The sequence below is a fragment of the Mixophyes fleayi genome, chromosome 11 (assembly GCF_038048845.1).
Source record: "Mixophyes fleayi isolate aMixFle1 chromosome 11, aMixFle1.hap1, whole genome shotgun sequence".
Taxonomy (NCBI): domain Eukaryota; kingdom Metazoa; phylum Chordata; class Amphibia; order Anura; family Limnodynastidae; genus Mixophyes; species Mixophyes fleayi.
Genome location: NC_134412.1, coordinates 6,285,611 through 6,429,789, shown reverse-complemented (window position 1 = coordinate 6,429,789; position 144,179 = coordinate 6,285,611). Strand labels below are relative to the sequence as shown.

Genomic DNA, 144,179 nt, shown 5'->3' with positions numbered 1-144,179 from the left:
TCCTCAATCAGCCACTATTGGCTGAGTACTGTGCCCCCTGTGCGCATGCGCCCGGCTGTCCGACAGCTGGCCGGGCGCTGCGTGATGTAATCTCCGGCGTCCCGGTTGTTGCCTAGGCAACCGGGACATCGGGACTGGAAGTGGCGTCCCGGTCGCCATAGCGAAGGCCGGGACAGGAGCTGGGAGACAATGAGAGTCGCGGCAGTGCCCGCGGCCGCCGCGACTACTAACAATATGTATATATATATATATATATATATATATGTATATACAGTGCATAAAGTGGGGGTGTATAAGGTGTTTTTTTCATACCGCTACTTCTCCTACTAACTGGCCAATATTCCAGGAATGGAATTTCTATCCTTAGTTAAAGGGAAAGTCCACTTTTGGACAAAGCTCCTCCATCTAACCTGCTCTCCGTCAAGTGTTGAGTGTATAGCACTGTAAATACAGATGACTGGACTACTGGGTACTTCACCTTCACCTTTTCCCTTGAAGCTAAATATGTTTTAAGGTATTCAGCTGTTCTCAGGTGTAAGTAACACATATTTATGTCAAATGTCATGCTACAGGTGACTGATGGTAGAGTAAGGAAAAGATCCAAATGGCTGGGTTCACCTAGGTGAACAAGCCAGAGGCTCACAGCACATGGAGTGGGAGTCCATTACTCTTGCACCCATGAAGCTCACAGCAAGAACAGCTTCAAGTTATGATGATGATGATGAAGTTATGGGGGATACCTCCTACGTATTACATGGAAAGGTGATGAGGTCCATTATAGTTAGCTATTAAATGTATCACCTATCAGAGCAGCATGGCATGAGTACTATTTGGTCGACCTTGCTGCCTCTCTTCATTAAGAAGTTTCAAATACGCAATAGTCCTTTGTACAGATTCACTTGAAAATGGGTTTGTTCCTGAAGAAGATCAGATAACATTTAAGATCAGTCAAATTAATACAGAAATACAGTAATTTCTAAATGATTGAAAAACCTCAAAACTTATAACATATTTTCTCACGTTCTTACTCTGGTATGTATTATGCTCCATGTGTATGCATATTTATACATAAAAATAAGTGTGAATATAGTAAACCCCTATAACAGCACTCACACTACCCACACAAGGTAACAAAAATAAATAAATACTCACAAATTAAATGTTCAATTTCAGAGTTCAATTTTGCAGCTCCTTCCAACCCACTGTGGAAAAACTCTAAAAAGGAAAGCAATAAAGGAAAAAGGCGCTCGTGGGTGTAATATTTAAAAAACCATTAATCAGAATTTAGAAAGAAAGTAGTGCACAATTTTTAAAAGAATTTATGTTATAGCTTATCTATGCGTAACTGGATCGAAGTTGATCTTACTCAAAACGAATCCAGACCAAGCATTTTCAAAAGCTAAAAATATCAAAGCTTATCTGTGTAATCAATGATTCCATCTACATTAACGAACTCGTTTTCCATCTGGACGAAAAATGATGACATTCAACAAATTATACAAGAAGCATTATACAATAATATACAGATAGACGACAATATTGCAATAAAAACTGTGAATCATCGTGGAATCATCGCTTACACGGATAAGCTTTGACATTTTTACCTATTGTAAGGGATTTTAATAAGCGTTTGAAAACAAACCTTGCTTATAAGATTTGACAAATGGATGGCCGTGTTTTTGGCTTGTATTTTTATCTATAGTGTAAGAGTTTTTCCAACCCCCTTCTGTGCAACGGTAGGTATCTGTTCTCCCTGAACTCGCGCTAGAACCATTCTTTACAGTTTGACAGGTGTACCGCCCTAGTCAAAATCCCCACCTGGATTAGTTTGAGTAAGATCAGCTTCAACAAAGTTACGCACAGGTAGGCTATAAATTATTTTAAAAAAATGTACGCTTTTTTATTTCTAAATTCTAATTAATGGTTTTCCAAATACTACAACATGAGCACCCTTTTACTTTATTGTTTTTAAAAATAAGTGTGTGCGTGTCAGTGTTCTTTTTTTAAGGTATACATAAATGTACATGTGTATTAGTGTGGCTAGTGAACAATTTTTTTGTAGTGAAATGTTTTTTTTATCTCCATTTGAAAGCAATCCTAGAGTTTTTAAAATTATACAGTAAACTGATCATTGTACAGGGATACCGTAGTAGTATCATCTACGTGCTAATAAAGAAGGATCTGTCTTTGTCATATTAATCTTCCTGTACTCAAAATAGTCAACTTTCATACCCTTATCCCATTTTAAATAATTATCTACATTAACTAATTTTTTGTTGCTTAAGACTGATGAGCCAATCACTTGTCTCTTATCACCCATTCATGAATTGATCTGTTCTTCCCTTGAAGGGATACAGAGCGCTATTTTTTTTTAGGTCTATGACAATGTTGCTAGACTGGATTTATTTGAATTGCTTCAATTTCTAACCAAGCCTGATAAACAGTGATTTACAGATTCCTATGTGAGTTTATGTAAGACAGGGGTTAGGGTCATATTACTTTGCACATGTATTTGACATTTCTACCCCTAGATGCATACACTTTTAAGAAATGACAAGCAAGCAAGATTTGCCTGATTTCAAGTGCTAGATCTTTCACTTAAAATGGAACTAAACATAAAAAATGAACACACATTATTAAATTCCTTGTTCTGTAGCATTGGCTGCAGTTGATGTGATATTAATAATGATATCAGCAAGTTTGTATGACCTTAAGACAAGTTGGGTGCCTGAGAAGAATGCAAATAAAATCAATCAGATCATTTGTGGCATGGCTGTATAGGCAATTGTTTGATGGGCACAATCGGCCGGTGGGAGTGGGTCATCTGCTCACTGTCCTTACATAGTTTCTGACTCAGCATAAATAACGAACGTCTGACCTGTTCAATGTGATCACTTACAGGTGTTGAAGAAATCCCATTGTGATGTATGTTTATATTCATTATTATTTATTTATATGGTGCCAATCATATTGTGCAACGTTGTGCAGGGGATAAGTAGTCATTCGTATCACTCCTTGTCCCAATGAAATTGCAATCTAAATTCAACACCATACAAACAGAATAAGGTTCATTTTGTCAGAAGCCAATTAACCTAACAGTATGCTTTTGGACTTTAATTCTGCAGCGCTGTACAGAGAACTCACTCACATCAGTCCCTGCCCCATTGGAGCTAACAGTCTAAATTCCCTAACACACACACACACACAGACACAGACAGAGAGACTAGGGTCAATTTTGATAGCAGCCAATTAACCTACCAATATGTTTTTGGAGTGTGGGAGGTAACCAGAGCACCCGGAGGAAACCCACACAAACTTGGCAAGAACATACCAACTCCACACAGATAAGACCCTGGTCGAAATCTAACTCATGACCACATTTATGAACATTCAGGGATACATTATTTTATTTCCTTTGGGCTCAGACATTTTGGCATATGGTTGCTATTCATCTGGTCCTGTAGCTGGGGTTTCTGAACGCCAGACCCCAAGCTCAAATCCCTAATCGTAATCAGAGATCTCTAACTGTCTCAAAGGCCAAACCCTAAACAAAATCACTCACTTTAGTTTCTAATTGCTATTGAGCATGTTATAACCTGGGGTCTGATTCATTAAGGATCTTAACTTGAGAAACTTCTTATTTCAGTCTCCTGGACAAAACCATGTTACAATGCAAGGTGTGCAAACTAGTATTCTGTTTTGCACATAAGTTAAATACTGACTGTTTTTTCATGTAGGACACAAATATCAACTTTAAATTTCAGTGTACAAATAAGCTATCAAGTATTTGTGTGCTACATGAAAAAACAATCAGTATTTAACTTATGTGCAAAACAGAATACTAGTTTGCACACCTTGCAATGTAACATGGTTTTGTCCAGGAGACTGAAATAAGAAGTTTCTCAAGTTAAGATCCTTAATGAATCAGGCCTCTGGAGCCTAAATAAACTACTTGCAAATATTTTGACATATACACAGCTGGTATTCATTTCTAAATAATTATTTAATTACAAACCAAAAATGGGTAAATTGATTTGGACGGTTCTGATTCTTTGTCAATTAATTTTATCCAAAGTTATTATTATTATTATTATTATTATTAATACTACTACTACTACTACTACTACTACTACTAATAATAATAATAATAATCTGCTCTCATTAGCTACATTCCGTGAATGCTCACTGTTTGTTTGGTTTTTTAGGATCCATTTGCTGGAAACACGTGAGCTGAACGTCGACCATCTTTGAAAATTCCAAAACATTTTTTATGCATAAAGATGAGCGAATGTGCTAATTCATTTTCTTAACTCGACAGATTTTGAGTTATAAAATAATCTGATAGTCATCCAAAGCAGACAATGCAGAGAGGTCCTCTAAATAGTTTATCATCAAAAATAGAATGTCCTCTTGACATTCTAATTTTCCAAGGTTACATTTGCAATATGAAACAAGCATATATGGCTGATTTCATTTCCGGACTTAAATTTCATTAATTCCATAGTTGGAACGAAAAAATTCTAAGAGGCCAAATATACAACGTGATTGAACTGCTCATTTCCAGCCCTAGATAAAGACAGTCGGTGAACGGAAACGTACGTGTGGAGTTTACAGTAAAAAGGCGGCCATGCCACAAGGATAAAAATGGCAGACAGCCATGATTGAAAATGGATAAAATGAGGAAGTACCTTATTCTTCAGTACCTGACCCATCTAGTGTTAGTGATCTGAACATTGAATCATAGTGTGCAATACACACCTGAGGATTAATGTTTCTCTCTGCAGCATTACTATGGGAGAATTAAATCTTGATCGACAGCATTCATGTTTTATCCGTAGAAAATATTTGCATATAGAGAGTTGTTTTAGCAGTGTATTATGTGCAACAAATGTTTTTTTTTCTATGGCAAGCGCTGAAATACCTTCCTTGTACCTACAAAAGAAATAATAGGAGTGATTTATGTGGTTCCATATCACACGGGCTGAAAATGAACATAAAAAAGGAGATTAGTCACGCTATAAACACCATGCGTTGCTCAATCAGACCAGAGTCAACTGCTTGGAAGGCTGCTATGTTCACCTGTATCCCACCAACACATTAGGAGGTTAATCCAAAAATAAGAGAGGGGCAGGAAATCAAATAATGTTTCCTACAAATGCCTTCACTAGTGAAAAGAGAAATTGCTACACATCAATTTATGGAGTTTAAACCAATTTTTTAGTTTTCAAATCAATAGAACAGTAACCTTAATAAAATGAATGAAATGTATGGTTCATTCATTTTTGCGAAATATGTACCAAACCAGTTTTCATTTCATGTCATTATTATGGTGGTGGAAAATTCAAGCGATCATAGTTAATTGATTTTGCGGTGAGATTATTAAAATTGTATAAAGTTTTGTAGAGGATGCATTTTTAGGAGAATTCATTGCTTAGTACACAACCATTCTCATAATAGTGTAACATTTAAATTTACACCAGTCCTAAGCTCGTGAAGATCTCGTCCTTTAATTTTCAGGAGATGCATTTTACAACTTTCACTTATATGCTGGAGGAGAAGCGCATTTCTAAGACTACTAGAAGTAGTTCCAAGGACCGGGAAGCAGTTGTGGACCGTGAAATGCGCTAGTTGGCAAGTAGGCACAAATAAAGACGCTATGAAGGTCTGTATTTTTACAGGTTATGGATGAGCCATATTGAGCCGTATGAGCTGCATTGGCAGCACAGTGGCTTAGTGGTTTGCACTTCTGCCTCACAGCACTGGGATCATGAGTTCAATTCCCGACCATGGCCTTATCTGTGTGGAGTTTGTATGTTCTCCCCTGTGTTTGCGTGAGTTTCCTCCGGGTGCTCCAGTTTCCTCCCACACTCCGAAAACATACTGGTAGGTTAATTGGCTGCTATCAAATTGACCCTAGTCTGTTTTTCTTTCTGTCTCTGTGTGTGTATGTTAGGGAATTTAGATTGTAAGCTCCAATGGGGCAGGGTCTGATGTGAGTGAGTTCTCTGTACAGCGCTGCGGAATTAGTGGTGCTATATAAAAAAATGGTGATGATGATGCTTATTGTCTAGATTGATATTTACATCTAAACCTCACACTTAAGATTTATGCTCTTGTCCATTCTTGGCCTTTAGTTAATGATGTCTTTCATGATAACATCCCCTTAGTAATTCTTACTTATAAACCATGTTCAGTATGGCTTTTGTCACTGTAACTCCCACCAGAGACATCCTAACTCAAAGACACTCAGGTCTCTTCCTCTAGTCCCAATATCTCAAATAATGGCCAACTGGGCTTGACCAGTATTCGCATACAAGACCTTGCATAAAAATCATGCATCAAAGCTCATTTAACTCCATGGCATTGATTTGGGACACAACAATATTCATAAATTATCTGGGTAACTTCTAACACAAAGGGCCTCATTTAGAGTTGACCTGCAAAAAAACAATTTGTGCACTTTTAACAGCACTGTGCATGCAGATAACTTGCCTCTGAGCTCAGCATATCTTAGACTTGTGGCCCTTTGCTCTTGGGGAGGTGTACCAGGATTTTTGATATTAAGCTGAGTAAGATGAAGGCTTGGAGACACAAGTCAACACACTCCTTACAATTTCTTCTGATTTTGACTTAAACTTTGCATGAAGATACACTGTTCAGGAAATATATCTTTGGTACGGAAAGGTGCAAAAACATAAAATTGAAGTGCAATAAATAGTTGCTCTTGTTGGATGAAATTGAGATATACACAAACATAATCGCTGAGTGTTTTCTCCTACAGTGACTATGAGGAACACTGCTCAAATAAATTAACGAGGGAAATGCAGTGTGGAAAAAGACAGCTAATTATAAATATACTTAAGTATATTTTAGGCATTCGGAAAACCCCATTTGTGTATTTCAAAAAAGTTATCCTATAGGAGTAATTCTAGATACAAATAGCAATTTCCTGGTCGGACAGATTGTCATATTTGAATAGTTCTTCATCTCAGATCACAGAAGTCCATTTAACTTTTTTTTTTTTCCATTTCAAAATCGCTTAATCTGTGAAGCAGAAAACAATCAGGAAACAGATTTCAGATAAAGATGTGTATAACAACAAACAATGTTTTGAGTCTATTTGGTATGTTTTACAGCAGCTCAGATTTCCAAATGCACTGGAACAGATCTAAGCATATATAAATAATGAAATCTATCCCAGTAGGGAAAAGCTGAGACTCATTGATACAATCCAACATTATGAATAATCATTCATCAATCCATTTCTCAGTTTATCTTAGGTAAAATATACATTTCAGAAATATGGATAAAAGAAAGATTTTTTTAATTTTTTTTAATTTATTTAGACTCAACCACTGTAGCTCAGTCTCTCTCTCTCTCTCTCTCCTCAGGATTTGTGGGTTACTATTAGTATATAGGTATAACCAAAATATGCAGGTTTGATAACCGGACCTCACCCTCCATGTTATAACTCTGGGGGATAAATGTATCAAGCGGCAGGTTTGAAAAAGTGAAGATGTTGCCTATAGCAACCAATCAGATTCTAATTATCATTTATTCAGTGCATTCTACAAAATGACAGCTAGAATCTGATTGGTTGCTATAGGCAACATCTCCACTTTTTCAAACCCGCAGCTTGATACATTTACCTCCGGGTCTCTAGCTCTCATGATTGGTGAGTTCTCCTGAGCATTGACAAACTGTATCCAAACCCAACTCCACTCAATGCTGATTCCTGAGCATCACAGTGCATGAACTCGTAAAGTTACCGGTATTACCTCTCTTAATGGTGTCTCACTAAATGAATGATTTACACTTATGTTTCACCCTAATTCATCACAGGACACATGAGTAAAGCTGGGTACACACTACACAGTTTTCATCCAATAATCGGCTAAATCAGCCGACATACGACCGCTCGTTCAAAAGTCCGGTCAGTGTGTGCAGTGACACGATGGTCGAAAGTCTGCCCAAATGGACAATTGTCGCCTCATTTGGTTGGTCGTACCGTTTAATATTTTCGTTACAATCTCGTTTCTGTTGTGTAGTGTGTATAAACTTTCGACCGATCCACAACAGTGAGTACGAAATTACAGTCATTGCTCACGACAACATGGCTGTAAAAATTCGCTAAAGGGACGTCCGCTCTTCCCTTTATCGTCCTAAACAAGGCTAGTGTGTATGCAGTCCATGGACCGAGCGATCGGAACATCGATCGCATGTAAAATCGATCGGCATAAAAAGTTGGTGGAAAATTCTGTAGTGTGTACCTAGCTTAACATTTAAACACGTGGGGTCCACTTCTCCACCCCTCATTGCGTTATACTTTGCCACTTTTTCGACTCTGTGAGTTCCACTAATATTATTTACGACACACACAATAAATTACTGAATTGAGATATTACCTTACTATGTTATAGATTTGGAAAATTAATTTGGTGACTTTGACTTAAAGCCAAAGAAAGCAATTTATTTAATCTAACACTAAATAAAAATTATGCTACCTGCTATGACTTGGTAATATCATTAGAGGTATAAATTCATTATGTTTACATTTATTTTTATGCATTTGTTAAAATAAGAATGACTTAATTTAGTTGTTGGAATCTGTGATAAGCAAGCGAAAATACAAACATAGGATAAATAAAATTGCTACAATAATGTTCTACAAATTTGTTATAAAACAATAGAAAGAATACAAATGCTAAATGCATGGCTAAAATTGTAAGTTAATGTATTGTAACTTGTCAAAGATAACAACAAAGAAAATAGATTTAAGAAATGTACATTCTACACAACATTTGTTTACACTAAAACCTTCTTTTTAAACAATATTTTATTCTGTGTGAACCAGAAATGATAAATATCATTTGGTTAACAGACAGTAAACCTATTTATCTGCAGCAAAGTGGCCTAGTGGTTAGCACTTCTGCCTCACAGCAGGTTAATTGGCCGCTATCAAAATTGATCCTAGTCTCTCCCTCTCTGTCTGTCTGTCTCTGTCTGTGTCTGTGTGTGTGTGTCTATATTAGGGAATTTAGACTGTAAGCTCCAATGGGGCAGGGGCTGATGTGAATGAGTTCTCTGTACAGCGTTGCGGAATTAGTGGCGCTATATAAATAAATGATGATGATGATGATCTAATAGATTGAAAATATTTGCATATATTTGCACAAACTGTGGGAGATTGACTTGTTCACTATAACCTGCACAGTTACACAGTGGTTAGCACTGCTGCCTTAATGTGCAGGGGTTATTGATTACAACCAAGGTCCAATCTGTGTGGACTTTGTATGTTCTCCCAGTGTTTGCGTGGGTTTCCTCCCGGTGCTCTGGCTTTCAGAGCACCGGGAGTCCAAAAACATACTGGCTAATTGTTTTCCATTCAAGTATACTAGACACATATCTGGACATCATAAAATTGATATTGTTTTATATTGAGTTACTTTTCTAGTTTTCTATACTGCTGCTTTGTTAATATAGTCACTTGTTGTAAATGTTATTTTGAGTAAGCAAAACAAAAGAGGACAAATATGAAATCCATTATTCCAAATGTTAGTCTGGATATGTAAATTAAAAATATTTAATATATACATACAAGACAGTATCAGACAGCACCACAGGAACAAAAAGGAAAAGATTAATTTATTCTAAACAGCAGCATCGTTGCGCGAACCCTATTGATCTCTCTTTCAAGCTGCTGAAAAGCACTCAGTACCTTTATTTTAATGCCAAAGTGGCACCAAAAGAACAGAACAGTTCATCATAACAATGCATACAAAAAAAAAATCAATATTGTTAATGAAACCAAGGCCATCCAGTTAGCAGATACATTGAAGTAAGCTTCAGATACTAAATATATGAAAAGGCAAACATCGTTAAAGCAAAGACTGGTTGATAAGTAACCGGATTGGCAGAATGTAGGTATAACATTTGTACACATATATTGTTATAGTGTATGTTAATAATAATAGCTTCACATGGAAAGTGAGAACCAATGATAAATAGAAATTAGCAAATGAGAGCATAAGTCCTGCTGCCAAGCAACAGGAAATGTGTTACTCACTGTTCAGTAGAGCAGTTGCCAGGCAACAAAGAAAACAAAATAACATGGACTGCGTACAAGGGTTCCTACTAACAACAAACCAATGTCTAAGTATACAGAAACATGTATGTAAATAAGAAAAGTCAGAAAAGGTAGCACTCATATACAACACTGAAACCAAAACCAAAGACAAAACCAAAAGTTGAAAAAAAGAAGAAAATTGCATAAAAAAATCAAATCAGTATCACTACATTAAAAGCCCTAAAGTCTACTAAAATGGGGAAGAAATTTAGAAAACAAAACAAATAAAGATTCTCAATGAGAACATTTGGACTGATGGTTTCCATTTGGTAAATCCAACTAAAGAGTCAGTTGGGTGTCTTAGTCTCACAAAGTGACTAGTTGTTGGCTGCGTCCTTGTTTCATTGGCTTCTTGATGGCTGTTCTTTGCATAACCTCCTTTGGCAGAAAATCCATTCTGCATTTCCAATGTAACACGTTTAACAGTGTGTAGATGAGCATTTAAATCAAGGCAAAGAAGCGTTCAATAGTAAAGATTGTTCCTGTCTGGTGAGGACAAAAAGTAGAGCCTCAAATCATAAATTGACAAGTGCTGCACTTTTCACTTAGGAAACATCCTTCTTTCAAAGTAGACGGAGTTTTATGGGGAAATTTCCCTCCTGGTGTATAGCTAGGTGGATGTACAAGGCGGTTCTTTAAGTTCATGCCCATTTTAAAGCTCAACAAAGACCGACATTGATTTAGTGTTGGCCATGAGGCATCTGTGTTGATGTAAATGTGGAGAACCCAATTTAAGATTCTTAGGATGCAAATTCACTGCCAGAAGGATACTGTTCGCCACCATGTCTTTGGTGTAGAGTAATGTAGAAATCTTTCCATTGTACAAAGAAATTCACATCAAACAAAGGACTTTCTCTTGGCCGGTGGATGTAGTTTCACAAGTGAATCAGCTTTATTAATATTTTAAACTAATGACTTTAAGACCACAATAGCGACTAATGGTCAAGATTAAGAATATGTAATCTACTGTATATAACACTTATAGGAATATAGTCATCTCCTAGTTTCAAGAGGAAAGAGTTGGTGCTCCTCAAAAAACACCATTCATTCATTCGCATATGAGAGGGCCAAAGGAGGATCCCATTGCCGTCCCACTGCAAAATGTAGAGAAGAAATGTTATATCAGGACCAGTGTATCGAACATTCACAATTATTAGGGATTGTACTGACATCAACCCATTAACATGGGGGATGCAGGTGTATAAGTGTGGCCCATCCATTGTGACTAGATAACTCTGATCCAAAATTGAGGTTAAACTTTCCAAAAATAGTAAGAAGTCACTGGTGTCTTGTGGATATCTAGGAATTACTTTCACGAATATCGGTGAGTTGCATGAAGCCATGGCATAATACAATTACCCCCCTGATGTTCAGTGTAACCAACAGTAAGCTAGACACATATGTTGGAAGCTCCTTGTGGGCAGCCTCTGATGCAAAGAAATATTGAATGTAACTTGGAATAGCCTTCATAAGAAGCTGTAAATTAAAGTTTATGAATTGAGATAATAGTTGTAAAAGAGAACTACGCATGGAGATGATCAGTTTAAACTAGAGATGCTCAGACTCGGTTTTCTGAAAACTGAGCCAACCCGAAGTTAGGGGATCCGAGTAGGCTCGCGAGCTGGCTTGTTACTTTCGCACATACTCAGATCTGAATTGAGGCAAAATGTTATTGTTGCGTTGTCGGATCTCACGGGTTTTGGATTCCATAAGTACCTTCCTTCCCAGGAGATTCAGCACCATTGCTCACACAGAAATGGGGGTAGCAGTGTTCTTTTCACTCTCCAGTGTCCAGTGACATTGCTCAGTGCCATTGCTCACACAGAAACAGGGGTAGCAGTGTTCTTGTCACTCTCCAGTCTCCAGTGCCATTGCTCAGTGCCATTGCTCACACAGAAACAGGGGTAGCAGTGTTCTTGTCACTCTCCAGTCTCCAGTGACATTGCTCAGTGCCATTGCTCACACAGAAACAGGGGTAGCAGTGTTCTTGTCACTCTCCAGTCTCCAGTGACATTGCTCAGTGCCATTGCTCACACAGAAACAGGGGTAGCAGTGTTCTTGTCACTCTCCAGTCTCCAGTGACATTGCTCAGTGCCATTGCTCACACAGAAACAGGGGTAGCAGTGTTCTTGACACTCTCCAGTCTCCAGTGACATTGCTCAGTGCCATTGCTCATACAGAAACAGGGGTAGCAGTGTTCTTGTCACTTGACAAAAATTGACTGGAAATGATTGGAAATTAATGTTATTGAGGTTAATAATAATATAGGGATAAAAAAAGAGCCAAGTTATGTGATTTTAGCAAAACAAATTGCGATTTAAAAAAAAAATTGGGATTCAAAACCAACACCAAAACACGAAGTTAATCCAAAACCAAAACCAAAACACAGGGGTCAGTGAACATCTCTAGTTTAAACCCTATTGCTTAATGACCCTCCACTAGAAGTGGATTCTAAGCACTGGCAGAAATAGGAATCGTAACGGACTTACATATTTGGACTTACATTTTCTGTATAGTATGGAGTATTCACTTAAATATCTCTTATGTGAAAGCAGGTACATGATAAAAAATATCAGCCCTGCAGGTGTAAAGTGTGTACAACTAAATAAGATAGGGCAGCACGGTGGTTAAGTGGTTAGCACTTCTGCCTCACAGCGCTGGGGTCATGAGTTCAATTCCCGACCATGGCCTTATCTGTGTGGAGTTTGTATATTCTCCCCGTGTTTGAATGGGTTTCCTCCGGGTGCTCCGGTTTCCTCCCACACTCCAAAAACATATTGGTAGGTTAATTGGCTGCTATCAAAATTGACCCTAGTCTCTGTCTGTGTGTGTGTGTGTGTGTGTGTGTATGTTATACATCTAACAGGAAACTCTTTGGATAGCTGAGCTGTTTTGAAAGCAAGAAAGTATAAATGATTACCTTTCTTCATATTAAACACTAACGTAATAAAAAATTACATTGTTATATTTTTTTAATGTTTTAAAATAACGTCGTTAGTCCAATTTAGCAGATTTGCGCCTTAACAATTTGAACAAAGGGAGAAAAAATTGCCTATCCAATTCTGTCTCTTTAAAAATATATTACGTTTTGGACATTTTGGGCCTGATGTAGATATAAAAACGCAATTTGCGCAAAATTGGACGCACTTAGATATCATTTTTACTTAGACGCCTCCTTGAGCTAAACCTTTTCAGAGGTCATAGGTCTAGTGTTAGTTTGTGATTTGTTAACGATAATGATCGCTGGGTTTTTGTTTTGGATGCATATATTGTCTAGATTTAAAGATGGACATATCTTAGAGGCATGTGACTGAAAATACTTCTACAGAACTGAAAGTGTATGGCTCTGCATTTTTGCAGAACCTTACACACCCAGATTAAGCTAAATGGAAATGGAAACACAAACAATGCAGGATGTAGATATTATCTTGGCAGAAAGATTTGATAGATAGGTAGAAAAGAAAAAAAAATAGAGTATTTTAAGAACTTTCCTTAAAAAAACACATCCGCAAGTTTGTAATATATCCTCCATTGTCACTTGCAAAAGTATCTTTATTATTGACCTAAAAGATTTATTTTTATGCTACAAGCAGCCATTATGGACATTAGATGGCCCCTATGATTGTAGTCCGTCTTTCCCCAACCTTGGGTGGCATAGTGGTTAGCACTCCTGGCTCACAGCACTGGGGTCATGAGTTTGATTCCTGACCATTGCCTTATCTATAAGGAGTTTGAATGTTCTCGATTTCCACCCACACTCCAAAATCATACTAGTAAGCTAATTGCTAACATATTGACCCTAGTCTTACTCTGTGTGTGTGTGTTAGGGAATTTAGACTGTTAGCTCCAATGGGGCAGGGACTGATGTGAGTGAGTTCTCTGTACAGCGCTGCGGAATTAGTGGCGCTATATATAAATAAATGATGCTGATGATGATGAAGGCTTATACAAAGTATTACAGGTCAATGACATAAGTCTAAAAGTGAGGTTTTGGATTTCTTTAAAAGCACATTTCACTAGTATATTGCAAAAATAACTGAGAAATAGACATCACAGGAAAAATATATATAGTGTCACTGCACAAAATATATTAAAGGATGGAAAATAGAGATGATGAATGTAAATACAATGGTGAAAAATGATTTATGTCTGTTATCTTTGTCTTTATTTAAGAGGTTTTTAATACATATTTTCTAAAGATAACAAATATACAGTTGGGGCCATGAATATTTGCACCCTTGCAATTTTGTTTCTAATAATTCACCGTTTCTTACAGAAAATTCTTAAAAACAAAATGTTATCTACATACCGTATATATTTCTTTGGTTCGCAGTGAAATAAAACACAGAAAGCAGAAAAATGTTCTAAGTTGTATCTTACTCTACACAGAAATCCTTAACTGGGGACCAGACAAAATAATAGTTAGAAATAATTACATTTCAAGTAAGTGACTCTCCTTTAATTTGGAACTGAACTCACATGTGATGAGCAAAGGGTGCCATTAGTAGAAATATCACTCAGCAAATAAGCTTGAGTAGAAAGAAAACCAGACATTTATCTCATGAAGTCAGAAAGAAGATTTTTAGCCAAGCGTGGACAATTTTAAGGATGCAACTCATCCATGGCAGGGGCCAACGCAGGATTTGTAGAGGGGTTTCCATGTCACACCACCAGTGGGCGTGACCAGCATGCATGGGGGCGTGGCTATAATTTTAGACAATGCTTGGCTGCTCTCCAACTCTTCCTATCCCCATTATATACACGGGCAATGCTGCCTGCACTACTGTTAGGGGCACACAGCTCTCCCTTTTCATGCAGAGCCGTGTGAAGCAGGACATACCTCCCAACTGTCCCTACAATCAGGACAAAGTCCTGAGTGTGTCAGAACAGTTGACAGACTGTCCTGCTCTCTCCTACCTGTTCTTGCTGCTTTCAATACTTGTTGGGGAGAGATGGCTGTGAACAGTGCAGACAGAAACGATCTGCACACAAGCTGGTTCCGGGGGAGGTTCCAACCACCTCAAGCATACAGTATTCCAGGCTGGGAGGAGGGGGGTTTCCAGGCACTAGGACCCCCCCTCTCCTTGGTTTGACTATGCATAGCTATAGGGAGCAGTTGATTGCAGTTATTATGATCAAAGATTTTGCTACCAAATACTAAGTCTACGGTGTCAATAATTTTGTCAATGCCATTTTCTTTTTATTTTTTAAGAGATATACAGTATTAAATTCAAAGACAACGGTTCTGTAATATTAACAGAGAAGGAATTGTGGTGTCCAAATGCTATTTTTAATTTCAGCTTACGTTCAAAGGGAAATTGTGAGTTCTTTGCAAAAAGTGTAAGGCTGACAATATTTTTTGGCCACAACAATAAAGAGAGCCCCATTAAGTACACATTTGTCTACCACTCTACCGCTGTCATTTACAATCAATGGGAACAGCTTACCTATAACAGATAACACATTCAAGTAAAAGAAAAGGGTACATAGAAGCTCACCTCCTTATAATATTGTTGCTCATAAATCCAGTAGAATTCTTTTCTACAGAGGCCAATTCTTGATTGAATTTGAATTTGATGTCATATTGTCTATTCTTAGCTAGTTGCAGACTACAAGTCTGTAGCATGCAAAATAAAAAAAAAGGTATTTTATATGTTATATTTACATATCTCTCATTGTATGTGGGCTATTATGCAGAATATGAAGTGAGCATTGCCGGAGAATGTCATCTTTCAAGACTGTGGTCTATTGAGATTCCGTAATTGAGGAAGCAACGAATAAAAGGACAGGTGCTCCATTCGACAAGGAATTCATTTCACCTTTATTCAAACCTGAAAGGATACATTCACAGGAAAACAGTGTTTTCTAAATATTCCCTGACTCATGCTCGGTGGAAAGTCATCAAGCTTGAAGGGAAACAGTGGCGGCTACAGGCAGAGAAGATGTTACCCTTGGCACCAGTGCTTCTAGAGTCATTCTTCTTTAATACTAGTGTGAAACATTAAATTACATCAGCACATCTGAATATTCAGCACTAAACTACATAATAGATTACTGAAGTCACTGGTCTGATTAGTGCCTAAAACCCAAATAGGGGGGCAAATTTCTGAAATGACCACAGATCGAATATAAAAAAAACCAGCTACTCTTCATCCAACCACCTCTGCCCTATTTTCCTCTAGGTCCACTATAAAGTAATAAATACCTATGTACAGGTAGATTTTAATATTAAAGAAAGTGAAAGTATATATATATATAAATATATATATATATATATATATATATATATATATATATATATATATATATATATATATTTTATTTTATTTTTTTCAAAACAACTTTTTATTTAAGCATGTTTACATATATATAAAACATCCAGAATAGCAATGTGATAATAACGTATAATTGAACAATGAGAGCTAAGCAATGGTTATAAAATGATTTTGAGATTACAGTGAACAATGAGTAAATCAGTTTTAGTAAGATTATTACTGAAAACCACCCCAAAAGACAAATAAACAATTTGAGATTATAAAAGATTTATCAGTGGGTCATTAGCACACACTCTAGTTTAAAACCCCACTGTGTCTTTGAAGCAATTGTAAATACAGTGTTTGACTGAGTCTGATAGAGTTTCTATAAAGGTTTCCCAGACCGAAAAGAAAACCTGGTTGTGTTATATATTGCTATATACATTTTTTTATATATTATATTTATATATTATTATATACATTTATACATTTATTTATTATTGTATATAATATATTGTTATATATTTATATATTGCTATGTACATTTATATTTTATAATATATATTATTATATATGTATATATTGTTATATACATTTATACATTTATTTATTACTGTATATTACTGTATTATTACTATATAATGTTATATATTTATATATTGCTATATACATTTATATTTTATGATATATTATTATATATGTATATATTATTATATACGTTTATACATTTATTTATTATTATATATTGTTATATATTTATATATTGCTATATACATTTATATTTTGACCACGACATTCACACTTTTACTTCAGATTTTGAGATTTTTACACCTATTAACAGATTTATTTCTTATAAGTAGAAATCAAACTAATTGTGACATATTAGACTATATTGTGCTTTTGTGTAACTAGTAATTCAATGATATATTACATTTTTTACAACAGACTCATATGGTGCTGGGTAGATAGAAAACTCAATAATTATTTAGTAGATATAACAAAATATTTAGATTGTAAGCTTGCGAGCAGGGTCTTCTCACCTCTTTGTCCGTTTTACCCAGTTTGTTTATTAGTTTACTATGTTTGTCCCCAATTGTAAAGCGCTACGGAATATGTTGGCGCTATATAAATAAATGATGATGATGATGATGATATTTAGTACAGGCGGAAAGGATGAGCGCAATTGTGGCTTGTTGTCCTTGATAAAACACCCAACAAATTCTATTTACTCTGATTTGGTTTGGTTCTACTTCATATATTTACTTGTGTCAACTTCAATCTCATAAGTATTAACAAACTATGGCAAATTTATACTCTGATTTTTAATGCCAATTATTGTTGACCGTATATAGCTCCAAAATATTATGCAACACTTTAGGGGATATGTTTAGTCAACGGCTGCCCCGGTAAAGCAAACTGTCTAAATTCTCTACCATAAAACATTTTACTGTAAAATCCAAGTATTTAGAAGTGAAACTTCTTTGCCGTCATAAAGTGAAAAGCATCATGGAGATGTAAATGTCTAACGGAAGGAGCGTCAAGCACTTCCCCTGCACTCTCTTTTTCAATCCTCTGAACCTTGTGACATTTGCGATGTCACAGTATTGTCTGTCGTCCTGTCCCTCCCGTTGCCTTCCTTGTCCGCAGTTTTCATGCCACTTCTCCCCAACGCCTTCCCTCTTCCCTCCCTCTGCCTTCACTACATAGTCCTTGGCAGCGATGATCCCCCCACTTCAGTTCCGCAGTGACAGAGCGACCCATATCTGCTCAAATTACTACTATCTCCATGTGTCCAATTATTAACAATTTTAAGAGTGAATTTCAAACATTGTGTGTGTGGAATCTGGCAGTGCGGACACCATAGCGCTAAATATCTAGTCTAACAGCTGAGGGGCTTATGTTACGTTTAATGCAAATTATTTCCTTGACATTTAATATGATTTCTTACATGTAAGCTTGTGCACAAACCACTGATTTAAGGATTAGTGCTTTGTGCCCTTTCCCAGAAGTAAAATTGTGTATTATATGCCAATATTGTAATTTGCATTCACATTAACATAAGCTCCTGAATCTGGAATTAGGGTAACTGTTACTGTCATCTAATTGATTCGTCTAATTAAGACAGTTGGATTGTTGTCAGCTGTTTATGATTACAAAAAGGTATATGGTGCCTGACAGAATGGACACCACAAGTCAGTTGTTATTCTTTGACATCCCAAATCTATGTATTTATCCTTAGTTATCTTAAGTCAATTGTATCACGATTTCATATTGAATCTATGGAAATGACTCCGTAAAAAAGAAATCTGACGATCTTTCATGCAAAATAAAAAGTACATTTTCAGTAACAAAGAAACAAACAAGTTTCGCCAACAATGTACAGGAAATTCTAGTAAATATTCATGGTAGTGGCCTATGGATTTACCTGTGCATACAAAATAGTAGTTGGAGTGTATGGCGTACTGTATAATGAATATTTTGTTTTTAAATTCATAGTAACACAAAACATTGAGATACATATTTAAAGATCGGGCAGCACAGTGGCCTAGTGGTTAGCACTTCTGCCTCACATCACTGGGGTCATGAGTTCAATTCCCAGCCATGGCCTTATCTGTGTGGAGTTTGTATGTTCTCCCTGTGTTTGCGTGGGTTTCCTCCGGGTGCTCCGGTTTCCTCCCACACTCCAAAAACACACTGGTAGGTTAATTGGCTGCTATCAAAATTGACCCTAGTCTCTCTCGGTCTGTCTGTGTCTGTGTGTCTGTGTGTGAGTGTGTGTGTATTAGGGAATTTAGAATGTAAGCCCCAATGGGGCAGGGACTGATGTGAATGAGTTCTCTGTACAGCGCTGAGGAATTAGTGGCGCTATATAAATAAATGATGACGATGAAAGATCACATATTTTTAGTTTGTCACCCACTTTCTTTACACATATCCCCCAGTCACTGTCACCTATAACAGAATAACCAAAGCTAATTAGTTGTATTTTCTCTATTTCTCAAGGGATTTAAAATATGACACCGCTTAACTCTCAGAAGAGCAATCCTAATTGCTAATCCGTTAATCCATTGGTCATTAGACTGGGGTAAGAACAAAACGGACACTTTAGAGCTCATTCAGAAGAAAGTTATGTCTGGTATTTTAAAAGGGGATCACGTGACTTACTGTAATATAACCTTGCCTGTATAGTCTTCTTAAAATATGATTCACTACAAGTGTACAATGAAAAGAACACTATATATTTTTTTTTAATAAGCATAAAACTCTTGTGCGTGTGCATATTTATAAGAAAAGGGGACCTGAGCAATTTGTTTACTGAAGTTCAGGCCTTTCTGTGCTTGTAACTACTGTACAATAAACCAAGTTTTTAATGATGTTTGCTCTGTTCGTATTATTGTCTGTTTACTGCAGTTTCTTATGACAATTGAGTGGGAACCTTGAAAACTTTGCCATTCAAAGGCCAGATTTCTTAACACTTCCTTATCTTAGCTGTAGACAGACCAGAGGTACAGGTTAGACTTGCTATGCATGGTCTGGGTACATCATAAATATAACTCTAGAGACACAGGAAAGGGACTTCAGATGGAGAAGGGAGCTGGAGGTAAGTAGTACTTAATCTCAATCTTTTGTGCTTTTGTTTGCACTTGGAGTATCCACAGGGGTAATTTTCTTAGAATTCACCTGTCCATTCAGCTTATTCCTTGGCAATACTGTTATTTGCTTTTATAGAACTTTATTTCCGATATGTTCAGGAGAATTGTAACATTCTGTCACCAAAAATGTTTCCATTAAATATTTTTTGTTCAAACTTCTGCTCTACAATATTGGTTAATGGAAAAAGATCTTCGATCTTCAGTAATCTTTTGGTGTGTATAGATTGTGCAAAGTTAGAGTATAAACTTTGCACTTTATACTCTGTTTTCCTGTGTATAGAAGGTAACGTGAGTACTGTTTGTCACAGAGCGTTGAAGAGATGAAGAGGGGATGAGGTCCGGCCAAAATGTTGTCATGGGGCACCTTTATGGCTACGTAAGCCCCTGATAGCTGCTGCCTGACAAACAGTCATTGATTTGTAATCAAAACATTCTATATATTGTGCTGTGGATCTTTTAGCAAATATAAAATGTTTATTATAAATTTAAAGACAATGCTAAAAGGTATGAGGGAAAGCAAGTAAATTATTAGCATGAAAATGCTATTCCTGGTACTAAGTGTAATTCACAGTGGGAGGGATGAGATTAAAAACAGATGAGAGTTTGGGAATTCACCAAATCATGTTCCGGGAAACTGGAAAGTGGGTTATCAAATGGGCAGGAGCAAGCTTAAATTACTTCAAAGTACAGAGTATTATCTTGGTGAATGAAATTAAGGACTTTTGGATTAAACAAAACACGGAACGGACAATTGGGAGTTAGGTTTTTGAGGATAATGATGTAGTCAAGGACTTCTTTTCCCCAATATATCTATGATTTCCTTATTTTTGTCTACAATGGTTTTGGATGCATTGTTTTATGAGGTGGAAAATAAAACTTCTATAATAATAGTGGAATGCACGGTTTTTAGGTAGAATAATATAGAAATGCATATCAGAGCCCTCTCGTTGAAGCTTGCTAGGAGAGAAAGGATTATACAGAAAGAAACGCTATGTAAGTCTGTGAACAGTTCTCCCAGCTGAATTTCACAGGAAGATTTAAGGTATTAGATTTTGCCCTTTGTAAATATACAATGTGCAATAAAATAAACCTGGACTTGTAACACTAAGGTCTTCGAAAGAAATGTGTTGGGTTTGGTATTTTTGAGGGATTGTTTACTGTTTTGACATATATTACTCTACTATGTTACTGGATTTATATTGAACAGATCTCTAGCAGCGAGACTAATTGTCAAAGCGTGGTGCTTATTCCTTCCAATAGGCAATATATAAAATAATTTAATGGGCAGCTTGGAGCTGCTTATTCCATAAAGAGATAACATCTTTCCATAATATGGGAAACTGGAATAGCCATGCCATAAATCTGGCTCCAGTTTGGTTAGACCTCTTCCACATTTTATGGGCAACAATGTTTGGACAATCACACATTTTGGAATAAGGTATTTGGGAATGTCGTTGGCTCTGCTGCTTTGATGTTTCCAATGAAGATAAAATGATTAAAACATGGCACTACATCTCCTGTAACAAAAATAATCTGAGGACATAGTAAGAATAATACATTTTTTCACTCACTTTTAAAGTACTATCCAGTGGTGGATACTATATATATATATATATATATATATATATATATATATATATAAAGAGAGAGAGAGAGAGAGAGATCTATCTATATATATATATATATATATATATATATATATATATATATATATGTGGAAGTGGGGGTGTATACGGGGATATGTAATACTGCCACTTCCCCTACTGCTTTCATTGTAACACTATCACATTCCAGTCACTTACATTATATATACATATATATATATATATATATATATATATATATATATATATATATATAGTGGTGGAAGTGGGGGGTATACAGGGTATGTCATATGACAGCTTCCACTACTGCCTTCATTGTAACACTATCATATTCCGGTGACTTACATTTTCTATACCACCACTCTCAAATTTACCCTTTAGCCACAGGAACTAAAAGTAATGCAGCTTATTAAAAATAGAATAGGATAAAAGTAGAAAAGGTAAACAGTAGTAAAGAATTTAAAACATTTCTGAGATGCTGATGAATCACATACTCTACTAATGGTTAACAAGCACTTTTATTCAGAGGTATTTACTAAAGATGACTGGAGACATCGAGATTAGAAAAGAAGGCCGATGGAATCCCGTCTGTCTTTAAAGAAATGTTTAGAGAGGCGTAAAAGTAATGTGTAAAACACACTGGCTTGAAGGCGTGATTATTAACACAACAGGTGTAACGCAAAAAGACACGAATATAGCTCTCAGGGTAAAGGTGGCTCGTCAACTGCAAGTTAAATATCTCCAGATCTCTAAAGAGTTGCTCTTTCATGAAGCAGTTATTGCAAGAAGGACACGTTTGTGTAACAAGTCACCGATTAAATTCACATGAAAGTAATCTAGGATTGTCAATAGAGCTTCTATAGCAAAGCTTTTTTTTAAACAAAGACAATGTATTGTAATATTACCTTGTGCAATGAAATACACCTATTTTTGGAACAGAGTCAGTTAGGCATCTCTAAATTAAGCATATCCATACCATGTGTGCATTATACTGATATAAACACACTGCCCTATAAACAAACATTTCATTAAGTATACATATATATATATATATATATATATATATATATATATATATATATATATCTCCATCTATCTATATCTATATCTATATATATTTATATATATAAAAATATGTACACGCATATATATATATATATATATATATATATATATATATGCACCCACACATATATTGTTGTATGTTTACTATTGTGTTTGCTTTTGCTTACAGTGACTGGGTGCACATTAGTCACATAACTTGCCAACTCCCCCTTTACCTTTCACATTGCTACACCCCAGCACTAAATATATAAGTCTAGTATTGGGTGTATCGTGCCACTTTCCCGATCTGCTGAACCCTAGGTGAGTCAGGTGTACAGCACCTCACAGGTGAGTTTAGCAATGGATTTAATTTTAACATAGAAAACTCCACTTAGTTTTGGATTTTGAGGTTTTATTTTTTAATTTAAACATGCAATTATTAAAAAAAAAAAATTTTCTTGCGTAAGATTTCCATACTGCGCATAGGCACCAAAAATGCATACGCATATGTCCATATGTCCACTTTTGCGTATCACAGACTTATGGCCCCCCTATGGCAACGGAGGTGGCATGCGGCAGGCAGAAACGTCACGTTCATGGAATTGCGACACAATGGATACACCTTTCAGGAGACTTATCTCTGGCGGGTACTAGTGAGTGCTACAAGACGACATAACGATGATGGCTATCAGCATCACTATCTAGCTGCTTCTAATTGGCTGATTGCATATTGACCGCTCCAACTGGAAGCACTTAAAATATTAACGTAATTACATTTGAGTTTTTTTTTAATTTAATTACATTTTTATTGAAAACGTGACTTTCGCATTTATTTTTTTATTTTATTATAAATGTCCAGACACTATTGTGTCTCTTGTGCATATGACACTTAATTATATTAGTATAATTTCTTCAAATAGGTTAATGTTACCTTAGCATTTATTACTCAGGCAATATATCTGTGCTATCTCTGCGTTTTCCTTATGCTATTTAAACGCTATAACGCAAATGGCGCAAATGCTTCTGTTTAAACGGGATGCATTTTGGGATAAATATGCTTTTTTTTAACGTGTGTCTTCGCCCTACATGCATTCTTAGCACATAAAGGCTTAATTCTAATTGAGCTCCAGTGTGTGGAATTAAGAAGAACATCTTTCATCTCCTAGAAAGCAAATAAAGAATGTGTTTTTTGGATCCAATGGAGGAATATAGTTATTTTATTAATTTAGCAGTCATTTTAATTAATGAAATGTATTTTGTTTGATAGACATTTGCCTTCTCACGGGAACTGTTTTTTTTGCTATACTAATCCTTCTGGATAATCAACTTCAGCAAGCTTTGAGATTCTTCAGATTTCAGTAATTCGAAGCCTTTGCATAAGTGAGCAAATTGGAGTGAGCAAATTGGTCAATTTTGACATCTCAATAACCTGTCCTTCCCTGGTTACTATTTGTGTACTCTACGCGACAGTGAAGCACTGACAGTGTAGTTAACTATGACACTATTGCATTGACCGTTTGCAAAATAATTCATATTTTTTTAAATTAAGATCAACAGGGGTGGATAAGGAAGAGTTAGGACTTGGTTCAGAGTTGGATTTACGTCGTTTGTGCAGAGTAAACTGTGCATTGGGTTTAATGACACTATGACAGGGAAAGCAGTAGCATGGAATTCCCCTGTCAAAGTGTCACTTCCAGAATGGGCAGAATTCCTTAGGGAAATCGGGAGAGAAAAAAAAAAAGTGGATTCACTCCTAGAAGAAACAGCCCCGTGCTTAAGCACAAATAAATCATCATACCTCACTCATACAGGTGCATTTACGCTTATATGCGATTCATCTTATAGATTTCGGTACTCTTTTTAAAAAAAAGCATAAATTACGACCATTTTGCTGCCAAATTGCATCAGGCTCTAAGTGTTTTATTGATTTAAAACTAAAAATATATATTTTTTAGAGCTAAAGGGACAGAATACAGTGAAGCTTAGTACTTCCGAAAAATCTGCTGGGCTTTTGAAACAGCACAAGAAAAACAAACATAAGAAGACATCTGTCTAATCCCCTTATCATCCGCCTCTCTCTCTATCACTCTCTGTAAATCTCTCTTCATTACTTCATCTCACTTTCTTTCTCTCTCTCTCTATCACATTCTTTCTCTCTTCTACTTTCTTTCTCTCCCTCTCTCTCTGTCTCTCTCTGTCTCTTTCTCTCCTTCCTCTCTCTCTCTCTCTCTTTCTCTCTCTTTCACTCACCCTCTCTCTCTACTCTACGTCCCCCTTGCTCCCTCTTCCTCTCTCTTATTCTCTCTCTCTTTCTCTCACTTTCACTCGCTTTCTCTTCTCTTCTTCCCCCTCTCTCTCCCTCTTTCTCTCTATTTCCCACTCTCCCTCTACCCCTTTCTCTCTCTCCCTCTCTCTCTATCTCTCCCACTCTCTATCTACCCCCTTTCTCTCTCTGTCTTCCTCTCTCTCTCTCTCTCTCCCCTCTTTCTCTCTCTCTCTCTTCCTCTCTCTCCGTCTTACTATCTGTCTATCTCTCTTACTCTCTCTCACTCTCTCTCTCTCTCCTCTTCTTCCCCCTCTCTCTCTCTCCCTCTTTCTCCCTCTCTCTCCCTCTTCTCTCTATCTCACTCTCTCTCTCTCTCTCTCTCTCCCACTCTCTCACTCCCTGTCTTCCTCTCTCCCCCTTTCTCTCTCTCTCTCTCTCCCCCTTTATTTCTCCCCATCTTCCTCTTTCTCCCCTTTTTCTCTCTCTCTACCACTCTCTCTTCCTCTTCCTCAGACTATGAATCTCCCAAAACAAATAGGTTTAAATTTTGGATTAAGAGTGGCTAAGGACAACATTTCTGGTTGGGAGGACAAAAATTGCTATGAGACATATATCGATCTGTACATTTTCCTCCGCTGATATTAAATCTGACGTGTGTGCAAAAAAAAAAAAAAACTCCCCTCACAAAATGCACCCTATAAATCTCACACGATCCTGTAGATTTTACATATATTTGTGAATGTCCGTCATCTCCTTTTAATAAATCTGCTTGTATTTACTTCTTCAAATTACTTTTACCGAGTGCAAAACCAATTACGGAATTTGCATAGTTTTTGAAATCATAATTTGTACTTAAAAGATGCTTGTGTGATATATCTCTTACTACAGGTCTAAATGATTGAGCTTCATGAAAAACTCTGTTCTTTACAACTAGTTATTTATAAGGCTTGTTTTACTTAGTTATAAGCCCTCTTTGCCCTGGTCACCTGTTCTCGGTTATAATTACACTGTGTTTCTATTTTTTGTACTGCCTTGTATGCCGTTCCTGTTTACCCTTGCTCTATATACGGCACTGCGGAGCCTTTGTGGCGCCATGTAAATAAAAGATAATAATAATAAAGGCTATTCAATAAGAGATAACGGACTAATGATTTTTTTTCTCCTCTTTCTAGCAATGGGGTGTTCTCAGACTCTACCCTGCCTCTTTCTGCTATGCCTGGCATACAGTGAGTATATCTGAGGGTCATTAACAAACATGCAAAACAAGATTTTATCTTATAGGATGGGTTTATTTAAATGAGCCTGCAGGGGTGGATATTTGGGGAGGGATTCTCTGTTCTCTGTTTTCCAGGTAAGTGCACACTTTTCTTCCTGCAAAAGAACTTAAATTTTGTATGTGGTCAAAGGCAAAGGTCAAAACCAGTCCTTGTCCTATACTTTCGACTTTGACCGTTTATGGGGGGCAGTTCCATGGACTGGAAAGGGGGTCTGCATCTTGAAATTCACTGGGCCTACATGTAAACACATTTGTCTCAAATACATAAGTAGTGTAGCTCTGGAAATATTGTGGTACGTAATTGTATGCTATTGTGGAAAGTGTAGCACATTGTATGAATATATCCCCAACCTTGAAGAATGAATGAAACTAAGAGGGCTAAATTGATTGAACATATTGAAATGTTCTGCTGAATTTTATCAATATTCTTCTTTTAATCCATTGACCAAATGTTTAGTGGTGTTTCCATGCTACATGGAGGGGTTTAATAAACTACCACATAGTCCAAAATCCCCTCACCTTCGTGAGTAATTTAAGCCACAAGTAAGGTTAAATGAGCAGTATTTTAGAAGAAAAACTAAAACCTCTCAAAAAGACGTGTGAGGAGACTAAGACATTAAGGGATATAGTTACTAAGTGGTGGTTGAGAGGAATAGCCAATTCTCGCTCATTTTCGCATAATTTTTTTTATGTCAAAGCGCAGAGAATCGTCGGTTGGTCGGAACCACACCCTAGTAAATATACCCCTAAGAGTAGGAAAGGAAGAGGAGAGAGAAGAAGAGAGACTGAGAGCATCCTCCATATACCATATAATGCATTAATGTAAATGCAAATAATAAAATGCTAAAACATGTATTTCATGTCTAAAAGTAGAAATATTAAAATTCAAAGAGCATTACATTTGACAGCTAAAAATCCAGTAGACCAATGTATTAGTAACTGATTCCAGTATATGTTATGTAACATTTGAAATATTTGAGGATTCTACATGAAAGATTTATTACACAATTGTACGCTTTAATTCTTTATGCTTTCATGGGTGTTTTGCTTTTCTTCACACTTTGTTTGTTTAATAGGCGCTGTTAGAAGCCATATTTAACCATCTTTAAGATTTTTATGATATCTTAAAGACCATTGTACTTTACTTACATTAATTCACTCGACCTTGACGTGTTTGGTGGAGTAAGTAGACAATTTGTCATACTTTCAAAGACGTTCCTGACATGTCGTTTAAATTCAAGAGCAGATACAATCTTTTTACCTTAGTGATTTCTCAAATCAATGCGAAGTACATAATACAATGTGGGTAAAAATAGCAGATCTAATTTTAACCGTGTAAAGAAATAAAGAGAGAGTTGATTTGAAAGCTTTCCCTATCATTTTATTTATTTTGACCTTATTCTCTGCTTTTAAACAGCCCTCTGCTCAGCTGGGGTCCCAGGAACGGAGTTTATAACAGCTTTCATGGAGAACTACAATAATAACATAGCTGGCTCTGCGCTCAAACTGTCCATCACCGCCATGTCTGACTCCACCACTGTCGCCATCAAGATCAACAAGCATTCATTCCGAAAGGAGTTGAAATTAGATAAACTCGAAGAAACTACTGTTGTACTTCCGCAAGGAATAGCAGTAAGAGATTCTGAACGTTCACCGTTTTCTGTGATTGTGACCTCCGATAACCCAGTATCAGTTGTTTCCATAAACTCGAAGGAACAAAGTTCGGAGAGTGCGTCTCTATACCCAGTGTCGGTAAGTATCACATCTAATAAAGTCTAAAGCTGGGTACACAATACAGGTTTTTCTCCTGTGGTACCGACCACACGATAAACGACTGTTAGGTCCAATATTGCATTAGTGTGTACGTTCCCACAATCCTTTTTCATCCTACCAAAGCACATTGTATCGCTTGTGTTGAATCTATAAATTTCCTAATAACCACGGTCAACGATGGAACAATGTCTGGCATAGAAGTGTGTACACTCTCCCGACCAGCAGCGTAGACAGATATCTGTAGAGCGTACAGAGCCACAATGTTTTCAGCAGAGGGTTATGTCAGGTGAAGATGACAGATGTGAAGGTAAATCATGTAGGTGTGTACACATGAATCTACATGCTCATCGGGACTTTCAGTCGTTGGTAAAATCATTACATCTATCTCATCGCGAGAAATTTTCTGTCGTGTCTACCCAGCTTAATTTAAGATTTTTTTTCTTTTTAAATTATCTTCTCAATGGTGTGCTATTAGTGGGAGATGAATCAATCTATTTTTTTACTGTTTCCTATTTCAGATCTTTATATACAGATTTAAGATCTTTATTATTCAGTTGTTTATGAACATTTGAATGAATCATCCTCCACAAAAATACTTGTACCATATACATGTATATTAAACTAGATTTCTGTACCAGAATATGTCTCTCCTCTCCCATGTTGAATTAAATTTTGTTTATTTGGTTTGGGTTGAAACGATAAGCACTAATGTTTGACACATGAGATCTAAGAACTAGGCGCATCACTCCATATGATTTGACTACAGTATTTATTTAAATAATTGCCCCCCTTTCCGGTTGAGGTGGTTTGAGCAAACAACCTTCATGAACCAACCATGGTTAATGAAGGTTGGAATCACTTCATATGGTGTCTCATGAGCCAAGATGATATATTATAGTTAATTAGTCTGCAATTACTATTCTATTTTGTTTAGAACTTCAGATGAAAAAAAGGAAACACTTCATATTTCGAGAACAATAATATATTATGTAAACGTTTTTCCCCCACTGACAGAATGTTGTTGACCCCATGTCTAAGCCATTCATTATACCTATGGAGAGCCATTATTTAAAGCAAACTCTGAGATCAGGAACTGATTGCAAACGGTACCTCTTGTCGCACCACACCCACATAGAGGATTGTTTGACATAAGTTAGATAATGTATTGTCGCCATGCTATTTAGACAGATACATTATTATTCTCAAATAGAAGCCATCCGTACCTGAGATCCAGGCCACAACATTTTAAATGGAAAAACAGACATGAGCCAATCTACTGTGATCAAACTCATTTGGCATACAGTCCCATTGTTTGACTTTTCATTGAATAAACAAACTACATTTTGTTTTGCTATTAAGTGTGAAAATGAGTCATAATGGGTAATAAAAACCAAGATATTTACTTTTACAGCTCTTGATGTTTTTAAATCCAGTCCTACCCTATAACACTGCTCCTTACCCAACAGGAAGCGTTACGTTGAGAACATCTGTTTTTGGGCAAACATATGTTAGATTTTTGTTCATGAAAAAGTAAAAGTCACAAATAATGTGGTAACCTTAAAATAAAACTGTAAATCAGATCTAAACAGCAAACATTTAAACTCTTGCAGTTAGATGATGAAACAAAAATAGTAGTAGAGAAAGATAAAAGAGAAATCTGATGTTAAAGCACCCTGTATAATTTCTATCATTCATCATATAATAACCTGGAGCCCTGCGAAATTTAGCTCCTGAAATGGATTCAAGATATCAATGTACCCATCATACCTACAGCAAAACCTTTCTGATACAGCAAATAAGTCAGTGGAAGGGAAATGGCTTTATTTAGCGTAAAGTTTCAAGAAAGTTTATTTAGTAATGTACATTTTTATCGTTTTAATCAAATACCAAATTCAAAACAATAAGAACCAGTACTTATACATAGACTTTGTAAAAAAAAGTCTAGAACTGTATTCATTATTCTAAGATTGCAATATGTGGTCTGAGCTTCAATATAGATAGAAAGCTAGTTGTAAAGTCAAAAGGCATCTCTTAAAAATAATAACTACAGTATAGGATGTGATAAAAGGTCTATTTTTGTTAGGTATTTAACTAGCCCTGGGTTGGGAGAATAGAAAATGTAGATTTTCTGATAGATAGGTAGGTGGTACACTTTCAAATAAACAGTGTAATTTACCACACACATATAATCTTCAGCCATCACTGAAGTGCATCTAAACACAGTCCAGAAAGACATTTTGTAGGCTGAAATATACATAATATATATGTAAAGTCACCCCTATCAATTTTTATCCACTTGCATTACTAAGACACTCTCTGGTAGATTCACTAAACTATTCTAAAAAGGAAGTTTAGGTATTGCCCATAGAAACCAGATTTTATCGATCATTTATCTAGTATAGTCTAGAAAATGATAGCTAGAATCTAAATGGTTGCTGCGGGCAACACCTCCATTTTATTTATTTTTTAGAAGGTTTATTAAATCTTTCCCTTATGATAATCTGTTTATATATTGACTTATACCATGTGTGTGTCCAGTTTGGCCCAAACATTGTGTATCCAGGACTTGTCTACCTTTGAACCCCACTTGTGTGTCCAAAGCGTATAGGACCATGTGGCTGAATTATCAAGCCAAGGTGCAGGATAGGCTTGTATGTGGTCATCTTTATCGACAATGGTTTTATATAAAATACCAAACTTAAATGGCAATTTTTTTGTATCTGTGTTCTCACTCTATTTTACATATATTTTTTAGGAATTGGGAATGGAGTATTATATTTTTACTCCACCTGATGGATCCTTCAAGGAGTTTGCTATAAATACAAAAGAGCCTACATCAGTAACTATCTACCCTACTGGAACATTGACCTATCAGAGCAAGAATTATGGCAAAGGGAGCAAGTTCACTTTTAGTCTTGAAGCCTATGAAGTGATACAATTCCAGAGCAATGATGATCTGAGTGGCTCCAGGGTCGTGTCGACCAAACCAGTGGCGGTTCTGAGTGGCCACACGTGCTCCTTGAAGTTCGCCAAGTGTAATCATGTGTATGAGCAACTGCAGCCTGTTTTTATTTGGGGAACTACATACTTTATACCAACGGTTTCGTTCCAGAACAAGTACGACCTAGTATACGTAACAGCTGCCACCCAAAACACACAAGTGACTTATCAAGATGGGTCATTGACTAAGAGCACAAAACTTAACGCGGGAGATGTTTTAGAAATTGAGCTTAAAGCAAATTATCCCCTCTTTATCGATTCAAATGAAGGGATTCAAGTGATGTTTTACGGTACTGGGGGTAACAAAGGTGCCATAGATTATGACACAACTCTTATGACTGTCTCAGATGTCACATCTTTCTGCACGTCATTCAAAACGGTTGGTCCAGACGACTTCAGCAATGAAGTCATTGTGGTGGCAGAAACAGCTGCTTTGGGGGACATAACCGTGGATAAAGCCCCATTGCAGGGCATCAGCTGGAAGATCATTTCAGGAACTAAGTATTCTTGGGGGGAGTTGCCACTGACATCAAACTTAAAACCCTATATATTTGAAAGTAAAAAAAGCCCCTTTAGTCTCACCGTAAGGGGGATCTCTAAAGCAAGTTCTTATGCGGAATCAGCTGTCTGTATTGCTGGTAAGTACTCTTGGGTCATCTTTAGCAAGTAGAACAGGTCTGTGACTGTATGTGGGTTGACTTGGATATGTGTAGCTAAGAGATGCTTTGTGTGCACACTGTAGATCAAGTAAAAGAAATACAGATGCTCAGAAATGAATTATACAATTTTTTAAACACATTAAATTATATTTATATTATCAGCTGCAAGAAATGTGAGTCTTTTTGTTATGAACCCGTAAGGTGACAATCCCAAAGTGTGAGGAAGGTACCAGGTTCTAAAACATAGGATGAAAAGTTATAATTTGCTAGCCCTCCCTTATATATATATATGACAGGCATGTCAAACTCAAAACCCCAATTGGGCCAAATAATCAAAGTCTAAAATTGTGTGGGCCACTAAAAAATAAATCATATGCAATTTTGAAAAGTGTATTATTAAGAAACAACAAGTTTAATGTTTTCTTCCCGATGCTTGACACTGTGCCCTCCATGTTGCTTTTACTCCCCTTTACTTGTCTCCCCTGTTTCACATTGCGCCCTTCATGCTGCTTTGCTCCCCTTCATCTGTCTCCCCTGTTTCACACTGCGCCCTTCATGCTGATTTGCTCCCCTTCATCTGTCTCCCCTGTTTCACACTGCGCCCTTCATGCTGATTTGCTCCCCTTCATCTGTCTCCCCTGTTTCACATTGCACCCTTCATGCTGCTTTGCTCCCCTTCATCTGTCTCCCCTGTTTCACACTGCGCCCTTCATGCTGATTTGCTCCCCTTCATCTGTCTCCCCTGTTTCACACTGCGCCCTTCATGCTGCTTTGCTCCCCTTCATCTGTCTCCCCTGTTTCACACTGCGCCCTTCATGCTGATTTGCTCCCCTTCATCTGTCTCCCCTGTTTCACATTGCACCCTTCATGCTGCTTTGCTCCCCTTCATCTGTCTCCCCTGTTTCACATTGCGCCCTTCATGCTGCTTTGCTCCCCTTCATCTGTCTCCCCTGTTTCACACTGCGCCCTTCATGCTGATTTGCTCCCCTTCATCTGTCTCCCCTGTTTCACACTGCGCCCTTCATGCTGCTTTGCTCCCCTTCATCTGTCTCCCCTGTTTCACACTGCGCCCTTCATGCTGATTTGCTCCCCTTCATCTGTCTCCCCTGTTTCACATTGCACCCTTCATGCTGCTTTGCTCCCCTTCATCTGTCTCCCCTGTTTCACACTGCACCCTTCATGTTGCTTTGCTCCCCTTCATCTGTCTCCCCTGTTTGACATTGCGCCCTTCATGCTGATCTGCTCCCCTTCATCTGTCTCCCCTGTTTGACATTGCGCCCTTCATGCTGCTTTGCTCCCCTTCATCTGTCTCCCCTGTTTCACACTGCGCCCTTCATGCTGATTTGCTCCCCTTCATCTGTCTCCCCTGTTTCACATTGCACCCTTCATGCTGCTTTGCTCCCCTTCATCTGTCTCCCCTGTTTCACACTGCGCCCTTCATGCTGATTTGCTCCCCTTCATCTGTCTCCCCTGTTTCACATTGCACCCTTCATGCTGCTTTGCTCCCCTTCATCTGTCTCCCCTGTTTCACATTGCGCCCTTCATGCTGCTTTGCTCCCCTTCATCTGTCTCCCCTGTTTCACATTGCACCCTTCATGCTGCTTTGCTCCCCTTCATCTGTCTCCCCTGTTTCACATTGCACCCTTCATGCTGCTTTGCTCCCCTTCATCTGTCTCCCCTGTTTCACACTGCGCCCTTCATGCTGATTTGCTCCCCTTCATCTGTCTCCCCTGTTTCACATTGCGCCCTTCATGCTGCTTTGCTCCCCTTCATCTGTCTCCCCTGTTTCACATTGCGCCCTTCATGCTGCTATTGCTTACCTTCACTTACCTTTCTATTGCCTTCTTTCTTCTCCTCTGTTTTCTTTTCTTCTTTGTTTTCTTTTCTTCTTCTGACATCACGTCCAATATTCAGTGCGAAGGGAGAAGGGGAGAAGAGCGCCGCATAAGATAAGTATTTTCTTTTTCTGGACACTGGCTGGGCAGAAAAAAATATATATTTGGCTCGCATGCTGCCCGTGGGCCGCGAGTTTGACTAGTCTGATATATGAGATAGATAGATAGATAGATAGATAGATATATAGATAGATAGATAGATAGATAGATAGATAGGTAGATATATAGATAGTTAGATAGATAGATAGATAGATAGATAGGAGATAGATATGAGATAGATAGATAGATAGATAGATAGATAGATAGATAGATAGATAGATTTGGTGTTCCAATCATCATAGCCATCCTTTATTTAATATCCTTGCAATTTGTACTGTTGCCATGAAAAAAAGCATTTGCATCTTTGTTATATTTCTGTCAATTATGTAGGATCTTCTCGACCCTCGTGTAGCCTCGTCAACTGCAAGAAGAAGGAAGTCTGTAAAATTGATCATGGCAAAGCCATATGTCAAGCAAACTCAGAGGCCATGTGCTGGGCATGGGGGGATCCTCATTACCACACTTTTGATGGCAAGAATTATGACTTCCAAGGGACCTGCTCATATACCATGGCGAAGACCTGCAGCCCCGATCTTGACCTTCCATTCTTTAATGTTGAGACTGTGAATGAAAACAGAGGTACATCTCTTGTGTCGTACCTTAAGTCAGTCAACATCCAGGTCTATGGGTATAATATCACTGGCGTCAGGTCTGAAATTGGTGTAGTGAGGGTAAGTGTCCTGAGACATAAACCATTCTTTAATAACTGTCTTTATTTCTGAATTTCTGAATAATATTCCTGATACTCAACAGCTGCTGTTGCAGTATATTTACTGTACTCAAAAAGTGTCTAAATAGTAACCAACATCAGACATCTCCATGGTGGCTCAGTGGTTAGCACTTATGACTCACAGCACTGGGTTCATGAGTTCAGTTCCCGACCATGCCCTTATCTGTGTGGAGTTTGTATGTTCTCCTCGTGTTTGTGTGGGTTTCCTCCGGGTGCTCCGGTTTCCTTCAACACTCCAAAAACATACTGGTGGGTTAATTGGCTGCTATCAAATTGACCCTAGTCTCTCTCTATGTGTGTGTTAGAAAATTTAGACTGTAAGCTCCAATGGGGGCAGGGACCGATGTGAATGAGTTCTATGTACAGCGCTGCGCAATTAGTGGCGCTATATAAATAAATGGTGATGATGATGAATACACACACAGGACCTGATTTAGAGCTATGAGCAGAACATAAAAAGGGGAAAAATGCTCATGGGCAAACTATGTTGCATTGTAAGAGGTTTATAAGCAATTATTTATTTGTTTGTATGCAGGGACAATGATGGCTGTTCTTGCATGTAGCACACAAATACTGGACAGCTTTATTTTTGCACTGCAATTTAGAGTTCAGTTAGTACACCTCCCCTTCCAATTCCAAATCTATCAGCACATTTTAAATTTGCCCCCCCTCCCGCCACCACAGACGTTTTGCCAATGTACAAATTTGAGTCCCAACTTGTTTACATGTATAGGGGAAAGGGTTAGTGAAATAAAAAGATAATCATTTATCACTTGGCAGGGGTCCGTTTTGCTACAAACGTGTTATATTTTAAATAGATTAAGTGGATGAAGAGGGCATAAGAAGGTTTTAATTAGTTTTATTTAGCTTCTGCTGCTGCTCTCTTCAACAGCTGATTCCTTCAGGGCTCCATCATCTTGGTATCGGGACCCAAGGTATTACCATACAGGAGCGTGTTTCTTTATGTTCTTGTGCTCATAGCATCCTGTGATGCCTTCAGACTCTTATTGGAAATTCCCTATGCCTGTACACGTTGATGTGCCCTGGGAAATCCCTGAAATCATTTTCAGGGAACCTGCTCCACATACCTGAGATACTATTTAATACTCCAGGGGGTAAATGTATCAAGCTGAGAGTTTTCCGGCAGGTTGGAAAAACCAATCAGATTCTAGCTGTCATTTATTTAGTACATTCTACAAAATGATCGCTGAACCTGATTGGTTGCTATAGGCAACATCTTCACTTTTCAAACCCGCCGGAAAACTCTCAGCTTGATACATTTACCCCCAGGTGTTTTTTTTATAATTGGTGGGGTATTTAGACTGTAAGCTTCAAAGGGGCAGGGACTAATGTGAGTGAGTTCTCTGTACAGCGCTGCGGAATTAGTGGTGCTATATAAATAAATGATGATGATGATGGGGTTGCAGTCTTAGCTTATTGGTTTTGTTCATCTTGACAGCATTTTGGTCTAAGTGACTATTACATTACTGCAGCTCAACTTTCCGGAAATAAAAAGTTGCAACAACCATATCGATTTTATCCCCCATATAAAATGTATTTTCTATTATTATATTAGGTGAATAATCAAAAGGCTCAGCTTCCGGTCCAACTGTTAAATGGGAATCTGACAATATCCCAAAGTGGGACTTCTTTCATTCTACTGACAGATTTTAAACTCAAAGTTCTGTACGACTGGGACATCCTCCTGAAAATCACTATTTCCAGCAGCTACTACAACAGTGTTTGTGGTCTCTGCGGCAATTATAATGACAAACCACAAGATGACCTCAATAATGGAAACGTGGCTCTAAGTGCTATAGACTACGGTAAACTTTGGAAAGTAAAAGACAACAGTGATGCATCTTGCTGGGACGATTGCAATGGAGCGTGCGTGAGTTGCACCGTTAAACAAAAGATACTGTATGGAAATAGTGAAAATTGTGGCATCCTCACCAGCAGTACTGGACCTTTTAAAGTGTGTCATGAAAAGATTACCCCTGATATATATAAGGACAACTGTGCCTATGACCTGTGTCTCAATGATGGCTTCAAACAGATCTTGTGTCAGGCATTGAAAGCTTACAGTGATGCGTGCGCTAGAGAGGGTATACAAGTTGGCGATTGGAGGAATGCAACAGAATGTCGTAAGTAAAATAAAAATGTCTTCTCTGTGATAGTGTCACCTTGAGGGTCTCCAGAAGCGGAGAAGGTGATTTGGGTCTTCCAAACCTGGGATCTTGGGTGACTGGGGAACAAGGAAAATATAGGCATATTAAGAGCCAATAAGGAAGCATTCATCATTTTAGCAACCTATTATTATTAATATTATTATTTATTTATAAGGTGCCACGGATTCCGTAGCGCCGGTTACAGAAGCAAGTAGATGAGGTAATACATGTATGTAGCGCAGATGAGTATGAGTACTGCTATGGAGACTCACACAGAGTTCAGCAAAAGACGTGACAGGATGTACAAAGGACAGTAGACAGACGTGGCGCAATTGGTACAGAGGACCCTGCCCGCGAGGGCTTACATTCTAAAGGGAGGGGTGTTGAGAGACAGTAGGACCAACTGTTAGAAAAATGGAGATGGCAGACGAGGTAGAGGAGGTGATGGATAGAATGGTTAGGAGATGGTAGGATAGAAGAGCTTGAAAAGGTGAGTTTTGAGTGAGCTTTTGAAGGACTGAAGGTTGGGGTAGAGTCGAGTGAGACGGGGTAGGATGCTCCAAAGATTAGGGGCAGCATGACTGAAGTCTTGGAGGTGAGCATGGGAGGAGGTAATGAGAGGACAATTTAGGTGGCGGTCAGAGGCGGAGCTGAGTGGCTGGGTAGGTATGTAAATCGAGACAAGGTCAGAGATGTAAGGGAGAGAAGTGTTGGTAAGGGCTTGAACTGAATTCTGAAATGGATAGGGAGCCAATGAAGGGATTTATGCAGAGGAGAAGCGGGAAAGGTGGGAGAGGATACATATTGACCTAAACATATTAATCATTGTTTGCATTGGCTCCAATTCATTTGTTCCCTTTTAATTGTTTTCTTGTCCTCTCCCCATCTTCACCAATAGACCTTTCTCTCTCCTCTGACACTTCCACTTTGCTCTATTAATTTTCTGTTGAGATAAGGATTGTTCTGTGAAAACAAGGATATATAGGGAGGTTGAGGAAGGGGAGGGGGATATATGTGAAATAAAATAATTGGTCATTTAGTAATAATTCTGATTTTTTTTATCAGCTATGGAATGCCCCGGTAACAGCACTTATAACGAAAGAGGTAGTGCTTGCCCTGCCACCTGCCAAGACCCACAAGCTCCATCCAAATGCTCTCAGCCCCCTATAGAAACCTGTGAGTGTATTTCAGGTTATGTAATGATTGAAGGGAGATGTCAGCCTAAAGAGAACTGTGGCTGCATTTATCAAGGGCTTTCATTAAGTCCAGGTGCCTCATTCTGGGATGATGCTCTTTGCAAGAAGAAGTGTATCTGCAATCCAGACACTCACAAAGTTGAATGTAACGTCACCAATTGTGCAAAAGGAGAACGGTGTTTGGTCAATGATGGTATACAAAACTGTTATGCAACCACCTACAGCACATGTTCAGCTTCTGGAGACCCTCACTACATTAGTTTTGATGACTTTCATTATGACTTTCAAGGAGCTTGCCAGTATCTTCTCTCTGGTCTCTGTAAACCGAAAAATAATTTGCAAGATTTCCAAGTCATTGTTCGCAATGAGAATCAAGGAAGTCTGGTTGTCTCGTATACCACTGCCGTAACATTCAAGATCTTTGAGAAAGAAATCCAGGTCCTCAGAGAATATCCAGCTCTTGTTTTGGTGAGTTCCAATTTTTAGTAAATGTGAAAATCTACTGTAAGGCAAAGCCCATATTATACATCTAACGAAAATCTGAAAAAAAAAAACCATTACGAGTCAATTACGAACTGCAAAGTGCAAGTCTTCAGCGTAATCAATCTTTTGCAACGCTCCACCCACGATTGCTCCCAGGTTTATGGGGAAGTGCACTGAGTTGCAGACCAAGATGGCAGCATTTGTGGGGTGCAAACATTCTCATTGGTTTATGAGAGGTGTTCAGTAGACAGAAGGAGTATGAATTAGGCGCATGGCTGAATAAAACCACCAGCTTAAGAAAAAAGAAAGTATAATACATTTAAAAAATAGCTAAGATGAGGAAACATAGAGACAGGTACTATCATACAATTTTGCTACAATAGGATTTTGGGGTCTTTCTACAAAGCGGCTCTTGTACATTAGTAATAACATAAACATTCATAAAAATGATTATTACAGAGAAACAAAGGTGGTTAAAATGAAATAATTTGCAGTCACACTGAGGGAAGTGTTAAGTTTTAAAACGTATCTGTTAGGGTTGAATTTAAATCTTAGACGAAGCACAAATGGCTCCATGGTTACAATGGCAGGACAAATGAAAAATTTCATAGCTGATGATAATAACGATATGATAAAACATATTGGGTATTGTTTAGATAAGGTAGTTAGGGAGGTATTAGATGTAGACCATATTTGCATTGCACAACAGACCAAACAATTTTTAAGGAGCATTTATTAGAAAAAACATTCTATTAGAATATGTTTTGTTGTATCAATTTGTTTCAAATATATCAGTATAAAACAACCAATTATTTCTTAAAGAATATAGAGAATTATGATTCAGAGTAAAAAATGGTTCTGAATGTGTAACCAATTGTATGGAGTGTGGACTCTACAGGAATGCATTGTTCATTCTGTTTACCTATGGAATTGAGCTTTGAAGATAATATTGTAAGATTTACACATTTAAGTTTGATATGATATTTAATTATGTATGTTCTCCTTACAGGTGGATGGAATAAAATCCAACCTACCATTGGCATTGAGGCCAAAACTTGGCAATATTGATATATACCAGTCCGGGAGACAGTGCGTAATTCAGACCAACACTGGGATCCGCGTGACCTTTGACTGGGAGGCACGAGTCGGAGTTACCCTCCCCTCTACTTATTTTGGATCCGTGTGTGGTCTCTGCGGCAACTTCAACAACAATTCAAAAGATGACTTGATTAACAGGGACGGCATTTTTCAGGCTAACATTTCGCTTTTCGGTCATAGTTGGAGAGAAGGTGAAAATGCCGATGCTTGCAAAATCGTCAAGGAAAGTAACTGCACTAATCTCCTAGCTTTAGAAGGGGAACAGAAGAAAAACCTGAAGGAGTGTGGAATGGTGCTGGACAAGAAAGGTCCTTTTAGAAACTGCCACGCCAAAATTGATCCCAATCCTTACTTCCAGGACTGCGTTTATGATATGTGCATATATGGAGAAAGGCAGGATCTTATATGCCGATTGTTGACTGGTTACACTGCTTCCTGTCAAGAAGCTGGAGCTCTTCTCTATGAGTGGAGGTCTGACATAGTTTGTCGTAAGTATAATTGTGATAAATGCCTACACTCTTTATAAGCGGGTTTGCAAACAGACATTAATATCATGGTCCTATAGGCTCATGAAGGACAGAGGAACCTCAGTTATAATTAGTCCAATACCATTACCACTGGATAAAGACATTTTAGCTAAATAGATTCACTTATATTATATTTAACATTTATCCGTTACGATGGTAGACTAACCACTTGGGAACATGATCGTTAATGTCCTTGGTGCCTTGCCTAGTGAACTTTATTTTTTTTACCCAACCTTTGGTGTAACTTTACCCTTGTTTCTTACCTAACAGCTCTGTTCCAACATTGATCACATTCTATGTATTCTCTATCAGGGCTGCCATCAGAAAGTGTGGGGCCTAGTACAAATGAATCCCCCCCCTCCCTCTTCACCGTACATGCTCAGTTCCTCTGCACAGTATGTGCCCCCCTCCCTCATCACATTAAATGCCCCCTCCCTCATTTCAGTACATGCCTCCAATGAACTTACCTTGTTCTTGACGCAATGTGGTGGTTCCTAGACTGGGTACTGCAGTAATGATGTCACCTCAGAGCGGTGCTCGCTCCCATCCAATCAGAGACTGGGAGCCATCAGATCATTGGATGAGAGTCATGGCTTTCAGGTTCAGGGAGCTGGTAGGGTCTGTTCAAGCCCCCTAGTCTGTCCAAGCCCCTTACAGCTCTATCGCCTCCACGCTTCTGATAGTGGCCCTGGGCTTTATATTATTGTGTTGTCACATCATAGAATATGATATTTTTGATTTAGAAAATGACAAAGGGGGACGGGGAAAGTTACTGCGTACAGTTACTTTAAGATCAATACTTTAAGATCAAATTGCAGCCAGGTTCAGAGCCAGGGAAGGGGATGAATAAACAGTGAATTCAAAGGTGTCAGTGTTCTCTGAGTCCCTTATTACTTTGTTATATTTATTCCTAACTTGTACTTAAGTCAATAAAAAGGAAGAAAAATCTTTAAGAATAACCGCTGCTTTATACAACTGCTCTAAGTACACAGTTAAAAATAACTCCTAAAAGCTAAATTAGAAGAAAATGATCTCATTGTATTGATATTTAAATATTTTTATGATTAAAACCTCATTAGTTATTAAAAATAAAATATAATATAGTAATTATTTTTTGCATAATGGTTCTGTTAAATCCATGATTTTTTCTTTTACCTCTTTAATCAATAACTAGTGCCCCACTGCATCATTTTATTTTTTACAGTTGTTTCTTCAGAGATTAGTGACTATAATTAGAGATGACTGAATAATTCAAATTGGTTCGTAAGTTGATCAAACTGGGCAAGTTCGAGGGCCGCAAACTTGCTCGTTTTACAAACGACCAGTTTCACCTTGTTCGACTGCTGTAGATGATTAGTTACTGTTCACCACCCGCGTTCTCAGTTCGAACTTTATATTTTGCATTTGTGGTGACGATACGCGTTCAAAATTTATAGTTCTTAATGACACTAAATTAAACTATATAAAGTTGCCAGCTCCAATGGCTACATTTTAAATTATTTTCAACCGGTTTTCATTCATTTTAACAGCAAAAAATGACTATATTTGAGTTCAGAGTTTGTTGTTTGCAGAGAAACACCATTACAAATACTATACAATGTAGCCATTAAGATCAAACATGTTTAAACAAGCCTGAACACATTCAAACCTGTTCACCTTACTCAAGTTACGCTCAAGTTTTTAGATGGATCTAAAGTTTGAGAACTTATCTAAAACTTTAGAACCAGTTTGACAAACCAGTTCAAAAACACTTTTGAGCATCTCTACTCATTATAACGTGACACTTCCAATGACACCTCTACCTTGAAAAGCCACTCCATCCGTATATTTTAAGATTGAGAAATACTAAAAGTTTAATTATTCATTTCAATGTAAATTCTAAATTTCTGTCTTTTTCGCAGCAATCTCCTGTCCTCTGAACAGCAAGTACAACATATGTGCCAGTGGCTGCCCTTCCACCTGTCTCTCCATGACGATGTCCTCAAAGTGCAATGCTGGGTGCAATGAAGGTTGTGAGTGTGCGAGCGGCTACGTTCGTAGTGGTAGCGAGTGCGTTCCTTTGTCCCAATGTGGCTGTCTGTACAATGGTCAATATTTCAAACCTGGTGACATCTTCTACCCAGAAAACACTTGTGAGAAGAAATGTTCATGCACCGGTGGTGGGGCCGTTAGCTGTGTGCCTGATTCTTGTGGTCCCTACGAAGAGTGTAGTGTCGTGAATGGGATACAAAGCTGTAACCCTGTGGGGACCTCCGTGTGCTCGGCAATTGGAAAAACAAGCTACAATACGTTTGATAATTTTGGGTATGACTTCAGTGGAAACTGTTCTTATATATTGGCGATGACCTGTCTAACCGAGGGATCCAAGTTGACTCCATTTCTTGTCCAAATGAGCAATCTCGAAAACGATGTGTCAGCCAATAAGAATATTTGGCTGGAGGTCTACAATTATACCATCGCTATTTTCCAAGGACCACAAAACACAATCAAAGTAAGATAATGTCCTGTATTATTTTTCTCAGCTTTTAAGAACATTTGTAATCTTTTTACTCAAAGTAAATGCATGTTACTTATTATTATTATTATCCTTTACTTATATAGCCTTTCACTAAGAATGTTTAATCATCTGTAGGCTCCTTGAATCAGTGGAGCACACAGTCTAAATTCTCTACCACATAAACACAGATATACTTACTAGGGTCAATTTTACCGCAAGCCATTATCAGGGCCGTCTCTTCCATTGGGCACGATGGGAAGGTGCCCGGGGGCCCTGCAGGCAAGGGGGGCCCGTCCGAATTCTAAATTAAATTACTTACCTTGCGGTCACATCAGCGGTGATCCGGCTCCCTCCCTGGTCCCCTCTTCCGTGCTGTGCTCGCAGTAAATGCTAGGCGTGGCGCCCAGCATTCACTGCAACCACAGCACGGAAGAGGGCAGAAGAGACTCAGCGGCGCAGAAAAAAGAAGAGGATCGGACTTAAGGTAAGTTAAGGGGGCCCCTATATATATATATATATATATATATATATATATATATATATTTTAGGGGCCCGGTACACTGCATTGCCCGGGGGCCCATAAAGTTGTTAAGGTGGCCCTGGCCATTATTGTTTGGACTGTAGGAGAAAACCTTGACACTTGGAGGAAACCCATGCAAACTGGGGAGAACATGACACAGATTGTACCCTGATATTGTTAAGGCTCCCAGTATGAATACAACAGAAAGTATTGGTAGTTACTGCAATGAGCAATGATTGGGGCGGGTATGTAAAGCAGTGGAGCAGGTGCAGGTAATGATCAGGGAAGGAGGTTTAATGCCTGCAGGCAAGGTGGAAATGTCCAATGGCAAAACAGCAGCACCTCTGGTAGCATAGAGGTACTGCAGTCCAGATGCAAATTAGGATCAGAGTACTTACAATTATCTTCTTATTCTGTATTTCATAACCTCTGGGTTGGGCCCAAAATATTAGTCACAATGCCAGTTGGGGTGGATCCCAATGACCATCTCTTTGCAAACCTAAGTTTTAGCAACATTATACATCAGGTCTGTCCATCTGGGGGCGGCTTTCGGATCAAATGCAGCCCTCCAAGGCTTTTTGGCTTCCCTCAACTTCTCTGACAACAATTTTACATACATATATTTTTTAGCAGTATTCAACCCACAAGCACATTATTATATGATAAGTGCGTCCTTGTCTGTGTAATATTTGGGTAGCACTGATATTCAATTTATACAAAGTAATTAAAGGGATATCCCCAGCCGAATCAAAATATTGATTGAGAATTTACAGGAACTACAGGAGCAGTGAGTTATACCTGGGCAAAGAGGGCATAACATGAATGGATATGAGCATTACCAAGTTGATCACAATTGTGTCTCTCTATCGGGGCAGGTACACTGATTCCAAGCCTATAAACTTCCTTTCTCCGCTACTTTTGAGCCTCTGGTCAATCTCAATAAATAAAGCAATACAGCTCATGCATGAGCCCCTTTAAGAAGAACATAAATTCAGAATTGAACCAGATTTACATAATTTGGATGTGAATGAAAAACATTAAAATCTGACTATATAGTGGCAAAATATTACAGTCTTATCCAGTCTTATTTATATTATTTTATAATCAAGCAGCAAAATACACAGTAACATTATGTTTTATCAATATGAAATATAGAAATATATGTTTAATTTACATTATTTATAACATTCTTCATATAGGTAAATGACATACTTCGAAATCTCCCTTTCGAACTGGAAGCCGGTAGGCTGAGGGCCGACTATCAAGGTGGAGGAATTGTCCTTAAAACCGACTTTGGCTTAATCATAACGTCTGACAACGCCATTCATATCACTGTGCCCGGGAACTATCACAACCAGACATGTGGTCTATGTGGAAACTACAACGATGACATCAAAGATGAATTTAGTCCGTATGACGATGACGTTGTATCGTTTGCCGAATCTTGGATCGATTCAGATGAGTTCTGCATTACAAAGGAAGTCTGTAATGTAGGGAACCAAACATGCCCCGACTGCCCCAAATCTATACAAAAAATATACGCTGGGGAAAAATTCTGTGGTATTCTTACTGCCCCAAGCGGCCCATTCGCACCCTGTCACAGTACCGTTGATCCTACTGTGTATCTAAATAGCTGTGTTAATATTCTGTGTTCAAAGACTGGAGAGCTTTGTCCCATCCTTCAAAGTTATGTCAAAGTTTGTCAAGGTGCTAATGTGATTATGAAGCCATGGAGGTCACCAAGTTTTTGCCGTAAGTATTATATTTTTCGCGGTTGTTCATTGCTAGAATACGATACAAGTTAGGCCTTCACATGTATCCAAAATATTAACTCGTATTAATCAGCCGGTTGTACATAATTCCATGGCTGCTTCTCAAGTAGATATATATGCAAGAAGTATAGGTCACTGACCGGTTCTCAATAAACCATAATTTAGTTATTCAATACAGAATAAGAAACACCAATTCCTCAGTGACCAAGGTAAAAGACTTCCAGACCAATGGCTGTTTCACACCATCAAATGGCTCATCCAATCCTGGACAGGGAACATAATTTATATCCAGTTTTGGAGTGGATCATATATGGAATATCCAATCAAAGATAGTATCACAAACTAGTGATGAAAAGTTATATAAACATGGCATTAACTCATTGTGTGGATCACTGTTAGAATATGCAATCCTAGATATGCAAGGAAGCTAACCAACCTTTTTACCAAACTGCCTTCTGTTGACAAATATAATTTAATCCAATATACAACTTGACTATTACTTACGTTTTATATTGTATATCGTGTAGATATATTTTGGGTTTGGAAGGTGTTTTAGCATATATTAAATAGCAGATTTCTATGTTCTACTCTAATAAGTTTCCATTCTGAAATTCTAGCATACACCTGCTCGGAGGAACACAGTCATTATGAGTTTTGCGCAGATGTCTGCTCCACCAGCTGCTCCTCTCTCTATGACATCGCCAGGTGCCCAACAACCTGCTCAGAAGGCTGCCAGTGTGATTCTGGTTATTTCTTCCAAAACGCTCAGTGTGTGACCCCCGACTTTTGCAACCGATGCAGCTTGAATGCAACATTTTATACGGTAAATAGGCTCACGGGCAAAATAAATTAACCCATTGACACAGGATCAAAAGACATATTACATCCAAAATCATAAAATGTATTGAGTTTTTAAACACTTTTTGCTATGGCATTATCTATTCATGCATAACTATGATTGATTGAGAAAAAGTCTTCCTACTTTTAGACAGTAACAAGTAAAGCAGCTCTGATTTAACTTCATTATGTCACCAAAGTGTGGACTTTTTACGGTTGCATATTGAGAAAACTGTGTTTGTGGTTTATATTTTATTGTATATACTCATATATTTGTCACTATAATGTACCTTTTTGTTTAATTTTGAAATATATTCCTGTTGTATAAGCACAGTAGATATCTATATCAATTACTTTTGTTTTTTTCTTTTTGGTAGACAAATGAAACAGTCATTTCAGAGGACTGCAGCCAGGTGTGCACTTGTAATTCTCATTACACGATGGACTGCCAACCCTACAGCTGTACCCCCGATGAAATTTGCAGGGTCCTAGATGGAAAAGTTCAATGTGTTAATAAGGGTAAGCACACTTAATACTGGCTGTGCATGTGTAACAACACTTTAGTACAAATACCACTAAAGTCTTACTACATTTACAGTTGGACGCAATTTCGATCTTAAATGCAGGAGTAAGTTGCACATAAAAAATGACGCATTGTACTGAAAATGTTGAATATGATGCAACTCAGCTGATGGTCATTATTATCAGCTCATAACTTACACCAGGGGTAAAGAATCCGCAACACCGCAACAGGTGTAGCTGCATCTACGTCCAGGTCTACATCAGTCGCAGTTACTTGAATACGCCTTTATTGTGCGTGCACACCCCTTGCTTCACTCGATTGGCCTATATAAGCGCAAAGAGTCCAATATGCAAGATGTGGTTGACACTATATACAGACTATAGCATAAATACATATTATCTGTATCTGTTTCTTGTAGTTGCTTCCCTAATTACACATATATCGACCTGGATAATCTTTTTCTGCGGACTGTATCTTGGGTAGCATAGAAGGCTGAGGGTAGCGATGATAACCTATTTTTTTCCAAACGGGGGGTAATGATTTTTCTATATTTTTAAAGAATTATTGTTATTTATTAACTTAGCTGCTCCACATTAAGGAAAGCAATTTTTTTTATTGATTAAAGGAGTAGAATTCATTACAAACGACATTTATGAAAAGAATTATGAAATCTGATGTGATGAAAAAGGGTGTTTGTTGGTGGTAATAGCTAATTAAATGTTTAATAAAATGTTGATAACTGGGCAAGAGAAATGTCATTTGGGGGTAAATTTCTCAAGCTGTTGGTCTGATAAAGTGGAGATGTTGCCTATAGCAACCAAGCAGATTCTCGTTATCATTTATTTAGTGCATTCTACAAAGTTACATCTAGAATCTGATTGGTTACTATAGGCAACATCTCCACTTTTTCAAACCTGAAGCTTGATACATTTACCCCTTGGTATCTCGTGCTTTATTGAGTTCAAAGCCATATTTTTACTTTCCACCGGGATTCACAAATATCTCTCCCTAAAGATCATTTACAAAAGTCATGTGGACATAAGAAGCTTTACAATTTTGCAGAGTTACAGTGTTTTTCAGGGGTGGAAGTATAGGGGGTGTGGCCTCTACCATCATCATTTATTTATATAGCGCCAGCATATTTCATAGCGCTTTACAATTATGAGCAAACACAGTGATAAAACAATACTGGGTGATACATACAGAGAGGTAAGAGGGCCCTGCTCGCGAGCTTACAATCTATGGGACAATGGGAGTTAGATGCATGAGGTTAAGTGCTACATATTGCATATGAGCACCGGAGGTGAGGGGTGCTTGGCCATATTGCTTTGCACTCCCTTCCAAGGCCCTACTTATTCCCCATACCTCATACAATAGAGCGGAGCCCTCTTCCGAGTATACAACAGTCCAGACCACCGCATGCCCAGAAGAGACCCTTACTCTGCTCTATTCAGGCCACTACTGAAATATTCTATGGTGTTTAGCAATGCAATGTTCCACCCCTGGTATTTGTTCACTATCACACTTATAGGAGCGCACCTCAATACAGGTTTTGGGAACTGCATCGGATCTGCTCCTACTTTTTCCTGGTTCATAGTAAACAAAACGGAAGCACCACTTCAAAGACCCCCTTTCTACAATTTTAGGAAACAAGTGGATTTGGGATTTTAGCCCCCCACTACCATAAATTATAATTAAGTTATTTAATTTTGGTTGACCTTGATTTGTTTTCTAGATCCATGTAAGCCAATAACATGCAGGAATAAAGAGCATTGTGAAAATATTGATGGAAGTCCAGTTTGTGTACCTGACTTTACAAGTTCTTGCACCGCATGGGGAGATCCTCACTTCACAACCTTTGATGGCTATAACTTTGACTTCCATGGCACCTGCACTTATATTCTGGCTGCGTACATTGGTTCTGATACAACGTTGGAGTATTTCCGAATTGAGGAAAAGAATGATAATAGAGGAAGTCCAACATCCTCTTCTGTCAGATTGGTCAATGTCTTTGTTTATAACTTTAACGTTTCTATCCTGAAAGATGAAGTCGGACAAGTTCGGGTGAGTAACTGCTATTCTGTAATAAATGATGATGAAGAAAGTATTTTTTTTTATTTTGTTTAAGCATACGTCCAAAAAAATACCATTTGCCATGCAGAATTGTTACTTATTTGTATTGTTAAATTGTGTTTACAAGAAATAGTCTTATTTATTTATCAATTAACATTCTTTAACATGTTTCCAACCATTAAAATGAGACTGCACAGGCTGCCTAGATGTCATCTGCATTAACATTTTCTCCAGGACAAACCATGTTACAATGCGAGGGGTACAAATTAGATTATTATTTTTCACATAAGTGAAATACTGGCTGTTTTTTCATGTAGTACACAAGTGCTTGATAGCTTTATTTTTATATTGAAATTTAAAGTAGATCTAGAACATGCCCTATCATAACTATGAATCTGTCCCCACATTTTACATTTACCTTCCTCCTCCAATGCAACAAAGCTTTGTCAAGGTGCAAAATTATTCCTTTCTTTGCATTACTGTCCATAATGAATTAGGCCCTAAAAGTCTTGTCTGTCACCAACAGCTAAGTGAATCAAGAATTGGTGGCAGAAACTATGTTATTTGTTTCCTTTAAGATAGGTCGCAACGCATATCGGTCAAAATAAATGCTATGTATTGTCCCTTCTTTTTAACAGGAAATCATGTGATGTCAATGAAGTGAGATCACAGGGCTTCATTAAGTACTCGATCAGGTCTATTTTTGCTCACTAGCACAACTAGATTGATTTACAATGAACTGTCATAAACAGATATTTACTGTAATAAAATCAAATCATATCTTTACAGGGAAAAACAAAAATAAAATGTTTGTATACTAAAAATATATATTTGTCCATGCAGTGCTGACGAATGGTCAAGGTCATTGGTAATAGTGGGAAAATATTGTAACGCAACTCATGTGATTTGCGTTATATAAATGGAGTTTACAAGCATGATGTTTATTTTCTGGAAGTTATCGAAAGATAATTAATAATTGGCTTATTTAACATTCATAATAGCACTTGACAACAATGTGGGCTATGGTAGAATGCCTTTTTCATGGCAAATCACACGACAAATTTACCTTGTATTCCTAACATGAATCATTTCTTCTTTAATTTCTAGGTAAATGATGAAACTGCAAACCTCCCTCTGAGTTTGCTAAATGGCAAAATCACTGTAACATACAGCGGAGTTTATGCTGTCCTGAAAACTGACTTTGGCCTTCAGGTCTCCTATGACTATAACTGGCATGTAGATATCACAATCCCCAGCAACTATTTTGCAAGCACTGGTGGCCTTTGTGGAAATTTTAACGGTAATCCTCGTGATGACAAGATGTCACCTGACAATGAACAATTAACTGTGATCACAAAGTGGGCAAAATCCTGGAAAGTCATTGAGGATGATGCCTTCTGCTGGGACAGCTGTCAAGGCGACTGTCCGGAATGCAATGAAACCGAGAAGACCTTCTATGAAGGAGAGCAGTTCTGTGGAGTCATCGAGGCTGACAATGGACCTTTCAATGAGTGCCACGCCACCGTCAGCACATCCATATTCTTTAACAATTGTGTAAAAGATGTTTGCAGCCATAATGGGGTGGGCCTCTGCCAAGCTTTTGAGGCCTATGCCGCAGCCTGTAGAAAGCAAGGCGTTGAACTCCCGGGCTGGAGAAATGTTACAGCATGTGGTGAGTTAATATTGTGGAATTTTGTTATGAGAATCAGTCAACTCATTTTTGGTTATAGCAATTTCTGAATTATCGTCAAGCAAATCAAGTCCTGGGATTGTTCCAGTTTCATCTTGTTTATCGACAGAAGTAGAAAAATCTTCTCTCTTTACCACAGACTTATCTTTCTCTGTTTCCTGCCTCTCCCAGTATGAACCAGTGGACTAGGGCTGTGAGTCAAAAGAGATACATCTCCTGAAATTCAGCTCTCCAAAATATGTTACTATGATATTGAGCCAATAGTACTTATTTTGCCCAATTGATTCAAAAATCTTTTAGCTCTGATTCAAAAATAAGACATAAATAACATGTATTTATTTACTTATTTACATAAATTTACTTCAATGTTTATGAAGTAAAATAGGCAACTATATACAAAATAATGTTTGATTAAGAAAAACACTAAACTGGTTTGCTTGGAAATTTATTTGTGATACCCCATATGGTTAAAAACTGATAAATTCTAAATTTTACCTTGATAGTTTGGTTATATCTAGCTATGAAAGGAGAACTTTAAGTGTAATGGACATCTTTAGTTTCTGCTAATGGATAAAAGAGTAAAATAGCAGAGGTAAGTTGGTAAATGAAACTAATTATAACACAGAATTCATATAAAGTATGGGAAATATAATGTGCTACCTAGCTGTCTCATTCCCTATACTTTACATTTAGGACCTCATTTAGAGTCGGACGCAAAGTCCGTTTAAGAAGTGTAGGAGAGGGAGTGTGCCACAGCTCGGTAGGGTATTACGAATGGCAAGCAATCCCAGTTACATCCCACACGTAATACCCTATCGAGCTGCGAGCAGTTCCTGCAGCTAGCTAAAGCTTGTGCCACCTAATTCCTGCCGCACAGCTTTTGCCCTGCTTTGGCGTGTGTTGCGTCTGCGCCTCACTGCGACTAGGATGTATTTACATGGTCACGTCTTCACAAATCCGTGTTCCTCCCATTCTCTCGTAGTGAGTCGCAAGCTGTCACAAGTGTTAATTGCGTCCATGATGCAGGCGGATTTGGTGCTTTCTGCACATGCGTTTTAGGGCTAGATTTACTAAACTGCGGGTTTGAAAAAGTGGAGATGTTGCCTATAGCAACCAATCAGATTCTAGCTGTCATTTTGTAAAATGTACTAAATAAATGATAGCTAGAATCTGATTGGTTGCTATGGCCAACATCTCCACTTTTTTAAACCCACAGATTAGTAAATATATCCCTTAGTGTTTTTTTGCTGGAAGCGCCTAAAATGGACTTTGCGTCCAACTCTAAATGAGGTCCTTAATGTACTTAATGTAGCCACCCAATACAAGTTACTTTTATTTGCTAACTTCTCAGCACTAGATGTATAAAATGATACAGATGATGCAAAGACTCAAAAGCAGATATTACATAATATGAAAAATGACGGAACAAATGATAGAATAGAGAGTTAACACGGAATAATTTAATGTGTGCATTATGTAAACATGCATTACTAATAATCCATATGAAATACATAAATTTGTTAAGTAAAACTTAGACATTTATGGTTAAAGGAAAAAAATTATTGACTGTAATTTATATTTCAACTTTTGCCAGGTATGATCTGCTCTGAGAACAGTAATTATGAGTACTGTGCCAGTGCTTGTCCTGCTACCTGCCGTGACAAAACCTCTCCAGACCGGTGCACGGAACCCTGCGTAGAAGCGTGTCAGTGTGATGACGGTTACGTTTTCAGTGCCGACAAGTGTATCGATGTCACAACCTGTGGTTGCTTCTATAATAACCTGTATTACAAGCCCAACCAGGAGTTTTGGTCTGATGATAAATGTACCGTCCACTGCAAGTGTGACCCCACGTTGGGGGTGGTAGTGTGCACGGACCAGAAGTGCCCAGATAAAGAAGTATGTATGTTAAAGAATGGAATCAGGGGCTGCTATCCGGTCAGTTACTCCACATGTGTCAGCTCTGGAGACCCTCACTACACCACTTTTGACGGAAAGAAGTACGACTTCATGGGCACCTGCATCTATGAAATGTCTGGAGTTTGCACCTCGGATCCCAAACTTATACCTTTCCAAGTCAAGGTTCAAAATGAGAAGAGGGGTAGCAAAGATGTTTCCTATACAAAGTCTGTGACCTTAGAGGTATACAACCAGAGCATTACTTTAACCAGAGACCATCCACATAGGATTTTGGTAGGTAGTATTCTATGTATTGTTTCCTACACCATTCATGTCATTAGCACTTCAACCTTAACCATTCCTTGATAGAACAAATCATGGCACTAATGTAACAATGTACCAATTCCCATAATAGTGTTGACACAAGGGGAATAGTTCAATAAGTCTGTGGGTGATCACATAATTTGTGTGAGCGGTATTGTCAATAAGCAGACTGTGTAAGTCAGGTTGTTTTAGCTGGTTTAAGTTTTGGGGTACAGTAAACTATACAATCTTTTGCATTATGTCGGTAAAAGATCTGAACAAAATATATTGATTGGTCATAGTTCATATGCCTTCTATGGTGATTACGTGATTGTCAACAGCGTAAAACAATCGCTGGATATCTTTTGGCGTTAGGTATCAATGTGTTCGTATACGGCAACACGTGTTGACCTGGCTTATTGGGGTTATCATTCTACATTTGCTCACAATTATCTGATGTTACATTTTTAGGTCAATGGAGTTGTCGATTATATACCTTGGTCACTGAATTCCAAAAAAATAAAAGCATTTATGAACGGAGAACATGCCTTTGTCCGGACTGATTTCGATGTTACAGTGAATTACAACTGGGATAATTATGCCCGCGTCATGGTGCCTAATACCTATGCTGACAGTCTTTGTGGTCTATGTGGAAACTTCAATAATGACCCAAGTGATGACTTGACCCCAAAAGACGACACAGCAGACGGAATTAAGTTTGAAGACAGGTATAAGGTGGGTGAAACTCCTGGATGTGCAGGAGGATGCCACGGAGAATGTCCCCAGTGCAGTGAAGAAGAGACATTAGAGTACTCGAGTGAGACGTATTGCGGCATTATCATCAAGAAGGATGGACCTTTCAGCAAATGTTATGGGACCATTGACCCAACATCATATTTCACTGACTGCGTGTTTGATAGTTGTCAGTATCAAGGGCGATACACTGTGGTCTGTGGAGCCATCGCCAGATATGTTGCAGAGTGTCAAGAAAATGAGATCGAGATTGAAGAATGGAGGAAATATACTAAGTGTGGTAAGTGATGCTACAAACTGTTTAAACCATTAAAATTATAGCCATCTGCTATTAACAACAGTCTTATAAGTGCGATAATTATAATTTACCCATACATTGGTGAAGCAACCAGATCATTTGTCTGATAGACTTGGTAATCCAAATCAGGCTTTAGTTGGATTTGCTGGTCATTGTGGTGAAACGTTGGCCATCCAAATTGCAGAATTCGTGGACAGCTTAAAGGTCAAAACCACTAGCTGAGAAAAAACACATGTTCTCTTCTCTGTCTTACAGACCCATCCTGTTCCCCGAACAGTCACTATGAGCTTTGTGGACCTGGTTGTCACACTACATGTTCAAACATTAACTCTGTTTCTGACTGCGGGAAGACCTGTACTGAAGGATGTTACTGTGACAGTAACTTTGTGCTCAGTGGAGATACCTGTGTTTCCATTTCTGAATGTGGTTGTGACTTCAATAACACCTACTATAAGAAAGGTGACACATTTTATTCTGAAGAACAGTGCAATGACCGATGTCAGTGCATGGACAATGGAGAAGTTCAGTGCCAAGCAGCGCCTTGTGGCCCCAATGAAGAGTGTACGTTGGTCAACGGAGTCATCGGTTGTCAATCGAAGATCACGGGCACTTGTCTTGGGGCTGGAAACAGTCACTTTGTTTCCTTTGATGGCCTTAGCTACACCTTCCAAGGATCATGTTCCTACATTCTGGCTGAAGTCTGCAGTGAAAACTTAGAACTGGGGAACTTTTCAGTTGTCGCTGAGAGTGGAAGCTTTGGAGAAAATCACATATTTGGAACAGGTGCACTGACAGTGAATGTATATGAATATAAGATTACCATGGAGAGAGGGACTCCGTGGGAAGTGAAGGTGAGTTAATAATGATAATGAGCTTCAAAAATACATATTTTGGATAGACAACAAGAATAATCAAAATGTATCAAAAATATAACATCCCTCAGTGGGAAAAAGCATTGTCCAATATTGGAGACATTAGACTTGAGGGGACATTATTTTTCCCTCCTAATTCGGAACCTCTCAGGAAATTCTTCAGAAGTGTGGGGAGAAAATGTAAAAGATTTCTACTGCAGGATAGAAACTTAAAAGTGTAAATGCTTCATAGACCTTAAAATATGATGGCACTTTTCAATTTCCATCTAAAAAAATAGCTACAAAATATTTTCAGGTACTCTTTTTAAACTTGTTTTAAAGGATTTTTTTCAATCGATAATTTGAGTGTATTGACTTTATAAGGCTTTTTGAAATTGTAACTGAATATATTGCCGTAACTTTCTTTGTTTAATAGCCGTGTCTTCATTTTATCAGGCAAAGCTGCTTGTTTCCAATCCTCTTTCATACGTTCCAACTCTACCGGGCTCTCCCTATTGTATACTATCATATCCAGTAGCTTTGTAAGGTATTAGAAGGCAATAGAAATACAGCTATATCTGATAATATAAAGATACAAGGCTAGAAAGCATAGAAAGGACATAGAAAAAACATGATGTTAATGTACTTGTTAAAGTAGAATGAGGACACTGGGAAGCAAATACATTTAAGCCATCTAAGATGGAAAGCCCCTTTAAAGTGATCATAATTTTAATAATATATGTTTCACATTTTCTTTCCAGGTTAACGAGGAGAGTCACGTTTTGCCTCTTGTTTTGGAGGATGGAAAGATCCATGTCAATCAGGAAGGTGCTAATATAGTACTACAGACCGACTTTCAGCTGCTTGTACTGTACGATCTAGTAAACTCCATTCATATTACAGTCCCCGGTGTGTATCAAGGTGCCATGTGTGGTCTGTGCGGTGATTTCAATGGTCAGTCCAACGATGACCTCCGACTGCCATCTGGGCAGCTGTCCGCTAGCGTTGAGGAATTTGGGGCAGCTTGGAATGCAAACACAGAAGAGGTAGATTGCAGCTGTAAAGAGAATTGCAAGGGTTGTGATGACTTGAGGGCTGCCATCTTCAGTCGAGATGAAGCATGTGGACTCTTGCTTGCTGAAAAAGGGCCGTTTGCTGATTGCTTTGGCCTAGTTAATGCCACTGATTACTTCGACCAATGTCTGTTAGATATGTGTGCAAGTGATGGTCAAGCACAGATCCTATGTGAGAGCCTTCAGGCATACGTAACTGCGTGCCAGGCTTCCGGAGCCACAATTAAATCCTGGAGGTCAGAGAGTTTCTGCCGTAAGTACTGTTATGTTCTGCTAATGATGAAGGCCTATAGTGTATATGAAAGTAGCAGTAGCATTGCATTAATGGTCATACTTTTGTCTCACAGCACTGGAGTGTACAGACAACAGCCATTACGAGTTGTGCTCTCGCACATGTGACGTGACGTGTTCTGGAGTCATAGCACCTACCGTTTGCACTGGAAGATGTACAGAAGGTTGTGACTGTAATGAGGGATATCTGTTTGATGGTGGTCGTTGTCTGTCCATGGATAAATGTGGATGTTTTCACAATGGAATATCCTATACTGTAAGTTCTTTCTACCAGTCAAATCACTTTAACATAATTTTTATTGTTTTTATGGGGAGAGATAGATTAAAAATACACAATCAGTATAATACTCAGCTACATCATTGAAGACAAGTCTCTGGCTATGTCTAATTAGCAGAAGTCTTTAGAAAACTTTGACTATGTAGTCAACAATGAGGCACCACTGGAAGTTCACGATGCATTCACAATAATTGACAGATATGTTTTGGTCAGTACCGCAAAGACAAACCTTTCTAAATATTGCTACTCTTAAAAAATTTGGGAACTTTTCTTTTCCTTAACTCATATAAAATCGTTTGATTTTGTCCGTCTGGGTTGGAAGTGTCTCTAAATCGATTTTCAGTTTTGAATGTTTTTATGCAAAGTATGTCTAATAAGAATGAAGAGTGGACCTCTCAAGAAAAACTCCAAAATGTTACATTCTAGACTTTCCTTGCTTATTAGACCTGTGTATTTGTTAAAAAAAAAGTAATTTAAGTTTATTCTTTTACAGTTTGGGGAATCAATTTTGTCACAAGGCTGCAACCAACTCTGCACATGTCAAGATGGCGGTGCTGTTGTGTGCAGTGACTACAGCTGCTTAGATACCGAGTATTGTGGCCTACAGGAAGGAAAACGAGGATGTTTTGAAAAATATGGCACTTGTACCCTTAGTGCTAAGGGCAGCCTAATATCATTTGACAAGTTATCAGGCTCTGTTGCGGCTGGCAACACATTTGACCTTGCCTCTCTGTGCGACACTGACGCCGTCTCATGGTTCCGACTGGTTGTGATTACCCAAGATTGCCTAAGCGATGATGAATCTCCACTTTCTGCAGTTCATGCCTATTTCCACGATGTCTCCATTGCTGTAAATCTCAATGGAAAGGCCTGGGTAAGACCCACACCTTACCCATGGGGGTGTATGTTGGAGATAAGTGATAAAAAGTGTAAATTGGGGCAGAAGGACACCTCTTAATTTTGAGATGTTAAAAATGAGTTTTATAAGAAATGTGCATGACCTATATCTGCATTACTTGCTTTAAACCAGTGGATCCCAAACTTTCTTCGTTCAAGGCACCTTTAGGTTCTCCATAATATTTTCAAGGCACCCCTAAGCCAAAATAATTACCAAGTAGTCAACCACCTTGCTTACCACCAGCCCTGGCCACGGCACCCCAGGGAGGTCGCCTCAGCACCCACTTTGGGAACCACTTCTTTAATCATTGCTCATGCTCTGAAGCCACACCTTCAGAGCTTGTCACCGGTGTATATGATGAGTGAACATTCTTGGGCGCACTCCTTTTGTAAATCTTCCTCTCTTCATTGAATAAATTGTTCTTTAGTCTGATGAAGGACCTCTGCTATTCGTTTTGAGTAAATAATTTTTCTGTAAAATGTCCTATTCAATAATGATAAAATACAATGTACATATTTTAGGTTATTATGTGGTTAAAATGACTATGGGAGTGACGTGAAACAGGTAACCTTTTGCGTTAACCCATTAAGTAATTTGTTGCTTGCGTTCTAGGTGAACGGAAGGCCAGTTAGTCTTCCTTACGCAGCCAGCAATGTGAACGTAGAGTCCACAGATGAAGGAGTACTGATAAGAAGTGGTGAAGACATGGAGTTTAGAATGACCAAGAATGGAGACCTGATCCTCAATGTGAACCCGAAATTCTCTGGGTCCACGTGCGGGGCTTGTGGGAATTTTAACAGGAAAAAGTCTGACGATCTTCAGGATCCCAGTGGAAAGATTGTTTCAAGCTTTTCTCAGCTTATTGCATCTTGGAGAGCCAGAGATTTTGTCAGATGGTAAGAGTCCTCTTTTATCTCCTCTGTCCATAGGAAAATATTCACCAGAGTTCTCCGTTTCTTGGGAAGAAATCCATAAAATTGGTTAGTAAAAGTATCTGTGGCAATTTCCTTGTAAATCTTATATCAATACACCAACATTTTGCATCTCACACAACTATAACCCATGATTCAATGGTGCTCTTTTGTTACCCAATGACCTCAACAGTTATGACCCCTATCCAAATGCATTAGCTGTGTGTACCAGAACACTATTATTATGATAGAGAACAGTACATACAATATAGTTCCCAGATATCCTTATGAAGATTTGGTACTTACACATCCTTACACTTGTGGAGGCGGAACGTGGGGGCATGCAAATGCAGACAGAGTACAGTAAGGTCATGTTTGTGGCCATATATACAGTAATGTCATCTGGATATGCTGATCTCATCAGTGGTAGCTCTGCGTGTGTGACATAAATTCTGTAAATAGTTGACCATCCTTGCAAAAGTTATGTAGAGATCCGTCCATAAACTAAAATTAACAACAAAACTACTATATGGTATGTCTAAAATCCCGATTGACAATCATTGTTTAACAAATAGGTAACAGGCATACATGGACAATACAGTTAAAAGATTGTCCCAAATATAAACAAAAAATCCCATTGGAAATGACAGGTAACGCCATCCTGAGATGACGTTACCTGTCAGTGGAATGCGAAGCTTATCAAAGCTTCATGCATTGCAGAACACCGCAGTCCCCATAGTAATCTATGGGGACTGTGATGCTAAACAGTGTTTGCCTAAAAGGAGGAGATTACTGTGAAATCTCCTCCGTTAGGCAGTTAATCCATAGCAAATTTACTTAAAAGATGCGGGAACAGCCGTTTCAGCATCTTCAAGTGGATTTTAGCTTGATGCATAGACCCCATAGTGTTTATTGCTACTATTGGATGCTTATATGTAATGGATTATGTTAATTGTAATTAACTGCCAAAATAACTGCGGTAGCGCATCAGGCTGCCCTTCCTGCCCTTTTCCCACTGCATTTTAATAAAAAACTCAATGCCAAAAAACTAATTTTATTAAAAGAATTTTAAGAGAAGATTTAATAGAAGATCCTATAAAAGCTATTTCTGGGGCCACAATAATAAAACAAGAGTACAGACACAATTCTTTGGCAAATATTAGTTTTATTGCAGATATTAATTAAAGAAAGAATTATCCTTTAAAAATCACAATACAGATAAAGGAACTGCATGTATTAGTAGGAGAAAAGGCTAAATGTATCAACCCTTCCAGGGTGATTTATGGCCCCTTTGAAGGTTAGAGGTTTGCACCATGCGGACCCCAAAGTGTATAAGGTTGTCCATCACTGCTATAATAGCTAGGATCTGATTGGTTGCTATGGGCAACACCTCCACTATTCCTTGTTAGAAGATTTGAGCCATTTAAGTCTGAACACAATTGGACATATGATATCTAGTCTCAATTCTCACTCAGAATGTTCAATAATTATACTTATGTGTTTGAATGTCATCGTGTACCACTATATCATTGCCATTACCTCATTGTATATTGTATTATCTAACTATGTCTTTATCTCTGCAGTGGCCCATAAGGATTATATCCGCGATCCATGGGATTCCATTGACACCTGTCTGCTTATACATCTGTTGTGTGTTATTCAGCAAGTCTACCTGAAAATAACATTATGAATCATGAAACTTTACCTTTAAACTGTATAATACAATTCTTTTAATCATTTTATTATAGTTTTATTAAAATTTAATTTTGTCAATTATCCTTTATGATAAGCTGGGGGATTCTGTAGATGATCAAAAAATCCCAAACTGTGTAAGAATATCCAGTTGTAATATATGTTTCTTAAGTAACCTGAGTTTTGTTTGAGTTATTTTGACATTAGTTTATATTGCTTACACATGAACTTTAGAGGCTACAGGAAATATTGTACCCCATCTACAAGGAGTAAAGCTTTTCATACATTGGCCAATCCGCCTCTTGGCCTAACCCACAGGCACTCGGGTAACCCAGATGTACATTAACATAGATATATGTGAAAAAGGCATTTGTTGCTCAGGTCATACTCCTGGATCTGGGGTTCCATTATAAGGTCAGATGCTGGTCACATCACCTTTGATGGATTACAAATGAAGTGAGTACAGTGCATTTGCTCACGTATGGGTCTGGCTATCTGTTGTTTTAGGAATAAAAGTTACATAACCTGTGTTCATGTAAAAAGGAGGTTACTCTTAAATAACGTAAACCCCTGTTTGTAATGAATCAGCATAGACACAGTGAGACAGAGTGATAGAAAAATGAACAATGTATTAAAAATAAATAACATTGACCCACCAAATGATTTAATTTTGTTACAAAATAAAGGGCACCAAGATATCATAGAAAAATTAAGAAATATATGTCTATTTATTCAAAAAGAGAGAGGATAGTTTGAAAGCAATGTCCAATTAAGGACCAGTTTATTAAAAACACAATAGAATGAAATATACTTTAAAAACTTGTGTGCAAACATAGTCTATGCTACATATATATCAAATAAATATAGAGATTTGTGTCAGAAAACAGAGTAATTGACCCATGTTCGGGGAGTGCGGTCTCCCTTCACATTCTCCCCCTATACTTCGTTGAGTTACCCATGCAATGTTCCCCTTCCGAGTTCTTATATCCTCACTCTCTGTGGTTACCCCTCCCCTTCGCCTCTTTTTTTATTTTCTTCCCAACTTTCCGCTTCCCACATCTCCTTTTCTCTCTACAGTCTACTGTTTTGTTACCATTTAGGAAACATTCTGTCTTCTATTTGGACCCAACACGTCGATTTTATTGTATTGTTTTGTGCCACGGTTTTACTATCATGTTCATTGTTTGCATCTGTTTGACCGTTTAAAATAAAGAATTACAAAAAAAATAAAACAGAGTAATTATACACCTTTATACCTGTAAATATGTTAGAAATTATTATCACCAGAATTATCTATATTCCAGTAGCAAGTAAAGAGTCCAGATGGTACGAAATGGTACCAAAGTGTTACACATGAGCTCCGGGACCTGGAATAATCGATTCACATTGACAACAAACGGCATAGGCAAACTGAGGAAGGGGTTTCTAGTGCCTAAACCACCCATCCCCCCCAGTCTGGGGCACTGTATAATTGAGGTGGCTGGACCCTGCCCCCGCTTCACACGGCTCTGCTTGAAATGGGAGAGCTGCTTGCACCTAACAGTAGTACACACTGCATTGTCCATGTACATTATGGGGATAGGAAGAGTTGGAGAGCAGCCGAGCACTGTCTAAAAATTATAGCTACGCCCCCATGCATGCTGGTCATGCACACTGGCTGCGCGGTGTGGATACCCCCCTCTACAAATCCTGCATTTGTCCCTGAAACAGGGTAACAGAAAGGTCCACTATGCTGTCAGATTAAATACATTAGCAGCTGTTTAACAAACCTCTTGTCTTATAACCAGAAGAAAATTTTCCAGTGACAGGTTATTCTTCTAAGGATTGGACACTTGCTGTAATATTTCATATTTCCCATTTCATGTAGCACACAAATATCAACTTTAAATTTCAGTGTACAAATAAGCTATCAAGTATTTGTGTGCTACATGAAAAAACAGACATTATTTAACTTTTGTGCAAAACAGAAACCTAATTTGCACCCCTTGCATTGTAACATGGTTTTGTCCAGGAGACTGAAATGAGAAGTTTCTCAAGTTAAGATCCTTAATGAATCAGGCCCCAGGATAGGACAGTGCCTTCAAGACCTAGGGATTGTAGCATTTGTATGAGGAGAGAGTGGTCAACAGTGTCAAATGCAGCAGAGAGATCCAGGAGAACTAGAAGAGAGTAATGGTAATTATTTTTTGCTGTGATCAAATCATTGACAACCTTGGTCAGCGCAGTCTCTGTGGAGTGTTGAGAGCGAAAGCCTGACTGAAGAGGATCCATAGGTTGTTTGCTGTAAGAAAGTGTGTGAGGCGAGTGTAGGCAATTCCCTCGAGAGGGTTGGAGGGGCATGGGAGCTGGGAGATGGGGCGGTAATTTATGAGAGAGCTAGGGTCAGAATTCTGGTTTTTTAAAATGGAAGTAATCGCTGCATGCTTGAATAGTGATGGAAAAATACCAGTAGAAAGAGATAGATTACAGATTTTAGTTAGAGGGGGAATGAGCACAGGAGACAGGGACATACCAATTTGTGAGGGAATGGGATCAAGAGGACAGGAGGTAGAGTAGGAAGATGAGAAGAGAGTAGAGACTTCCTCTTCATTTGTGGGATCAAATGAAGAGAGAGTGTCAGAGGGTGCTATAAAGGATTTGAGCCGATTGCTTGTCAAGGGAGATGATACCATTTCAAGCCTGATCTTATCAATTTTGTACTTGAAATAGGAAGCAAGATCCTGTGCACTGATGTTAGTTGGAGGATTTGGGGTAGGAGGATTCAGAAGAGAGTTAAATGTGTTAAAGAGGCGTTTGGGGTTAGAAGCCTGAGCATAGATGAGAGATTGGAAGTATGCTTGTTTAGCAGTGTACAGAGCATTTCTATAGGAGTGGTAGATATCAGCATATGTGATGAAATCATTAGAGGCACAAGAATTACGCCAGTGACGTTCTGCTTTATGAGAAAGTTTTTGTAGAGTTTGTGTTACTGTAGTGTGCCATGGTTGGCAACGAATTCTACGCAAAGTATGTAGTGTCGCTGGAGCCACTTCATCCAGGGCAGTTGCTAGGGTTTGATGAAAATGGGGTACTGCCCGATCAGGGGAGGAGAATGTAGAAATTGGGGAGAGAAGGTGTTGGAGAGAGGTGGAAAACTGTTGAAAATCAATAGAGTTGAAATTCCTGCAGTTGTGAGGAGGCTTGGAAGAGTTTGACACTAGGAAGAGTAAAGAACTGGGGGTGAGCGAGTAGCTAATAAGGTGATGATCCAAGAGGGGGAAAGGAGTGTTAAGGAAATGAGAAACTGAGCATAGTCTAGAGAAAAGAAGATCAAGACAGTGGCCATCCTGATGAGTAGCAGATTCAATCCACTGGGAGAGGTCAAGTGAGGAGCTTAGAGAGAGTAGTTTGGAAGCAGCATTGGAACGTGGATTAGAAATAGGGATGTTGAAATCACCCATGATGATGGTGGGGATATCAGTGGATAAGAAGTGAGGGAGCCATGAAGAGAAGTGTTCAATAAATTGTTGGTTTGGACCATGGGGGCGATAGATGACAGCAACACGCATAGAGAATGGGTTAAAAATCCTAACAGTATGTACTTCAAAAGATGTGAACGTGAGTGATGGGACACTTGGTAGAACTGTGAATGTGCACTATGGGGAGAGAAGTAGTCCAACCCCACCTCCTTGTCTGCCTCCCGGTCTGGGGGTGTGGGTGAAATGGAGACCACCGTGTGAAAGGGCTGCAGGTGAGGCAGTGTCTGATTGCGTGAGCCATGTTTCTGTTATTGCTAGAAGGTTGAGGTTGTTTGAGAGGAAGATATCATGAATGGAGGTAAGTTTGTTACAAACAGAGCGTGCATTCCAAAGGGCACATTTAAAGGACTTTGGAAGAGAGGGGAGAAAGCTGATGCGTTTAAGGTTTGCTGGATTTCTGTAGTGTTCAGATATATGCGTGTGGGAGAATTGAGGGGGACCTGGATTAGGTGATATATCCCCAGTAATAGAAGCAGGGAGGAAGAAAGGTAGGAAAGATGATTGTAAGATGTGTGTTTTTTTAGTTTCTGGCAGCAGGGTGAGGCTGTTAAAGTTATTGAATTTAAATAGGAAAACAGTTCACGAGTGTTCACTAGAGGTGAGGGAAGTAATGAAGGGGCAATGTGGACAGAGGTGTGTGTTGCAGGATGGGTGAGGGATGATATAGTCCTAAAGATAATGCCATGAAAAGAGCGAAAGAAAAATATTTTGGCAAGCATTGGGATTTATGAGTCAAATAGCAAAAATGAGGGAATTAAGGAATTACCTAATTACAATGTCCAGTGTAATCAGATAAGTAGTGCAGAGCTATGCTGCAGCAAATGTAGTTTATCCATGGATGTCTGGATAGTATAGAGCAGGCCTGTCCAACCTGTGGCCCTCCAGGTGTTGTGAAACTACAAGCCCCAGCATGCTTTTCCAGTAGACAACCTGTTGATAGCTGGAAGGACCTGCTGGGACTTGTATTTTCACAACATCTGGAGGGCCGCAGGTTGGACAGGCCTGGTATAGAGTAATGATGTGGGAGCCATGTGGGGGAATGGGTGGAAGTGTTGAATGGAGAGTAATAAAGAGCAGGTAATTGAATAGCTGAGTTTTTGCAGAGTCATGAGAGAGGAGAGTGGTTCAAAATCAGTATCAATTCTTCCTACTTGTGATGGCAGACAAAGCATTAAGTAGAACTGAGAGCACAGTGATGAGATAGGGAACTGAAATAACTGTAGCATGGGTAGGGAGTGGTTGAGCAAGTAGTACAGCAGGCTGATTAAACAGAGTGGATTTTGCATTGAAAACAAGCTGACAGATAAAACATACTTTCATGAGATGAGAATAAAATAAGATCAGAGTCCAAAACAGTCCTCATGCTGCATGGAGCTTATAGCCAGGGTGAGTTAAAGACATCAGAGGTGGAATATGGAGTTTCAAGTGAATCTGACTGTAGTCCTTGTGTAGCTTAGTTAATAGGCAGAATGTTCTTCTGTTTTCTCTGGTATAACTCCAAATTATGCTGTTTAAATTTTTTGTTTTACACTTGCATCTATACACATAAAAATATACACACTAACTATGCAGCCATTCTACAATGAATATATCTGGTTAACAGACACATGTGATCAGTGTTCTTCAATCAAGCCCACAATAAACTCCTCCAACCAACACTAGCCATAAAAGGTTTCACAAACAAATAGTGAAAGGACAACTTGCAATAAGGCTGTAGTAATTACCAGTAGAATTCAAATTGCATTTTCTTAATTTCAGATCAGATTGTTGCAAAGGCTTTGTACCTTGATGAAAACAGAAAAAGCTAAAATAATATTTTCCTGGGAATATATAAGGCTTTGGATTGATTTTACTTCAGTGATTTCAATAACACTATTGTAAGGTGGAATATTTTAATTTTCTTTAGAGAGAAGTTATTGGTGGCAGAGGAAGAGGATTTGCATCCCCAACAATGTAAATATTCTATATATTCTAAAACACATTACATCATAAGTAGCACATATTTGATGTTTGACACTATGTGGATTTTTCACCAAAATGTTGCCCACTCTATATATAAGTGTATAATGTGTAACTTCAGAGATTATCTAGAAAAAAAGTTTTCTCCACTATAATTGCAAAATGAGTTGCCCAATTTGAAACAATCAACCCAGGTGCTGCATTTGCTCCTAAATCTCAGTCTATGCCTTTTTTTCAAGATGCATACTTAGATCAAATGAATATCATTAAAATGTGTAGATCATATGTTGAAAATATTGTTATCCTTTGAACCTTGAGAGCTATAGACCCTCAAGGACAGACTTTTTGAGACTTGCAATAGAACATGGTCAGTTTGTGCCTTTACTAATTAACATATTAAATAGTAATGCTAAACATAATTGCATGTGATGCAAAGAACAAACAATACTGACCAAACTGCAACTTAGACATTTTAATACACACAGTCTGTGTTTATGCCGCGTTATATTAAGAAAAAAACAAGAATAGTTCATGACGTATATTATTACATTAAATACTGTTTCTCATACGCAGTTGTTGTACTACTGCCACACACGGAGGAGGGATGGGCTCCTACAACCAACAAACAGTGTCTCATTGGCTTCCTCTGACAATAGGGTGCTGTGAGATTTGCTTTTGGTAGAATTTGTGACTATGTTGAGGCACTGGTTGCTGAAGATGAATTTTTAGAGTTGGTCCCTCTTTATTAAAAAATATGATTGTTATTTGCTTGATATTTATTGTGTAATACATGCTATATTTTCATCTGATTGTACAATTTTAGATATATTACATTAGTGTCTGATATTCAGCACAGAACATTGTAACCTATTAGTGACAAATGGGACATCCTTCCTTTATTTCATTTAACTTGAGTAAACAAAAGTCACTGTTCTATTTGTATCTGTAGCTAGGACATAGGGGAAGTGTTTCAACAGTAATTCTAAGCAGCCCAACATGACTTATAATGACATTTAAAGTCATACCTACTGTTTAGCTGCTTAGTGACGAATGCAGCATTTGCATTATAACAATAATATAATCACAATACAGAGCTAGGAAGTGTCTGAAGTGCCAGAAAATGCTATTAAGAAATAGTGAGATTGAACGTATATACATGGATTATTATTTATTATTAGGACTCAGAAAGGGATGCAAGCTTTCACATTCACAGATGAAAGTGTAAAAATTATATAAGACCATACTTGCCAACTCTCCTGGAATGACCGGGAGACTCCCGCATTTTGCGAGAGTCTCCCGGACTCCCGGGTGAGTGTGGCAATCTCCCGAATTCTGCCCACTTCACTAGGAAGTGCCCCACTTCCTAGTGAAGTGGGCAGAACTAGATCCCAAACGCCACGATTCCCGGTGAATCGCGGTGTTTAGCCCCGCCCCCCGCTGTCAAATGACGCTATTTGCGTCATTACGTCACGGGGGCGGGGCCAAAATTACTCGATTTCGGCACCCCTCCCCCCGCACGCCCACCTGCTGCAGAGAGTCTCCCGGACACCAACTTAAAAAAGTTGGTAAGTATGTATAAGATCACATACAAAAGACTGAAATAGGTTATGCATTGTCTTCTGTTCTACCATCAGATAAGCACTATAAATATATATCATCATCGTCACCAGCTATTTATATATATAATGTCACTATCATAAATGAAATTAAATAGCACATACAGTTAACATGTTATATTTTCTAGATTACTACTGCCATCTACTGTCCAAAGTTATTATTTGTTTCTGAGATTTAAGAAGAGGCTATGTAATACAACGTGAGAAATTAATTTGAATCTTTCTGGCAAGTGAAGAAAATCCATGTTTATCTCTTCCATGAAGATTCTAGTATGTATGGTTCAACCTGAAGGGCAGCAGACTTAAAGTTGCATCCACATGCAGCGCCTCCATGGAATCGTTCATTTGTGCTAACGTTATTTTTTGAATAAGTCATTTTCCTATGTATCTCTTGTCTTGTTTTTATTTGTGCTAGTATTTAAGGATTATAATCCTTTTAACCTGATACATTTTATTAATTAGGTTTTGGATTTGGTCAGGAATTGGGCAGAATATTTTAAAACGAGGGCTCTATGATGACACAGACATGCTGTTTGCCATGATCTGGTAGAATTTTTCAATTTGAGACTCACAGTAAAATGAGGGTTTTCTTTTACATTTTGCTGGAAAATAGGGAATCCCTTCAATTGGTGGGATCTCAGCTCTGATTACTCCACTTCCCATTAGTCATCTAAAATCTCTGTGGGAGCATCAGGCAGCAAGAGACATGGTGGAATCAAGATGGTCTGACCTGTCATATTATAAAGTGTTTCAGCACTGGTGGAGTCAATATCTTGGAAGTCCATAGTATAGCTGAGAGTAGGGGAAATATGGGAAAAAGTGCAATTTTTGCTGGTGTCATCCTTTGTCTTTTATCTAATCTGTCTAAGTTTCTAATGCTGCTTCTGTCTGAAGGTAATTATCTGCCTGTCAGACTATAGCTCATTCCACCAATCCCAGAAACCTAAGTGTTTTGAGGAAACAAAATAGAATTGGCACCAGATTCTCTAAACTATTGTTTCTTAACTCCAGTCCTCACACCTCCCCAACAGCTCATGTTATGAGGATTTCTGCCTGTGGAAGCAGGTGAGATAAATACTGACCCAGCTGAATAGATTAACTCACCTGTGCTTGGTTAAAGAAATACAGAAAACATGAGCTGTTGGGGAGGTGTTAGGACTGGAGGTAAGAAACACTGCTCTAAACAGAGCTATCCTAGATTATATATAAACAAACACAATGGAAGTCAGGACACAAGGGACCTGATGCTGAGTTGAGTATATGACAGTTTTCGTAGGGTAAATTGTGCAAATTTGCACTGCGCATGCCGACAAAGTAAGTGCATACATATGTGACAATACAGTCTTGATTGTATCTGGTATTTGAACCACCTTATGACAGAAGAGGCAGATTGGGGGAGGGAAGGGATATATAGCAGAGTACAGTAAAGGCATTTATGTGAAAATGCAGCTCATGGAGAACTACAGAAACATGCATATATGCCTGGTAGCAGAAGTATGCAAATACATGCTGATGATTATTATTATTGTTAATCTTTATTTATATGGCATCACAAGGTTTCCGCAGCGCCGTACAAATACAGAAAACAGTACACCAAGACAGTACAGAATAAAACAGAGCACAATAAGTAGAACCAAGACTCCAAAAAGCTATAAGCATAGCAAGTACAGTGACACTGGAGAAGAAGAAATGGTATTGAGACAGAAGGGAAGAGGGCCCTGCCCGTAAGAGCTTAGATACTAAGGGGAGGGAAAACAGACAGCAGGCACAAGAGGAGACAGTGGAGGGGATCAATCGCAAGAGGAGACAGGGAAGAGGGAGGTGAGGAGAACAAGGCTGGAGAAGGTTAGGTGGATGGCTGTTAGGCATTGAGGAACAGATGGGTTTTGAGAGCCCGTTTGAAGGTGCTCAGATTAGGGGACAGACGAATGGAGTGAGGGAGGTCGTTCCAGTGATGGGGGGGCAGCATGGGAGAAGTATTGAATTCAGTATGGGGTCGACAGTCATTGGCCAAACGCAGAGAGAGGGTGGGAGTGTGGGTGGAGAGGAGGTTAGAGATATAAAGGGCGGTGGAATGGGAGAGGGCCTTGTAGGTGAGGGTTTAAATAGGATTCTGTAGGGGAAAGGGAGCCAGTGCAGGGCAAGGCAGTGAGGGGAGGCAGAGGAAGATGATGATGATTTGGCATAGAGCAGGCGCTTATACTGCCAATGTAGAACTGAGAGCATCGTGAGATCTTTACACACTGCATATGGATAGAAATACCCCTAAAAGTGTTTGATTATCTCTTTAAATGGCTAAAATAGATAAACCTACATTGTACAAACTATGGAATATCCTATCAAAAATACTGACATTGTTTTAGTAAAAATTATAAAAACTAACAACAGTATATTTGCAATGGAATTTTTTTTTATGTATGAATAATTTTTTGATTGGGATGTGTAAAATTCTCATGTTTATACATGATTCCATGTCTGGGTCATTAGATAAAGTGTGTGACAAGAGGTAAGACAACAGATATATAATGATGAAAGATCATATACTGTAATAATGTCATGCGCTAGTCATGTAATGTCATATGTGCCCTTTACCTCTGTATTCACAGAAATTTCCATGAGTGTACTTTGAGGTTTCAATTGCACCAGCAGAGAGCACTCATGTATAAATACTAAGTGCTCTGTTGGGGACTGTAAGCTCAACTTCCACGTTAAAACGTTATTACAGTGATATATTTTATATGGATTTCTTTGTTGCATAAAAAAATCACTGTCCTGTCCTTAAAATATGGTTTATTAAATAATTATTTACTGGATAAGCCAAGGAAGAATTCTACAATGTTTGGCCACTAAGTAGCACTTCTTTTCAGGCTATTTGCTTTATAATATTTTATTTTACCCAAATAGTAATTGTTTGGGAGTGATAAAAATTGTGCTAATAAAGTTGTAAACAGGACTACACTGAAACGCATCAAGCTTGACTGAAAGTCCCGCAACACATGGTGGAAGGCAGGTTCTTCTTCTAATGACCCACTTCTGGTTCTAGTTGGGCGGCACTGTGGGTACTGTTCAACTCACTACTTGAGGTGACGTTGATGATGATGTAGGTGTCTATTATATGTGAATAAATCCTGTTATAATATCTGTTTCTTCTTTTTTGTGGTGTTGGCAATCGAGTGACACCATAACTTTTTACAGAGATGCTTTTGCTCCCTCCATGCACAAAATATACAAATAGTTGTTTTTTTCAGCACTGGTAGAGCAAAGTAATCAAATAAAAGATCAAAATATACATTAAATAACAACATTAAAAAAAGATGTCTTGACTCTCATTTATATAATTCTATTAAGTCATAATAACAGTGTTTACAGTATGATAAGAAAGTCATTGTGAAACCATATGTACTGAGCTTTGTAAATAGTGTCACTTCATATCGGTCTTTACACATCTTTATTGATGAGGAGAACGCTCAATTGTCTTGTGACTTAAATCACAATGGTTGTCCTTATGTCCTTAATGGAGCTTTTTTTTACAGAAATTGCCCATAGAAAAATTGTTTATATATTTATATTATATTATTTAAATAACTTGTTTATGTGTAGTGTTGCCATTTACTATAAGGTTCAGTATAAAGAAACAAAGCGAGAGAGAGATGGGGCGAGCAAGCAGACAGAAAATGAGGTGTACTCAGAGCCTTATTAAGGCCTCATTTGGCCCTAGACAAGATACTGATTTAGGGCCCATTCACTCTTTTGTCTAACCCCCCCCCCACTCACACACACACATATAACAGATTAGAGTAACCTGGCCACTCCATTCCACTGGGCCATAGGCAGGAGTCTAGGTTGCCTAATGGATAACCCTGTTCTGGGTATACTGTTTGGCTCATTGGATATAATATCACCAATCTTTGGCTATGTATCGGTGTTGCAACATAGTTCCATTGAAATATGGATATCCATCTGTATACAGTCATGACTGTACACAGATGGATATCCATATTTCAATGGAACTATGTTGCAACATCGTTACCAGTGGAAGGAGATTAAATGACAAGTACGGGTGACCACCGCTTACGACCCCATGACCTCAACATGCATACCATCACAGGATTGAACCACAACTTTTCCAAGCTAAGATCCCACAAGTGGATATTTTTTATAGTGGCTGATATATCCTATTATCGGGACTGTCTATGTTCCTGAAACATGAGATTTGGGAGTTGCTGTTAATATATATTTTTTCCTTTGAATACAGTGAAATTGTCCTCTGAAATCAGTCTAAAATAGATTATATTGATAGTTGGGCATAGCAAATTAAGTAAGACATTCGAGAACATGTTTTAACACCGATTCCTAGAGCTGTTATGTCGAGACTGTGTATAGCTTATGTCAACTAATGTTTTTAAGAGTAAGAAGTGATTTTACCATTTTGTTTGCATAAATAAACTATTGTAGACTTCTTGAATCAGTTCCAGTATTATTGTAATTCTGCCATCTGTGTTACACATTTAAATGTATTTTATATTGGTGGTCTGTTGTGTGCTGTTCTTCTAATCTGTTTCTTTCATGTTTTTGATATGATAAGAGGCAAACCGGAGCCAGAGACTACTTTTGAATTTTTGTTTTTAATTATAATTATTATTAAGTAATACACCAACAACCTATATTTTTGTATACACTGAAAGAAGAAAAATTCTGAAGTGGATGGTTTTAACAATGTTTTATTAAATCAAGTAAGCAGAATTAGCATTCTATTTTAAATTTAGTTGCACATCTATATTTAACATACAGTCACAGTACATGGAGCAAATATAACTCCAATCCTCCTATAAGAACAGCTTTTACCTACTAGATACTCTGTCCTATTAGGATTGCGAGTAGAGCATAGACCTTTTTCATTGCTGCACTGTACTTGGCAGTTGTAGGCATCAGACTTTCAGTAGCAGCATTACGTTCATAAAGAGAAAAAATTCCTTAAACTACAAAAAGTGCAAGGTTCTTTATCTAGAGAATATTCCCTTCTTTGTATGTTTTTGGTGGTACCGCCAGCAAACTGTTCTATTGCAAACAAGCACATCAGTTAGTGAGATCTCTGAATTATGTGATAGATAATGACATTGCCAGAAAGGTTACCTTGCAGTCAGGCTATTATGTTAACACATAAGCCATCGTACCCCTGCAGTCTCTGCTGTTTCCATCTATCTGACCCCCTTGACTCCCTGCTAAAATGTGACATGAGGCTCAATATAGCAGTTGTCATTACCTCCCTAGTAAAGGTAAGCCTGCCACCAAATCTGCAATTTTCAAGAGCAGTGACATAGAGAGCAATTTAGCCTATGAAATGCCCCCTTTACCTAGGCTGCATGTGTCAGCTTGCACAATTGCTACCCCCAGTAAGATGAAGAGGGAGAGTATCGTAAGTGTGCTTCCAATTTACTAAGCTCTTTTGTGACTGCAAAGATGCCTGAAAGAGACAGCGAGTAAAAATGTGCAAAATGGGGATCAGTCTCGGCCAATATTCACGTGTGAATATTGTCCTCATATAGTCCTCACTGGAGAGTTATACAGCACTCTGGTGATAATTCAATTAGCCGCATTACTGCCGAAATAAACGTGGCCTGTGCACTATTACCGTTACTGCGGTAATAGTGCGCATTATTACTGTTACTACGGTAATTTCTAATGTTGATTTCTGCTTGCGGTTCCCTGAGTCTGGGTTAAAATTACTGTATTAACGGTAATAGAGCACTTTATTTTCGGCAGTAATGCGGCCAATTGAATTCCCCCCTCTGTGCTGGCTTGCTGGCAAAAACTCTTGGATATGACAGATCAGCTCTGTGCAAACAACTGTATTGTACAGAGCAGTTCTGTGCCATCTCTAACAGCTCTAGATGGATAATATAAAAACCTTGGTTAAAAACAAAGTAAAAAGACAAATAGAAGCAAATTAAATTGCAGAATGGCATTCATAAAACCATGAAATAAAAACATTTTCAGCTGAAAAAATTATATAAAAACAGAAAGTCTGCTGGACATTGAAACTTTTCTCCATGAACAAAACTTAATCTAAACATCTTTCAATTCTGATGTATGAATATTTGGTGGTACATAGACATGTGCAATGTATCTAATATAGGAAAGGCAACAATTTTCATTAAGTACAGAGATCGCTCTGTATACTGTCATATACATAACTCCATATCTTCAAAGGGTCAATATTTGCTATTTCTTCGGATCAACGGAGCTCCTTTTGCTTATTCGACAACTTCATTTTGGCTGCAACAAGTAATACAAAAAGACAAAATTAGGCCAATCATTGAACGCGAAGCATTGTAAATATTTTAAAGAAACCAATTACCAAAAAAGTCTAAAATTAAATTGTTACTAAAATTCAGAAATGATAATACGGTCAAGATTAAGACCTGACATTGAAAGTGATTCTTTCAAGGACTCCTAGACCTCTGGACCACTACTTTCACCCTATTCCCAGGACCATATTAAGAAAAAAAAAAAGAATTTAAGAAGGGGTCTTGTGAGATACACCAAGACCTCAGATGCAAAGTTTGCTTATGAAAACTATGGCCAAATAACATTTAGCCCCACCTGACTAATAAAACACATAGTCATTTGGGTTTAATTCCAAATTATGAATAGGCTATCTTGATAAAGGATCTGTACCTATACATAGGCACCCGAGGGGGGATTTCCTAGTGCCTGGAAACCCCCCTCCAAGCCTGGGGCACTGTATAATTGAGGTGGCTGGACCCTGCCCCCGCTTCACACGGCTCTGCTTGAAAAGGGAGAGCTGCGTGCACCTAACAGTAGTGCACTCAGCATTGCCCATGTATATTATGGGGATAGGAAGAGTTGGACAGCAGCTAAGCACTGTCTAAAACTATAGCCACGCCCCCATGCATGCTGGTCACGCCCACTGGCGGCGTAGTGTGGAAACCCCCTTCTGCAAATCCTGCGTTTGCCCCTGCTATAGGGGGGAAATCAATTGTCCGCGTTACTCTTGAAAATAACGCAGCCTGCGTACTATAACTGATCATACGGTCATTTAAATCCGGATTTCTGCTCTCGGCTTCCTGAGCAAAAATCAGCATTAAAATTACCGTACTCACGAAAATATTGTGCCCTATTACCTTAGCGACAGTGCGCAGACCACGTTACTTTCGACAGTAACGCGTCCAATTGATTTCCCCCCTTAGAATCCAAAACAATTGCGGTGATATAATTCCATTATTTCTGGATATGTGGATATCGCCTACATTATAGTACAAATATTTAAACTACTACCGGTAATTTTGTCTAGTTCACAGGGGTTTGACCAGACTTGCACTTGCATCAGAAACAAAATGGAATAATAATTCTATTTTTATGTTCATTATGTTATGTTAATTTCGTTCATGGTGGGAAAGGAAATCAAAATTAAAAACGTGTGAACGATGTGTGATCCCAGACGAGTGTCTCTTTGGCCCCAGCCAAGGTTGGTTCGTCCATTCCAATGTAAGATCTAACATTTCATCTCTTTATGCATGAATTTGATTGTTTTGCTTCTAGGCATGTGGCCACTATAAGAGTGCCTATTGTATTCATGGAGGTGCAGAACCGGAGGTAGGGGCGGCTACAATATTCTATAACTAATCAGAGCACTCGAAATGTCAGCAGCAGCACAGAGTATCTCAGCTCAGTCGACTTCTGCTCCCGGGCAAATCAAAACAACTAAAAGTTACTTAAAGCTGAGTAGTGACGGGTATATGAAGACTGTGGTGCGAAATTATGCTCTGTATAAAGTGTGTCCATTTATCGAACCTGTTTTTTATATGTGTGTGTGTGTGTGTCTGCGTGTGTCTGTGTGTGTCTGTTAATTGACATCTTAACATCAGTGTCGGAGAGTCCTTTTGCCGGCATGGCAAAATTTGCCAGCCCCCCAATCTTTAAGTATCGAATTTTCACACTTGTGTAATAATCAACGGAAATGTGACATTTTATACAGAGATCCTGTTACTAATACTAATGCCTGAAAATCATCCTAGCTTTATGTTCACAGTGACAGTGTTTGCGCAAGGAAAAAAAAAACAGTTCTAACACTTACAAAAAGAAACTTAGTATCACATTAATTTGCGGAGCTCATTGAGAAGCTCAGATCAGCCTAGTTTAATGGTAGCAAGGTGCCATGAAGGAATTCGAATTTAAAACAATATAAATTGGGCCTGATTTAAATTCTCAAAGTGGTCTGTATCATTGGTTAGTCCGGTTCCATCACTTTTGGGTGAGATTGTCAATACAAAAAGTAATGAACAGGGCATGAATATGCAGGATTATAGGGGGTAGGAAAATTTAAATTTAGTTAAAGGAAAATGCTAGTTAACAGTTAGTGGATTGATTTAATATTTTAAGTAAAAAATAAAGGGTTTACTTACCAACTGTCAAGGTCGCGAGCTTTCCAGGATATTATGAGCTGCACGATGTTAGGGACTGTCTTCCCTTCAGGAGATCTGAGGTCATCAGAAATGTCTTCATTAGCATTTCCACAGGCTCCACAAACAGCCTTAGACAGCCCTTCGGAAACACTCAGTCTAAGACTTCCACCATTACTTAGCTCAATCTTCAAGTCTGTGCCAACTTGGATGAAAACAGAGCTACCCGTGGCGCTGGCTGAAACAATTCCAGAAACAGCGGGGAGACGGTCCAAGCGCCCGTTCACCTATAATGTTCCAAACAATGAGCGTGAATTCATTTTTCCATCCATACATTAAAATGCAGATTTTCACATATGCCTAACTTTGGCCAACAATCTGTTCTTATTAACGTCATATTGTAAATGACGAGAGGCTGCAGAGGAAAATGTCTCCTGAGGTAGTTGGAGACGGGTTGATCTATCCACTAAGCGTTGAGTGTATTTGCACTTCCTCCTTTTACATTGGGTAAGAATACTGGTGTAAGTGACGATTGATAGTGATGACGGTTGTGTATACAGCTAGTACATGTGTTTGCAATCAGGAGCAACTGTAACAATGCATTTTGTGTGCAGCAGACATTAATAACAGCCTGAAAAAAGTATTTCATTGAAAAAAAATAGAAAAAGAAATCAAAAATATTAAATATCATTAATAACTAAATTATTAACAGTGATGGTAATTGCATATATATTTTTCTCTGCGTTCTGTTGGGACTTTAGATTCCACATATGTATTGCATAGGCAAACCAAGGGGGGGGGGGGGGTTCCTAGTGCCTGGAAACCCCCCTCCAAGCCTGGGGCACTGTGTAATTGAGGTGGGTGGACCCTGCTCCTGCTTCACACAGCTCTGCTTGAAAAAGGAGAGCTGTGTGCACCTAACAGTAGTGCACGCAGCATTGGATATGTATATTATGGGGATAGGAAGAGTTGGAGAGCAGCCAAGCACTGTCTAAAATTATAGCCACACCCCCAATCATGTTGGTCACGCCCACTGGCGGCGTGGTGTGGAAACTCTCCTCTACATATCCTGCGTTTGCCCCTGTATTGGACGTATCCTAGAGTGTATTGTGTCTGTCAAAGCAGAGCGCACCTAGACCCGTATTCTTCATATCCGCATGTCGTTGAATATGGACGTGCGTTTTAAAAAGAACACAATTTACGCAAATTTTTGCGTGCCTTAAGGGATCAGGATGTGTTCAAAGTAGCTGTAAAGAAGGTGCAATTTTTTATCTTTCCTACACCATGTCAATCAACATTGGATGCATTCATGAACTTCCCTGACCCAGGCACCAATATGTTTTCTATCTTTTGCATCCTTGAAAAATGCTAGGAAACCTATACAGCAATGTTAAACTGTGAGTGAAATCACGGTCTAACATGATGGTATGATATATGTTTACTTAAATATTCTTTTGATTAAACATTTTAGCAAGTGCTGTGTTTTCACAATACATGTAACTTACCCAGATCTCCTTGTCCTTGGAGATGGTAACTAGGGAGCTACGAGTGAAGATATGGAGCCTGGAAACTGATGGTACTCCTTTTCCACAGCTCTGGATGTCAGCAATAACTCTGAACCATCCGGCCGCATCAACGTTACACAGAGATGAAACCTCTACAGGACCGTTTCCGATAGGCCCTCCAGTGAGGCCATCAAAGGTGACCAGTTTTTGTGGGCTTACAGAACATTCGCTCTCCACCTTGTAGCAACCTCGCACACCGTTTATCAGATCACATCGCTCCTTGGAACTACATGAAACGGCTGTACAGCTCACTCCTCCGGCTTGGCACCTGCATTGAAGGCCACAGTCTGCAGTGACAAAGGACTCACCATCCTAAAAAGAAAAGAAAATAAAAAAATATTATAAATGTAATCAACTAAAAACTCACATTAAAATTGACTTGGAAGAAAATAAAACATTCTTCACTGGACATAAATCAGTTGTAATTAGACAGTTAAACCCATTATGAGCTGTAGATTGTACAGCTTTATGTCTATCTCTACTATGTTCTTGGGTGCCTCAACAAAATCCTGGAGCCATTTTAAACACAATATGCAGACACATCCCCCAATTAAAAAAAACGAATATCTCTTTAACCCTCCAAACGTTTTTGGAGGGTTACAGTCTAAATTTCCTAATACACACAGACAGACTAGGGTTAATTTCCATAGCAGCCAATTAACCTACTAACATATTTTTCCTCTTATTAATGTACTACATCAACGGATTTTGCAGATAATATAAAGGTTGTTTTCAGGCTCTATTACACCATACTAGTGTTTATTTTTCTGGACTATTGACCCAATTTAGAGTTAAATGCCCTGCTAGTGTATAAGAAATGACATGCCTGCACAATTGCATTTCTAGGTCTGTATTTTGAGTTGCAATTTTCTTCTCCAAAACTTGCACTTGGTTTAGGTAGATGAAAAGTTTACATCTTGTAGCTGATATATTTAAAAATCCATGTAACTCCCCGATCAACCTCTTAAAGTGCAAGTAGGCTGAAGTGCAAGACATAAAAGTCTAAATATGGATTCGAGTTGTGCGCAGTACATTAATCTTTACGTCACATGCACCACTTATTTGCAACTCTAAATCAGAGCCAATGCCTCTTTAGACCCCAATCACAATCTTTTTTTCCGATAGTCCTTATAGTCATTATTTTAAAATATGAATGCAGTATACTTTCAAAAAATCTAGGCCGTGGTACAGTTTAGTGAATTGCAGTTGTCTGAGTTAAATATTACATTCATTTGTGCATGAATCTTTTGATGTGAATATTATAGGTCTATGGATAAGGTTGGATAAAGTTAACGAAAAAAATTAAGATCGGTATAGATTAAAATTAGATTATTCTCCCTTCCGTTCTCTTCCATGATAAGCATTAGAAAAGTACTGTAGGTTAAATATTTTATATGGTCTAAAAAATGCAAACAGCAGAATAATAAGTAGAAAAGCAACAAAACAAAATAAATCACCACATTAGCGTCATACGTACACTCAAGTATCGTCCATTAAATACACATCCGCATTTGTTCATGGTGACGCATTTATCTCCATCTGACACAAAGCCATTGTCACACTCACAACCTTCAAAGCACCGGTCTGAACATCTTGTTGGCTCTGTGATTCCAGAACAAGTTTGTTCACAGGTTTTGGTGCAAGGCTCATAATGGCTGTTCACTGGGCAGGTCATAGCTAAGAAGGAAAGAAAATAATTTTAGGGCATTGGTCCTGTAATTGTTAGCTCAAAAACAATTTCCGAGACCTGACATGAATAGAACACATATAAGTTAATAGACTAACTAGTACTTGGAACTAACTCTAACTCTCATTCTATTCCATTCTACCTTTGACTTCAATCAAAAAATGTTTGTGTTGTACTTACGACAGAATTTAGTTGTTCTCCAAGAGCTTATAGTAACACCAATGGTATTACAAGCAGCTACATAGGCCTGGATGGCCTTGCACAGAAGTGCATCTTTATCTGCCACAGCACAAGAGTCATAGGCGCAGTGGTTGAAATACGCAGTTGGGCTGATCTTGGAATGGCACTCGCTAAATGGCCCAGATGGGTTGGTGATCATGCCACAAGAGGTTGTAGCCTTAAACGGTTGAAGCTTGGTGTCATCACACACTGGACATTCTCCACCATCACAGCCGTCCTTGCACTTAGAATCGTCAATGCTCACTTTCCAGGCTGCTCCAAACTCATTCACATTTTTGACAACATCTTTGCTGGGAAGCTGGAATTCATCTTTGCTATCACCGTTGAAGTTGCCACAGAGACCACCTATCTTGCCACTGTATGAACCAGGAATACTAACGAGCACATAGTAAATAGTGTCATACAATATCTTCATTCCAAAATCTGTCTGTAAGACAACATTGCTCCCCTCTCGATTTATCATGATATTGTTATCTCCTAGGGTCAACGGCAAGTTGTTGTACTCTCCATTAACCTATGAAAAAATTGTAAACCAATAAATTAATCTGATAATTAAATACTAACAGTAACCTTGTAAACGAGAAGTTGATACTAACCTTGACTTTTGATCTCACTTCTCTTTCAATGGCCACCGTGTAACCATATACAGATACCACCACAAGTCTGGTCACAGCAACGTTCAGATTTCCATACTTTTCATTCTCAACAACCACAGAGAACTTCACCAGGCGAGGATCATTGACCACAACCTTTGCTAAAGTGTACGTGCAAGTACCTTGGAAGTCAAATTTGAGGCCATCAAAGGAGATATAGTGTGGATCTCCAGCAGCCTCACATCTGCCACATGTTTTCGATTGACATCCCCAAGCACCATTGACCAGTTTACATTCTTCCCCAGCACTGCAAGTTTCTGATTGACACTTCACGGTGCCATCAGCCCCACACTGACACTTCTCACTGCATTGACCCTTAGGATAGAAGACTTCGTTCATCTGGTAATATTTATCCTGATAGACACAGCCACACTGGGCAATGGGAACACATTTGTCACCACTCATAATAAACCCATTGTTACAGGAGCAAGTTTCTTTGCAAGGAGAGTCACAGCCAGTCGGTGAGGACAACCCGTGGCAGGTGACTGGACAGGCATTTCCACACAATTCATAATGACTGTTTAACGGGCAGGATAGACCTAGGAAAAGTGTAAAAGTCAATATTAGCACTTTTAGTGAATGTGCATCAAAAATCGTGCAAAAGTCGTTCCATATATACATATTTATATATATATATATATATATATATATTTTTTAAACTCATTTTACAAATATGGTGGCATCCAGCACAATTGTTAAAGAATGTTTGTGTGTATGTATTTGTGAATGTGATGAACACAATATTGTAGGATTCAACAGTAGAATACAATATTGGCAGTCTTTACATCCAAGGGGTATACTTATTATCAAAGTGTGATATCAGATAGCTGATTCTTACATTATCATAACTATAAATGAAACATATAAACCTTCCATAGTGTATTTTACCAATCCTTAATTAGATCACACACACTAATTACGTTAAAAAGGCCTGTGGGAAGTCTTTGGTCAGGTCAGAACTAAGATTTTCCCCACTCATCAGGAATCAGGCAGGTTCGTGTTCTGAGCTAAAGAATAAGTTTAGTAATAGTTGCAATTCTCTTTGATCATTTCACAATTCTTCAGTTATAGAGTTTTGCTTTAAGAGACATTTGTAATAAAGTTGTATGTTGGGTCATACCCACTCGTTAGGACGTATCCTCATCTCCCGTTGAAAGATAACTTAATTGAAAATTTAAATGTATCTCTCCCTCCAATGAAATATGGTGCAAAGTTACTCCTTTTTTGTCTTACTTTCCTTAATGGGTCAGGCCTTAGGTCTTAGAACAGTTTGACAAAGAGTCACTTGTCGGATACTAATGTTGACATATCCTACCAAAATACAAACTTCTATTTCTTAACTCCAGGGCTAATGCAACAATACAACGTTAGCGACAGATCTTTAGACACAGTACTTACTGCAGAAAGATGCTGATCTCCATTCCTGAATTGTTACACCAGCAGCCTGACAGGCAGTCACATAGAGACCTAGAGCACTACAGTATGACGATGGATGTCCCTTGTATTGGCATGCATCGAAAATACAATCATTGAAGAAAGGCGTCGGGTCAACAACTGAAAGACACTGGCTGAATGGCCCTCTGGACTTGGTGATAAGCCCACAGTAGTTCTCATTCTTGTACTCTTGCTTTTGCGCTTCAGAACATAGAGGACAGTTGCTCGTACACTCTGGTGTGCAACCAGCAACCTCACCAACTTTCCAGCTGGTACCAAACTGAGCGACGTTTCCCGCTGCTCCGCCACTCCTCATATTGAAGTCATCATTGGGATTCTTGTTATTGTTGCCACACAAGCCACCAACAGCATTGGTGTAAGTGCTTGGTATAGTCACTGCCACATTCATGTTCCAATCATAAGATACAGTGATGTCAAAGTCTGTTTTTATAATGCCTAGGTTTCCGCTGATGTATGCGGCAACTTTGTTAGTTTGGTAGTAGAATGGCAGTGATGTGACAACTCCATCAACCTGAAAATAGAACAATGTGATATATCAGTAGTCTATTTTCTAGCCTGGCTTTTCCCAACCCACGAACAAGCCCTAGTGATGTCAGAAAGGATACAGCTGCTGGACTAGGTGTGTGGTTTAATTGAAAAGGGACCTTGTCAGCATGATCTATGTGTTTATCACCAAATCAATATACAATGTAAACACACCCATTACACAAATGTCTAAATTGACTTCATACATACCAAAATACGACGAGGGTAGTCCAAGCTTAGAGTTAAAACCATACTATAGACTTCCAAAGTAACCACTTTGGTGTAGGATACAGCTTTGTTCCCACCACGGTTGTTGTTTTGGACTTTGACAGTAAAACTGGTCAGGGATGAATCGCTGGAGGTTACGCCAACCAGCTGGTATATGCAGGTTCCCATGAAGTCAAATCGCTTGTTGTCAAAAGTTGTGTAGTGAGGATCTCCGGAACCTGTGCAAGTGGAATAGCTGAGGGGTTGACACCCACGTACTCCATTAGTTACCATGCACCTTTCACTTGATTTACAGCTGCTAGGATTGCAGACCACCATGCCAACACTTGGATCGCACTTGCAGAGTACGCGGCAGTTGTCATCGGACCAGAACTCCTGGTTAGGTTGGTAGTAGGCACCATTGTAAGTGCAACCGCAGCTTGAAGCTTGAACACATTTGTCTACACTAAGAACATAACCATCATTGCACTGGCAGGTCTCGGTGCAGTCATCAGTGCACCGGGTTGGAGCAGTACGATCAGTACAAGTGGCTGGACAGGCATTCCCACAGAATTCATAATGACTGTTTGCAGCACACGGCATTGCTGAAATTAAAATAAAAGTTACACCATGTTAAAATTATATTCTTCTAATTCCAAAAAAATCTCAATTTTCTTGGACCCATTCACCTTAGTACAGTTAATTGGGTCTTACACTTGTAGTTTCCAGCTTGTTAACAAATAGACAGGTTTAGCATTGTTGGTTCTGTTTAGTTACATGATTAGCAAGGTTAAAAAAGGACAAAGTTCCTTCAAGTTCAACCTCTTTTAAATATTAGTTCCGTTGATTTTTATTCTATTTTTATTTTCAAATTCCTTAATTAAGCATATGAAGAATGACAATTTAAATTTACATATCCTGGCGTGAAAGTTTGGAATCATTACATTTGTTTTCCATAAAAAATAAGTTCACCACTTACTGCATCCAGAAGGTGTTCTCCAATCATATATTTTAACACCCTGTTTTCGGCAGGTGTTGGCATAGACATTGAGAGCCTGGCACAGGAATTGGTTAGATCCACCATTTATGCAGACATCATATAAGCAGTTATCGAAAAATGTGTCTGGGTTAATTTTCGAGTGACACTCTCTAAATGGCCCATCTTTGACTTTGCTGATGAGACCACATTTCTTTTCGTCTCCGTACAGGCTCTTCTTGCTGTCATCACAAGTTGGACAGTTGTTTCCAGGGCAGAAATCGAAGCAGAAAGGATCTCTGTCATTGACTTTCCAACCCTTGGCCCAGTCTATGATGGAAGTGACTGCTTTATTTTCTGAGGTGATCATCTCGTCTCTGATATTTTCGTTAAAGTTACCACAGAGACCACCAGTAAGGCCATAGTAGCTGCTACTGAGAGTGACTACAAGATACCAATTATAGTCATAGGTCACCTGAAGACCAAAATTGGTACCTACTACGGCATTGGCTCCACTGATACTTGCCGAGATCTTTCCATCTAACAATGTCACTGGAAGGTTGGTGATTACATCATTTACCTGTTGAGGGAGAAATGGTTAGATGAACATGTCAGTTTGAAAACAACATACCACTTAATTTAATATCTTTCACATGCATTACAGAATTCAACATATGGACCATGGATACCAAAGTACTTTGATAGAAACCAAGTGTATGTGGCTGAGATAGACATTAAACATGGGACTCTCTTTGGAAAACTAGGGCGCATTCTGTAGAAAACATAAACCATGGTCATCTCATGTTATAACTGGATGTGGTTTAATGCTGTACTTTGGATTATCAGGTTATTTTTCCATGAGAGGTCAATGGATTAGATGGCTCAAGATAACCTTAGATTATAAATGTATTTTGTGTGAAATAACTAAGGCTCCAAATGTATTCGTTCAAGAGTTCAGATCACTAAAAAACAATTTGCCCCAATCGTTCTATTTTAGCAAACAAATTCACAAATCTTTTATTAATGGTTAACACAAAGTAATTTAAAAGTATATTTAAGATATTATAGTTGGTTGTTTATAACTAGAGATGGGCGGGTCCGGTTCTCCGAGAACCGAACCCACCCGAACTTTGGGTATCCGAGTACCGAGCTGAGCAGCTCGGTACTCTCCCGCCCATTCCGAATCCAAATCGAGGCCGAACGTCATTGTGACGTCGTCGGATCTCGGGACTCGGTTCTCGCGATACTTCAACTTTATAAATACACGCCTCCACAGCAATCCATCGCCATTTGACAGAGGGAGAGAGCAGGGTGTAGTCATAGGCTAATTAGAGCAGGGACAGAGAATACCATATTGTTCTTGCAATTGCTCTAACCAAAATCACTAGTGCAGAGAGGAGGATAGAGGTTTATTATTTTTTCTTCATATTTGGCACTCCCCAGCGCTTTTGGGGTGTCCCCCATAATTGTGCATTAATATTTCTGGCTGTCAAAAGTCATATCTGTCAGCAGTATCTACTAAATAATTTGTAGCACACCTCAGTGTTTTTGGGGTGTCCTCCCTAATTGTGCATTAATATTTCTGGCTGTCAAAAGTCATATCTGTCAGCAGTATCTACTCAATAATTTTTAGCACTCCTCAGTGTTTTTGGGGTGTCCTCCCTAATTGTGCATTAATATTTCTGGCTGTCAAAAGTCATATCTGTCAGCAGTATCTACTCAATAATTTTTAGCACTCCTCAGTGTTTTTGGGGTGTCCTCCCTAATTGTGCATTAATATTTCTGGCTGTCAAAAGTCATATCTGTCAGCAGTATCTACTAAATAATTTGTAGCACACCTCAGTGTTTTTGGGGTGTCCTCCCTAATTGTGCATTAATATTTCTGGCTGTCAAAAGTCATATCTGTCAGCAGTATCTACTCAATAATTTTTAGCACTCCTCAGTGTTTTTGGGGTGTCCTCCCTAATTGTGCATTAATATTTCTGGCTGTCAAAAGTCATATCTGTCAGCAGTATCTACTCAATAATTTTTAGCACTCCTCAGTGTTTTTGGGGTGTCCTCCCTAATTGTGCATTAATATTTCTGGCTGTCAAAAGTCATATCTGTCAGCAGTATCTACTCAATAATTTTTAGCACTCCTCAGTGTTTTTGGGGTGTCCTCCCTAATTGTGCATTAATATTTCTGGCTGTCAAAAGTCATATCTGTCAGCAGTATCTACTCAATAATTTTTAGCACTCCTCAGTGTTTTTGGGGTGTCCTCCCTAATTGTGCATTAATATTTCTGGCTGTCAAAAGTCATATCTGTCAGCAGTATCTACTAAATAATTTGTAGCACACCTCAGTGTTTTTGGGGTGTCCTCCCTAATTGTGCATTAATATTTCTGGCTGTCAAAAGTCATATCTGTCAGCAGTATCTACTCAATAATTTTTAGCACTCCTCAGTGTTTTTGGGGTGTCCTCCCTAATTGTGCATTAATATTTCTGGCTGTCAAAAGTCATATCTGTCAGCAGTATCTACTAAATAATTTGTAGCACACCTCAGTGTTTTTGGGGTGTCCTCCCTAATTGTGCATTAATATTTCTGGCTGTCAAAAGTCATATCTGTCAGCAGTATCTACTCAATAATTTTTAGCACTCCTCAGTGTTTTTGGGGTGTCCTCCCTAATTGTGCATTAATATTTCTGGCTGTCAAAAGTCATAACTGTCAGCAGAATCTACTAAATAATTTTTAGCACTCCCCAGTGGTTTGCGCTCAGAATGGATTCAAAGCAGTCCACATATGATCTTAATGAGCAACCAGGTTCTGTCACCAGTCCTGATGTTAGTGTCCCCAGTACGTCATCTGGCCAAGGCGATGTCAAACAACAGAGTGTTTTCAAATTAGTGCAAAAAACAAAAACCAAAAAAAAATTTACTGTATTGAAGCGAAAAAGAAGTGTAACTGAGCAAAAGTTAAGTGACGATAAAAAAAAAATTGCAAGCATGCCATTCTACACACGCAGTGGCAAAGAGAGAATGAAGCCTTCACCTTTGGCTATTAGTGGCAGATCCCAAAAAGTTACCCAGCCTACAATTGGTGCACAACTACTGTTACGCGTCAAAGCCGAGCTGCAAGATAACAGTGAGGCATTACAGGAGAATATTTGCTCTGATTCACAAATGACAACAATCCCTGTGGAGAGTCCATCCAACAGTGGGATGTCTAATCGTGAGCATTCTGCTGATGTGTGCCTTAATAGCCCGAGTGTAGCCGGTGATACCCAAATTGAGGATGCCACTTTGGAATTAGAAGAGGATGAGGGGGAGATTTGTGTAGGCGACGAGGGCGCTAATGAGGATGTTGATGATTATGATGCAGACAGATACCAAATTGCCTTTCTCAATTTCTATTTATATTCTAGATTATATAACGGCTGAATAGTTTTCTATTTTACTCCTAGTGGAGAGAGGATCTGATACAGACAGATACCAAACTGACTTTGTCCATTTCAATTTATATTGTACTGTATATAACGGCTGAATTTATTAGTATTTTATACAAGTGGAGGGGGGCCTAGAGAGACAGAAACCAAACTGGCTTTCTCCATGTCAATTAATATTGTACAGTCTATAATGGCTGAATTTTTTGGTATTTTATACAAGTGGAGGGGGGCCTAGAGAGACAGAAACCAAACTGGCTTTCTCCATGTCAATTAATATTGTACAGTTTATAATGGCTGAATTTTTTGGTATTTTATACAAGTGGAGGGGGGCCTTGAGAGACAGAAACCAAACTGGCTTTTTCCATTTCTTTACATATTTAACTATAAGTGTAGGGTGTAATATACATTCAAAGACGATGGCTGCATTGCCAATATGCATAGATGGAGAGGAAGACAATCTGTTTTGTGTGTAGAATAGGCCTACCAACGAAGCATTAAACTGTTTTTTTGGATGATTTATTACCTCAACAATTAGATTACTTGTCTCTAAAACAGTTGGAGCACTAAATTGGGTTAATTTAGGCCCAAAAACATGGATTTTCCAAAAAAATAGCAAAACAAAACCAAACAAAACCAAAACCAAAACCAAAACACGCAATGGCGGTTTTGCAAAACCAAAACCAAAACCAAAACACGACGGTAATCCAGATCCAAAACCGAATCCAAAACCAAAACACGGGGGTCAGTGACCATCTCTATTTATAACATACATTTTTAATGTCTGTTATTTTTTTTACTTTCTTTTATAAGACATGTTGTTCAAAAATAACATTTTAAAATACTATTTTGTTCTAATTTATGACTTTGTGTTTTCAGCGTGACAGTCAGGTGACATTCTCACATTTTCCTGTAGACTATTTTTCTTGTATGAAATGCCAAATTAAAAACAAAAAGACATCCATGATAGATTGACAATAAAAATCAAGATTAATGTTTTAAATATGATGTGTCTTTAAAAATCATAGGACTTTACCATTTAAGTTATTCTAAAAAGTAACTAGTTTTTTATAAGTATTTTAACTCATTATTCTTGAATTTAAGATTATGATAATATTACCGCCCCCCTCCCTCATCAAACTTAGTTTTTCCAAGAGTTATTTTAGCAAAGGGGTGGTGCAAGGCGCTAATATAGAGATGTTAAGACTTTCTTTACACTTAAGGACATACTAAATATGAAGATAATCAGTGTAAAACATAAAATATAATCAGATTTTTTTTCAGAAGAATTATATGGTTACTTTATTTAAAAAATATATATTTACAGCATTAAAAAAAAATATTTTGGTTATAGTTCTCTGTTATTACTGGTAAAACTTACCCGAACTTTGCCAAATTCGCCCTTCATAATGGTGACCTTATATCCGTACATATAGATGTTGACAGTTCGGACATATGACACTGCCTGTGTTCCTCTGTTGTCGTTTTTCTCTTCAATTGTAAACGGAACCAATCCATCATCCCCACCGCCGTATTTTGATAGGACATATGTGCAGGTTCCCTGGAAGTCGTAGTTGTAGCCATCGAAAGTATGATAATGAGGGTCACCCCATCCCCAACAGGTGCCCGAGTAATTTGGAACGCAGACTGGATTTCCATTTTGCACCTTGCAAGTTTCCTTGACCCTACATTTTATCGACTTGCACGGATCTGAAATTATATCATTGCATTTAAAAATGACATTTAAGTGAATGATTAGGCACCATTCAACAATTCTGGTTCATTAATAAAATGAATGAAAGGGACCTCATTGAAATATACAGTATTTGTTGCAACGATTACAAAGTTTCTTAAAATTCTGGTACTATATGATATATGTTTCATGCAGAAGCTTTTGTGAAGCAGGAGAATGTAGAGGAATGATGTACGAAATGCATTGCTGCAAATGTCTAAATTAGTTATCTCTACTTCGTTGATTGGTTTAATAGTGATTCAAGTATTCAAATATTTCTCTTTTAGAATGTATGCTACTTATGTTCAAATGTTTATAGCAGTTCATATAAGGAATTAAAAGGACACCTTTTAAGATGCCTCCTTAGTTAGCAAAATGGCTATTATCCAAACGGGTAATTGAGTAACAATATTTTATAGAATGCAGTATCTTCTTATAACCTTTAGGTGTCATCAGAGAGCTGTGTTCTAAACTAAAGCCATTCATTGGCAGAAATAAGTCATGTGGCATCTACAGACCAACATAAAGTCCAAAACAATGAAGCTTGACTTAAAACAATAAGAATTATACAAGACATATGGAATGTACTTTTTTTTAATATTTTTGTTGAATTGAATCGTTTGAAATTTAGCCAACACATTGAAAAATATTTTTTAGGATAGCTTCCCCATGGCTGCTAGTGGTTGGGAAAGGCTTGTCTTTAAAAGATGAGTTCAGGTAGGTTTTAACCTGGACAAAAAAGTATAGCATTTGATCATGTTAGGACTAGAATGAGAAGACTTTGGCATGAGTTGGCCAGCTTAAGATATATTACAATATGTGTAACTAACATTCCATAAATATATATATATATATATATATATATATATATATTTTTATATATATATATATATATATAATATAATATATTAAAATATTACCTTTATTAAAACATCCAACGACACCATCTTTAATCTGACAATTTTCATCCGCTGCACAGCCAGTATCCTGACAGAAGAGTCCACCCACCGGGCTACATGCGCAGGATTGCTTACAGTCGCTGGATAGTACTACTTCATTAGGCTGTTGGAGTTAAACATTTTCAACCATTAAATATCGATAGTTACAAATGCATAAAAAAATCTAATATTAATGTTGTATAAAATGTCTGCAAAAAAACATATATTTTTAAAAACTTTTTTTGGGCATAGTATTGGAGAAATACTATATATTAAGAAGATATAAAGAACATGCGCTGTTTACTACCATTATAAAATATGTATAGAATTCAACTACCAAGATAAATATTTGTCTAATTATGGTTATGCATTGTGGTCATTTAATATAGCAATTTCTGTGCTTTTTTCTTCTGGTGAGACTTGCGGCCAAGTTTGAGAACTGGTGATTTTGATTACACAAGACCTAGATTAAGAGCACAGTGGCTAGCATTGCAGCCTCACATCCCTGGGGCCATGGGTTGGATTCTGACCCGAGCTGGGTGGAGTTTGCATGTACTCCCTGTGTTTGCGTAAGTTGTGTGCAGTAGGGAGTTTAGATTGCAAGCTCACTTGGGGCAGGGAGTTATGTGAATGATTAAATACTCTCTGTGAGCACTGTATAATATGTAGGTGCTATCAGGGACAGGCTGGGCTGGGGGACTGGAGGTCATTTGCCCCCCGGGGTGGGCCTATAGTGGGCTGCCTTGGGATGGGTCACTAGGCCACCTGCATTTTTTCCCTTCAAATGTTCCTAATAGGCTGCTAAGTCGAGTCTCACCCTCCGCCCCTCGGGTTAACATTTGCCAGTCAGCCCTTGGGCGTTATATAAATTACTGGTAATAAATAAAAGTACGATTACACCCACCTGATAGTATTTTCCATCTTCAAAGCAGCCACAGTTGCTCATTGATACACAACCCTTTCCATCAAAGAAGAAGCCATCATCACACTCGCAGCCCTCAGAACAGGTTTCGGGGCATTTGGCTGGATCGGTGATACCAGCGCAAGTTGAAGAACAGACATCGGCACAAACCTTGTATTTGCTATTGGCTGGGCAGGTCATTGCTAATTTGAGAAAACAAAATAAAACCTTAAAATACGGGAGAAGGGGAATAATTTGCATAATTTTCTTAGAAGGATAGAGTTATTCATAAACAGCGTTGCATTTACTTGGATGATCAGTTTCTCACTGGATGATGCCAGTTTATTATGAAATCCAGCTCTGATTTCGAACCAGTGGCTTGATCAGTAAATTCAATGTAATTAATAATTGTAGTACATTGTAATGTGCTAGTAACAGTAAGTTATACAACAAAAAGGTTATTTTTCCTTTATTTTTTCATAATGCATTATGCAATAAATAAAGTGTTATTTTATATAAACTGGATGCCTTGTAGCTACAGTATGATGGCTAATACATACAATATTTAACATTATATACCGGAAAGCCTAATTAATTAATCTGATGTTCTATAATCCACTGAAGCCAGTTAGACATTTGATTGAGTTAGTTTAGCATACTAAACAATACTTAGATAACATGTAGATCTCCAGTTGTTGTGGTATGAGTCCAAATTATTATTATTATTATTATTATTGTAGATTTATAAAGTGCCACAGTGTCCAAAAGACTTGTATTCTGGAATTGTTAATTCTGCAACAGTTAGGGATCCTCTGATTACCTTCCTATGCACTAGAGTGATCACAGCCAATGTCTGATTGGTCGATCTCGGTTATATCATCTTTGACATATTTGTAATACTTTGGCATTAATCCCATTTGCTAAATTATGTAAGAACATGTAACATGCATTGTATGTTGGTGTATATTGTATGTTTTTTATGTTTGCCTCTTTACTATACATTCATAAAGCCCAGAAATCATGCAGCTAAAAAAAAGACTTACGGCAAAATGCGTCAGTTCGCCATGGCTGTATGGTGACACCGGCTGCTTGGCATGCGGCAACATAGCTATGAATGCTATTGCAGAGAATGGTTCCATCGCCATTAGAAGCACACAGGTCGTAGACACAGTTGTTGAAATAGGTATCAGGGTTAATGGTGGTGTAGCAAGCACTCAGAGGACCTCCTGCCTTCTTTAGGATTCCGCAATAGTTATCTGTCTTGAAGATTTCCTTTTTCTTGTCATCACACGATGGACAGGCATTGCCACTACCGCCACACCCACTACCGCAACTGACGCCGGCAACGTCAACCTTCCAAGAGGTTCCAAATGCGGTAGCGTCTGTCGTCACCCTCTTGTCGGGCAGTTGGAAATCATCATTCCTGTTGCCATTGTAATTGCCACACAGACCACCCAGTTGTTCTTTGTAGTTTCCTGGAACGGTCACTATCACATGGTAGACCAGATCATAATTGACCTGAACACCGAAGTCGGTGTCAATGATGACTCTCACGCCATGCTGGTAAGCTCGGATCTTGCCATCTTCCAGGTTCACTGGGAGGTTACTGTAGACTCCATTAATCTGTGTAAAATAATAAATTGTTAATATACATTATTTGGCTATATAATATTTGAACATTTACTTACATTGACGGTTTTCAAAATATCATCTCTTTAACTAAAAAATGCTGTCCGCATTATTAACTATTCCTTTGTCTTAACTGGTCTTAAATAAGACCAATTAAAGCTTTTTGTTAACATATTGTTCTACTTTAACAGCAACCAGTAAACTTTGGAAGACTCAACAGCTTTGGCAAGCAACGATTTAGCAACTATAAGGCTATTGGTATATGTGCATTACAGGGCACAAATTCTACTAAAACTCCAGGGGGTAAATTTATCAAGCTGAGGGTTTGAAAAGTGGAGATGTTGCCTATACCAACCAATCAGTTTCTAGTTATCATTTATGTATTACATTCTACAAATTGACAGCTAGAATCTTATTGGTTGCTAGAGTCAACATCTCCACTTTTTCAAACCCGCAGCTTAATAAATTTACCCCCAGAATTCTTTCAATATCCATTTTCCTTATACAACTTCAATCTCAATCAGGAGATTGTAAAGGCTAAACCTATATTAATGACAATGAGTATACAACCTATCAATTTACTAGGAACCGTTGACATAACTGAAGCAATTTGAAGTACTTTAGACAATGGACTAGATTTACTAAACGGCGGTTTGATGAGACTGACAGTTTTCGGCCAATCCGCCAGTAAAACGGCTGAAAACCACAGTTTCAGGAAGCACCACTTTACCAATCACCATCCCGATTTTTAACATGATCAAAATACAAACAGTCAGATTTACTAAGCTGCTTTTCGACAAACCCCAGGGAGAGCCGCTAGAATAAGAGCCAGAAAAAAGAGTTGGTTGTGAGAGGCAAGATTGCTCAGTCATTATTTATTGATTAAAGTTGCAAAATTAATTTATACTTAACTTATGGGTGCAAATGTTATTTCTCATTACATTAAGGTGACAATATTATTGTATTATAATATGGGAAAATATGAATAAATTCTTATAATAACTGGCCAATACTATCTGATTGCTCATGGGGACATCATTATTTATAATGCACACTTGTGACGCTACATAGTGTACTCTAAAAAAACACAATAATATTGCCCTCTTAATATAATGAAAAATAAAATGTGCCAATCAATTAATCAATAAATAATGATTGCCCCCATAATGAATGATGCCTCCTCTAATGTTCTGAATGGCAAGATAGCGCAAGCATGTTTAAGCCATCAAGCCAATCAGAAGCAGGTATAAAAAAACTGTCTTTTCTCTGGCGGTTATGCTCAAGCCGCCGGTGGTTTTCACTAAATAGCCATTTTACATCGAAGCCGCAAAACGCCCATTAGTAAATGCGGTGGTTTGAGCCCTAAACTTAAAATGTGCGTCGGCTTAAAACCGCCACACAACACGATTTTTAAAAAATCTACCCCCAATGTGTTCTTAGAAAAGAGGATAAAACAAATTCTAGATTACGGAATTTTTGGAATATTTGAATAGTCAACATCTATTACAACAATTAAAAAACTCATGAAGAAAATTTACATTTGCCCAGAGAGCTTGACCTCTATTATTATTGGATAAAACATTAAACAGTATGGTTTACCTTAATCCGACCTTTGACATTAGATTGAAGGATTAAGTTGTATCCATAGACTTCAAAAGACACCAGCTTAGTGACAGCAACCTGCCCATTGCCCCATTTTTCATTTTCCACATTGACGGAAAAGGGCACCAAATTTGCTTTGTTTGTGATGGTCTTGGTGAGGGTGTAGGTGCAGGTACCTTGAAAATCGAAAGCCAGACCGTCAAATGACATGTAGTGAGGGTCACCTGCAGCGGAGCACTGAGCAGAACCTATTGGTTGACATTTCTGGATTCCATCTATAACTTTACACTCTTCATTGGATCCACAAGTGAAAGCCTTACACTCAACCACCCCACTAGCTGTGCATACGCACTGCTGGCTGCAGAGCCCATTGGGGAAAAATACTTCACCAGACTTGTAATATTTATTGTTGTAGCTGCATCCACACTTGGAAATGGGGACGCAGTCTCCCCCACTGAGAATAAAACCGTCATCGCAATCGCATCCCTCAGAACATATAGGGTTGCATCCAAGTGGTGGTGACAGAGACAGGCATGTCGGAGCACAGCCAGATGTACATGTTTCATAGTGACTGTTCTTTGGACAAACTGGACCTGAGGATGAAAAACATCACCAATATTAGCCTTCCATATTTATCATAAAGCCATGTTATAATTATAAATTGCACATTTTTTTTAAAGAAAATTGTTTTAATTTTAATGTATGTGCCAACATTTTGGAAACAATGGGAGTTATACTTACTGCAGAACTTGGCAGATCTCCATGGGTATATGGTGACACCGGCTGCTTGGCATAACGTTGCATAGCTAGTTATGATTTTGCAAAGAACATCTTGTCTGCCATCGTAGAGGCAAGCATCATACACGCAGCTCTTGAAGTGCCCTGTTGGGTCTATCGTGGCGTGGCACTCACGGAAAGGTCCACTCCTGTCTTTTACTATTCCACATCCTTCATTGTTGTTATTATGACGAAGTTCTAGTTCCGCTAACTTGGAACACTGCGCCTTGTCATCTTCGTAACAACCAGGTACATTTTGCACCTTCCAACTGTTTCCAAAGGCGGTTGGCTTGGTGGTTAACTGGTTGTTTTTCATTAATAAATCATTGCTCTTATCACCATCAAAGTTACCACAAAGACCACACACAGCTCCAGCATAGCTACCTGGAACTGTGACAGCAATAGCACTTTCCCAATTGTAAGACACGCGGAAACCAAAGCTTGTCTGGACTATGGCATTGTTTCCCTCCTTGTAGATAGACAACTTGCCATTTTCAACTATGAAGGGGAGGTTTGTTAAGATACCATTCAGCTGTGAGCAAAAGAACAAGCAAACATTAATCAGTATTGTGAAAGATTGGGTAAACCATATTCATTTCTCATTTGTGGGTGCAATACTAAAACATGGACTATACGTTGAATCATATACAGTGGTCCAAGTGGACATTTAGAAGTGGCGGTATGATAATTTAGAAGTGGCGGTATGAAAAAGTAATGGCAACAAAAGTAAATGGAATTTGATAGATTTATAGCTAAGGCATTAGGCGAAGTGGCGGTATGGCATACCACCGTATGCACCCCCACTTTGACCACTGATTACATGTACAGCATAAATTGTTGTGCACAGATATTTGAAAATTAATAACATTAAAAACTTACCAAAATCCTATTCTTGTACTGCCTGTTGATGACAACATCAAAATTACAGATCTTGACTTGTACTGCGGAGACGTAAGACACTACTTTGCTGCCTCTGTTATCATTCTGGACATTGACCTGGAAGTCCACCAGATCATCTGACTTTTTGCAAAGTCCAGCAAACTGGTAGATGCACGTACCCTGGAAGTCATATCTCACTCCGTCAAAAGTGATGTAATGGGGATCTCCTGAGGCCGAGCAAGTGCCGTAAGATACAGGATAACAATCCTGGATGCCATTCACAACTGAACATTTCTCTGAAGACTTACACTTGGTGGATTTGCATTCAACTTTCCTGGTGGTAGGATTGCAAGTGCACTGCTTCTCACACTTATTATCGCCCCAGAACTTTTCATTGGCAGCGTACAATTGCCCTTGGTAGATGCATCCACAGTTGGCCTTGGGTATACATTTCCCTTCATCTAGCACATATCCATCCTTACACTGACAGGACTCCACACATGATTCGGAGCATACAGATGGTGTTGCATCATCATTACAGGTGAGTGGACATGCTTGAGAACATAACTTGTACTGGCTGTTGTCGGGGCATTGCATTGCTGTGAACAAAACACACACATGAGCAAATCATACCTAAAATATCATTCGTTTGACATCAACCTGCATGCCTCATGGTTTATTTACTAGATACTTATTCCAGACCTGAAGATATAGCAAAAGTATCACTTACTGTTTTTCAGTGAGAGTGTCAATCTATACACTTATGTAACCTATGCTTCACAAAACAAGTGATATGGGTCAAAGCTTTTGATAAACCTGTGTTTGTGTAGGTTTCCTCTCACAGTCCAAAAACATACTAGTAGGTTAGTTGGCTTCTGACAAAAGGGACCCTACTCTGTGTATATCTGCCTATGTGTGTGTTAGGGAACTTAGAATCTAAGCTCCAAACAGGCAAGGACTGGTGTGAAATATTGCATAGTCTCCGTACAGCGGCAAATATTCTAAGGATCAAAGTACACATGGTTTCTTACGGTATACTTGGCTTTTGCTATTAAAATTTAAATTGATTGGTGGGAAACAATTGTTATGTTATAATAGTTAAGTGCGTCACGCATTTAAAGGAAAGATGGCATCAAAGATAGTGGTAAGATGTTTTGTTTTCAACTTACGACATCCAGACAGTTGTCTCCATTCTCCGATCTGAACCTTGCTTCTCTGGCAGGCATCGGCATAAGTTTTCAAACTCTGGCACAGAATCTGCTTGGAACCTGCATTCATGCACAAATCATATACACAATTATCCAGGTAAGTTTTTGGATCTATGACAGAATGGCATTGACGGAAGGGGCCATCAAGCACCTTAGATAAAAGGCCACAACTTTGATCACTTGAGTATGTTTGTTGGGTTTCAAGAGGACATGTCTTGCATTCCCCGTTACAGTTGTGCCAGCAGAACCTATCTCCATCTTCCACTTTCCAGCTTTTGCCAAAGTCGATCAAATTAGGAGCCTGATTGCCATCTGATTTGTACAGGTCATCTGAAGGGTTTCCATTGTAGTTGCCACATAAGCCACAAACACTTCCAAAGAAGCTGCTGGAGATATATAATTTTAGGACTGAGTTCCAGTCATAGTATACCTTCAAGGTAAAGTCGGTTTCAAGGACAAGAGAGCTGCCAGACTGATATATCCGAATCTGTCCATCATTCAGACTTAAGGGGAGACGTTGACGTTGGTTATTCACCTGAAGAGGAGTAAAAGTAAAAAGATTGGAAATCATTAGTATGCACAATGCCTCATTTATTTGTTTGGCTGTATGCATTTATTAAAGATATCTCATCCATGTTCAGACGACTAAACTTTTCAACTTACCCTTACAAAGCCATACTCATATCTCACTATGGATATGGTATAATCGTATGCTTTTACTGTAACGTAGCTGACGTAGGCAACACGGGTACTGCCTCGATTTTCATTCTTGGCTTCAACACTAAAAGTTGGTAGGCTACTGTCACTACCACACGTTTTGGCAATGGTGTAACTGCAAGTGCCTTGGAAGTCATAGAAACGACCATCAAAAGTGCGGTAATGGGGATCACCAACGGCATGACAATAGGCTTCAGAGTCTGGAAGACATGTTGGTTTCCCATTGGTCATCTTGCATGTCTCTCTAGCTCTGCATGTTGTGGTGCTGCAAGATGGAGTCGAGATACCTGAAAAGAGCATAAAAGAAGATGATTAAATTTGTAGAGTAGAGTTTGGGGTAACTGTGGTTCAAAATTTAAATGGAAGTGATTATCATGTGAATTCAATTTAATCGATTCATGTTAATACTCCATCATGCATAAACCATCTTCTCTGCAGTAAAAAATTCCCTGAAGATATGTCCTATACTATCTGCTGGTGAAGTCACTTAGCCAAAGTTCGCAAACAAATAATCCGATTCTCTAATTTTCCAATCTGCTAATCTAAGTAGCAACTTTGGCAATATATATATATATATATATATATATATATATATATATATATATATTGCTTGATACTGATTACCAGTGGACTAGACTTACAGGATGAACTGTTGCTAATGAAACTTGTATAACATTCTCTGCTTTTGCAAAAAAAACTAATGACAGTAAACTTACTATTAACACACGTAGCTGGGGACCCATAGCTGTTCTGATTGATAAATCCATAAGACAGCAACATGAAGGGCGAAGATTGATCCTCCATCAGTTGGAAGTTGAAGACTTTTCCTAATTTCACAACTGACCATGAATAATCTGTTCCAGGGATATTCTTCCACGATAAATCTAGGACAGGGCTTTTGTTCATGCTGATTTTAGTGATGTCTGCAGTCTTGGCCACTATTGAGCCATAGTTTTCAAAGTCTTGTTGACTGTAGATGAAGTACGAAGTACAATAGCTGCTAACTGGTGGGATAGTCATCAACGTAGGGTCATACTGTACTAGAAATCTGTCTGACCAACCAGTACAGTAGTGAATAACTTGGATTCCGGCACTGGCAGTAAGGTAAATGGGTGTTTGGGCCGGGAGTTCCATCTGAAAAACTTGCCCTGCATTTAAGCTCTGGGTGTATTTCATTGCACCAATTTGGTACTCAATATTTGTGCTCTGGGAAGCTGCTACGTATACAATATCAGTCTTTGTCTGTAAGAAGATTGGAGGTATGATGAAAGCTGTACCCCAACTAGAAACTGGCCTGAGTTGTTCATATACATGATTGCACTTGGTGTTCTTCCATGTGCACGTGTGCCCACTCAGAACTGCCACCGGTTTCTGAGATACTACTCTGGTACCTGTGAGATCATCTTTACTGAGGAGTTGAAGAGCATTGTAAGCTTCTAGAAGGACCGTGATCTTTCCTCCCGCTGGATAACGTATCTCCTGATATGTGACTGCTCCAGTGAGGTAAATGTCAACATTGGTTGGTTCTTCATTGTTGACTACAGAGAACTCCTTGAACCCATCATCAGGGCCACCCAAAGGTGTCACCACATAGTAGACGGTGCCAAGGTCTGACGAGGGATACACAATGCTAGTGTCAGCACTTAGGTACTTGTAGTTCATAGACAGGACTGAGATATCTTTATCAGCCTTGACTACAATTACATTGCATGACTTAGTGACACCAGGTAACTCGGCAAATGCAGGGATCTGAACTGTGAAAGTTGATCGATCATTTACAGTTAAGACCTGTTTGAAGGTGGATTTGTTCATCCACACTGTTACTGTAGTTGAAGGGCTGTAGCCTGTGATGAAGAGCTTTAAGTTGGCAGTACTATAAGTTAACTGGTAATTCTGCATAAAGACAGTAACAAAATCCTTGCCCAGTGGGCCCGCTGAGCAGGTTCCTGAAATTAGAGCAGAAGACATAACACATTATTGCTCAGCATAGTGCCTAACTTGGGAGATTTATTCTATAAGAAGAGATATTCTGAAGTCCCTATTGTTGGTGGTTTGGGAGTGCCGTAGTGTTGCTCTGGTCAACCCCTTTGGTATTTTATATATTTTGAAGGGTTGATAAAGCCTTCAGGCGACTTTCACCATTTCTAACCAAAATAATTTGCTATTCTAACTAGTTCTTGACCAGAGTAAGGACCATCTGTTAGAGGCACTTTGCAATTGTTAAATCGCTTACATTGAAAATCATGCAACTAAAATGTATATACTTTTATTTTTTTATTTTTTATGTATTTATTTATTAAGTGATGTTTGTTATTTTACTATATATATATTAGATTTATAAACTTTAATGCTTTTTAGTTGCAGTGAGACCTTCTTCAGTTAGGAAATCTCCTTCTCTCACATATCATCGCCACTGTCACTTGTGTATGTGACAAAACAGCAAGTTTAAAACTTTTCACTGAGCTGTATGAAATAATTTACTCAATATACAGTACAGTATATACAATATGTGCTCAATGAAAGGATTTACTACTAATAAACACCTAGCCCACCATAATAAAAGCAGTCTCTGAAAAATATTCACAACTGATAAACTTCTAAAACTTTTCCATATATAATTGTAAGTTTTGCTGCTACCCTAGATAATTGTATTTTAAGTGAGCATGGTATTTATGTATCTGTGCAAATTCATCAATAGACAACAATGAAGATGTTATTGTTCTTGAGAATGATCAGGATGCTGGATTATAGCACATTTAAGTGTGTATCTACAATAAGGCTAAAGGCTAAAGGTATTATGACATAGAATGTTCTGTTTGTTGACTAAAGTAATTCTGTCTCCAGAAGCAAACCCTGGGTACATAGACCAATAAACCATGTGACAGTTATATAGAATGTATTTATATATACAGAAGAATGAAGGGTGTTCAGGTTATGCAAATAGAAAGTGAGATATGGTAAATTCTAAGAGCAAATATTACATTTCTTTATTTTTTAAGCAAGATTGGATAACTGACAACTGCAGTGGCAGGGAAAGATAGTAGTTAAAGTCCCCATAGAAGGGTAAAATATGGGTTGGAGGCAGATGGTATGGAGCCATCATCATCATCATTAATTTATATAGCGCCAACATATTCCGTAGTGCTGTACAATTGGGGACAAACACAGTAAACTAATAAACAAACTGGGTAAAACAGACAAAGAAATGAGAAGACCCTGCTCGCAAGCTTACAATCTATGGGACAATGGGAGTTTGATACATGAGGTTAAGTCTACATTTTGCATTTCGGCCCAGCCAGACTGCAAAGGTAAAAGTGACTCATAAGCGAAGTGATCCTGTCACACAACAATGTTGGTCAGGGGGTAGTCGTCTTGTGTGAAATTGTGTAACAGATGGTAATAGGGTATTGTAGTGAGGTTAAGAGGGTGGTTGAGGAATATTATAAGCTTATCTGAAGAGGTGGGTTTTTAGAGAACACTTGAAAGTTTGTAGACCAGAGGAGAGTCTTATTGTGTGAGGGAGAGAATTCCATAGAGTGGGTGCAGCCCGAAAAAAGTCCTGTAACCGGGAATGAGGGTGGATGAGAGACGCAGATCTTGTGCAGAACGGAGTTGCTGAGTTGGGAGATATTTTGAGACAAGAGAGGAGATGTATGTTGGTGCAGCTTTGTTGATGGCCTTGTTGGTTAGTAAAAATATTTTATATTGGATTCTGTAGAAACAGGCAACCAGTGTAGAGACATACAGAGTGATTCAGCAGAGGAATATGGAAACTGGTCACAGGAGAATGAACCAAAGTCACGTCATCTTAAGATTATGTATGTAGAGGCTATGTGTGCACCATGCAAGGAGCATTCCAGGATAGCCGGAGGGGTGAGATACCCCATTGGGAGATTATACCAGGGGAAGAGGAGAAGGCTAGATGTAACTGAAGAGAGAGTGATGTAGTTTTAATCCCAGAATAAAAAAGTGTCAGATCTGGGGCTTCTTTACAAAGTGACATAATTGAGGACCATGTAACTAAGTTCTGTGCAGGAGCAAAATATATAAAACAAGTGATCCTTTACTGCTTCAATCACTGTTGATTATTTACTAACAAAAAATGCAAAGTAACCAACATCAATAAAGAATTTGTTATTCCACAACAGAGTACAATTTACAACTTGGTTGCTTTAGGCTGCTTCACATTTTTAATAGAATTGGTGCACAGTTAGGCGGAGATTCAATTGTCGGCGTTGTGGTGCGCAGACATCGCGCTGCTCACATTGCCATCAATTACGGTAGGAACCTCTGCTCATTTGGGGTGTAAGGAAAAATGAGGTTGAGATTTCTGTCTAATCTCCGCCGCGAGGTGACGTTCCGGAGACACCTAGGGGTAAATGTATCATAGTCCGGTTTCTTCAAGTCCCGCGAGTTCGGCGAGATGACAGCTAAAATTTAAAGCGGCGCTGCCTTGTAAAGGGAAACTTCCCTTTACAAGATAGCGCCGCTTTAAATTTTAGCTGTCATCTCGCCGAACTCACGGGACTAGAAGAAACCGGACTATGATACATTTACCCCCTAGAGTCTGATTGAATCTTCCCTTAGAGAAGTTAGCAAACATTAAAACTACACCGTAAATCATCTTTGTCAATAAACTGATATTCACAAAAATGTTTAAGACAGTTTTGTACAGTAGGTAAGTTACCTTAACGTTATTCTTATAAAATGTTGTGTCCATGGTAGCCCAAACAGTATAAAAACCAGACTAAAATCAGCCTTATACAATTGGTGCAATTTTTATAACTCATAAAATTTATACTTTTTCTTCCATTTTAAATTTTTTTTATATAGGCAAGTCCCCATGTGCCCAAGTCTGCCTGAAGTTTATATCTGTGTGATTTATAATCTTTGTTATTAATTTTTTTTCTGCTGCACCTAAGAAAAGTTTGTTTAACAATCGATTATTTTTTTTTATATTAACTCATTGACTTGCCCTATAATGAAACTTTTAGCTTTGTTTGTTCTTATTGAAGTTAGTAATACCTTGGGGCTCATGTAGTGCCAAGAACGTAAGCAGGACAAGACAAATGCACGAAAAAGAGCATTTAATTGGCTCTTTGGTTGGACGCATGTGACGTTTTTAATGATATAATATCAGGTGAAAAACCTGTCTCGGTACTGGTTAAAAAATTACCAGTGCACGATATGCTTAACAATATCACAGGATCCAAGACTTGGAGGGGTCGGTGAATGGGCACATGTCCGTAGTCAATGTACCGTAACTTAAACTGCGTTATAAAAAGGGTGTAACAAAGGCAGCCACTGATAAGATCCCTGCACTGCCGGCAACACCTCTCAGACAATTTGAATTTCTCATTCCGGTGCTCCAGCATCCAAGTCTTAGATCCGGCGACATTGTAAAGCACACAGAAGAAAACAAGAAAGTTCTGATGTTGGATACACTGACAATTTCTTAGCCAGTACTGAGACAAGTATTTCACCTGATACTATATCATTAAAAACAAGCTTGATTTGCACTTCTAAAAGTTTGAATCTTATCGTTTATTAGTTCAATAATATAGCAATAAACTTTCCTCAGCAAAATATAATAAAATAAATGAAAGTCTAATCAAAGATTAGAAATCAGCATAGATAAGACTAAAATAGGGGGAAAGAAGATACCCCTTTGGGTCCTTATTTGTACCTCATTCAAATTAAAGTATTCTTTATTTCATCTCATTAATGAGGTCAGAATTGGGGTTTAAATGATAAGATTTTATCTATCAATATCCTAAATAATTCCTTGGGGAAATTACCTGTTCATATTCTTAACGCAGCCAGATGCCTTGTCGAAATAATGGAAAAACCCCTTCTAGACAACAACTCAAAAATAAAATTTGGTATTTGACATATATGGAAAAAAATTCTGCATATTTTAATAAAAAAAATTCATAAATTCTCCCAAATCTGGAGTGATTGGTTCATTTATACTAACCCCACTGGTCCCAAACCATCGTTTAACCAAGCTCAAAGTATATCATCCCTTTTCTCATAAATAATATTGAGTACGGATGAACAAAGAATCGTATTCCAAAATATCAGTCCACCGGGAGTCCCAGATTATGTCTCAACCCCACCTCCCTATTCCCCATTACTTCCCCCATTTATTACCTTATTTATTTGTCACACTCCCTTATATCTCTTAACATAACTTATTAATAACGTTCAATTATTATCTCTTGTTATTCTCTTTTTGTATATTTTAAGATGTTATTTAAGTAAGTATTTTATGAATTATATCAAATCTTTATAGCATGTGTGACAAAATTTTAAAAAGTATTAACAAAAATTAAAAAAAATTAATTTAAATTTAAAAGATTTTAGTGATCCTTACTACTTCTAAATTTGATATGTAATTTTTAGAAGGGAATTTTATTTATGTGAATTATTTATCTCATATTCAGATATGTCCACCACCACCGTTTGCACTAGCTGTAAGTGGACTTTGATTAGTTTCTCATTTCTTTTCATGCTAATCTTATCTCATATTTAAATTTTCTAAGAAGACAAACATGTAGTGCTGCACTGTCCCTGGTGGCGAGCTTAGACCATATTTATTTCTCAAATGTAAATTTTTTTTTTGTTGGAATTTCAGCTCATATAGAGAAGTAATATTGTCTAGGGATTTGTTATATCAAAAGATAATTTAAATTTAAATAAGTCCCTATATGATAAGCTATAAATCCATGTTCACACTTTTGCCAGTACGCTTTGGTTACGATATTATTAGAACTTTTCATTTGGTTAATCCAGAGTTCATTAGACCGCTTACTCATAGAACCTCAAAGAAACTGCTATTACATGTGTTTGCATTCAGGAGCAACTGTAAAATTTATTTTATGTACAGTAGACATTCATAAGATACTAATAAATATATTTCATGGGGGGAATAAAAAATGCTTTTTTTTTTTGCAATTTTTCAATTTTTTATCTTCAATGCCTATATTATTAATAGGTGACATGAATTCAATAGTTTTTTGTGCATTCTATTGTGACTTAGAGTCTTGTCTAGTAGAGTAGAATGGACCTAGACCCACATTCATCATCACATATATTCACATCCGCTCCTTCTTGAGTCATTGAGGAAAGCAAAACATAACAAAGGAGTGACTTTGCACCTGGGCAAAACCATGTTGCATTGGAGGGGGAGGTAAATTTAAAATGTGGGGGCAGATTTATAGTTGGGGTGGGTCATGTCCGAAATCAACTTTACATTTCAGTGTTTGAAATAAAGTTATCAAGTACTTGTGTGCTACATGAAAAAACAGCTAGTATTTTCTTTATGTGCAAAATAATCAACTAATTTGCACCCCTTACATTGTTACATGGTTTGTCCAAGAGCAAATGTACTCCTTTTTTTGCTTTGCTCTTCTTAATGACTCAGAGCCTTTATAACCATGACATTGGAAAGCAGTTACTAGAGGCAGTATTGTGATAATGCTTGGGAAAGGCTAATACCTTGGATGTTAAGTAATCATGAAATGATAATGTACTAAATAATGGATCAGTCAAGCGAGCAAGCAATAAAGTTAATTAAGGGTTAGAAGCATATCAAGCTAAAGGGTGTAAATCTGCACCTGGATAAACCACGTTGTGATGGACGAGGTGCAAATGAAGCTTTTCTTCTTGCATGGAGGAATAATACTGCCTGATATAGCATGTCGAATCTAACACTGTGATTTAGAGTTGAGCTAGGTCAGGTCACCCCTGCATAGCAACATGTTTTGGTCAAGGGGAATAGCCCCACCTTGTAGCTGGATTAGCTACTAACTCTAACTGAGGTACTATATCTACACTAGAAAATCTTTCCCCATGAACTGTTTTAATTCTCTCCTTTCATAGACGAGTAATCACACATGTTTGCTTTTGCAACATGATTTTGAACCTCAATGGACCTGAAGATAAGTCTTTGAAATAAGTGTTCTGGTCCATTAAATTAAAAGCAATTATCTTATATGTTTTCTAGGTTGAATAAACTACACCTGCGTTGACAGATTGTTTTTCTTGGAATCTTTACCATATGTCATAAATCTATTGTTACACATTGCAGCCAGTTTTGTGAAACGCGTCTGTATCCCCCTCTCGCCTGAATTCTCCCCTCTACCACTTACTAATTTACCTAACTGGTGCACCCAGTCTTCCTAGGCTGTACTCTGACTGCAGAATAGAGAGGTAGCAAGATTTCATATTCCTTTCCTCGTTGAGTTACACTGTGCAATGGCACCATTGCTGCATGTGAAGAGAGATTTAAAATCCCCCTACTTTAGTCTACGGGAGGTGCGGTAAGACCATAGTCTTCGGGGCTGCAGGCAAAGTATCAAAACAGCATTTCACTGTATTCTGACATAAATCTACTTATCTCACCCCTGTTTGCTATAACGTAATCTATTATTCTTCACATGTGGCTAGTGGCAAAAGTCTTTAGACGTTTCCGTCTTAGCATGGTTGGTGTTTGAAGTGTAATGAATGTTGGGGTTGCATAAGTCTTAGTACTTACTTACAGTGTGATCACAAGAGTCTATCCTGTGGTTGGCATGTCTCTTTTACCAGATTGACGAAGCAGCCATATTAAAAAAAAATACAGTTTGGACTCTGCGAAAACTTTATTCTAACTCTTTTCTTCTGAACTAATAAGGATAAGAACTGCTGCTTCGTTGCAAAAAATTATGTGAGACCATGTAATATATTGTGTTGCACACCACAGGTGTTGAACTAACACATTCATAGAATGGACATATTGCGTGTGCGTGTAGAGGAAATTTTTGACAGGATGGGAGACAAGTGCTGAGATGTTATAGAGAGTGAAGGACATAGAAGAACAATAAATATAGATGTCTGTTTAGCACTCACCACACAGGAGAGCCAGCAAGGCCCACAGCTGCAGGACTGTCAATCTACCCATGGCTGCAAAGCAAAGAAACACACAAAAAATGATTTTCATAAAAATTACATTCACTCACGTCTGCCGCTCATTGCACTAGACTAATAATATCCTTGTGGCTTAAAATTTTGCTATGAGCTGTTATACTGAGCATTTAAACAAAAACATTCAAAAATAATTATTTTTAGTGGTTATTTCAACTGTGGGCAGTGGTCTGATGGACGTCTATTGGAAAGTGTGAGAACCAGTTGACCACGCATTTTGGGGGTTACTATTTGATCACGGAATCCCACAACATCTCTGTTGTTGACTAGTGAGGTGTCACTTTAAACTATTAAATTTAGGGACGGTGGGTGATGGGGAAGTGGGGGTGCTGTCTCATGTTGGCTCTTCCTTTCCTCCTCTCTTTCTGTTCCTTACATGCTGATATTTTTATATTTTCTTCTTTTCCTTACATTCTCACTTAAATGAAACTGGATTATAATAGTACTGGAGGGGTCTTTGATCTTACTGTATTGGGGTTTGGTTTCAATATTTTATGCAAATCATGAATATTAATCAGTCAGTGACTCAATGAGGTCAGAGGTTCTTAGTTAATTGATAGGCTGCATACTGGCTTAGCCCGGAAAGTGTCTTTCTCCATCGCATTTAGGTGAGAGGTCCACTTTAAATCTTACTCTTTAGATAAACTCTACCCAACTTTTTTTTAAAAAAATATTTATCTTAGTTCCAGGATTATTTCCACTTATTATCAGTAGATCATATATGATACATTAAATAGATACATTAAATCATAAGTAGATACATTAAGTAGATACATTATATATAAAGTAGATACATTAAAAATTAAATATAAATAAGTAGATACATTTAATCATGTATGTTGCTACAGTATTATGCAAGTCACATTCACCAATAAAGTACTTTTTAAATGATTTTCATCTTTTAAAGCCATTCTGAGAACAGCTGGGGTCAAGTACCGCCATAATACTTTAAATAGGATTCATAATGCAAAGGCATGGGAAAACATTTCTGGAGAAAGATGACGAATCAAACTGCTAGTAGTATCAATACCGGCATTAATACTTTTTTATATTGGGCAAAAAAAAGGTCAATTGCAACTGAAACCTTTAATAAATCGCCCTGCATCAGTGATAAATATTTCTAGCATGTACAATATGACACAATGCTTACATTATTCTACAAACTTTCAAAAGCAAACAGTTAGTTAATAAGTAATTTAACTTGATTATCGCATTTTTCTTTCTACTTTGCTAAAAGGTAATGAATTCATTGATCTGGCCACTTAGATAACGCCAGTAAAAGGAATCATTGTCTACATCTATATTAACTAAACCCAACGCAAATTCATCTGTAAAGTCCGAGGGCTGTGATGGCAACATTTCATACATGTATGTGTCTTAAGCATGACTTGTGGCTCGAGTAGGCAATTTGCTGAACTATAACTCCCAGCTGCTCCTTGATAAATTGTTGTAGAACTAGACGTTCAACAAGAGCTTAAGGGGTATATTTACTAAACTGTGGGTTTGAAAAAGTGGAGATGTTGCCTATAGCAACCAATCAGATTCTAGCTGTCATTTTGTAGAATGTACTAAATAAGGGATAACTAGAATCTGATTGGTTGCTGTAAGCAACATCTTCGATCTTTCAAACCCGCAGTTTAGTAAATCTAGCCCTAAGACTCTTGTTGGATGCTATTGACTTTAAGAATTAACCCTCGTGATAGGGAGTTTCTGGGAAAAAATAACATAGTGCTTAATGGATTAATCTCATAATATTTGGATAATATGTGTACATTTTTGGAAAGATTATTAGCTTATTGTTCTGGTAAACTGTATGGGTTCTAAATAAAACCCACAAGATTCTTGTAGAGGAAATATGCTTGTACATTAAATATGTTGATGAAGTAAATATTTTGCAATCGCTGGATTGTAATCCTCCCGTACCCTTTGTTTTCACATCTGCATTTCTGTCTACTTTGCATGTACCTGATTTCCGTGTGTTCTGTTTAACCCACTGCCTAAAGCTTCATAGCACTGTGTGGCTTTACAAATCAGTGACAATAATAACATAAGGTTAGCAGGCATGTCCTGCAACAATACCTATTGCCTGACCTTGCAAACTGTAAACTTAACTGTTAACTGTGAATGTTTAGCTGTAAAAGCGTAATAAAAGTCATATAAAACATATTCTAGTCAAAAGAGAGCATTGAACTGAAAAGTCTAAACACAAAAAAAAATGAAACACATATCTCAGGTGAACTGATGAACTGAGGGGGGACCCATAATGAGATAGGGGCAAAGCTGACTAAATGGTGCAAATTTATCCCTAAACCAGCCCTATTGCAATGCAAGGGGCACAACTATAATTTATGTTTGCATGCAGGGAAAAGACTGATTTTGCATGCAGTGCACAAATACTTGGCAGCTTTAATTTCACGCTGCAATTTAAAGTTGAGCTACGATGAGACCCCTTACCAACTCTAAAATTGGCCACGTATTTTACATTTGCCCCACGGATGCAGCACAACATGGTTTTGCCAATGTGCAAAATGACAACACATAGACACTCTTAGTTCTAAAGCTAAACGAGATTCTTTATGTGTTTGAGAGCAGTTTAATTGCAGTTTTGTGTGATGCACTATAGTCTACATGTAGTCAGTTTGCAGTTAGTACAACTCTTCAAGATGCATTTTCTATAACTCATCCCTTATAACATTAGCTCACAAACAGACTTATTTAAAGGAAGGTGCAGTGGATGAACAGAACTTATCTTGTCTTAGCAAAGGTGGTCTTGGCAAATTATTAAATCATCGACAATATTAAACACAGATCTATCATGAAAATTAATTTATGACTTTATTTGATTGTGTAAAGGAATGTTAAATGTCTTCTAGATGTGTTATATATAAATACTAGCTATTAAACAGATTGCTACTTGATAAAAAAAACAGAAATTGACATGCATGTATTAATTGAAAATCACTGCTTCATTTTACAATTATTATTTTTTACAGCGTTGACATATATCAGACTACCTTCTAATGGTCTGATATAATGCATCAGTATCAGGTAGAATGGTAAGGCAGTGTGTAATGACAGATAGACAGTAAACACATTACTTACCTATGGGGTGCCGTGGATATAAGACACACACAAGCCAAATTCCTTATATACCTTCATGAGATCTGAGAAGCCAATGGGCAAGGATTTGCGTACCTGGAGAACAGGTGTGACAGGGATCTCCAGTATTACAGTGAGGTTGGTACACAGGATAAGGTGTGGTGGTACAGGAATTACAGAGAAGAGATAGAGGAAAAATGAAAGGCATATGTTTAAACACATTACAAAAAAATCATATTTATTACGTACAACAGTACTACAAGTGTAAATAGAGGATAATGACAAGAATTGCTCAAGAAAGCTAATATAGACATTCTAGAAAATGTGAAAAAGACTGAGATTTGCTTGTGAAATGTGTTACTGGCAATAATGTTTTATATGAATTGCTCAGACTCAAAGGTTACTGTTTAAAAGTCTTGTTGAATATTCCAGCTTCTAGAGGGCCAATATTGTGTCTTTAGTGAGTCAGACCGTGTTTTTTGGGCAGGGGAGGTGGCTTGAAATTTTCCGTAATTAATTTAAACATGTTATACGTTAAAAACTAATGGTTTTTATGGTGTTGATAAACCTAATAAAACACAATTTTTTTACATTCAGGGAGCCAGCTTAAAGACAACCTGTCATATTCTATATAATACTTGTTTCAAATAGTGATTTGCTTAAGATTCCAAACTAATCGCGGATATTCTATGGTCTCTGCGCTCTGTATGCAAACGTGAGGTCTGTCGGCGCTCAGTCTACGCTATACTAACTTCGGGGCGCTCCTAAAGCATTTGGAAGGCAGGGGAGCTAATGTAAGAAGGAAGGGCATCATTTATTAAGGACCGTAAATACCAATAACTGTCGTATTTTGTGTAAAACGCACTGCGCATGCCCAGAAACGGAATATATGCAGTGAACGCAAGAACATCCAATTCAACTACGAGCGCAAAGGACACTTACGACAGGCTAAGTTTTCGTGGGCGGAATGGGGAGAGGACTGGGCGTATGCACGTAGTCAGTGTACAGTAGACATTAATAACATCCTAATAAATGTGTTTCATTAAAAACAAACTGGGAAAAAACTTTTTTGTTTTGTTTGTTTTACAATTGTTTGATTAATCCGCAGTGTTTGCCAACTCTAGTCCTCAGGGACCCCTAACAGAGCAGGTTTTCCATATCTCTTTGCTGGAGCACAGGTGTAGTCATTACTGACTGACACATTTTGAAAGATGCACAGGTGGTCCTAATTATTTCACTGGTCACCAGGAAAACCTGCACTGTTAGGGGTCCCTGACGACTGGAGTTGGGACACATTGGATTAATGACTATATTATTAATAGGTGACTATAATTGAATTTTTTTTGGGCTGTGCTTTCTGTTGTGACTTTATGTTCCACATATGTATTGTACGTATCCTAAGTGGATTGTGTCTGTCAGAGCAGAGGAGACTTAGGGGTATATTTACTAAACTGTGGGTTCGAAAATAGTGGAGATGTTGCCTATGGCAACCAGTTTAGATTCTAGTTACCATTTATTTAGTGCATTCTACAAAATGACAGCTAGAATCTGATTGGTTGCTGTTGGCAACATCACCACTATTTTCAAGCCCACAGTTTAGTAAATATACCCCCTAGAGTTCTATTCAACAAGAGACATTTCTTCAAATCCGCTTGTAGTTGAGCATATGCCCACATTACAGGACTTTTAAAAAAATAAAACAAAAAGGCACAATACTCCTATTTAACGCACCTTAAAGAATCAGGCCCCACGTGCTTAGGTGTAAGGGCAAAATGTGGGAGAATTATACCTTTATACTATAAAAAAGTACTAAGGACTCCAGTGCTGAGCCACTGATTGAGTAATAAAATTGCCTGATACATCTTCGAACGCAATGTGAACGCGACTTGATATTTTTTTTTAAAAACGCACATAATTTGTATGCCCATGTTCAAATACAAGCAGATCTCAAGAAACATTTCCATTTGAATCTAGATATACAGTAAGTACGCTATGCTTATACTCTACTTGCCGTATGTAGACAGACAGAACACAAAGATTTCATAAAACAAATTTACAACCCTCTATAGTATAATCGCTAATAAAAAGATATGCTTAAAAAAATGTTTTGTTTTTTTTCATGAAATACCTAAATCCGGATGTTCTTGATGCCTACTGCAGATAAAATGCATTTTTATAGTTTTTCTTACTTGTATGTTCTGGCATACATAGGGGTTGTCATAAGTGTCGCTCGGCACTTTCACCCAACCTGTAGCTGGTGCAAATGATACGGCTCAAAAACACACGCCTAAGAGATGCCCTGAACTTGATTCGGCTCCATGCACAAATGCTTTCATTCGGCACACCCTTAATATACATTGCCTATGTTAGTCCGAACATTTCAAATCTCCCCCGCCATTCAGATCATGGCAGTCAGAAGTGGGATTTGCTTGAGGACATGAATTGCATGCCATTGAGTCCCTTGGCGCAAGTCCGTTCTGGCGCGTGCGCAGAGCAGTTTAGCGCAAGATACGGCGCGTTGCGCTCAAATATGAATCAGGTCCTAAATGCTCCAGTGGGTAAAATATGGTCATATTTATTTTATTGTCAAATTGGGCATATTCATGCAAAATGTAGACTTAACTTCATGTATCAAACTCCCATTGTCCCATAGGTTGTAAGCTTCTGAGCAGGGCCTTCTCACCTCTATGTTTGTTTTACCCAGTTTGTTTCTTACTGTATTTGTCCCCAATTGTAAAGCGCTATGGAATATGTTGGCGCTATAAAAATAAATGATGATGATGATGATGATGATAATGATATGGTGTTAGCACTTATATTATCCATTTGTTATTTAATGATGTTGGACATGGATAATGCTGGAGGCTACCAAAACATTAGACCATCCACAGGAGTAAACCAACCTGTATCTTATCAGAGAGGTAGCATTTTGCAAGGCTAGATCCAGCTGTAGTCAATCAGAGCAGTAAACAAACAATTAACCTACCAGTATGTTTTTAGACTTGTGTTAGGTAACTGGAGCCCTCGCAGGAAGCCCACGTAAACACGGGGAGAACATACAAATTGCACACAGAAGGGAATATAGGAAACCTTAAAACATTCACAGAGCTGAGATGACCTCTATCCAATAAATGCATTAAACTTTTATAGAGCTAGACCAATCAGGACATTAGAGCATTTGCACAGCTAGACTGACCTGTAGCCGGAGTATTATAATATTCACAGAGCTTAACCGACTCGTAGCCAATCAAAGCATTAGAATATTCACATTATCTCTCGGCTCATGTGTCTGTAAATACCGTTAAACACTCTGCGGTGCCGGTAAACATTTGCAATCGTTTATTTTCATAACACTTTGCACCTTGCTGTTTTTTAAGGTGCTTTGGATTAGTGTCAGTTTGCCTTCTTGTTATCCATTTTCATCCCTTGCACATCCACACGTTCCCATTGGGGAATGATCATGAGAATGCTCACAGCAGAACAGAGTATTTCATGTTATGAGAGTGCTGATCTTCTGGGAGTGACCAGGCCACTTGTGTGAGTGCGCTAGTGAGGACAGGGCTACATGTGACACATACATTGCCACTGCGTGAGGAGGAGAATGGAGAGAAACAGGATGCGGCAGACTGCCAGTTAGAACTTAGAATGAGCAGGGTCTTTCGGCAGCACAGAGTAGTCATGTGAGGTGGAGAATGGAGGCAAGAGGGAAGGCACTGGCTGAGGGTTAGGTAGTGGAATGAGATTTATAAAATGAAGTTCATATATACAACTTGTAATTAATGAAGGAAGGTACTTGAGGCAATCATTCTACAGCTCAATCTGTATATTAGGTCTTATATATTTATATATATATATATATATATATATATATATATATATATATATATATATATATATATATATTTATTCTCTGTTCGTTTATGATTCTATTTATCACCCCCTAGAGGGCTCCAGCTTAATTTCCACTAAGGTCCCATTTGATCTAAAATCAGATCCGTTAACACGTACACTCATAGCCCTACACTCAGTTTTATAATGTATCCATTGGGAGTTTTCTGATCAAAACCATTTCATTTAGTTATTGATTACAAATTTGTATTTTCTGCTATGTAGTAGATAAAGGACAACACGACTACTCATCTTGGATGTTTGTGGACTGGAGATACAGTTAGTTTACTATAACATTTTTGTTATGAGGAATATTGACATCTAAATACATTTTATGTGAGCAAACTGAATTGATTGTAATGGACACAATTATATAGTTCTGGTTCTACAAGCAACTGGATCATTGGTTACTTACTTTCCAAACATGGCTCCTTCATATGTTGAATAAGAAATTACTACATCATTTTTTTCATTTCTTATTTGTGATAGGAGATTAGATTGATTGCATTTTAGGACTTGGTAGTGACAGTATGTCCTCATCTGTAAAAAAAACTGATTAAAATGAGGGTGTATGCCTGGACTCATTCTTCTAATTGACGATATGTGACAGCTGCATTCTATGTGACAACTATTCAGTCTTTGATACATCCATTCATTAATAACAACCGGTTTCTTAAGAAATGTGATTGTTTGTAGACATAGCTTATGTATAGCCTTGGGCTAACAAACACAACATGACAAACCAGCGCGGGGGCGGGGGAGGGCTGGGGAGCCTTATTTATTGCAGAGAAAAAATATGCCAGAAATACAAAACATGAACCAAATGTCCCCCACACCTCCGGTGGGTGTATGAAATCTTCTTCAATGAAATCTTCTTCCATGAATTGGGATCCCAATTCCAAAAGGTGTAGGCCAACACGAGTGATGATGCGTTATAAGGTGTACAAGTCTTAAGCCATCTTAATGGGACTGTATACTTTCATTGCTTTAAGTTACAAGCTTCACTGAGCCATTTAAGGAGTAATGAAGGAACGGGGGGGGGGGGGGTATTCAGTGAAAAAGAGGTTGGCTTTTGACTGCTTGTGAGCATTAAGGATCAAATGTGAACTGTAAAGATTAAAAAGTCAAAAAATGTGCATTAAACCTTCTTTGGATTTCAGTATCATCTGTATGCGGATGATACACATATCTATCTATCCTCTCCTGATCTTTCACCATCTGTGTTGTCTTGCGTTACTGACTGTAATTCTTGGATGTCTTCTCGCCAACTCAAACTCCCATAGATTGTAAGCTTGTGAGCAGGGCCCTCTTACCTCTCTGTCTGTCTGTATTACCCAGTATTGTTTTATTAATGTTTCTTCCCAATTGTAAAGCGCTACGGAATTCGCTGGCACTATATAAATAAATGTTGATGATGATGGTGATGATGATTAAACCTTGCAGCTCAATAGAATGTTTTGTCGCTCAAACTGAAACCTTGAAATTTGGCGAATCTTGCAATCTGCACCATTTTGTCACCCATTAGGATAAAACAAACGGGATCCGGAATAAACACTGGGATACCGGAAGAAATGGCTTTAGCGGAGCCAGAGACATTTTCCGCCTTTAAACATAATCCCACTATGGGGAAGATTCAATCCTATGAGTAGAGACGCAGGAGCCTCATAGAGGAGAAAAAAATAAGCGAACATTCCAGAACCGTATTAACCCGAAGTGCGAGCAGGAGCACATTGCACGAGGATCCCCTCACCACTTTGAATTCAGTTGCTGGTGATATACTGCCGGACATCACCGTGATGTCTGGTTGCACAAACTGCCAATCAATACGATACAGAACTCTTCCGCCATTTGTCTCCGCGGACACCCCACTATCTGCCTCCGTGGACATCCCACTATGTGCCTCTGCGGACACCCCACTATCTGCCTCCGTGGACACCCCACTATGTGCTTGTTACTTTGTGTCACAGAACAAAATATATACAATTGGTAACTCATCTCCTCGTGTTCAAATGGTTTAGAATCATTATAAACAATAAGCAAAGGAAGAGATATTGACCAGGATTGCTGTTAAGTGTTTCACCTTTATCCACGTATGTAATATAACTTACAGCTCTGGTTCAGCAGGCTGGAGCAACATAACTACTACATTACAGGTATAACTACCTCTTACAGATATGTACGAAAATTACTGGTTATAATGATTGACCTGTTCGTTTGTCATGTGAAGATAAGGGAAAACTTGCTCTACCTGTAGAATAAGGTACACAAAATTCTAATTTTGACTTTGGATTTTATGGTTGTTTTTTTCAATTTTTACCAATGAAAACCACCTACTATGTTTGACCTATTAAAGAACCATCAAAAGTGTAATTTAGCAAGATCAAATGAAATCGAAAAACCAGTGAAACGTCAAAAAGTACAGGCTAGTAAACATCCTTAACAAATCATTGGCCAAAACCAAAAGGCAAAATATTAGAAGAAAAAGTAACATAAAAGTACATAAAACAAGTGAAAAAAATTAATATAAATAAATAATTTATTTACCATTTTACTGATAGTCAATGATAGTAATTTTCCTACAGAGAATAAAGGGTTTACATTTTTCCATAAACTAAGTGGTCAGAAAAATAGCCGTAAAGTCCCAATAATATTTTATAAGTAGGTCGAGGTGAGTGAATTATATATGTAGAATTGGCTTGTATGCTGGATTTGGAAGCAATATTGGTATTACTGATAGCTGCACACAAATTGCCTCTTTTACAATTAGGAATAAGTCCATCAATAGAGTGAAATTTTGTGTCTTGGAAATACCAATTTGTGCTCCAGGGAAGGGGTTGGGGGGCAAATTTAAAAGTTACAGGCAAATAGATGTTGGGAGGTGGTTTAAACCATTGTGTAAGAAAAATTTCCTAGTGTTTATGTTCTATATGCAAAATAGGCAGTATTTTACATGCATGCAAAAACAAAAATAGTATTTTGCGCTTGTCATCACCATCCTCTTCATCATCACCATCACCATCCTCATCATCAGATTACCATCCTTATCATCATCACCTCCTTATCATCATCACCATTACTATCCTCATCATCACCATCAGCATCATCATCATCACCATCACCATCCTCTTCATCACCATCACCATCCTCATCATTATTACCATCACCATCCTCATCATCACCATCAGCATCATCATCACCATCACCATCACCATCACCATCCTCATCATTATTACCATCACCATCCTCATTATCACCATCACCATCATCACCATCAGCATCATCAACATCATCACCATCACCATCACCATCCTCATCATTATTACCATCACCATCCTCATCATCACCATCCTCATCATCACCATCAGCATCATCAACATCATCACCATCACCATCACCATCACCATCCTCATCATTATTACCATCACCATCCTCATTAGCACCATCACCATCATCATCATCACCATCACCATCCTCATCATTATTACCATCACCATCCTCATCATCACCATCCTCATCATCACCATCAGCATCATCATCATCATCACCATCACCATCCTCATCATTATTACCATCACCATCCTCATCATCACCATCCTCATCATCACCATCAGCATCATCAACATCATCACCATCACCATTCTCATCATCATTACCATCACCATCCTCATCATCACCATCACCATCCTCATCATCACCATCAGCATCATCATCATCACTATCCTCATCATCACCATCACCATTCTCATCATCATTACCATCACCATCCTCATCATCACCATCACCATCCTCATCATCACCATCACCATCAGCATCCTCATCATTACCATCACCATCACCATCCTCATCATCACCATCACCTTCATCACCATCACCAGCACCATCCTCATTATCACCATCACCATCAGCATCATCATCACCATCCTCTTTATCACCATCACCATCCTCATCATTATTACCATCACCATCCTCATCATCACCATCAGCATCATCATCATCACCATCACCATCACCATCATTATTACCATCACCATCCTCATTATCACCATCACCATCATCATCACTATCCTCATCATCACCAGCACCATTCTCATCATCATCACATCACCATCCTCATCATCACCATCAGCATCCTCATCATCACGATCACCATCCTCATCATCACCATCACCATCACCATCCTCATCATCATCTCCATCACTATCCTCATCATCACCATCAGCATCATCATCATCATCTCCATCACTATCCTCATCATCACCATCAGCATCATCATCATCATTATCACCATCACTATCACCATCCTCATCATCACCATCACCATCCTCATCATCACCATCACCATGATCATCATCGCCATCACCATCACCATCCTCATCACCATCACCATTCTCATCTTCATCATCTCCATCATTATTAGTGTCATCATCATTTTTATAGTCTCTGGAATATAGTCTGTCACTGGCAGGGTTATTTGTACCCTTTGTCTCCTGTCTGTTGGTCCTGTCTGCCTGTCCCTGGTACATTAATCACTGCATATGTTGTTCTGTATTGTGCTATTTACTATGTTAGCTAAGTTTATTGCTGTATGCTCATTTGTGCCTAGGTATTGCCTGGTTTATGCATTAGTATTGTATTTAAGTATTACTACTGTATGTATCTGCCTTATAATTAAACATTGATAATGATGATGATGATGAAGGGCCGTCTTTTGAACCTTTTGGAGAGCTGAGAATCTCGGCTGTTACAATTTTTATGTGCATGTTTTCTTTGCAGGTGTCAAGATATCTTTGTGTTTGTTTTGTGACAATAAACACAGAAGAGTTGTTTCACCAGTTTTGTTTTCCCTTCAGTGGTCTTGCTACTTCTTTTCACTGTTGCCACTGTGGAATTCGCTGCTAAACTGGTCCCCTCGCGTGCGACACGATTATTTCCATGCAGATGTGGAGCACCTGGACTTTTTTTTCAACCTTTAATATGTTGCAGATGTGATGTAATTACACCACAACGCATTTTAAAGAGAAAAAATATATATCATATACTTTCACGCAGATAACTTAACTTACGAGCTAAAAGAGAATCTCTCTGACATTACTGATGAAGGTTTAAATTAACCTGACAATGCCATTAAAAGCAGAAACTTGTGAGGAATGGATTTTTGGTTCTGAACTTGACAAAAATTCTTCACTCTGAACTAGAGATGTTCACTGACCACTGTGTTTTGGTTTTGGATCTAGGTTTACCTTTTTTTTTATTTTTGGCAAAACCACCCTCGCGTGTTTTGGTTTTGGATCCCTGTTTTTTTCTAAAATCCCTATTTTTTTTCCTAAAATCACATAATTTGGCTCTTTTTTTTGTTCCTACATCATTATTAACCTCAATAACATGAATTTCCAATAATTTCCAGTCAATTTTTGTCAAGCGACAAGAACACTGCTACCCCTCCTGTTTCTGTATGAGCAATGGCACTGAGCAATGTCACTGGAGACTGGAGAGTGACAAGAACACTGCTACCCCTCCTGTTTCTGTATGAGCAATGGCACTGAGCAATGTCACTGGAGACTGGAGAGTGACAAGAACACTGCTACTCCTGTTTCTGTGTGAGCAATGGCACTGGATCTCCTGGGGAGGGAGGTACTTATGGAATCCAAAACCCGCAAGATCCAACATCGCAACTATGACGTTTTGCCTCGTTTCAGATCTGGGGACGCGTGAAAGTACTAAGCCGACTCGCAAGCCTACTCGGATCCCATAAGTTCGGGTGGGCTCGGTTTTCAGAAAACAGAGCCTGAGCATCTCTACTCTGAAGGTTTATATTCATTACTCATACTATGCTCCTTATAAATATAGAAATACAATCACACACACACACACACACACACACACACAGGCACACACACATATATATATATATATATATATATATATATATATATATATATATATATATATATATATATATTGAATTTATGTGTGGACTACCTTTACATTTTAAATCAAGGTAAAACACAGCATTTGATATATTTTTTTACCACTCAAAGCTCTTGATCTTGCAATTACAATTTTACTAATAATTAGGAAGAGTACTTTCAGATACAAACTAGCTTTCCTACATATAATTTAGTTGTTATACCACAGTCATTGTCAAATGAGGTTTGCATAGGACTCCCAAATTCTCCTTCGCCACCTGTGCAGAAGCAACTTAAATTCTGCATATTTTCGAGCAATGAAATGGTCGATGTTTATTTAAGGTCCTGTAATATATATCTGCGAAAGTTGTAAAATATTTAATCAAGGAGGAAATTTATACTGAATGCAGCTTTAATTCCTTCTGGTTAATCTTTTGCAAGTTCATCAGAATGAACATAGGCTGTGTACTCACCTCTGATGCAAATATTTAAAGAGTGAGAGTTACTCTGCTACAATAAAACTGGTCAATATTTAGAATATTTATAACCATTAATAAGAATTGAATGTTAATTGCCAGCCAACATAAATAATTATCACATTTCTCTATATTTTTGTTTCTCTAGTTGCTATCCACTGCTCCGTACTACAGGACTGTACCAGGCCTACTGTGCATTATTTTGTCCTTTTTACACATGTAACCCCTATCCAACATAGAATCTCTTCACAGTTATGCTCTTCAGCATTGTTTATCGACCACTTATCTTCCTGCATGGAGTCCATCTTCTGTAGAGTGTGTGGAACGCTGTACTGAGACCTCGCTACATCATTGGAGCCTTCCATAGTGTTATCTTGCTGTGGTCAGAGGGTTTGGACTGAGCAGCATGAATATCATCATCATCAACATTTATTTATATAGCCCCAGCAAATTTTGTATCGCTTTATAATTGGGAACAAACAATAATAAAACAATACTGGGTAATACATACAGACAGTGAGGTAAGAGGGCTCTGCTCACAAGCTTACAGTCAATGGGACAATGGGAGTTTGAAACACAAGGGCACGTGCTACGTCATATTGCACATTGGACCAGCTACAATGCAAAGGTAAAAAGTATTGAGTTGGCTGTGTGATCAGTCACACTGCAATGTGGGTCAGAGGGTTGTTGTCTTGTGTTAGCTGTGTAGAGGGTGGTAATAGGGTAACCTAGTGAGGTTAAGAGGGTGGTTGAGGAATATTATAAGCTTGTCTGAAGAGGTGGGTTTTCAGAGAACGCTTGAAGGTTTGAAGACTAGAGGAAAGTCTTATTGTGCGAGGGAGGTCATTCCACAAAATGCAGCCTGAAAAAAGTTGTGTAACCGGGAATTGGAGGATGTGATGAGAGTGGAAGAGAGATGCAGATCTTGTGCAGAACTGAGGTGTCAAGTTGGGAGATATTTTGAGACAAGTGAGGAGATGTATGTCGGTGCAATTTTGTTGATGGCCTTGTATGTTAATAAAATAATTTTATATTGGATTTGTTAAAAAACAGGCAACTGATATAGAGAATGACAGAGTGGCTCAGCAGAGGAAGAACGTTTTGCAGGGAAAATCAATCTAGCCGCTGCGAGCAAAATAGATTGTAGGGGTTCGAGTCTGATTTTGGGAAGACCAGTAAGGAGGGAATTGTAATAGTCAATGCGGGAGATGATGAGTGCAGGAATTAAGGTTTTGGCAGTGTCTTGTATGAGATATGTTCGTATTCTGGAAATGTTCTTTAGATGTATGTAACATGATTTAGATATAGAACAAAGGATAGTTGTGAGTCAAGGACCACACCTAGTCAGCGAGCTTGCGGGGTGGGATTTATGATCATGTTACCAACAGAAATAGAAATGTCAGGCAGGAAGCTTCTGTTTTTGGGTGGGAATATTATTAATTCAATTCTTGAAAGATTGAGTTTGAGTTGGCAGAAGACAGTCAGTAACGCGAGACAACACAGATGGTGAAAGATCAGGAAAGGATAGATAGATTTGTGTAGCATCCGCATAGAGATGATACTGAAATCCAAAGGAACTTGTTAGTTTTCCAAGAGAAGTGGTGTAGATAGAGAATAGCAAAGGACACAGGATTGAACCTTGTGGTACTCCAACTGATAAAGGAAGCGGAGCAGAGGTGGATCCACAGAAGTTAACGCTAAAAGAGCGAAAGATAGATATGATGAGAACCAGGATAGGTCAGTGTGTTCAAGAGGGTTTGTAGCGTTTATATGAGGAGAGAGTGGTCAACAGTGTCAAATGCAGCAGAAAGATCCAGGAGAATTAGAAGAGAGTAATGGCCTTCAGTTTTTGCTGTGATCAAATCATTGAAAACCTCGGTCTGCGCAGTCTCTGGGGAGTGATGAGAGCGAAAGCCTGACTGAAGAGGATCCAATAGGTTGTTTGCTGTGAGAAAGTGTGTGAGGTCAGTGTAGGCTATTCTCTCGAGAAGTTTGGAGGGGCATTGGAGCTGAGAGATGGGGCGGTAATTTGAAAGAGAGTTTGGGTCAGAATTTTGTTTTTTCAAAATAGGAGTAATCACTACATGCTTGAATAGTGATGGAAAAATACCAGTAGAGAGAGAGAGAGAGAGAGAGAAAGAGAGAGATTACAGATTTTAGTAAGAGGTGGCATGAGCACAGGAGACAGAGACCTACCAATTTGTGAGAGTATGGGATCAAGAGGACAGGAGGTAGAGTAGGACGATGAGAAAAAAGTACAAACTTCCTCTTCATTTGTGGGATCAAATGAAGACATAGTGTCAGAGGGTGCTACAAAGGAAAGAATAGCTGCACAAATGGTCAGCAGTTTCCTAAACAGTGTATATAGCAAATGATCTGCATAATGGTCACATCTGAAAAATAGACCCTTTGCTACAAAATATTGAAATTAGATTATATGGAAGTGCACATTCCCTTGTTAGATGGTCACCACAGAGCTTCAATATCCCCACATAAGGGCTGTGTTTTTAGGAGTACTCAGGAGATGCCCTATACCTTGAATAGGAGTACTTTAGCCCCAGCTAGCTGTATTTGTTGTAGCTAAGTGCACTTATATGTCTATAGATACCCATGTAATAAACATATTCAAGTGCATAAGGTGACACATCCTAATGACCTTACACCTTCCTGATTAATTTAAGACATTAATAAGGCTGGAACAATTAGTGTTCATGGAGAAAAAATGAAAAGTCTAAACTAATGAAGGATTTTTTTATTTCACTTGCTCCGCCTTGAATAGCTATATTAACGCAATTTTCTAACGTGAATGGAGAACCTTAAACACACTAATACTCGCTATTCAAATTAAATTGTTGAAAATACAATAATATTTAAGCTCAAGCAGGCAACATTTTATTGTTATGTTAACATGTTTACCGGTGAACGTGGACCATGAACTGCAAGCCTTGAATGTGAACGTTGAGCACAAATAGCCAACCTCAAGCAGGGACTGAGGTGGTCAGCTGTAAAATTTAGAACCACATATATGAATCTTTTAATTTCATCTTTTCCATTTTTGTCCTAAAATGTTGCTTGGTTTAGTCTCCTTTGTTGCTTAAGTTGAGTGATTCACAAGAATTGATGCAACGTCAGCATGTCTTTATTAAAGATGAGCGAGCTCGGATTTCGCTAATCCGAGCCCAACCGAACAGTCCGATGGGATCCGAACACTGTTCGGGTATTTCCGGCCGCCAAATAAATCCAAAACGAGGCTATGACATCCAAGTCTCGCGTCGGATCTCGCGAAACTCGGATGTCATAAATTCCCCGCTCGCGGCCGCCATCTTCATTCTGCCTGTGATCACTGAAGAGGGAGGTTGTAGTTTGGGAGCACCTGTATATATATATCTTCAGTGAGAAGCCTTTTGCACAATTTTAGGTACATCTGATGCAGGAACCAGCATAGTTATTAGGTATGCTGACAGATTCTAGTGTAATACACAAATATAAAGTACTTTCATGGTTTATGACATAAATGAGCTACTAACAACAAGCAGAAATTATTAGGAGTAAAAAGAAAAAGCAATAAATGTATTTCTTGGAGTGCTAGTAGTCAGGAATCCAGAGTGGGTCGTACAGAGTCTTTTTGTCGGGGAAGAAGTAGAGTATACTGCAGGCAGATAAACACCCATTTACACATAATTAAATGCTACTTGTCTGTATTTCCTGCTATTAGTAAAAACCCTTTTTATATTAAAATGTGTTTGTGTGCTTAAAGGATACAGCTCCCAGCGGCAGGAGTGCCCATGTTACAATCACTATACAGAGCACTACAAGGTAAAAAGTCATTCCAGATTTTCAGTGGTTACTTGGGAGATCCTGTGCTCTGTCCTGCTGATCAGTTTAGTGATGCTTTGGCAAGTGCTTTGTCCTGCTGAGTCCAGTGATGCTTTTGTCCTGTGCTTTGTTCTGCTAAGTCCATAGTTTTTTTAAAATTATTAAAAAATCATGAAAAAAAATATAAAAATATTATTTAAAAAGTATAAAAAAAATTCTAGTGCAATATATTCTTGCAGTCCAGAAATATTAGTACTGCTAAATTAAAATACATTCACTGTTCTTGCAGTCCAGAAATATTAGTACTGCAATATTTACCTACGTTCACTGTTCTTGCAGTCCAGAAATATTAGTACAGCAATATTTACCTACGTTCACTGTTCTTGCAGTCCAGAAATATTAGTACTGCTAAATTAAAATACGTTCACTGTTCTTACAGTCCAGAAATATTAGTACTACAATATTTATCTACGTTCACTGTTCTTGCAGTCCAGAAATATTAGTACTGCAATATTTACCTACGTTCACTGTTCTTGCAGTCCAGAAATATTAGTACAGCAATATTTACCTACGTTCACTGTTCTTGCAGTCCAGAAATATTAGTACTGCTAAATTAAAATACGTTCACTGTTCTTGCAGTCCAGAAATAATAGTACTGCAATATTTACCTATGTTCACTGTTCTTGCAGTCCAGAAATATTAGTACTGCAATATTTACCTACGTTCACTGTTCTTGCAGTCCAGAAATATTAGTGCTGCAATATTTACCTACGTTCACTGTTCTTGCAGTCCAGAAATATTAGTACTGCTAAATTAAAATACGTTCACTGTTCTTGCAGTCCAGAAATATTAGTACTGCAATATTTACCTACGTTCACTGTTCTTGCAGTCCAGAAATATTAGTACTGCAATATTTACCTACGTTCACTGTTCTTACAGTCCAGAAATATTAGTACTGCTAAATAAAATACGTTCACTGTTCTTGCAGTCCAGAAATATTAGTGCTGCATTATTTACCTACGTTCACTGTTCTTGCAGTCCAGATATATTAGAACTGCAATATTTACCTACATTCACTGTTCTTGCAGTCCAGAAATATTAGTACTGCTAAATTAAAATACGTTCACTGTTCTTGCAGTCCAGAAATATTAGTACTGCAATATTTACCTACGTTCACTGTTCTTGCAGTCCAGAAATATTAGTACAGCAATATTTACCTACGTTCACTGTTCTTGCAGTCCAGAAATATTAGTACTGCTAAATTAAAATACGTTCACTGTTCTTGCAGTCCAGAAATAATAGTACTGCAATATTTACCTATGTTCACTGTTCTTGCAGTCCAGAAATATTAGTACTGCAATATTTACCTACGTTCACTGTTCTTGCAGTCCAGAAATATTAGTGCTGCAATATTTACCTACGTTCACTGTTCTTGCAGTCCAGAAATATTAGTACTGCTAAATTAAAATACGTTCACTGTTCTTGCAGTCCAGAAATATTAGTACTGCAATATTTACCTACGTTCACTGTTCTTGCAGTCCAGAAATATTAGTACTGCAATATTTACCTACGTTCACTGTTCTTGCAGTCCAGAAATATTAGTAGTGCAATATTTACCTACGTTCACTGTTCTTGCAGTCCAGAAATATTAGTGCTGCAATATTTACCTACGTTCACTGTTCTTGCAGTCCAGATATATTAGAACTGCAATATTTACCTACATTCACTGTTCTTGCAGTCCAGAAATATTAGTACTGCTAAATTAAAATACGTTCACTGTTCTTGCAGTCCAGAAATATTAGTACTGCAATCTTTACCTACGTTCACTGTTCTTGCAGTCCAGAAATATTAGTACAGCAATATTTACCTACGTTCACTGTTCTTGCAGTCCAGAAATATTAGTACTGCTAAATTAAAATACGTTCACTGTTCTTGCAGTCCAGAAATATTAGTACTGCAATATTTACCTACGTTCACTGTTCTTGCAGTCCAGAAATATTAGTGCTGCAATATTTACCTACGTTCACTGTTCTTGCAGTCCAGAAATATTAGTACTGCTAAATTAAAATACGTTCACTGTTCTTGCAGTCCAGAAATATTAGTACTGCAATATTTACCTACGTTCACTGTTCTTGCAGTCCAGAAATATTAGTACTGCAATATTTACCTACGTTCACTGTTCTTGCAGTCCAGAAATATTAGTACTGCTAAATAAAATATATTCACTGTTCTTGCAGTCCAGAAATATTAGTGCTGCAATATTTACCTACGTTCACTGTTCTTGCAGTCCAGATATATTAGTACTGCAATATTTACCTACATTCACTGTTCTTGCAGTCCAGAAATATTAGTACTGCTAAATTAAAATACGTTCACTGTTCTTGCAGTCCAGAAATATAAGTACTGCAATATTTACCTACGTTCACTGTTCTTGCAGTCCAGAAATATTAGTACTGCTAAATTAAAATACGTTCACTGTTCTTGCAGTCCAGAAATATTAGTACCAGAGATTTAACTATAATGGAGTAGAAAAATTTGGAGCATAAAGTAGGGAAAGATCAAGACCCTCTTCTTCCTAATGCTGAAGCTGCTGCCACTAGTCATGACATAGAGGATGAAATGCCATCCACGTCGTCTCGCAAGGCCGATGCCCAATCTCCTAGTAGAGGGCATGTAAAATCCAAAAAGCCAAAGTTCACTAAAATTAGCAAAAAAGGAAATTAAAATCATCTGAGGAGAAACGTAAACTTGCCAATATGCCATTTCTGACACGGAGTGGCAAGGAACGGCTTAGGCCCTGGCCCGTGTTCATGACTAGTGTTTCAGCTTCACCCAAGGATCTCCTCCTCCCCCCCCTCAATTTTTTTTAAAAGAGTTATGCTGTCAACAACAAAACAGCAAACAACTCCGCCTTCTAAAGAGATGGCATCACAAATTCCCAAGGTGAGTCCAAGGGTGTTGGTGGTTGCGAAGCCTGACCTTCCCATCACTGTACGGGAAGAGGTGGCTCCTTCCACCATTTGCAGCACGCCCTCTGCATATGCTGGAAGGATCACCCACAGTCCAGTTACAGATTTGGCTAATGAAGGTGTCAATGTTGTACACCGGGAGGAGGATATTGATGTAGTTGGCGCTGAGGAGGAACTTGACGAGGAGGATGCTGATGTGGTTATCTTAAATGAGGCACCAGGGGGGGAAACAGTTGTTGTCCATGGGATGAAAAAGCCCATCGTCATGCCTGGGCAGAAGACCAAATAATCCACCTCTTCGGTCTGGAGTTATTTTTATCCCAATCCGGACAACAAATGTATGGCCATATGCACCTTATGTAAAGCTCAAATAAGCAGGGGTAAGGATCTTGGCCACCTAGGTACATCCTCCCTTATACGTCACCTGAAGAACCTTCATAATTCAGTGTTTAGTTCAGGACCTGTGGCTAGGACCGTCAGCAGTCCAGGGACACCTAAATCCCTTGGTTCTGTTGTATACACACCAACAACACCCTACTCGTCAACTTCCTCCACGACCTCCATCAGAGATAGTCCTGCAGGTCATGTCACCGGCATGACTGAGTCCTCTTCAATCTGGGATTCTTCCGGAGGATCCTGCAGCGGTACGCCTACTACTGGCACTGCTGCTGTTGCTGCTGGTAGTCGATCATCTTCCCAGAGGGGAAGTCGTAAGAACACTACGTCTTTCACCAAACAGTTGACCGTACAACAGTCGTTTGCCATGAGCACGAAGTACGACAGTAGTCATCCTATGGCAAAGCGGATAACTGCGGCTGTAACAGCTATGTTGGTGTTAGACGTGTGTCCGGTGTCCGCTATCAGTGGAGTGGGATTTAGACGGTTGATGGAGGTATTGTGTCCCCGGTACCAAATCCCGTTGAGATTACACTTCACTAGGCAGGCGATACCCGGGATGTACAGAGAAGTACGAAAAAGTGTCCTCAGTGCTCTGAAAAATGCGGTTGTACCCACTGTCCACTTAACCACGGACATGTGGACAAGTGGTTCAGGGCAAACTAAGCACTATATGACTGTGACAGCCCACTGGGTAGATGCATCACCTTCCGCAGCAACAGCAGCAGCTGCATCAGTAGCATCATCTCCACAACGCCTGCTCGTTCCAAGGCAGGCAACGTTGTGTATCACTGGTTTTAGTAAGAGGCACAACGCTGCCAACCTCTTAGAGAAACTGAGGGAAATAATCTCTCAGTGGCTTACCCCACTTACACTCTCCTGGGGATTTGTGGTGTCAGACAACGCCAGTAACATTGTGCAAACATTACATATGGGAAATTTCCAGCATGTCCCATGTTTTGCCCACACAATAAATTTGGTGGTGCAGCATTACCTGAAGAGTGACAGGGGTGTGCAGGATATGCTTGTGGTGGCCCGCAAAATTGCTGGACACTTTCGGCATTCTGCCAGTGCCTACCGCAGACTCGAGCAACATCAAAAAAGCCTGAACCTGCCCTGCCATCACCTCAAACAAGAGGTTGTGACGCGCTGGAACTCCACCCTCTATATGCTGCAGAGGATGGAGGAGCAGCAAAAGGCCATTCAAGCCTACACAGCCACCTATGACATAGGCAAAGGAGTGGGGATGCGCCTGAGTCAAGCGCAGTGGAGACTGATTTCCGTGTTGTGCAAGGTTCTCCAGCCGTTTGAACTTGTCACATGAGAAATCAGTTCCGACACTGCTAGCTTGAGTCAGGTCATTCCCCTGATCAGGCTGTTACAGAAGCAGCTGGAGAAAGTGAGGGAGGAGCTGGTAAAGCATTGCGATTCCACAAAGCATGTAGCTCTTGTGGATGAAGCCCTTCGTACGCTTTTCCAGGATCCGAGGGTGGTCACTCTTTTAAAGTCAGAGGAATACATTCTGGCCACCGTGCTCGATCCTCGGTTTAAAGCGTATGTTGTGTCTCTGTTTCCGGTGGACACAAGTCTACAGCGGTGCAAAGACCTGCTGGTCAGGAGATTGTCCTCTGAAGAGGACCGTAACATGCCAACAGCTCCTCCTTCATTTTCTTCCACACCTGTGGCTGCGAGGAAAAAGCTGAGTTTTCCTAAACGACCCGCTGGTCGGGATGCTGAGAACATCTGGTCCGGACTGAAGGACCTGCCAACCATTGCAGACATGTCTACTGTCGCTGCATTGGATGCTGTCACCATTGAAAAAATGGTGGAGGATTACTTTGCTGACACCTTCCAAGTAGACATGTAAGACAGTCCTTATTTTTACTGGCAGGAAAAAAAGGCAGTTTGGAAGCCCCTGTACAAACTGGCTCTATTTTACCTGAGTTGTCCCCGCTCCAGTGTGTACTCAGAAAGAGTTTTTAGTGCAGTGGGGAAAATGGTCAGTGAGCAGCGAAGGAGGTTGCTTCCGCAAAATGTTGAAAAAATGATGTTCATAAAAATGAATTATCACTTCTTCAATCAAGACCAGCACTGGCCTCCAGAGACTACAGAGGGACCTGTGGTTGTGGAGTCCAGCGGGGACGAATTGATAATGTGTGAGGATGAGGAAGTACACACTGAAGGGGGCGAGGAATCAGAGGATGAGGATGAGGACGACATCTTGCCTCAGTAGAGCCAGTTTAGTTTGTACAGGGAGAGATAATTAGCTTTTTTGGTGTGGGGGCCCAAACAAACCAATCATTTCAGCCACAGTAGTTTGGTAGGCCCTGTCGCTGAAATGATTGGTTTGTTAAAGTGCGAATGTCCTATTTCAACAACATAAGGGTGGGTGGGAGGGCCCAAGGACAACTCCATCTTGCACCTCTTGCAAACTGCAGTGCCACTCCTAGATGGGCCACGTGTTTGTGCCGTCCACTTGTGTCGCTTAGATTAGACATCCAGCTACCTCGGTGCAACCTTTTGGACTAAAAACAATATTGTGAGGTGTGAGGTGTTCAGAATAGACTGGAAATTAGTGGAAATGAATGTTATTGAGGTTAATAATAGTGTAGGAGTGAAAAAAAAATAAAAATATGGATTTTGGCACTTTTTATGCTTTTTTAAAAAAAAAATCAGAACCCAAAACCCAAAATCATAACCAAAACCTTTCGTTGGGTGTTTTGTCAAAACAAATCAGAACCCAAAACCCAAAACACCAAAAGTGGCTGGTGCACACCCCTAGTCTGTATTATATGCCACTTCAAGGTGTTTGTGTTGCATTGGCAGAAATGTCATCCCCGCATCGAAATGCTCCTGGAAAGTACAAAAAAAGTACAGTTGAAAGTGAAGGTTTGGTCTGGTTTCCATTATCGCTGAGAATGGGAGATGTAAAATCACTTGTTGCAGAGAAGGCAATGCCCTTCTTTTCCCTGCTAAACAGGAAACACCTCCCTAAATGTACTTTCCTCACACCTTCCAACTCACTTAAAAAATCTCATTCTGCAAACCAAAATCTTGTTTTTACACGAGGGTGCACTCTTGTGTCTAGCTTCCAAAGAATGTCCTACAATACCCAGTTCCTTCCAGACACAAAGCTTTGCATCGCCGTTTTCAAAACCTATGCAAGTTGCTTAAAATCGGATGCGTTGGGCAAAACATAATGCATGTGTCATATGCACTGCATTACACGCATGTTTGTACTTTTGTAAATTATGGTTACTGAGTGACAGTGGAATTCACTGTTGGCAACGACTTAATCTTTGTGTATGTTGAGAACACGCTACAGGGTCCTTAACCAATATCCTGTTTGTAAAGGATTAATCACAGAATAGAGGGGTGTGATTGACTAATCTATATATTGAATGAAAAAAATGTGGTTGATCAAGATTACTGTTTTCAGCAATGTACGATTCTCCTGGTTACATGATATGTACTTATGCTTGTTGATACTGTTGTTGAAAAAGGTTACTTTCAATTATAGAAATGAGTAGTGTATAGAGGTATATTAATAGGTAAAATGTGGACAAAATCTGCATTTTACTAAGATATTACAACCTACATAAAAGGCCAATAGCCTGGGGAAGGAACTATCCACAGGGTAGGCATTATAAATGGGACCCTTTAGTATTGGACAACAAACCATTGCAGTAGTCTTGTACACCACAAAGGCTTACTTTCTCTTTCCATGATTAGAAACTCAACACTGCTTGTTCATGTTCATGTACTAACACTGCTCACAGCTCTTTCTCATCTTCCTAACACTACTCACAGCTCTTTCCCCGCTTCCTAACACTACTCACAGCTCTTTCCCATCTTCCTAACACTACTCACAGCTCTTTCCCATCTTCTAAACACTACACACAGCTCTTTCTCCAGCTTCCTGATACTACTCACAGCTCTTTCTCCACTTTCCTAACACTACTCCCAGCTCTTTCCCATCTTCCTAACACTACTCACAGCTCTTTCCCATCTTCCTAACACTACTCACAGTTCTTTCCCATCTTCCTAACACTACGCACAGCTCTTTTCCATCTTCCTAACACTACTCACAGCTCTTTCCCATCTTCCTAACACTACTCACAGCTCTTTCCCATCTTCCTAACACTACTCACAGCTCTTCCCCAGCTTCATAACACTACTCACAGCTCTTTCTCCAGCTTCCTAACACTACTCACAGCTCTTTCCCATCTTCCTAACACTACTCACAGCTCTTTCCCATCTTCCTAACACTACTAACAGCTCTTTCCCATCTTCTAAACACTACACACAGCTCTTTCTCCAGCTTCCTTAAACTACTCACAGCTTTTTCCCATTTTTCTAACACTACTCCCAGCTCTTCCCCAGCTTCCTAACACTACGTACAGCTCTTCCCCAGCTTTATAACACTACACACAGCTCTTTCCCATCTTCCTAACACTACTCACAGCTTTTTCCCATCTTCCTAACACTACTAACAGCTCTTTCCCATCTTCTAAACACTACACACAGCTCTTTCTCCAGCTTCCTTAAACTACTCACAGCTCTTTCCCATTTTCCTAACACTACTCACAGCTCTTCCCCAGCTTCCTAACACTACATACAGCTCTTCCCCAGCTTTATAACACTACACACAGCTCTTTCCCATCTTCCTAACACTACTCACGGCTCTTTCCCATCTTCCTAACACTACTCACAGCTCTTTCCCATCTTCCTAACACTATACACAGCTCTTTCCCATCTTCCTAACACTAGGTACAGCTCTTCCCCATCTTCCTAACAATACTAACAGCTCTTCTCCAGCTTCCTAACACTACACACAGCTCATTCTGATATTAATTTTAGTTCAGTTCTAAAGAAGGGTGATGCAATCAGGGTTGTTTGGGAATAATATTATTAAGTGAAAAAGGAAATATGTGTATGTCACTAGAGGTAACAAATCTAGTTCCTTCGGGTGCCTGCACCCCTTAGAGAGTGTAACTTTTAAGTAAACATTTTGTGACTCTGTTGTTAGAGAAGAAGCCATGTGCATAATGTGGGAGCCACTTTCTGCCTCCTGGTACTGACCAATACACGTCCCCCAGCTAAACACCTTCAGTCTTACTTATAGTAGATAATCTAATCTGGAAACCAAAATCTAATTTTTACACATGCATACAATCAAATCTTTGCACTGTTCTTAAAATAAGTGCAAGCAGTGGTGTATATGACATATGCACTGTTTTGCGTGCATATTTTGTACTTTTGTAAATGACTTTTACTGTGACAGTGGAATGCACTTTTGGCAAAGACTTTTGCTTTGTGTATGTTGAGAATCCGCTACAGGTGCCTTCTCCAATATCGTGTTTGTAATGAATTAATCACAGACTGGAGGATGAAACGTAGGATGAAAAATGTGGTTGCTCAAGATTTCAACATTACACATGTTTGTGTGGGTTGTGCCGTTGCTCTAATTTTCTTTCCACAGTCCAAAAAGATACTGGTAGGTTAATTGATTACAGGCAAAAATGTACTTTGTTGTGTTTGTGCTGTAGGGGATTTAGACTGTGAGGTTCAATGGGGCAGAGATTGATGCAATTAATTAATAATCTGTATACAGCAACAGGCTCCAGCTTCATCCAGCCCATGCTTGGTAATGGATTGTCAGTGTGTGTGGCAGTCTGTGAGGTGGAGTTAAGGATCTTTTCTTTGTGGAATCATTGGGGGGGGGAGCAGAATACAAATATACTCCATTCAAAGTATTGTTGTTATAAGGTTAATATGTGGTGGTCACTGCTGGTCTAATATGTGGATATTATATAGTAAGGGCGATGGTCTCTGCTGGTATAATATGTGGATATTATATAGTAAGGGTGGTGGTCACTGCTGGTATAATATGTGGATATTATATAGTAAGGGTGGTGGTCACTGCTGGTATAATATGTGGATATTATATAGTAAGGGTGGTGGTCACTGCTGGTATAATATGTGGATATTATATAGTAAGGGTGGTGGTCACTGCTGGTATAATATGTGGATATTATATAGTAAGGGTGGTGGTCACTGCTGGTATAATATGTGGATATTATATAGTAAGGGCGGTGATCACTGCTGGTATAATATGTGAATATTATATAGTAAGGACGGTGGTCACTGCTGGTCTAATATGTGGATATTACATAGTAAGGGTGGTGGTCACTGCTGGTATAATATGTGGATATTATATAGTAAGGGTGGTGGTCACTACTGGTATAATATGTGGATATTATATAGTAAGGGCGGTGGTCACTACTGTTATAATATGTGGATATTATATAGTAAGGGCGGTGGTCACTGCTGTTATAATATGTGGATATTATATAGTAAGGGCGGTGGTCACTGCTGTTATAATATGTGGATATTATATAGTAAGGGTGGTGGTCACTGCTGGTATAATATGTGGATATAATATAGTAAGGGTGGTGGTCACTGCTGGTCTAATATGTGGATATAATATAGTAAGGGTGGTGGTCACTGCTGGTCTAATATGTGGATATTATATAGTAAGGGTGGTGGTCACTGCTGGAATAATATGTGGATATTATATAGTAAGGGCGGTGGTCACTGCTGGTATAATATGTGGATATTATATAGTAAGGGTGGTGGTCACTGCTGGTAAAATATGTGGATATTATATAGTAAGGGCGGTGGTCACTGCTGGTATAATATGTGGATATTATATAGTAAGGGCGGTGATCACTGCTGGTCTAATATGTGGATATTATATAGTAAGGGTGGTGGTCACTGCTGGAATAATATGTGGATATTATATAGTAAGGGCGGTGGTCACTGCTGGTATAATATGTGGATATTATATAGTAAGGGTGGTGGTCACTGCTGGTATAATATGTGGATATTATATAGTAAGGGTGGTGGTCACTGCTGGTATAATACGTGGATATTATATAGTAAGGGCGGTGGTCACTGCTGGCATAATATGTGGATATTATATAGTAAGGGTGGTGGTCACTGCTGGTATAATATGTGGATATTATATAGTAAGGGCGGTGGTCACTGCTGGTATAATATGTGGATATTATATAGTAAGGGCGGTGGTCACTGCTGTTATAATATGTGGATATTATATAGTAAGGGTGTGGGTCACTGCAGGTATAATATGTGGATATTATAAAGTAAGGATGGTGGTCACCGCTGGTATAATATGTGGATATTATATAGTAAGGGTGGTGGTCACCGCTGGAATAATATGTGGATATTATATAGTAAGGGCGGTGGTCACCGCTGGTATAATATGTGGATATTATATAGGAAGGGCGGTGGTCACTGCTAATATAATATGTGTATATTATATAGTAAGGGTGGTGGTCACTGCTGATATAATAAGTGGATATTATATAGTAAGGGTGGTGGTCACCGCTGGTATAATATGTGGATATTATATAGTAAGGGCGGTGGTCACTGCTGGTATAATATGTGGATATTATATAGTAAGGTTGGTGGTCACTGCTGGTCTAATATGTGGATATTATATAGTAAGGGCGGTGGTCACTGCTGGTATAATGTGTGGATATTATATAGTAAGGGCGGTGGTCACTGCTGTTATAATATGTGGATATTATATAGAAAGGGTGTGGGTCACTGCAGGTATAATATGTGGATATTATAAAGTAAGGATGGTGGTCACCGCTGGTATAATATGTGGATATTATATAGTAAGGGTGGTGGTCACCGCTGGTATAATATGTGGATATTATATAGTAAGGGCGGTGATCACCGCTGGTATAATATGTGGATATTATATAGGAAGGGCGGTGGTCACTGCTGATATAATATGTGTATATTATATAGTAAGGGTGGTGGTCACTGCTGATATAATAAGTGGATATTATATAGTAAGGGTGGTGGTCACCGCTGGTATAATATGTGGATATTATATAGTAAGGGCGGTGGTCACTGCTGTTATAATATGTGGATATTATATAGTAAGGGTGGTGGTCACTGTTGGTATAATATGTGGATATTATATAGTAAGGGTGGTGGTCACTGCTGGAATAATATGTGGATATTATATAGTAAGGGTGGTGATCACTGCTGGTATAATATGTGTATATTATATAGTAAGGGTGATGATCACTGCTGGTATAATATGTGGATATTATATAGTAAGGGCGGTGGTCACTGCTGGTATCATATGTGGATATTATATAGTAAGGGCGGTGATCACTGCTGGTATAATATGTGGATATTATAAAGTAAGGGCGGTGGTCACTGCTGGTATAATATGTGGATATTATATAGTAAGGGTGGTGGTCACTGCTGTTATAATATGTGGATATTATATAGTAAGGGTGGTGGTCACTGCTGGTATAATATGTGGATATTATATAGTAAGGGTGGTGGTCACTGCTGGAATAATATGTGGATATTATATAGTAAGGGTGGTGGTCACTGCTGGTACAATATGTGGATATTATATAGTAAGGGTGGTGGTCACTGCTGGTATAATATGTGGATATTATATAGTAAGGGTGGTGGTCACTGCTGATATAATATGTGGATATTATATAGTAAGGGTGGTGGTCACTGCTGATATAATATGTGGATATTATATAGTAAGGGTGGTGGTCACTGCTGGTATAATATGTGGATATTATATAGTAAGGGTGGTGGTCACTGCTGGTACAATATGTGGATATTATATAGTAAGGGTGGTGGTCACTGCTGGTCTAATATGTGGATATTATATAGTAAGGGTGGTGGTCACTGCTGGTATAATATGTGGATATTATATAGTAAGGGTGGTGGTCACTGCTGGTATAATATGTGGAGATTATATAGTAAGGGCGGTGGTCACTGCTGGTATAATATGTGGAGATTATATAAGTATATATATTATAGCTACAAATTTGCACAAAGTGTTTTGCCTCTACATTTGCATTTTAGTATTCCATGACTACGTATGTGCGCAAATATCATCTGGGTGGGAATGGAAAGGAATCGAGCTAGGGGTGAATTTACAAAAATTGAAGAGCCGCAGTCCCTGTTTATTTTTAAACACTTTTATTTACTATTATTTTCACTTGTAGCTAGTGTATGTATTAAATGTACACATTATTTAATTTTTGTCATTTTTTTCTCACCTATTTTATTCTTATATTTTAGCACACTCACAGGTTGCACTTTCGTTACCTTAATCACATCTATATGTTTCATATTTGAGTATATTGTCAAATATTTTTTTCACATTAATTTTCACTATACATATATCTTTTTCACCTTATATTATAGTTATCTGTTCATCACTACAAATTATATATAACAAATAATATAAAATATTATATGTCTTTTCATGTCATAAATATCAGTTATTTCACATGTATATATATCATTGACAACACATGTGGACTCTAGATATATATACATTAAATAACATCTTATAAAGAACCTATTTGGATTCCAAACATCTAATCTATATACTTCAATATATTGTATTACAAGCCTCACACTTGAATCAATTCTATACTCCAATGCGTCATGTCTGAATTTTATTTATGTTTTTTGTGTCATCTTGTCTGTTTATCTCTGGCTCTTTCTCTATTATCATTTTTATTACTAATTGCATGCCTGTGTAATTATCTGTTTACTATATTCATAGCCTGGGATCATAAACTGCTATAAAACTGCTGATGTATATATATTGTCTAAATAAAATTTATACTAAAACTCATTTCATTGGTTGAAACTTATGCCAATCAAATTATGAAGTACCTATTGGTGGATAGTTAATTAAATAACCAGCCCGAATTACACACTGGTTGCCTCCCAGTAGAAGCAATTAATGAAATGTATGCAGGTGTTGTTTTTAGAAGGAGTCAGTGAGTCAGGTCAAGCAGGGAGTCCAGCATCTAGCTGGTTATAAGAGAATCATAGATATATCAGAATATAATTTTTGCTCTATTAAGGAACTCCTCTATATGAATCTAGTGGTAGATAAAGATGTCATTAACAGAAATCAAAACAGATATACTGTGATGAAATCTCTAAGGGTCTTTTTTTGTTTTTTTTGTTTTTTTTATTAGGTCTCTATTGTTTGTGTTCGAATACTGGAAACCCAAAATAAATTGTGACCATATAAAAAAATACTCCATAAGAATCATAGGAAAAATATATGAGAATACCTATACAATTTAAGATTTATCCATCTATCAGTCCTGCCTGCTAAACATCTGAGAAATAGCATTGGAACTGTGATCTGTATAACTAATTAACCAGCTGTGATGAATGCCAGTTGTAGAAAAAGTTTGTGTCTCTGAGTGAATATATACCAAATGAAATAGGGAACATGTAGCCAACTATGATAGTTTTGTCATAAATATAACAAATACGAACTTCTTTTTACTAAAATATTTTGCTACACTATCCTCTTCCTGACAGGTACTTATTTATATATATATATATATATATATATATATATATATTCAAGAAAGCATAACTGATATACTATAACCACATTTTCATAGATTCTCCAGTTATTAAAAATGTTTTGAATTTCAGCTATGCATGTCAGAACACTAGAGACTTTACCCAATTTGTGGCCACATAATAATAAGAATTAATGTGGGATATACAGCAATACTGCTTCAGCAGCACAGGGGTATATATGGTACCATTCGTATACAAGAACACATGTAGAATGTCCTTAACTGATGCTATATGTATTTAAACTCCAAAAAAGGAGATATACTAGCCTTGCCCTCGTACAGCAGAACAGGTGTATACAAACATGAAATAATCTGCCATCTATATAACAACGTGGCAATTCGTGTGATTTGATGATTAACACGGTAATACACTTACCAGGACTGTATATATTCCTTATTACTGTGGATCTCTTGGTCTTTACTGACATATTATAGTGACATACTCATCAAAGTGACAATTACCCTATACCTCATCTGTGTAAACTACACGTGACTTCATGTCCATATGATGGAAACACAATACACTTACCTTATATGATCACTATTCATGAATTGTTGGTATTTTCAAGACCCCGTCATAAGACATCTGTATAATATAACTATCATAGATAGAGACTCCCGGTATAGATTTACGGAACCAATTAAAGTGTATTGATCTTCTAAATATACGTACCCGACAAAGACTCCGAAATTTTAATATTTTGCTTTTTAACCATACAGTTTTATTTGCATGACTAATAAATAGTAGTTTTATAGTGTAGTGTCTATTTATTTATTTGTTAATTTCTATACACTCTTGTTATCCACAATGCAGTGTCCCTTCAACAATACAGGATTTTCTCCATGAGTGTGTCTTCCATATAAGTAGTACTTCTCCTTCTCTGCTATTATATACAATACATTACTACTGGAAGCAGCACCTCATACTATCAGACTAACATATTAAATCATATCTTGAAAATATACATCAATTGGAAAGATTTTTTTCTTGTGCGGGAAATCATATATATTACTTATGGATATTATATAGTAAGGGTGGTGGTCACTGCTGGTATAATATGTGGATATTATATAGTATGGGTGGTGGTCACTGCTGGTATAATATGTGGATATTATATAGTAAGGGTGGTGGTCACTGCTGGTATAATATGTGGATATTATATAGTAAGGGTGGTGGTCACCGCTGGTATAATATGTGGAGATTATATAGTAAGGGTGGTGGTCACTGCTGGTATAATATGTGGATATTATATAGTAAGGGTGGGGGTCACTGCTGGTATATATGGATATTATATAGTAAGGATGGTGGTCACCGTTGGTATAATATGTGGATATTATATAGTAAGGGTGGTGGTCACTGCTGGTCTAATATGTGGATATTATATAGTAAGGGTGGTGGTCACTGCTGGTCTAATATATGGATATTATATAGTAAGGGTGGTGGTCACTGCTGGTATAATATGTGGAGATTATATAGTAAGGGTGGTGGTCACTGCTGGTATAATATGTGGAGATTATATAGTAAGGGCGGTGGTCACCGCTGGTATAATATGTGGATATTATATAGTAAGGGCGGTGGTCACTGCTGGTATAATATGTGGAGATTATATAGTAAGGGTGGTGGTCACTGCTGGTATAATATGTGGAGATTATATAGTAAGGGCGGTGGTCACCGCTGGTATAATATGTGGATATTATATAGTAAGGGTGGTGGTCACTGCTGGTATAATATGTGGAGATTATATAGTAAGGGTGGTGGTCACTGCTGGTATAATATGTGGAGATTATATAAGTATATATAGTATAGCTAGAAATTTGCACAAAGTGTATTGCCTGTACATTTGCATTTTAGTATTCCACGACTACGTATGTGCGCAAATATCATCTGGGTGGGAATGAAAAGGAATCAAGCTAGGGGTGAGTTTACAAAAATGGAAGAGCCGTAGTCCCTGTTTGTGGACCGCGTTCATTCTGTGTACCATGCAAACATTTTTGCGTAAATATGCGACACCCACACAAATATGAATCAACAGCATGCAAAAGGAGAGACACAATTGTTTCCTATTGTGAAATAATAAAGGCTGGGGTTCAATAAGGGTGTAACCACATACTGGGAGACTGTAAATAAACACTTCCTTGTAATACCCTTCGATCGCAGTCACTCTAACTTCAGATTATAGCCTCGAATGGATAGGTGCTTGCAGGTTTTTTGTGGTCATGCACAGAGCAAATTCACATACTGTAGGCCATGCAGTCTGGCCAGGTTGGGTTCGCTTTGCCTATTACCAGTATTCTAACATGGAGAAGACCTACAAAGAAAATCCAAAATTATGAAAAACCGATTGGAAAATAAACAGACTTACCTTCAACCCGACGCTGGACATCTCCAATGAAAGCACCAAGCTGACAGCAAGTGATTCCGATTGGACAAGTGTTTGGCACTGCTGAATGACATCATCGCAACGTCTGTAAATAGAAATTGCCGCTTTAAATTTCTATAAACAGACTACGCGATGACGTCAGCCTGCAACGCCGAACACTTGTCCAATCGGAATCACTTGCTGTCTGCATGGTGCTTTCATCAGAGGAGTCCAGCATCGGGTTGAAGGGAAAGTCTGTTTATTTTCCAATCGGTTTTTCATAATTTCGGATTTTCTTTGTAGGGCTTCTCCATGTCGGAATAGTGATAATCGTAAAAACGATTACCACCGGTCTGGCCAATGTATCGGTAAATGTTAATGATGATTTCTCACATTAGTTCATTCTGCTTTGTGGTGTGGTTGGGGTATAATAGGGGAGAACTACGTCTGGAACCAAAACGATAGAGAAACTTCCAGGAACACTTATGGACAAATTTCTCTGGCAAAATGCGGAAAATTGCTCTGCGAAAAAGCAGAACAAGGTGAGTATTATAATCATCATCATCATCAACATTTATTATAACAGTTTGCCAACTTTCACTCACTTCTACTTACAATTGTTCAGAAAAAAAGATATGTATTGCACTTAATTTAGTAGAATAATTAGAAGAGAAAGTAATGTTTGGAACCAATACAAGGAACCACAAATTTAAGGGAACAGCAAGAATTAATCTTTCGGACAAACAGGGAATCATACCACCTCTTTGAGTGGCACAAATGTACAAAAATGTTTTTGAAACAAAGTACCAATGATGCAGAAACTAAACAATGATTTAGAATAAAGAGAGAGGAGAAGGAACATCAATATGTGCTATATTAACATGAATTTTCTCTTCTGCATCCACCTGGAAAATAAACAAAGAGCTCATGTACTGTGCATATCACTGCTAGCTTTTATTACCAGTGTATTTCTTCGCAGGTTAATAACATACTGCAAACACCCACTTTAAACATATCACCTAGAGGTAATTCCCTTTATTTGCTTAGTAAACTGGTCCCCGAGCCAAGATACACAGAGTATCTGAGTTTCTGAGAACTGTCAGTGTGTTTACTGAGGGCTCCTGTGCTGTTATCTGAGAGAGGGTGTGTGTATCGTGAGGGATTTAAGTAACAATGTAGAACAAGGCAGGTAGGGCTGCTAACAACTTAACACTACATAGTTTGCAAGTGTATTATTATCACCTGGATGAAGAATAGGGGATAGGGTCAAATATCTGTGAACAACAACAGCAACTGTCTAATCATAGGGATGGACCACAGGTCACTGCACACTGAGATAAATACAGTATATTGTGCAAGAAGCACCAGCAAACAAGTGGATGATGAATATGTATGATTTCAGGCCTATGTCTTTTAGTGTTGGAAAACGGCCTTTCCAATGTTTTTGGCTCAAGTAAGATCTGGTTTAAGGGTCCCTGGAGTGAATGGAGGAGGCTGAGTGGGCCACCCATTCCTCTGAGCCTGTTCTTGTCTCCTGACCTCCCAGCAAAGTAAGAGGCTGATCAGCAGGCTGCAGCTAAGAGGCATACATGAAAGGGTACATTCAGGGAAAGTTGCAATTTGCAATTGTTTTGTGTGAGGACTTGTCACTTCATAAGTAGAGACGAAACTTTCCTCGCTAGTTAGAGGCAGACACACCTAGGACTTATTTTATTGTCACTTTCTTTTTTATTGTTTTTTTATTTTTGGTTATTCACTGTGCAATAAAACTAGCTGCAGGGTAGTTATAACAAACTGCAAGACTTGTGTCTCTATTACTGAGTAGAAGGTGCAAATACAATGAAGTCCCAGACACTGGTGTCTATATATCATCAGGCAACAATAGTTCTAATTATTTGTAGAAAACGTCCTATAGTTATAATTTACCATAAAATTTTCGCTGGTACAGCAGAGTGATGCTCAGGTCCCTGGCAATACTGAGTGACTGTGGTAAGAGGACTATTACTGCTTCACCAATCGGTCTGTTTGCCCCATCACATGGCTTGATACATGGTAAATTCCACGGTTATATCACTTCGCTGCCGCTTGGAGCTCAGTTGCGCTGGAGCTCTTTTGTGAGTCCAGCGTTGTCAATAAAGGTTTATATTTTTGCCAAGATGGAGATTGCCATAAGAGAATTGATGCCAATACTTAGGAGAGAGAATAAAAGGGTCTAAAGAGGATAGTGTGGGGTGTAGTTATTTCAATTAAAGTTTATTTAAATTTGGTGTGTGTGGATGACTACATTTTTTATTGTGCACTACAGGTCCCAGTGGGCAATAGATGCCAGCTCATGATGGCGCTTTTATGGTTCTATTTGTACGCTGGAGCATGCCAAAACCGCTTAAAGATGACCAGGCCATGTTGGGACCTGTAGGGCACAATGTCTTTAATAATAGTGTCACCAGCCTTGGCTGACATAGCCTAATGTTGACATTGGCATTTTCCGGAAGAAGAGCATGATTTTCTTCTCCTCAATTCTGCCAATACAAGGCTAGCAAGATGCATATTTGCACCTGCTTAAACCCCTACATCATATGTATGGTGCGTTAGCATGCCCTTATCCTACTCGGGCTATGCTAGCCCGCCAGTCTCCCTCCTCCCCCGTTCCACCAAACTACAAGTAGTGAGAGAAATACATGTAAGATTTATTTTTATGTTTTCATTACATATTTTTGAGTCTTTTTTTTTTTCTTTTTTTTATGCAAAATATGTTCTACTCCGAGTAAACAAGACACTGGATAGATTCAGATGACATTTAGCACTATAGACCATGCATCACCAGAAGCCCTCCATCCAGCTGGAGTGGTGTTCCAGGTTTATTGGCACGAGTATTGGGATAAAGGTCAGGTAATGATGGCCTAACACTTCATATAAATGTAAAATTTGTAACTAATAGGGTGGTAATAATGGCAGGGTCGTTTCTGCCGTGGAATTTGGTAAGCACATTGCCTCAAATGTCAGATTTTGGTGGGCAGCAGTCTACCTTAACAGCAAATGTAAAAATGTGGTGGGGTGTTGTGAGATGGGAATCTGAGGTACATTCCCCCTACTTTGAGGGGGTTTTGCAGAATCATGCGACGGACGGTGAGACTAGAGCAGAATATTTTGTGGAATAAGAATATTATTAAAGTACAGGCATGCATGTAAGGCATAAGTCACCTGGCAGGTTTGTTGAGTTAAAGTCTTGTACCCTAAGGCCTGGTAGACTTGTAGAAGATTATGAGATCTCGCGATACTCGGATCCTATAAATTCCCCGCTAGTCGCCGCCATCTTCACTCGGGCATTGATCAGGGTAGAGGGAGGGTGTGTTAGGTGGTCCTCTGTCCTGCTATATCTCATGCTGTGCTGTTTAGTTCTGTGCTGTGCTGTTTAGTTCTGTGCTGTGCTGTGCTGTGTTCTGCAGTATCAGTCCAGTGGTGCTGTGTGCTGTGCTCTGTCAATTTTGAGTTCAGTGGTGCTGCTGGGTCCTGTGCTGTGTCCTGTTCAGTCCAGTGGTGCTGTGTCCTGTGCTCTGTCCTTCTAAGGGCATAGTTATTTCCCCATTATTCCCAAGTTTTTAAAAAATAAAAAAAAACATAAAAAAAAATACAAAAAAAAAATTAATTACAACAAAATTTGCAAAACCAATCCTGCAGTATAAGCCCATTGGTACTGCAATATTACAAAGTTCACACATTCTGCAGTATCAGTTCAGTGCTGCTGGGTCCTGTGCTGTGTCCTGTTCAGTCCAGTGGTGCTGTGTCCTGTGCTCTGTGCTTCTAAGGGCATAGTTATTTTCCCATTATTCCCAAGTTTTTAAAAAATAAAAAAAAACTTATAATTACTTTTTTTTTGTATTTTTTTTTATAACAAAATTTGCAAAACCAATCCAGCAGTATAAGTCCATTGGTACTGCAATATTACCAAGTTGACACATTCTGCAGTATCTTGTGCTACATATAATGGAGACCAAAAATTTGGAGGATAAAGTAGGGAAAGATCAAGACCCACTTCCTCCTAATGCTGAAGCTGCTACCACTAGTCATGACATAGACGATGAAATGCCATCAACGTCGTCTTCCAAGCCCGATGCCCAATCTCCTAGTACAGGGCATGTAAAATCCAAAAAGCCCACGTTAAGTAAAAGTAGCAAAAAGAGAAACTTAAAATCATCTGCGGAGAAACCTAAAGTTGCCAATATGCCATTTACGACACGGAGTGGCAAGGAACGGCTTAGGCCCTGGCCCGTGTTCATGACTAGTGGTTCAGCTTCACCCAAGGATCTTAGCCCTCCTCCTCCTCCCCCCCCCTACAAAAAATTGAAGAGAGTTATGCTGTCAGCAACAAAACAGCAAAGAACTCTGCCTTCTAAAGAGAAATTATCACAAATCCCCAAGGCGAGTCCAAGGGTGTTGGTGGTTGTCAAGCCTGACCTTCCCATCACTGTACGGGAAGAGGTGGCTCGGGAGGAGGCTATTGATGATGTAGCTGGTGCTGTGGAGGAACTTGATGATGAGGATGGTGATGTGGTTATTGTAAATGAGGCACCAAGGGGGGAAACAGCTGATGTCCATGGGATGAAAAAGCCCATTGTCATGCCTAGTCAGAAGACCAAAAAAGGCACCTCTTCGGTCTGGAGTTATTTTTATCCATATCCGGACAACCAATGTATTATTGATATTTATTGATAATTGATAATGTATGGCCATATGTAGCTTATGTAAAGCTCAAATAAGCAGGGGTAAGGATCTTGCCCACCTAGGGACATCCTCCCTTATACGTCACCTGAATAACCTTCATAGTTCAGTGGTTAGTTCAGGAACTGGGGCTAGGACCGTCATCGGTACAGGGACACCTAAATCCCGTGGTCCAGTTGGAAACACACCAGCAACACCCTCCTCATCAACTTCCTCCACGATCTCCATCAGATTCAGTCCTGCAGCCCAAGTCAGCAGCCAGACTGAGTCCTCTTCAATACGGGATTCATCCGAGGAATCCTGCAGCGGTACGCCTACTACTGCCACTGCTGCTGTTGCTGCTGTTGCTGCTGTTAGTCGGTCATCTTCCCAGAGGGGAAGTCGTAAGACCGCTAAGTCTTTCACAAAACAATTGACTGTCCAACAGTCGTTTGCCATGACCACAAAATACGATCGTAGTCACCCTATTGCAAAGCGTATAACTGCGGCTGTAACTGCAATGTTGGTGTTAGACGTGCGCCCGGTGTCCGCCATCAGTGGAGTGGGATTTAGAGGGTTGATGGAGGTATTGTCCCCGGTACCAAATCCCGTCGAGATTCCACTTCACTAGGCAGGCGATACCAAAAATATACAGAGAAGTACGATCAAGTGTCCTCAGTGCTCTAAAAAATGCGGTTGTACCCACTGTCCACTTAACCACGGACATGTGGACAAGTGGTTCTGGGCAAACGAAGGACTATATGACTGTGACAGCCCACTGGGTAAATGCATCCCCTTCCGCAGCAACAGCTGCATCAGTAGCAGCATCTACAAAACGGCTGCTCGTGCAAAGGCAGGCAACATTGTATATTACAGGCTTTAATAAGAGGCACAATGCTGACAACATATTAGAGAAACTGAGGGAAATTATCTCCTAGTGGCTTACCCCACTTAGACTCTTATGGGGATTTGTGGTGTCAGACAATGCCAGTAACATTGTGCGGGCATTAAATATGGGCAATTTCCAGCACGTCCCATGTTTTGCCCACACCATTAATTTGGTGGTGCAGTATTACCTCAAGAGTGACAGGGGTGTGCAGGAGATTCTTGCGGTGGCGCGCAAAATTGCTGGACACTTTCGGCATTCAGCCAGTGCCTACCGCAGACTAGAGGCACATCAAAAAACCATGAACCTGCCCTGCCATCATCTCAAACAAGGGGTTGTGATGCGCTGGAACTCCACCCTCTATATGCTGCAGAGGATGGAGGAGCAGCAAAAGGCCATTCAGGCCTACATAGCCACCTAAGACCTAGGCAAATGAGTAGGGATGCGCCTGAGTCAAGCGCAGTGGAGACTGATTTCAGTATTGTGCAAGGTTCTCCAGCCGTTTGGACTTGCCACACGAGAAGTCAGTTCCGACACTGCCAGCTTGAGTCAGGTCATTCCCCTGATCAGGCTGTTGCAGAAGCAGCTGGAGAAAGTGAGGGAGGAG

General features: G+C 38.6%; 2 protein-coding genes across 2 annotated transcripts; one reads left to right on the top strand and one right to left on the bottom strand.

Annotated features, from left to right (window-relative positions):
• Nucleotides 1-26,123: 26,123 nt before the first annotated feature.
• LOC142107573 (IgGFc-binding protein-like) lies at nucleotides 26,124-60,241 on the top strand. Its single transcript, XM_075191073.1, has 21 exons — nucleotides 26,124-26,173; nucleotides 27,641-27,975; nucleotides 30,752-31,634; nucleotides 33,980-34,320; nucleotides 35,956-36,523; nucleotides 37,613-38,211; nucleotides 39,236-39,812; nucleotides 41,753-42,342; nucleotides 44,068-44,620; nucleotides 45,258-45,463; nucleotides 45,855-45,996; nucleotides 47,736-48,064; nucleotides 49,181-49,745; nucleotides 51,358-51,956; nucleotides 52,437-52,998; nucleotides 53,272-53,867; nucleotides 54,629-55,193; nucleotides 55,288-55,487; nucleotides 56,002-56,382; nucleotides 57,019-57,302; nucleotides 58,901-60,241. Exons 2-21 carry the CDS (start codon nucleotides 27,688-27,690, stop codon nucleotides 58,908-58,910), a joined length of 8,838 nt encoding a protein of 2,945 aa, XP_075047174.1. The 5' UTR covers nucleotides 26,124-26,173; nucleotides 27,641-27,687; the 3' UTR covers nucleotides 58,911-60,241.
• Nucleotides 60,242-70,807: 10,566 nt separating this feature from the next.
• Nucleotides 70,808-116,113, bottom strand: LOC142107444 (IgGFc-binding protein-like). The gene is made up of 21 exons (XM_075190879.1): nucleotides 115,957-116,113; nucleotides 104,529-104,582; nucleotides 96,353-97,582; nucleotides 95,583-95,923; nucleotides 94,881-95,454; nucleotides 93,712-94,310; nucleotides 92,797-93,364; nucleotides 92,053-92,648; nucleotides 89,868-90,447; nucleotides 88,828-89,027; nucleotides 87,906-88,047; nucleotides 86,635-86,963; nucleotides 81,837-82,413; nucleotides 80,861-81,462; nucleotides 80,069-80,636; nucleotides 78,614-79,209; nucleotides 77,958-78,531; nucleotides 77,568-77,767; nucleotides 76,031-76,402; nucleotides 74,529-74,812; nucleotides 70,808-72,378 (listed from the first exon to the last, which is right to left on the bottom strand). The coding sequence occupies exons 1-21, from the start codon at nucleotides 116,111-116,113 to the stop codon at nucleotides 72,357-72,359; spliced, it is 9,165 nt and encodes a 3,054-aa protein (XP_075046980.1). The 3' UTR covers nucleotides 70,808-72,356.
• Between the last annotated feature and the right edge of the window lie 28,066 nt (nucleotides 116,114-144,179).

Bases quoted from the DNA above. Each gene is read 5' to 3' on its own strand.
- LOC142107573 (XM_075191073.1), top strand. From the start codon at position 27,688: ATGGAGAACTACAATAATAACATAGCTGGCTCTGCGCTCAAACTGTCC. The intron at 45,464-45,854 runs GTAAATAGGCTC...TCTTTTTGGTAG, and splicing joins TGAATGCAACATTTTATACG to ACAAATGAAACAGTCATTTC. The intron at 56,383-57,018 runs GTAAGACCCACA...CTTGCGTTCTAG, and splicing joins ATCTCAATGGAAAGGCCTGG to GTGAACGGAAGGCCAGTTAG.
- LOC142107444 (XM_075190879.1), bottom strand. From the start codon at position 116,113: ATGTACCAGGGACAGGCAGACAGGACCAACAGACAGGAGACAAAGGGT. The intron at 80,637-80,860 runs GTATGTATGAAG...TTCTATTTTCAG, and splicing joins ACTACCCTCGTCGTATTTTG to GTTGATGGAGTTGTCACATC. The intron at 74,813-76,030 runs GTAAGTTACATG...GGAACATTATAG, and splicing joins CCAAGGACAAGGAGATCTGG to GTGAACGGGCGCTTGGACCG.